General features: G+C 42.6%; 1 protein-coding gene across 5 annotated transcripts; it reads right to left on the bottom strand.

Moving 5' to 3' along the window:
• Positions 1-19,299: 19,299 nt before the first annotated feature.
• Positions 19,300-93,833, bottom strand: casz1 (castor zinc finger 1). Of its 5 annotated transcripts, none has more exons than XM_085442868.1 (19): positions 93,392-93,833; positions 51,566-52,126; positions 45,346-46,246; positions 43,501-43,566; positions 40,788-40,884; positions 38,272-38,436; positions 36,495-36,667; positions 35,269-36,137; positions 31,950-32,082; positions 31,455-31,518; positions 30,278-30,441; positions 29,799-29,921; positions 29,390-29,710; positions 29,087-29,285; positions 28,103-28,274; positions 26,367-26,515; positions 24,826-25,063; positions 23,653-24,024; positions 19,300-22,863 (listed from the first exon to the last, which is right to left on the bottom strand). In XM_085442868.1, the coding sequence occupies exons 1-19, from the start codon at positions 93,438-93,440 to the stop codon at positions 21,578-21,580; spliced, it is 6,102 nt and encodes a 2,033-aa protein (XP_085298994.1). In that variant the 5' UTR covers positions 93,441-93,833; the 3' UTR covers positions 19,300-21,577. The 5 variants fall into 5 exon arrangements, with proteins under 5 accessions (XP_085298994.1, XP_085298996.1, XP_085298998.1 ...); XM_085442870.1 differs by having other exon boundaries at positions 40,794-40,884; XM_085442872.1 differs by lacking the exon at positions 93,392-93,833 and adding an exon at positions 65,993-66,086.
• Between the last annotated feature and the right edge of the window lie 21,560 nt (positions 93,834-115,393).

The following is a 115,393-nucleotide window of genomic DNA, read 5'->3' as shown; positions in this document are numbered from 1 at the left end:
CTTTCCTATGGTTTTCAGTATTGTGTGCCCTGGTTTATTACTCAGTTTTCAATTCAGTGAATATGACACTTTTATTTTGCTATCATTTTTTAGTCAAAAACTTTATTTACTTACTTACCAAACACACAGCCAATAAATATAAAAAGCAGAAAATCCTTTAACTTATTATACACATTGTAAAAACAAACAGCAAAGCACTCCAACCACCTATATTGATACTTGCCCAATCTCGTTGACATCAAACGGTGCAGAAAAGTTCAGAGCCCAGTTCAGAGGGGTCGATTGAGTTCACCACCACTACTGGCCAAAACCAGCCCTCCATTGTGGGTGGTATGGCATGTCCCCCCACCTGGAGGTCAAGGGTTTCAGAATCCCCTTTCTAACAATATAAACTAATATTGCAACCAGTTTGGCAATATATTGATAACAGTAAATTTTGATTATTCTTAATGGTCTGGGTGTTCTACAAAAAGTCTAATTTCCTTTTCCGAGACTAGGCTGTATGTGAAAGATGGAAAAACCCACTGTGATGATGCTCATTGTTTTTTAAAGCCCCCCTTTTTTTGTTTTTGTTTTTTATTATTGCCACCACCATCATGGGTTTTTGTAATCAGAGGTTATAAAAAGAGCACAAACACGACAAAGAAGTCTGCAGCAGTGAAAGTCCATCCACGTGTCAGTCAAAGTGGCCACGCCTGTAACTTTAAAACTTGTTATGAAAAATGACCCCATGTACAGTTGTCATGATGGAGGAAATTTGCTGTAGAGAAAATATTTTTGGATCTGGATGCAAGCAGTTTTATTTCCGCTGTTAAGTTGGGCATTTTAACACATGGCTTGACTCACTTTTGGAGCCAGACTCAAGGAACTGCAGATTTTGGCCCTTTTTTTCAGTCCTGGAGGTTGCTGCATGATGACCGCAGAGTTTGTTACCACACAGTAAGTCTTGAGAGGATTTCAAGATCAGAGCAAAAACGGGCCACAAAATGCCAGGGATGACCTGAGGTAACACCGGAGGAGGCGAGTTCTGTTATCTAAAACCATAAAGGTTTATTTTAGCAGATCTGCGCGCTCAGCTTTACGCTGTCAGATTAAACCCAAGAGGTTTTCCATATGTTGTTATTCCTTGTCAAAACCTGGTGCCTACATTACCTACACTGCAAATCATCAGCAGACACCATAGCTGGCATTAAGAGTGTGTAAGTAGTGGCTAATGTAGACTTGACTTGCTGTGCTATCATCACATTTCATGCTGCTTCCTCTGGAGCTTCAAAGATTTTATAAAACCTTTCCTTCCTTTCTTGCACATTTGCAGAAGTACTCCTTTACAGACTTTCGTGGAGTTCCCCTTTAATTGAAGGCAATCCGATATTTATCACTTTCACAGCAGAAAAGTATTGGACTCACTGCTTCTACTTGGCGCCATATTTCAAACGGATGAAGCCGGACTGGATTTTACAGCATTTGTTTTATTTTTTTTTTAGCTGTGTATGAATGTCAGTTGTTGAGTTGAGTTGTGTTTCCTAAAGTCATTTTAGCTTATTGTCATATCTATCTGTAGTAAACTTTTAGGCAATCTTTGGAAACAATTCAGTGAACCTTCATTTCCTTTAAATGTACAGCTCAGGCTGCTGATGAATATGTGGCCTTCTAAGCGCTGACATCACAGATCAAATCACTGCCACAGTTTATTTTCTCAATGTGTAGTTTTCTGTGGATGGGCTCAAAAAAAAGCATTTTTCCACCTACACAAGGCATTCTTATTGCCATACGTTATCGAGTGTATGAATTTAATTTATCATAGTCTAAATGATCAATAGCATTTCACATATTGATGAGGTGTATAAACTTCTCTGAGGCTTGATACCACATCCCTTTGTAATCCATTAACCTCTCCCTGGAGTTCAGGCCAACCTTAGATTTATAGGGACCTACAGTAATAAATCCGCTTGTACATCATTTTGTGTCTTGGGGATTTTACAGTGCATTCCAGGCAAGAAAGCGCCATCTATCCTACCCTCATATTCTCATCTGCATTTTAACAGCTTCAACAACATCCGAAACAATTTGCATTCCCTTTCAGAAACCTTGTGACTGTTTAAATGTATTCCCTGGTTAGGGATAGCATATTAGCCACTAACCAGAGCCTCTCGGTGTGGTAGAGCTGTGAAGGATTGGTTGTCCAAAGCAACACCTTGGTTTTGACACCATTTGGCTCCCCGGTTGGGAGCCTTAACCTCATCAATCTTGCTGCTAAACGGAGAGCACTCAATAGGATAGTGTATCGACGTGCTCTGAACTCCATTGTTCACTGGAACTGAGCACTCAGCAGGTTAGAGGGCTGAGTGTCTCCTTGGATCAATGCAAGGGCTGTTAGCCCATTGCAGCAGCAGAGGGCTACCGTGGCTCTGTCAGCATCGCACACACACACGTGCGCACATCATCTCCACTCATTTAAAACTCTTTGACAACCTGAGTGTTGATCCTGGCTCCGTTTTTGTTTTTGCATCACAGTGATTTGGGGTAATTTACATCCTAGCAACACAGATCCAGTTCTTCAAGCATCAAGCTCCACCCAGTTTCCAAACATCTGCCTCCAACGGGAAGCATTCTGTGATTTGCATAGGAAAGGTCACGCACAATTCCCGAAGAGGATGAAAACCTGACAGTTCCTCTTCCCTGTCAGATAGCGTGGACGCTGTATGTATCTGGGAGCAAGCTACAGCAGTACGTGATGCGTTATCAGACCTTTGAAAACAAAACTGGTTGACTTATCACTTATCACCTGGAAATGTCCATTTTCTCCACGGAAATCCATGTTTCTCTCCTAATTATTTCAAGATGTTTTCATCAAAGTTCATCAAATTGATCTGTCTGATTGGTCTAGTGCTTTGACCCAGACTGAAGTCCAAATTTGGAATGGGCTCAGACTGGACTTTCAGGCTCTATACCAATTTGTAAGGAGAACATTATTTAGATATCTTCATATATACACACAAAATATAAATGGAGTATATTAGACTTGTATTTTCTACCTATCAGAAGGTTGGTGGTTTGATCCCTGGCTCCTTTGATCTGCATGTTGAAGCACTGTTGATCATGCAAATGAACCCTGATGATTTTTTTTTTTTTAACTGTTTGCCATCCGTAAGTCAAATACTTGGGTTAGTTATGTATCTCTAAAACTTGGACTTCATAACTTGAAATTTCAAGTCTACATTTAAAATTTCAAATTATATCAGAATGAAGTGTCAGATTCAAGCTTCTATAAACATTAGATAATATTCTATAATAGGGATTGGTCTTAAAACCTGTTCAGTGGATTAACATAAGATGTGGTACGTACGTTCATGTTCCCCCTCATTACAAACTGGACTTCAATGATGTTCGGACTTTTCCTGTAAGGCGGCATTGGTTTAAAAAAGTCTACTTGCGTAGTAGTTGCTGTTTCAACAAATACATGTGGCAACTTTTCCAGATTCCCATCATCATCATGCATTATGTTTATTGCCTGTTCATGAGGGATCACATGCTACTGTGCTAAACTAAAAAGGAAACATGATAAAACTTTACCAGTGTGAGCATGTTAGCATTCACCTCAAAGCTCTGGAGTAAGTTCAGATTCTCTGAGCTGCTGGGCTGTACTGTTTGTATTTTATAATATACATTTGCTTATAGGTTAGTGGTTTTTCTATGAATGATACAATTCCTCAAACGTGCTTCAGCAATAAATGTGAGGAAGCATAGGTCACCTCCAAAAGCTTTCTGTGGCTGCCCCTCTAAAAGCAGCCTACCAGCTCTGAGCGGCCGCTGAACACTGGCTCCTTCCTGGTGAAAATGAGAACATTTGACAAGCCAAGGTCACCAGGGGGCTTTGCCTGTATAAGGCTTCAATCGCAGAGCCCAGCGAACACCGCAAAGTCATAAAGCACTTTGTCATCACTCGCTATATAAACTCTCAACAATCAAGTGGGATCACATTCCCTGCCTCCCACCCTCCCACTTTGTGTGGCCCGTGTCACTTGATTTTCTCCTGGCGCTGTTTCAAATCCAAATGGAGTACGTGGATACTGGAGGGCTGTCATGTATAAGGCTGTGGGGCCTCTTTTGAACCTGAAGGAAAGCTTTAGTCACTTCACTGACAGGTAAAGGAAGGTGCTGGTAAGGAGCAATGAGGGAAAACAGCAGCAAGCTGTTAAAAGAACAGGGAGGTGGGTACTGGCTGGCAGTATTTATGAATGGTCCAATAATGAGCCATCGGGAGCGTGGTGGCCATGAGAACATGAGGGGAGACAAGAGGTAGAAAAAACAAATGCCCTTGTCCTGCACTTGTAGAGAGATTGGATTATCCAAGGGAAGGCCTGTCAGCCGGCTGAGGGACCGCGGCTGGAGGCGGCGCAGGGGCAACAGGTGCGACGCTTGCTAGCGTTTGTGCAAATTAGACTAATCACAGGGCCTGACTGTGGAACACCTGAAGCATGCTAGTGACCAGGCAGGGGAAAGAGGGGGGAGATGTGGAACGAAAAAGAAAATGAAGGGGGAGAGTTCAGCACTGGCTTTTTTGCAATCACAATGGGCCTTGCGTTCTGTTAGACAGCTATTTAACTTTATACAGAATTTCTCTAAGCATTTAAACACTGACTGTGGTTAATCTGTAAAGCTGCAGCGAAAGACCACAGAGTGCTTGCAACAGAGGGACGAAGCCACCGTGACCTTGCTTATTGGTGCGTAAAGTTTTGAAACCCTCTAGTTAGTGTTTTTTGTTTTTTTTTAATGTGTTTATGACCATGTTTAGACAAAAAACAGGGCGATATCAGTTAAACCTAACGCCGCACATGATCCAGTCTATTAAATCTGACAACAACAAAAAAAAATGCAAATAGAAAGAACAGTGAAACCTTTTAGTAAAATACTAAACGAGTCAAAACAGCACCAAACTGCTACTTAAAGCAGCCCTGGACTCCAAGAATGCATAACTTTAAGCCTTGAAAGAGGTCAAAGTGGTGAGTTTGAGTGATGAATGCTCATTAGCTTTACCAGCTTTCATTGATGGGAAAATGAGCTTATAGCGTATTTCACATATTTTTCACAAGCAGCAGCCTTCAAGGCTGAAATTTTAAACCAATAAGGAAATGCCAAAAACTGCAGTTCCTTGAATGGCTACTTGAAGCTAACTCCAAAAAGTGAGTCCATCCCCATAAAATCCCATGATGGAATTCCCATCTTCAGCTATAAAATTAACAGGTTTACAACCTGGTAAAAAAAAAAAATATGGCTTTGCTCTCTCTAAGTAATTTCAGTACGAGGGGAATTTTTGCTTTTTGCAACTCGCCTGGATTTTCTACCATTTAAAGACTTTTGTAAAGATACATAGCCACTGTGATTGTGCTGACACAGGCCGCTGGCGGTAGCAATCTGCTGCTTTCAGACATTTTAAATGCAACTTTTTTTTGACAAATTATGTGATTTGTTAGGTGGGTAAGTGTAAGAACAGCCTGTTGAAGAACATTCAAGTATTTTAATTAAGACTTGTTCATGTCTATTAAAGTTCTGCAGTCAGGTGACTACTAACCACTTGGTGCTAACTTGTCTGCCATATTCACAGAGGTCTTAAAACTGCTCCAAGACTACCTTGCAACCACCAGTTATGAGGAAAAAATGTTTATACTTTGACTGGTTAGAAGAAACCTCCCCACCACTGCTTTAGACACTAGAAGGGAACATGCCTACATGGTCCCGAACTCTAGTAGTTTGCACCGGTCACCTGTAGTTGTGACCATGGAAATTTGTTAGCAATCAAAGCAATAACAAGGAGGTTTTTGGTGCAACTTATTTAAGCTCGCAACAGGCAACAACCTCCAGGAATTATTTACCAACCAGTCGGGGAATATGCGTTTTGGAAAACTGCAATCGAAATTGGGCGAAATATGCGAAACCATGTAGGCCATTTTTGCATCTTCATCATGCTAAACATAATATGCTTATGCTAATTAGCAACATAATGCTAATTAACATGCAAAATAGGCTACAGCTAAGGTGAGCCTGCACCAAAGAGTGCAACTTGTCTGGGACACATATCTTTGCAATAGGGGACTTAACTGGATGCCAGCTGGTTGTCTTCTAGTTGTAAAGGCAAGGTTGCTTTCAACAACTAGCCGTCTTAATGGAAGGATGGAAATCTGTGAGGCTCTGGCTGAATTAAAAAGTGAAATTGTGGGTATGTACATGAAACAAGTTGGATTTATCACAGTTAATCATCATATTATGATTGCATGTAGCTGTCCACTTGACCCCATCACCGTTTTATTGCCGTCTTAACCCACAAAGATGGAAACTGACTGTGAATGGCGAGTGGTAAGCAACACGATCACAAATGCATTGCACTTGGTCGCAACAATTGTAGTGTGCAGCGGTGGCCAACCACACAAAGAAAATCTGGCTAATGTAACTACTCCACCGAATTACCACAGAAGTTGCCGGGAATTTACTGCGTCTTGCATATGAGTAAACACAACCTATAAAGAAAAGAAAAGAGGGTAGCTGAAGCTTTTCAGTCAGGTTAGATAACACACAACAACAGGACTGAATGAATCATCAGTTTTGTCCCTTTTGTCACACAGTTTTTTTCTGTTTACTGTAAATACTTTAAAATAGACTTTATTTTTCTACTCTCTTGAAGGCTATTAAAAGCAGAACTTTTCAAAAGTCTACACATTCATAAGATCATGTCCTATACCTTTCAAGCTGTATGCGCTGAATCACTTCCAGAGTTTTCCAGAGCCCTAAGCGTTCACCCACCAGACACGTGTGAGTAGTAATGAGTAAATGGGGTCTGCGAAAAAGGGGGAAGGCCGTACATTCATCGACCTTGTCCTCCAAAATTGGCATGGATTGTCACAGCGAAATACAATCCACATTTCCATGCCCTTAGACGGGAGGAGAGCGAGTAAAAAAAATAATCCCAAAATCCCTCAGTGGACACCCAATGTCTTGTTTTGGAGGGTCTGCGGTACTCCGAATTCTTCTGGTAACAGAAACCCAAAGTGAATGATGGACATTTTCTATTATTAGCATCAGCAGAATCTTCCCAACCTTTGCTTCTTCCATGCTGCAAATATCACGTTGCTGATGTATTCCATATTAAATTACTGAGTTTTAACTGAGCTGTGCTGAGCAGTGTCTGTTATCAACAACCATAATGTGGAAGATTAGCACACACATGATGCCCACCTGTTGCCCAGCTCTGTTTTATGAAGGTCGCAGCTGTGATACTGAAACCGGTCTTTTTAAAGGCTCTCGTGATGTTCATACGGGGCTGCTGATATTCAAGAGTCATTCAACAGAAATAAAGCTGATTGTGACACGTTAATTTTAAATCCCCCCCAACACTTGTGCTACAGTGTCACCGGCCAGACACGGCATGAAACTCTCAAACTCGAACCCACTGAAACCCACCGAGTCTTGTTTAAATCTTTAAAAACAGATTCCACCACACGCAACAGTTGTCACATATCTGCTCAACCGAGCTATTTCAAGTTTAGCGTGACCCCGCAACCAGCCAGTGTGGACCACATGAGAGAAGTGACCTTAATGGTACATTTCCCCTGTTTTCATAGCAAATAGGCTTAAAAAAAGCCCCAAAAGAAGGTCACGGAACTTAAGATGCAGTCAGGTAGTCAAAATAGGGCAAACAAAACTAATGTTCAGTCCTGTGTCTTAGAGGGATATTATACATTAACTAAGCCTAACTACACTAACACATCTTTTGGCAATCATTCACCATCTGCGGCCTACTGCCAGCATGCTGCAAGTCTTTCAGTTTTGGTCTTATGTTTATGCTGAATGAGGGAAATGTTGAGCGCAGCGGTGTTGTTGCTTCTTCCTTGCAGTTAAAACAAAAGAAGAAAAAGAAAAGCGATGACTGCTTTTTAAAAGACTGTCTGTTTATTCGGCATTGTGAAGGATTTAGACCAAAAGTTATTGCCATTGTCTGTAATTCATGCACGGAGGCCGCTGGATTTTCTCATCATAGTTTTATTTCAACCTTTCTGCTCTCCTTTAAGTCGGAGATTACTACAGCAGTTCAACCAGTTCTCACGCACAAACACATTTTCTGTTTTGGTTCCACATCTCTGACCAAAACTTCATCTTTTTTTGTTGGGGTTTTTTTTTTCCAGCTTGACCTACAACTGCTCATTTTCGAAAGTGAGAAACGAGCGACGCTTCCTGCATCGTGCGACCACATGACTTTGTCCGTTTTCTTCACATCGTTTCAGACTGCGCGGCTCGCAGCGAGAGCAATTATTAAGGCGAAAACGATGCAGGTGCACATGCACGCCCAATAACTTCTAACGCTCTTGTATGTACAAACAGACAAACCACTTTAAGCCGCTTTCATCATCATTTTCTTTCTGCTGAAATTACCGCTGAAAGGCTTTCACATTATTAACATAAAAATGAGTCACACTGTGCCGGTGCCAGAGTCAAACGGTTTTACAGCTCTGTCGAACGCTGTCTGTTCTGTGTTCCAGCCGTCATCGCTGAGCAGAAACACCATGTTGGACCATTCCAGCTTATTGTCAGCCAATATGCCAGGCTTTTTCCCTGAAAGAAAATGATCCCGTCCCCCTCGGACTCACGTCAAATTAACTAAATTTACACCTTAGCACTTAAGAACTTCTCCATTTGCCAAGAAAGCAGCAGCAGCAGGCCTCGGTTGCCAGTTAGCAGCGCTTCGCTGTGGCAAATGAAGTGGAATGAGAATTGCTCTAGCTTCTGAGAGAGAGAGAGAGCGCCGGTCCATTTGACTTTTCTTTTTTTTTTGCTGTGAGCTCTCTCCTTTTGGATCAGAATTATAGAGTGATGAAAGGCTCCCACTCAACTCCGGAGACCTCTGGTCCAATTCTGAAGCGAACTACTTGAAGGGTAATGGCCGCGTGGCGGTGAGCCAGCCCGGATCAACCGTTTTACGCGCTTGTTTCTGGTCGCTGTCTGCTACTAGTTGTTTGCTCTGCTGGCAAAGTTGTGTTTAACTCTGCGGATGACTAATCTGTGGCGATGGGCAAACTCGAGGCAAAGTAAAACAAATAGAACACAATGTTTGGTATTTCTTAGTAAACATTTATGTAACAGGGCTGACAGGAGGCTCGTTTTTCACAAGCTGTTTAAAGGGCCTCAACGCTAATCTTTCCACTGGATTCTGTTTGTGTTTGTAAGATGACAACTGCATGTTTACCAAATAACATGTCCCATGTAACGTTACACCATCACTCCACCCTCCACAACCCCCCCCCCCCAACTCCCTTTGTGAAAATGTGTTCACTTCAAACAGAGCTCACAGAAATATGGGAAGTGCTTTTGTTCCCAGCTAAGCGCTGTGACCACGTTTAATTCTGACCATGACGGTCACATCTGAACTTACAATCGAAGACATGAGTGCTTCAGCTATTTAAAAATAAATAAATAATTTTCAGCATGTAAAATGCATCAGTGGTGGAAGCACCTGGCTCTGACTCATCAAAACGCATAAACGCAAACATTTTTGGAGAAACTTCATTTAAAGGCTAACAAAAGCTCGGCTAATCTGCAACATTTATCTATCGCCAATGAAGTTTCCATCTACTTTGTTTTTTTCTACTCAAAAGCTCTTAGACAAAACACTGAATCCCTGCCTGTGACACGCCCTCAATAAGAGAAACTAAAAGGAATGAAGCTTTTCAGAGAAAGAAAGAGAAAAAAGAAGAAGAAAAATTATCTGCTTCATGACCATGAAGATCGAATCAGCAGTTTCCAGGCAGTTTGTTCCACTTTCTGTGTGAACTGGTCAAACTTGAATCCAGTTTTTCTGGTGTTTGATGTTAATAACATACCACCATTTGTTTGTTTTTACTAACTGAATGTTCCATCAAAACTGTGAGAAAAGAATAGTTTGTTATCTGTAGGTCCTCGCACACACAAAAAGTGTTTAAAGATGACGTTTTTCTAGATACTCCGCCCTCAGAAGAATGTGAGATCTGTTTATGGAAAGAAAAAGTGGAAAAAAATGTTACCAGACCATAAACAAAAACACATAGGTGTTATGCAAGAGGAGCAATAATTCAGATCTGCTGAGCATATAGGGAAGTACATAAGAGCTCTGTGCAGGAGAGGATCTTTAAAAGTTAATTATATATTTGTTAGTGCATGAAATCATGGAGTAGGGGGATGAAGTCAACGCTTGTTGCTATGTTGAAGAGCTTAAAAACATCCTAGTTCTCTTTGTGTGGTTGGCTGTAAATGTGGAAAATATAAAACGGATGGAAATCGCTTGATTTTTGCAGATCTTTGTAGAACAGCTTTGGTGTTTGATGTTTGAAACTATCTCATGTTACAAGTCAGACTTTCCTATGAATGCCTTTAATAGTGATTCTTCTGTACTCATGGAAACTTCACTCTTGGCTACAGTTCTGTTCTTGAAGTCTTACTCTTAAAGGGACAGATCAGCAGAAAATCACAAAATCAAAGCTACGTGTTTTGCTCCAGCTTGTTTGTCCATCTAGATCAGGGGTCGGCAACCCTGGGCACGCGCGCCACAGTTGGCACGCGAAGGGTTAACTGATGGCACGACCATAGCTGGACTGGCCATCGCTGGTGATTTTTTTGTTTTTATGGACCGATGATTTTTTTTTTTTTTAGTAACCGTATAAACAATGAAAGGTGGTGAATTGGCCAGATGCTGGCAGATGTGTAAAAATAACTCAGTTGTTTGGTGGCGGATATGGCGGAGCTGCCTCAAGAGGCCAGGTGGATGAGGGGAAGGGGAGGCAGGAGGAGAGACCCGAGGTGGCTGCCGGTTCGAGTGTCAGGTGAACTGAACTTCAGGTAAGAAGTTATGACCTGCAGTCTATCTGGGTCAGATATAAACCAAGTTTAGGTGGAGTTTATTTTCGTTGTGCTGAGTTTTTACAGTCAGTTACAATACCTCGTACTGCGTGCTAGCTAGCATGACAGAGTTTCTATACAGCTGGGTGGGTGCTATGATGTTACTGATAGTGAACTTTATTTTATTCACAAGGTTGGTAAAGTAAGTAAAGTAAAGTTGCCAACCATGCCATAAAAAACGGAATCGTCCCGTATTCAGAGAAAATATTGCGCGTTTTGTGTTGAGCTGAAAAGGAATGCGATTTGTCCCGTACTTCAGCTAGAATGGAAAAAGACACAAAGCTAGATTTATTCTGCGTCTTTACACTGCAGCTGCCTCTTCTTCTCTCATTCAGTCATGAAACTGATCATTGATCAGCTGATCGGCTTTTTTCTTGTTTGTTTATCGCCAACTTTGCGCCAGAAAGAGGAAACCGCCGGATGTTGTGCTAAACAACAGCAGCACGTTTAAGCTTGATCAGCTGTTTTTAGAATGTATTTAATATTACTTTCTAGTATCAGCTGATGTTTGCTGGAGCCACAGCCGTAAAAGCTGCTGGTCATGATATTGGTTTGGATATGTGGTGAGAGGGAAACATGAAGATGAAACCAGGAGATGTCCTTACTGAATCATCAGAGCTGAACAGGTGATGGAGAAACAGGTTTACCTTTTAGGTGACATGAACGAGTTGAAGGGAAGTTATGAACTGTTTCTGAGAGACAAATAACACCAGGATCCTTTTTTACATAGCTGACAGCTGGTAACTGTGCAGGGGCGGATCTAGCAAAGTGTTGCCAGGGGGCCAGGCAGGGTATTAACAGGGAGAGGGGGGCACAAAGAAATACTTTCTTATTCTCATTTAAAATGTCTCGCTTTTATTAAATAATTATCTGAATCTTACAACCAAAGTTTTTATCTGATGTACAACATATAGAAATCATACATATACCAACAAGACTGTACATCACTGTCACAACGGCGTTTGTTTTCATTCAAAGGCTTTATGGCTTTTCCTATAATACCTGGTGGGCCGGTCTCTAGTCAAAATGCCCGGGCCGGTTTTTTGTCCCAGTCCAGCCCTGGGCACGACACGCAGTGAACTAATCTGAGAGGGTGCATTAAAAAATAAATGGCCGGGCCAGCGGTGCACATCACAAATTGGCTCGCATAGACACATTAGTTGTGCCGCTTTCTTATGACGGCATCTTAGCTAACAACCCCAACTATCAGATTCAACTTGTAATTGGCTAAAAATCACTTAGCCTACTGGTGAGAGGGACGTTGCTAGCTGTCAGTTTTTTCAAGCGATGTTGAAATGTCCACATTCCAACACTTCAAATGCTTCAGGAGCTCTCCGCTCAGCGCAGCAACTGTTGATATACAGCATTATTAAATTTATTGCTAATGCAATTATATGGCACATTGACTTCTGAGGAAATTTTAGATGGCACTCGTCATCAAAAAGGTTGCCTACCCCTGATATAGATCGTTTTGATGGAGATATCAGCTGTAAAAATGTTTGTTTTCTTTTGAACATAATGGCGCAGATGGATGGTAAGTGCCAAAAATACATATGAAAATAGCAGCAACAACAGCAACAACAGCAGAAGACCACACCAAGTGCTACTCATGTTAGCTAGTAAAGGAAACTAAGGCTACAATTTGCACGGGCTCACCAAAATTAGACAACAGAAGATCAGAAAAATGTGAGTCTTGACTTTGTGCTGTAACAGAATTTGGCATAAACAACATGAAAGCATGGATCCACCCAGCCTTGTATCTGTGTTTCAGGCTGGTGGTGCGGGTGTGAAGATGTTGAGGATATTTTCATGGCACGCTTTTAGGGGTTAGCATTGTTTAAACACAACACCTACCTGAGTGTTGCTCCTGTCCATCCTTTTGTGACCATCTACATCTGCGAACCCATCTTCTGAGGGCTGCTTCCAGCAGAAAGTATCATTTCACAAACCTCTATTAATCTCAGATGGTTTTTTTAAGCAAGACAATGAGTTCGCTGTACTCAAACAGGTCTCAATCCAGTGGAGCACCTTCGGGATGTGGTGGAACGGGAAGTTGGCACCATGCATGCACAATGTGCTGCTATCATGTCGATATAAACCAATGTTTCCAGCTGTTTTATTTTCTGAATCTATGCCACAAGACACTGAAGGGATAAGGGGTTTGAAAATACAAGAGGAGCTGCCGTCAGCTGATGACAACACATTTAATGTTTTTCTTCTTGCACATTATTCTTGAAGCTGAATGACAGACTTGAGATTTCTGCATTGATCTAACTTTTGATGGCAATAATATCATAGACCCAACATTCAAGAGCAACAGCAGCATATCTAAACAGAGCCACATAAGGCAAAGCCACATGTTTCTAAGGCCATGCATCCAATAAGGTCTTGTTAATGGTAAATTGGATGAGTGTGTGTCCAATTCTCCATTTCCTCAGAGGTGTCTCAGCAGCAACAGCTGCTACCAATGGCAAAGCAGTGTTTTTCACGCAGCCCCCTTTTCTGCAATGTGACTTGGGTCTTTCCAAAATAAGCTCATACACATGCAAAAATAGATAAATGAACATCTATTGCAAAGGGCAGCGGATTTAAAGAGAGGTCTAACCGGGGCACAGCGCTGAAAGAGATGACGGAAACATCTCATCCCAAAACATAAACTATAAATGGGCCAATGAAGTAGTAAAATGAGAGGAGCAGACATGTCATACATACACGACACGCAATATATTATATACCTGTGGGTCCTATCAACAGGAAGCTGCTCTTATGACACAATGTGACTCAAGACGGGTCATTCATTTTATGCAAAATGTTTCTCTATTTGTGGCCAGAGCTCAATTTTGCAGCTTCAGGATTTGCTTATAATAACTTTTCTTGCTACATTTAAGGCAGACGTCAACTGGTGTAGCTGAAAGTATGTCACAGTCTAAATCCGTCTGCTGTTAAGCTCTCATGAAAGACTTGCTCCAGTGTGCCTTGTATGGTGTATAATTTTGTGTATTTCTTTGCAGGTTTTTAAAGGTGTTTCAGCAACAACACGCTCACGGGAGGCAGAAAATCTTAGCATACTGCTTCATATGCACTTGTTTTTTTTTTCCAGGTGTCAACTCATAGCTCCTCCCCGCTGATCCTGTGTCACATAAGTGGTGATAGACTGGATCTATGACTGGTAGATCAATATTGTTGCCTGATATGTGTCTCAGCCAAGTCACAGGAAGAATTTACAACTATACTGACATGATGACCATATATTTCAGACCTGAGTATTGTGTAGTCTGGCTCTGAAGAAAAAAAGATGGTGCCACTGGACTTCAAACTGCACAAATATGTGAGAACAAACCGTGCTACTTCCATCTACATATAAAGACCATGATACTCTACTGCAGTTTCTCTCTACCTATGTTGCATTGACATCATCTGTCACGTGATATAAAAGACTACACTGACAGTTATGCTTCTCAGTGTAATTACACTGCCAAAAAGTTTGTATTAAATATACCACTTGAGTGACTATCGCTGAGTCAGTTCTCCTCTTTTGCACTTTGGGTGTTCTCAAGGTCCTGTGTGCCAGTTCTGAGTAGATGTACTCTTCCAGGATCGTAATCTCCCAAGGTCCATTGTCTGAATTCTGTTAACCAGCTGAATGTAACAAAATTCGCTACCTGGAATTGTTGAGTTACTCTCTAAGATATTGTTAGGTCAAATTTGACCCCATGGTTTCCCTAGAAAACAAAGGGGTCGGCTCTGACCCCATTGGTTCTCCAGGGTTAAATTAAAACCACCTTAGTGTGGTTGCTCATGTAATTTTTTTCTTTTGTGTTGTAAATCAACTCAGGTGAAGAAAAGATTTTGTAAGTACTCATTACCACGTGAAGTTGTTTTCAGTGGTTCAACCAGATTGGTTTTAAAGAATGAGTGAAGACGTATTTGTTACTTCACTATTACTATTACGTTCAAACAACAAGCTCCCATGGCAAATCAACTTTTTTTTGTTTTCTCGCTTAACGTCACAAGGAAATTTTTAAACCGCAGAAGCAAGTACATGGCTAAGTAAGCTAATCTACAGAAAACCCCAACAACATGTTCCTGTTTTTTTAAAAGACCAAGATGAAAGGTTTTACTTGTTGAGGATGCCCAGAAGCACTAGCATCAGCAAGCTAGGTAGCGGGCATGCTAACTAGCAAGTGACCACGAATAAAATGGTCATCAAAACTACTTCACCTGTTTTTCTTTTTCCAACTGCACACAGTGGAAACAAATACACAGCTACCTATTTATACTATTGATTGTGTGTCAACAAAATGGATGTAGTCACCATCCATCCATGACGTCAGCCGCTGGTTAGCTGGTCTTGACTCAAAGCCTCGAGCTGAGATAAGCGAGGGCTGGATTTGACTACTCTAAACCATACCCTATAGAGCTCAACAGGGATCCCCCGCTTTTTTTATGGGCTGTGGTTCTCAAAATGATTCATTTCCACTCTTGACGTTATGAAAAAATCCTTCGATTAAGAGTTTTTAGCTTTGAACCAAGCTAACCAGGATTGAAATGAATCATGGTCATACAAAAGACTTAAATGGGATTTTTTTAATACACACACACGCGCGCACACACACACACACACACATATATATATATTCCATAATACACCCCAAATTCACGATTCAAGATAATCACAGATTGAATTAGTTAATATTTATATCAATCTTTTTCATTACCGTGTTTTCTGGTATAACAATAGGTTTAAATATCTTTTGTAGTATGTAGTGTGTTTAGTGAAGTTTAGCCGTGTTATTGCTTTCTGACTACAATCACTGCTTGGTTGGTTTCAATTTCTGATTGTGGGTAGAGTAGTTCTTCTCCACAACATTGTAAGTACAATGTGAAAAACGTGGCTAGTAACTTGTGGTTTCTACAGGAGCAGAATTTATGTTCTGTTTTGGTCTCCACCAGTTTCTTGGTGTTCAGAAGTAAATGATGCCACGAAATGCCAGAAATGATCCTGGAGTCACAACCAAAATAGGACAGTTAGAGTCAAAAAATCGAAGCAAATAAAGGCTAAAATGGAAAGAAGTTGAACTCCAGAGTTTAGTCAGCAATAATAAGTTAATCGTTAGGACTGTCTAGTTGATCCATGTTATCCTTTGTTAAAATTAAAATCCTGATAATGATGGCTTAATTCTTCTTTATTTTTCCACTCCAATAAATCAACATTTGCCAGTTTCCAGTAACTCATATGTGGCCTTACAGTAACAGGAAGCAACAAAGGTGGAGACAGGCAGAGCAGACCAGGAGCACTGTTTGTTTCAGTGACATGTGCCTGGAGGCAGTTTTGGCAAAGGGATGTGGACTTAACTGAAATGTACTGTGGATACCTCTCACTGTACCGACGTCTGAGGTCGTAACACATGTCGCTGTGGATGCTCTTTCATGTCAGCAGTCGTCGCACAAAGTGCATACAGTGCAAACACTCAAAACAACCAATCTTGTGTGCCTTCGCTGGCCTTACTGATCTAAAGTTTTCTGTGGATTTCACACCTTTACTTTACCTCAGTGCAGTACGCTCAAAGTGAGAACACACACGATTATGCACATCAACACCTTTTTTTTCAAGTACGAAAAAGTACGAATCTATATCTCACACTATAAGTTCCTGCTCTTTTGACGTTTTAGGCTAATTTTGTAAATCCACTTGAACATGCACAATATTTACTCTTCACTACAGCGCACGTGTTCATGTGACCACACTTTCCGTTAAGCTTTAATTGTGGCTACATGCCTTTTTTTTGCATGCACTAAATGAGTTTCAGCCATGTGACTGGCGGATTAGCTATTTGTTTTAATGAGCTACAGGTGTCCCTAATGAAGTGGCAGGAATGTGTATATACAGTAGGTTGTGTTATCTGTTAGTTGCCCTAATCAGCTGGCATTTCTCTGAAGTGCATGGATGTTCTCAAATGTTAACTTAGTTTGTGAATTTCCTGGGACTGATATTTAACATGCTGCACATTTTTTCTTGCTTTCTGAGCCTTCTGTGTGGTTACAGTGGCTGACCATTATTATTATTATACTTTATTCTCATTATGCATGTTCACCCACTTTGGTTTCATGGCTAGCTGCTAGCTAGTCTTTTTCTCTCCCAGCTCTCCCTCGTTGTCTATTGCTGCAGGATTGGGGAACAGGCAGGCAGTAAGTCCAGGACAGACAAATCTCCATAAATCCTTCCACAGTGGCTACCCTCTTCAGACTACACTGTACAATATCTGTCTTCATCTTACGAGTGCACAGGCCCAGCCACCTGCTTTTCCTCTGCTCAACCCCCCTCCCACCCCCCATGCTTTGTGAACTTAATAAAAGCTGCCATTAAGCAGCGCTTCATCTGTTTGGGCCCTAATCTGCCTTATAGGCATCATGTGACCACATATGCAGTGCACACCTGTCGTGTATGTTCCCAGCCTCAACTGTTGCCTCTCCACGCTGCTCACACACACACACATACACTCACTCAACCTGTTCCTGACATATCAACCAAATGCTTGTCAGTGTTGCCTGGCACAATAACACACACACACAAACACACAGTTGAGGCTTATAAAACATAAAACTCGAGGTTGTTTTGTGTGAAAGCAGAAGGTATGAATCTGCTCAAAGATGTGTCATACACATGTTTTAAAATTCAAAAACACACTGACACCGGAAACAGGCCTAAAGTTATTCAGTATGGTTTTTTTTATTTCACTGAGTGAAAAGCTCAATGTTTGCATAAGACATGCAAAAACATAAATATAGAACAATGAAGATGAACAGCACTGTATCCAAGTGGAAATAAGCAACACGACGAGAATGAATAGTAGCGCTGAGGGCAACAAATTGAAGTAGAGACTTTTTAAAAAATTGCTTCATTGTCTACTTTTCATATAAAACGTCTCATAAATCGAGCCAAATTGAACGCTAACGGGAGATGGCTTTTAGTCCAAAAGTGCAATATATTTTACAAAGTCTAAATTGTTGCTCTGTTTATCCACTACTCTGCAGTAAGAAGGCTGCTTTCATATTACATTTTTCCAGCAGTGGAAATACATCTCTGTTTACCCCCCCCACACACACACATTTTTTATACCATCCTTTTTACTCTGTTAATTAAAACAGTAAAACGATCTGTCGTTTCAGCAGCAGCCTATGCAGGATTTGGAGGTCGTTTCCGTCTGGTTTTTGTGTAATATAATTTTCATGTTTATTCTTTTTTTCTTTTTTTTTCCACTGGTAGATTATATACAGGATACCAGCTGGCAGACAGATGGTGATGCCTTTACCCGTGCTTTTTTTTCTCTTTTTTTATTAAAAAAAAAAAAACATCACAAGGAAGAGAAGGAGTAAGGACAGGAACAGCTGTAGACGAGGGGACAGAGTCAGCACACTGGCCACTGGGTGACATGAAATATTGGGAGGAGACACCAGCACATGGCTTAAAGAGAGAAAAAAAAAAAGTAATAATAATAAATGTGCCCTGTTACCAGTGAGCAAGACACAGAGAGCCATCTTGTTAGCAGTAGCAGACCTCTAAATCTCAGTAATGGTCCTCGCTCTGATCCTGTTCTCACACCAGAATGTGAAGAATGAACAACCCCGACAACAAATATTGTTGATTCCTCTACCTGCATGAATGCAGATGGTTTTTTTTGTCTTTTTATGTGTGTGTTTGTGTGTTTTCATTTATTTTGGTGAAAAAAAAGTTGAGTTTATAGAGGAACAAGCAGGAAAATGAGGTTATGGATTGAACTGCAGGTTTGAGTAGGTGGGACAGAACAGCCACGGCTTATGAGTCTCTCTCAGCAGGACACACACACACACACACACACACACACACACTTCAGTAGTATCACTGACACAGAGGGGAAAAAAGGAGTGCTGCTTTTGCCCTGCTGTTGTCCAGCAGCAGCAGTTTTCCCCCTACATGTGACTAAAAACGACCTCAGGCTGAATCATTACCGATCATGCGTCATAATAATTACAGCGTCTTTATTTTCTTACTTTTTTTTTCTTTTTTAACAAAATTTCACACCCACACACACACCTGCACACACACTAAACCGAATTCAAGTACACAACATCTCCCAGCCCCTGCAGTTATCTCAGCAAATGAAGAGAAAACAAAACAAACGTAGTAAATGCCTCTGCTCTGCAACAGAGTCCCGGGAGACAGTTCAGTCTGCGCCCACAGCAAAGTAAATACAAACCAAGATTTTCAGTTAATGAGAGGGATTGGGGGGGTGGGGGTGGGTGTGTTTGTGTGTGTGTGTGTGAAGGGGGGGTAGAGATCATGCACAGAAAAATGACAATGAATCAAATGAATCAATAAATAAGAGAGAAACATCCATGAATGAATTCAAATCAGTGTATTTTTAGTTTGAGAGAAAAGAAATAAAATATACGGCATGTAACGGCATCCCGCCGCCGCTATAATATGAACAACTTCTAATTAAGAGAGGTCACGCACACAAGCAAACTATGATGAGGCTATTTGAATTTTTAACTTTTTATTATTCATTTCTCCTTTTTTACCGTTTTCTTTTTAAAGGAAGCTGTTCATCAAAGAGCATTTTGTTCATATATAGTCATTTTTTACAGAGGAAAATACTGTACAACCTTATTTTTTCTTCTTCTTCTTCTTCTTCTTCTCAAAACAATATCTGGAGGAATATCATCTACACACATTATTTATCCCTATATTGTGATCATTTATATCCAATGCTAAGCTCAGGAGATAATTCATGATCAGTGTGTCCACTCCTCAGTCGTACATGTTCGCTCAATAAAAACCAGAGGGTGGTTTAGACAGGTTTATAATTTAGTACTACAGTAAGTGAGCATTGCTATGAACTCCTTAAGAATTAATTGAAATCACAGTCCGTATTAGTGTTTCATACAGGAGCGCCGTTTTCCCGACGCACCGCGTTTCCTTCCTTTTTTTTTTTTTATGTTGTCGTTGTTTTTCTTCCTTTTTTTAAAATCGCTGTACTGTCCAATCACAGAAGAAGCAAAAAATAAAAACCAATCTTTAAATAAACCACAGAACAACAGTTCTTTGTCACACTAACATCTATTTGTGCATCAAAGCAAAAAAAAAAAAGAAAAAAAAAGTGAACTAAAACAACATCTTTAAAGCAAATTCCCTGTTAAAAGATATATATCATTATTTTTTTCCTTTTTTTTCATTCCCCAGATGGTAAAAATGAACCTAAAAAGTGCAATAACACTCTAAAAATTTCTCATTTGGAAGGTCACATAAATATTAAATAAAAACCATTACAACAGGAGCTCAACCACAGCCATAGTGAATGGAAAACAAAAATGCCGTTTTTTTTTTCGTCTTTTTTTTGTGAGACATTTTCGGTCTGTACAGTTTCAACATAAAACACACTCCCTGACACTTCCTCTATATCCCACCCCCACCCCTACCCCAACCCCTCCTGCTGCTGCATCTGAGTGACTCATCGTTTCCTCTGGTCAGTCTTGAAGCCCCCACCCGCCCCTCCAACAACCAAACATCCCCCGCGTGACTTGCCGGGCGTTAATCAAGACCTCTCCGGCTTACAGATCGATATGCATCTGACTATAACAACACAACAAAAAGGACAATTTTTTTTAATGCAAAGATGCAAATGGTAACAAAAATATTTTTTTTAAATATACTTATGACTTATCTAAGTATATCTTATCATCATGGTCAGCTAATAGAAAAGTGCACTACCCACGCACAAACTTGATTCCTCCACATTGGGGCTAAAAATTACAAAGGGTTAAGCTTGGAGTCGGTGCTAGTTGAAAACACTTCTAGCAGAATGTCAGAGAGAACTGTCGAGGTTGGCGGCTTGAAAGGACGCCTGACTGCAGCTGAGACCGACCGAACAGCTACTGGTCGAGTCCACGTATCATTGAGAACAAAGGAGAAAAAACAATACCAAAGAGATGGGAACAAGCAAAATGTAACCCCTTTCTCTCAGTGTCTAATAATAATAATAATAATAATTAATAATAAAATAATACAGAAAAAAGATCAAACGTTTGAAACACATCCTTTTCCCTTAGTGATTCATGTCCCTTTTTCTATGTATCCACGGCTCTGCAGTTCATGTCGCCTGTGCCAGCAATTTCCTTTGTATATTATCTTTCACACACACGCGCACGCACGCACACACACACACTTACATATATAGTTATATAGAGAGATTTGTTTTTGTTTTTCTAACGTGTTTTTCTTTTCTTTTTTGTCCACACACAAAAAAAGTGAAAAAATGAAAATAAATTAAAGTCAAACATGCACGCACACAAAAAGACTGATGTGTAGTAAAATGCTTTACATTGCTGTCCCATGTGTGAAACAGGGCCCTAACTCTGTGTGTCTCCATTCGTAATCTTTTTTTTCCTTTAATGCATAATTGAATTAATAATGTTGGTCATCTTGTAAACATCATAATAAATCGTTTCGGGCCATCATTCTCGCCACGCTCTCGTTGTTTTTTGTCGTCGTCCGAAGTCTCTCGACATCATAAATGAGGCCACTTTCATTTTTCGTTTAATCATAGTACACAGAATTTTTCTGCAGTTCTTAAACTCAGTTTGTTTGTTTTTTGTGTGTTTTTTTTGTTTTTGTTTTTTATGGGTCAGCATCTTCTTGCTTTTCCAGTTGGGAAGCATCAGTGTGGTTAACGGAAGCATCGAAACTCTGGCCATTGTCTTTTTCGCCGTCAGGCTCCGCCATTGAATCATCGTTTGAGTCAGTGTTGAGATCATCCTCTGCCTCCTCTTCCTCCTCATCCTCCTCCTCTTCTTCATCGTCATCTTCCTCCGCCTGCACCTCCTCCTCTGGTGACATGTCATCTTCGGCCTCCCCGGATGTTCCCGTGGTGTCGTCCTGAGCTGCCGGCAGGCCCAGCTGGGTTGAGAGCTTGTGGGCTGATCGCGCTGCGTCGTGGTGGATCTTCTTGCTGAGGTCCAGGGAATCGCTGAGGCCCAGACCGGCGGCGTTCTTCAGGAAAAACAGTGAGCTGCTGGTGTCTGTGCCCAGGTTGAGGGAGCTGTCTAAGTTGATGGAGGATGGCAGGTATGAGTGGTTATAGTCAGAAGCAATGCCGCCTGTCTGGTAGATCATGGAGGGAGTACTGGTGATGATGTTGTGGGACAAACCGTGGAGGCCACCGGGTGAGGAAGTAGACAGACCCATGGAGGATGGAGGGACTGCCGCAACATTTCCTCCCAGGTGGTGCGCCGCTTCCTGCTTCGGCGACACAGACGGAATCTCGCCTCGCTCCTGTTTCTCGTGCTTTCTCTTGTGGGAATCCATCTGGGACATGCCAACCACTGTGTGCTTACACTCGGGGAAGGTGCAGTGGAAGTGTGAGCACTTGAGCTTATACTTGCAGTCAGGAACCTCGCAGTCCACGCTGGAGCTGAACTGGCAGAAGCCAGCAGCGCTGATCACGTCTTGCTTGCCGTGGTGCTTGCGGTGGGCCGTCACCTTGGTGCTATCGGTGCAGCGGAAGCCACAGCGCAGACAGTGGAAGTGGGTGCTGTTGCCTGAAAACTGGCAGTCAGGAAAGTTGCAGCTGAGCGAAGACTTGAAGCGCTTGAAGTCGTCCAGGACCAGGTTGTCTACGCGGTCGTGGTGCTGGGCGTGCTTGTACATGTGGGTGCGGCCGCAGAACTTGTAGCCACAGTTCTCACGAGTGCAGTGGTAGTGGGTGACCTTTAGAGAAAACTGGCAGCTGGAGTCCTTGCAGTTCTCGTAGAGGTCGTAGCGCCGGAATCCGTCCAGCATCATCCCCTCGTCCAGCATCTTACGTGACGATGCGGTCTTTCGGCGCTTGCCAAACGGGGACATGTCCTCGATGATCCAGAAACGCTTCTTTGCACCAGCGGCCGTGGGAATGGAGATGGTGTTGCCTAAAAACAAGAGATAAGGGCATTAACAAAAATAATCCTGAAAAAAATAATAAAGTCCACAGACTTACAAACAAGTGACTGTCCTGGTTAAAACCCTAATGTCGGACCCCGCTCAGCCAGAAGTTGTTCACAGCTGAGTAAGCACAGCTAGCCACTATTTTTTTAATCCCTAATTTCCAGAATGATTAAAGAAGGAGGAGGAGGGGGGATGATAGATTGACTGTAAGACATGACACTTTTACAGGGTGTCTCGGGCCTCCAAAGAAAGGCGGAGCTGGGAGTTTTAACCAACCCTCTTATCTCCATGTTTGTTTTATGAGGGGCACCCACCTTTTTGCAACACCCTGGGGTCACTGCTAATGATGTGCTCCCTGTTCTGCAAGACAGGAAGCAGTGGGCCTCGATAAAACTTGGGGCAAGATTAAATAAGAGCTTGCTGATGCAGCCTTGTTAATGGAAGCTAAACAGAGCCCAGGGTTCACAGAACAGGTGCCAAATTTACTGCTGTCTCTCGCTAAATCCTAGTGATACTAAAAGGGAAATTACGCACAAAGGTGCAAGTCAAGTGATTGCAGACTTTTTTTTTCAATTTACTGTACCCACACAGTAAGCATGCAAGTTTCAGCATTTCAACACAAATGTTCTCTTTTTTGCATGCTTTCTTTTTTTTCAGTCTTTTCATAACAACAGTGCAGAGTGAGAAAGGCTGGATCACACAGTTAAATGCTGCACAGGACTCAGTAATTGAGAATGACAGCTGCAGTGTTGGTTTGCGCCGGGGATAAGTACCTGCAGCATCCTGCACTATAGGGACGTCATTTTTAACCGGAGACGGAGTGGCAATGATGGGGCTGAAAGCTGGTGTGTTGGTTGGCATGACAACACTCCGAGTGGCTCCCAGAGAGGCGCTGAGCAGAGAGTATGACAGACAGGATGGAGAGAGGAGGTATGGGAGTGAGGGGAGAGGGGGTCGGAGGAGAGCAGGAGAGAGGGATGGGGCCTGGGACTGCAGGCCAGGCTGAAGAGCGGAAGGAGGAGGAGGAAGAGGAGGTGGCGGTGGTCGTGGTGGAGGAGGAGGAGAGAAGGAAGGAGGTGCATTCTGGGTAGCGCTAGTGTCAGCAGGGGTGGTAGGAGCAGAAGTGGTGGTGGGGCAGCCTTGTCCTGGAGAGACAGGTTGACCAGAGAGGGTGAAGGACAGGCAAGAGGGAGAAAACACACACAGACGGGAACAAAGACAAACACGGGGTCCAAATCGCGCGCACACACACACACACACACACACACACACACACGCACACACACACACGCACACACAGAGGGATGGGAGGCAAAAAGGGAAAGATAAAAGATAAGAGAATGATACAAAATGAGGCCCATTCAAGACAAAGTAACCCAGCCAAAACAACAACGATGAGAGTAGTGGATATTTCTGGCAACACATGGAGAAATGTGAAAATCAGAGACAGGCTAAGATTTAGGAAAAAATATAGAGGAGAACCCGTTTATTCAATAAGTTTGAGGAAAAAGAGGCTGTTTCTCATTTCCTTTCTCCCAAAACTCCAACCACTAAAAGTGCTAAAGTAGACATAAAGCCACAGGGATGATCTCTGGCCAGAGGAAAATGTAATAAGCTACATACAGTGCAATATCTCAAACCACTGATGTACAAAATGGAGGTTTTATGAGGATGACCGGGCAAACTGGAAACTGTCTCGTCCGCAGCTCCCAACATAAGAATATAGCATAGTCATCAACCACATATATTAAAACTAATGTGTCTATTGATTGCAAGTCAGAGTTGTGATTGGAGGATGCATGAGATGACGAGTTGCTGGCTTTCTGGGTGACGTGTGGGCTGAGATGTTCAACGAGTAGAAAACCTTCGTGGACAACACCTGTGGACTAAACTGTGCTAAAGGCCGTACATGCTGACATGTCAGAGTCTGAGTCACGTGGGCTTACCTGCCGGAGAGCTGTCGTTGCCCACAGGTGTGCTGGTGCAGCTTCGGTCCTGGTTAGAGGATTCGGAGGAGAGACCCAAGGGGCTGCCTCCTGCACCCATGTAGTCCATGTAGTCATCATTCTCATCCGTGATGTTGGAGAAGTTGGAGCTGATGCCAGGCTGGATCGTTATGGACCCGTGCACCATACCCGATGCCTGCTGCTGCATCTCATCCGCCCTGCGGCCGAGTGACATCATCTAGAGAACAAAACAAAATAAAATAAAAAGCTTAAAAAAATTATCACACAAAGACTTACGAAACAAACATCTTGGGTTATAAAGAGTCATGAGCGCAGGTGTTGGCGCTTGGCATCCAACCAAGCATTTCAAGACGTCAGAAGTATTTTTTGAAAGAACGAACTTCATACTTTTGTCATTATATGAAGGACAAAACAAAAAAACAGCCTAAACAGAACTAGAAAATCCACATTTATATCCACAAAGGCTCCATCCCGCACCTACTGCAGAGGTTAACTGAGGAAACTGCGTGTAAAAGAAACTTCATCAAAAGAATGCCATGAGTGATTTGTTATTGACTGGTATGACAGGATATGAGCGGTACTCTCTTTTTTACAGAACATCACGTCTTTGTTAGTCTTTCCTTGAATATGACTCAGAAAAAAGGAAACTGAATGTTAAAAAAGAAATAGATATACAACGAAAAAACCCCGACAAAACCGACCAAACCAGGTACACAAGTTACAAGGACGGCGTAACCACCAGTACGCTAACAGCTGTTGTTATTCGCGACCTTAAAAAGAACGAAAGACAGACAAAATCGAAACGAGAAAGGACTTCCGCTGCTTAACATTTGTTTAAACCTTCTTTAACTATTATTATCCCTATTTTTCTCTTCATTTTATGATATTGGGAGGTTTTAAGAGCAGTCCTTAATGGATCGGGAGCTTTTTTTTTCATCTTCTTTCAGCAAAAACCACAAACAATGGTGTGTTTCTGAGAACATAAAATTTAGATGAAAAACACAGACACACAGACAGACAAATGCTTTATCAATCCCATGAGGGAAATTAGCAGAATAATAAAAGCAGAACTGCAGATCAGCAGAACAACAAAGTGAATATGGGAGGAAAAAAAGATTTGTGCCGTATATCTCTGAATGTTTAGTGAAAAAAGAAAGACCGATATAATAATATGCCCAGTTGGTAGTGCAATGCTGTGTTTAGGTAAGCGCGGTGAGCTGATATGCAGTGTTATTAAAAAAAAATAGAAATGAGTTTCCCAAATGCTGAACAATATCTAGCCCTTCCTCTTTTTTACAGTGTAAATGAGCAAAAACAACAATATATAGTATAGTTGTAGTAGAGTAGTTAAGGGAACGTCTATTCACTATTTAATCTCCCAGGAAAAGGGTGTGTGCTTTGTTAAAATATGTTTGAGTAAACTATTCAACACAGGCTTCAGACCGTTGAGATGTTTAGCCTGTATTTTTATGACACCGCTTTTCAAAATGTATCACATGTCGCCGTTGGCGTGCTTGTACCTGGGATGGGACTCTATCAAAGTTCTTCCCCAGCATCCGCCTCATGTGCTTGCGTGCGTGTGAGGTCATCTGGTGTTTGAGGAGGAAGGAGAACTGGCAACCCTCGCGGATGCAGTGGAAGTGGCTGTTGACTTGGTTATACTTACAACCTGCAGGATAAAAAAAGAATAAAGTAAGAGCTTAATTTATCTTTGGCTCCCAGTGCGGCGTCCAAAAAAAGGCTCCCCGCGCCACACGCAATATTATAAGTGTGACGGCGTCGCGATACATCAAACACCAAGTGAAATATTTTTAGGGTTTTTTTAATTTCATGATATAGCTGTGACAAAAGAGGGATCGGGTTTCAAAGTGTTTCGGAGTGTACATGTAGGAGGAATATTAGATCACTCGGGTGTCATACTGAGCAAGTCAAGGCTTCTGTGCACTAAACCTGTGGAGCTCTTTTATTACACTGACATGCTTTATTCAATTAGGAATTTACATAAATAAATTCTCATTTTCTGTGGGCCAATAATGCACACACCCCTGCAAACCAAAGTAAATATACAATTATTCCCATATTAAATTCATTTTTCAAAGTATCTCCATTGTCATTTTTCCCCCTTTTGTTCTCCGCTGTGGTGTCGTCTGTTCTATATTCTTCTGCTCTTTTCCAGTGTTTTAACCGGTCTAGCTCTAATTGCTTTATGATTTCAAATTAAATGAATGTGCCGTTTTGTGCCTGTTAATCAAATACCATTATATAAAAGCAGGCAGAAATAATTGAAAGAGTAACATGCTGGGCAGGTGCTAGCATGTCAGTAACCATGGCACCCACTTTAAGAGAAAAAAAAACATGTCTGTGTCATCAAATAGCTTTTGCACACACAACGCTTTAAACACGCAAAGTTGAGCAAATAACAGTAACCCCCGTGACACGGGAGGGCCTTTTGTGAGACAGAAACCAGGTAACATCAGCAGCGGTGCTCAGTTTAATGTTGCTGCCATGGATACTGGCAACCCATCAATTCTTTATAACTGGAGAGCTAGCAGTGGTAATCCTTTCTGTTTTTTTTCCCCTCCAGCCCAAACAATACACTTGGCAGATCAGGCTGGGGACAAAAAACAGCTGTTTAGGGCCTGGTTTTGTTTGCTTTGTTTCTGCGCTCTGAAAAGCTTGTGTAACCGCCTGAAAAAAACAGATCACTTTTAATTCATTTCTGTGTGATGGCAGCGGTGGCTGTGAGGCGCAGCTTCACAACACAAACAGGCTAAACCAGACAAGCCAGATAATTAACAAACACAAACCTAATTGCTCATTTCTGACAGGGGCAAAAGAAAGAAGAAAACAACCTGGATGTGATTGCCCTCTTTGACATTATTGCTCATATAGCACGGGCAAGGCTACATCTGGGACTCGAGGTGCCATTGTGAATATGCAAACTGCGCCAACAAAAACCTACGAGGCAGACTTGTTTCATGCTTCTTAAACCTCTCGCAATGCATGACACTGTGTTTGACAACACTGGTCTCTCTCCCTTTGTAAACACGGGGAATATCCTCTTGCAACAGACAACACAAATTAGGCTACATCTTTCTCAACGTAACACCTTTAATCCTCAGATCTCTCCTGGCAAAGTATTTTTTAAAAGCCGCTCAAGTTGACACAGCTTGATGCGAGGCAAAGACAGAGACAGCGGGACACAAAACTTTTACAGGATCAGAAGTTTTTTTCTTTTCCAGTGTTTTTTCCTTACCCAGCCTCCCGCACTCCTCCCTCTTGGTGAAATATTTGAAGCCATTAGCGGCGCGACGCTCTGCCTTCTCATGCTTCTTGATGTGCCACGGCAGCTTGGTGGTGATGTTAGTGACGAAGAAGCAGCCAGGCCGCAGACAGTGATAGTGGCCCCTCATTCTGAACTCGCAGTGCTGCAGTGGAGACACATAATTTCCAATTTCATGACTCAAATGTCGTGAATGTTTGAAAGCCAGAGGAGCTGATTAATTTTTATTGGATCCTTCTTTGTGTGCAAAGTTTAAGCGAAGACTACACACAGTTCCTTCCCAAAAAAGAAGAAGAAAAAAAACATAATCAACACCTCGCAGTCTTTTCCTCTCCGGTTGTTTGGTACAATTACTTTGCATTTCCAGGCATCCCACAAACACCCCTCCGCTCTAACATGTCTGTACACCACCATCTGTTTGCAAGGCCCAGATCCCAAAGGACCGGGCCAAATAAGATCTTCTCAGTTCAGGAGATGCAGACTAAAGGGGGGGGGGGGGGAGGAGAAGGGAGGGGGGGCTTTTTGTGAGAGGGGTGATTTTCAACACATTAATGAATTCATTTAAACGGTTTTCCAAATACGGGCTCATGAGAGCAGGCAGGGGCTGCCATTTAGGTTTCATTTGCGAAGCATTCCCCTGATTTTTGCCCTATTCCAGACAGCCTTGTTTACTGTGCAAGTGACAATGATTTATTGGGTAATATCAGCTAAATTGGCCTTTTCTGAGAGGAGAATGCGGCAGTCAAAATGACATCATTGACATATAAACAGGCATTACTGGGGTGAGTCGACTGTCTTTCTCAGCAGAGATGGAAGACGGCGAGCAGTGGTTGTGAAAGCCTTGAGTCAAATAACCTCAAATACTGGTCTAATAGATAGCATACTTCATGCTTAGAAACCTCGGGGAGATGACAGTAGGTGATTCAGCTCCTGGCTGAGTTATCAAGCCACACTCACCTGGTTGGGACAGAGACACTGAAGAGAGTAGTAGGAAAACTGGTCGCGGACGTTGACCAGGTTGTTGTTCGGGTTGATGTGGTCCAAGCAATGGGATTCTGCCTTTCCAGAGGTCTTGCACACATACTTGCAATTTCCAAACAAGCAGTGGAAGTGGAACTTATTGGAGTATTTACAGTCAGTAGCCAAACATGGATCACTGCATGGGGAGGAAAAAAACAGAGAAGATATCGTTTAATCAACTTGTGGAAAGTAAGAAGAAAAGCAGGGCGCTGTGTACGAAACCCAGAGGTTTCCACATACTTTTCTTGGAACTGCAGGAAACCAGGTTTGACTTGTGGCTTAGCATTCTCCAGAGAGGTGGTGGCTAGAGGGGAACTGGATGGCAGGTTGGGCATTGATGCTGGCATCTGAGGGATGCTGCCCGTCAGCTGCTTCCAGGCCAGCAGGGAGGGGGGAGGAGAGCTGTATCTGCCAGAGGAGGAGAGGTGTGCAACATCCATGGAGGGGTTGTTGGCCATAGAGACGGGGGCAACGGGCTGCAGCTGGGCGCCCTCACCGGAGTCCTTGCCCTCACCGAACGAAGGCTCCGACTTCACTTTCAAGGTGGCTCGGAGGTGGAAGCTGAAAAACAAGATGGAAGCTCTTTTTTATACCGATCGATAAAAGCCAAAAACTAAAATGCAGAGAGCGAGGGTAGCGTGACACTCACTTAGCATGTTTTATAGCCCCATCCACAGTGCTGAAGAGGGCACCACAGTCCTCTACCAAGCAGTGAAAGTGAACTTTGTGAAGGAAGTCGCACTGAGCTTCACAGAAGTCATCCGTGTCAAACCTTAACAGAGACAGATAAGAAAGACTGTAAATTTACTGCTGCTTAAGGAAAACGCAACCTATGAGGACACCTGGCTCAACTCTTCACCTGACGGTAAATGTCTGCGGTCCGTCATACTGTAACCAGCGCACTGTCATTTCCAATTCCTGCAAGAACGTGTTCTCTATTTTTTTTTTTTTTTTTGGAGGGGGGGTTTCCACTGATACAGTATGTGAGGAATAGTATTTACAGGAAAGACCTTCCAAGGACGTGCGCTACTTTTTAACACTCTGACTGTTTTCTCACTCTCATAATGAATCCAGTGTCTCTACGCGCTTCCTGTGTATGTGTGTTGTTGTTGTTGTTGTTTTTTATACCTGCGGAGGTACGTCCTCCAGATCTCGTTGGCTTTTTCTGCCAGGGGCCTCTTCAACACTTTGCTGAGATACTGTCCTGCCTCCGAGGTGTCACCACCCTCACCTGCCTCTAGCTCTGTCTTCAGGTTCATTGCATTGAAGAGGGCAGGGTTCACCTGTGACATCTACAAAAAAAAACAGCACAAAAACCACCAGGCGCTGGGTTAGCTGGGCACTTTCGTATGTTAGTGAGAGTATGAGAATGAATTCTCTTTCTCTCTCTTACACACACACATACACACACACGCATGCATGGTTTGACGAAGCTAAAAAGGGCAGCCAGATTTACAAACATCCGGGCTTTTGCTTGAGTGCAGGCCAAGCGTGTTTGCCAAGCATCCTCTGGGAGCTACTGTTAACCCTTTTATGTAATGTGGTGGCTTGCAGCAAACCAACAAAAAGCTGACACGACAACAGCTGAGTTGCTAGACAGCAGCTCGTCTCCGCCGTTTGGGCGCAACGACTGCAAATGTGAAGGTAAGGTGTCCTCGAGAGAGGTTAAAACCACGACGTGCACTTAGGTGCACGGAGGCGGCGAAGCTTGCAGGGGGGTAAGGAGTGGAGGAAGTCATGATCAGTTGGAGAGAGTAAATAAATGGTGGCTGATCTGCCATGACATCATCAACATGATGGAAACCACCTGGCATATTTGTACGAGTCAGATAAGATATATGACTAAGACAATGTCCATTTTAATCTTCACAAAAAAACCATACAGATTTAAATTTCCATACGCTAACATTTAGACTTGTTAAAAAATGAGGGCAGCGCCTTCCTGCTTTTCTTTTTTTTTCCCTGCGCTGACTTTTTAATCAAATAATTTATAAACCCTATGAATAAATGTAGAGTGAGGCAGGGGGAAGAAAACGTATAAAGGAGGAGGAAAAATTGGACGGCGAGTTCAAAACAGCTCATCAAAAAACAAACATCTCTATATATCTGGCATGGCACCCAGCTACTGCTTCATTGTATTAATTTGTGAGAGGTGCAGCGAAAATTACACTCTATGAAAAATGGCTGGAAAATTTAAATGATACAAACTCATCTTATTAGCCGTGAAACATTAAAAAACAAACAGGCCCCTTCGTGTCCCGCTAATTTGTCTTGGGATGAAAGGCGTTTGATGGATGGATCTTACCTTATTCATAAGCGAGGATAAAAGAGATGTATTCCCTGGTACAGGGTGTCCGTTTGATTCATTACTGGAACAAGGAAAATGAACAATGTTTAGTCAAGATTTGCATGAGAACAGTAAATATTACTATTTATCACACAAGGTGTGCCTGTATAATGAAGAAGAAAAATGCTGTCTTCTTAAGAAATAAGATCTGGTGTGGGTTGGAGGGAAGATTGGAGTTGAAGGTTTATGTAAACATCCCTCTCTCTCACTCACACGCAAAATAAATAAATGGAGAAATACGTGGAGGATTTTCTAATTGTATGCACATTTATATAAATTAAATATTTTGTATATAACCAGAGCTGCCAAACTAGTAGACATCATCTATCATTCAGAGAAGCTGGATGTTCTTTTTTGTGGGGGTTATTTTGCCAATAATAAGGCTGAATTGGTTAAAGAAACACTAATTAACCATCCTTCACTTTGAATTAACCATCAGTTTACCATCTGTACCTCTGGTCTTTCTTGCTCAGGTCCAGGCTGTGCTCCTGTGTGGAGTCTTGGGAAGCCCCGGAGTTGGCGTCCACTGGCTCCTGCTTCACTTGAACCAGATTGAACTGGCTGGCTGATGCCGGCTGCCCATTCCCTGAGGATCAAGTCAGAGATGCAGATGAGAGAAGAGACAACAAAGTTATTGTTGGTCAGCATTATTACTCTATGACAAGATCCAATCTGACTCCTGTCCTGGCCCGAAAAGAATACTCCGAGTGATAATTATTGCGAAATTATGTCAGGCCGTCAAGCCTTTTAAATGGTGATTGAGAGGCGGGAGATATGGGGGAAAAAGACTCCTTTTTCTGCAGCACTTGTCACAACTCATTTGCCAGGCTGCCTCTTAACTGGTCATTAAGTGAGATGCTAATGCTGAGGGAAAGTGGCAGTCTCAGATTGGCCACCCCCTCCCTTCCCACCTTCCCAGGCTCCTTGTTGGCCTGACAACGGGCGGCAGCCAGTGCCACTGAGCGTACCCACAAGGAACACGGGTGCTATGTCGGTCAGATTGGAGCTGACAGCCAATCAGATTGGTTCAAATAGCGTGACCCCTCGATCACATTCGCCTCCAAATAGGTATTCAGTGAATGCTGTGAGTGAGGACAGGAGCGCTGAATTGAAATAAATAAACACCAGGGGATGACCTGAGGTAAAAACGCTGACAGGAAGGTGAATTCTGGCCCCCCCTTTCCCAATCCCGCGGGATTGAAATATTAATTTATCCCGGGGCTATACAGGGAAAGCAGAGCTTTTGGTTGACAATAAGTGGGCGTTTATTTTAAAATATATATGTGAGTGGGAGGGGGTAGGAGCCCCAGCGTAGCCTCTGAGACACTAAAACTGGAGTGCACCAGCAGCCACGACTGGTTTGGTGAGAAATCTGTTGTTTAAAAATTAGGGCTGGTGTTGAGGGATTGTGACAGGCAAGGTCATGGGCAACCAAGTGTGTGCCCTTGGCCCTGAGCCTGATGGGGATCCTCTCCTTTTACTTGCTACAGAGAAAACAAGACCAGCCAACGTAAGAGGGGAAACCAACCAGAGTTCCCTCCCCGCCCACACCACCACCTCCCTCCGCTACAAGATGACCCAGAGACATATCAGGCAGAATACAAGTGGAAAAGCCAGTCTTGGGCCTTGTCAGCTGAAAGCTGGGAGATGGGGAAGTGTCAGTGTCAGTTCAGTTTGACAATGGCTGAGGTTGGAGGGGCTGGGGGTGGGGCATGGGTGGGGCTAAAGGAAAACAGTAGTCAAACAATTTTGCGGCTGGTTTGAGGTCACTGAATGCTTACCAAGTCTCTGTCCAGCTTTCCTTCCCTGCCCCCCCCCCCAACTTGATAAGAGTATACCCAAAATTAACTAGCCAGACAAATCCTGCCTTGTCATTGACAATTAAATCATCTCTCAGACAAAATGAGAGCACATTATATCAAGAGCAGCCACTCACTGCATGATCCACACATGATCGCCACGCTGAGTAAAGTATATTTTTAATACAATCAGAAGATAAGCTGACTGCTCAAGGTAGATCACAGTACAAAACAATCTCACTGCAAAGCACATCGTGATTGTTTTAAATTTATTTATTTTTTTGCATGCACTTTGCGAGCAGAGAGAGAACAAATGAGTTTGACTCAAAGCAGCTTCTTTCTGGAAATTATCCAGGAATAATGTACCACCATGTAATTACTCCGGATAAGATACAGAGCTTGTGAAAGATCATTTGTACTGTGTGTCTAATTAGTAAACCCTTCAGATGCTTGAATCTCTGGGAAAAACACTTAGGGGTAAATTAGAGCGGAACATTAATGAAAAAAAAAAGAAAAAAGAAAAGAAAAGCTGAGAAAATACTGAAGGCAGAAACAGGAAAAATGCACAATTCACCGCAAAAGAGGCGAAGTTTCACAACCCGAAGAAAAAATAAACACTGAGAAAAATAGCCACAAACACAGTGACTTTTCTCACACCTTTTTGACAGAGAAGCACAAACCACTTCCTCCTCATTTTAGCCCCAAATGTCCTGTTCACACATTTTATGAAGCAAATATGAGAAACAAAACCACACAGCAAACCCCCCATCCTGTGTCTGCGCTAAAACTTTTATGAAAATGTGCGCGATTAAAATAGGAGAGCTTATTTAAAATAACTTGTTTTTCAGTAAAGAGATCTACGCTGTAACTAAGTGAGCCATCGAGAGGGGTGGTGATGGCACCATCTGTGGAGGCCCAGACTACCTGCTGGAAGCCCAGAGGTGGAGCTCAGTCTGACAGCCCGGGCTCAGCTCGGCTCCTCGGAGCAGCTGCCCCAGCTCTCTCCCAGGGCCTGTCCTGCTCCAGGAGTACCACCAGGAATTGTAATCCTTCCCAGTCCCAACATCCGGAGCAGTCCCATTTACAATCCGTACCCCACCTGCTCAGGCTGAGCGCAGGAGGATGCACTGCAACTGAATGCGAGACCATGCGCTTGCAGTGCATTATCAATTGAAGACTTTAACTTCATTTTCATTCAGAGGCTTTGTTTAGAGCAATGTGATAAACATGGACAAGCCAATTACCTCTGAAATGTATGGGTGACATGTTTTTGTGGAAACAGAAGGTTTCCAGAAATTCAAAAAGTGTGCGTCGTTGCCGATGACTGCATCTGTGACTGAGTTCTTGCATCGGTGAAAAAAAAAGAAAAAAGAAAAGCCTGTTTCTTAGCTCTGCTGCATTGAGTCATTTCTGCCTGAGTGATTTCTGTTTTTTCTTTTTATCAGTTTTCATAGAGGATACGAAAAAAAAATTATTTTTTTTTGTTCTCGCAATTTCTGAACTTAATTTCATTCCACCTCCATTTGCTTGGAACGGGCGCAGACAGAGATAAGAGACCAATGATGAGGAAACATGTTCAACACAACCCCCAGGAGCCCCCACTCTGAACATCATAAGAGACTTTTACAGGCTCTACTCTCCCCTGTCAGCGCATTTATCTCCAAATGGATTGTGGGTATCTAACAAACGATCAACACAATAACAAGCTGAGAGCAGAGGACCATGCCTCCGGAATGTCCCTTTAAGCTTGAAAGCAGAGGGTTTTCTGCCCTTCTCACCGCTCTAGGCTAGTTAGAGAGATGACCTCTGAGTGCTCTCTCTTTGCTCTGTCCACAAAGAGCGAAAAAGCATGCAGCTTATCATAAACATGTGGATTTGGATGTAGCTCTAAAGTTTTCTTTTGAATTTTTTATATTCACATTATGTTATCCATCATTAATATATGAGATAAACTTGGCTGTTCACTCACTGACCTGTGTCTGGGCTGCCGGATGGCTTGAGTGCAGCAGCCGCCAGTCTGGCCATCATGGGTGAAATCAGACCCTTGCTTGCAGAGATCTTCTCCATAATGGAGGAGGTGGCAAAGGAGGTTGGGGTAGATGGCATGGCTCCATCCGCCCCGACTGTGGAGCAGCCCTGGGTGAGTGAGTCGGTGGGCATGGAGTGGGCCCCTGAAGACACAGCGGATATCAGGCCAGCAGCTTGAGGAGGTGGCTGGAGAGGCAGCCTGGACATAAGGGGGAAGAACGGGTTGGAGGTGGCCAAGGTGCTGTTGGAAAGAGCAAGGGCCACCGGTATGTTGCTGGGCAAGGTCTGAGACAGCAGGGTGGACATACGCTGGCCCGCACTGGGCAGCGAGGGGGTCGGCTTGAGGGCGTGGCCCGATGTGGATGAGGAGGAGACAGCAGTGATGGGCGTGCTCAAGAGGTGTGGTACAGTAGTGGACTGCTGGGTCGTGGGTGAGGCACTCAGGCTGGAGTTCTTGCTGCTAATGGCCGAGAAGTCCATTAGGTCGTCGTTGCTGGATTCCTCGGGCTCATCCTTTGGTGCCAGGAAGGTGGAAGAGAGGCCCATGACACCAGAAGAGCGAATGTGTCTACGTTCGTGCTTGCGCTTGTGGGAGGTCATCTGGCTGGTGGAGGTAAAGGTGAAGCCGCAGCCGGAGCGGATACAATGGAAGTGGTTGGTGGCTTTGCTGTAGACACAGCCCTCGTACTTGCATTCCTCATACTTATAGAACTTCTTGAAGCCATCTTTGGCATAAGCATCGTCCTTGATGTGGTAGCTCTTGTGCTTCTCAATGTCACACTTGTTCTTGAAGGTGAAGGTGCAGCCCGGGCGCCTGAAAAGCAAACGGGATAATGTGATCAGGTGTGGATTCATGGAGGGGATCCACATGATTGAAATACTTTACAGTGAAGTGGAATAATAAGTGGTGCGGTTCAGTGACACATCACCATCTCCAACCTGGTGGAGGTTTAAATTCTTGGGAGGTGATGATGAAATAATAAAAGTTTTTTTTTTTTTTATTCAAAGTGCTCTAATGATTTTTGTCACATGCAAGTCACAATGCTATAAAATTTAAGTTGATCCGTTTTAATTTATGAATCTTTTTTTGTTTTAAACAATATTTGCCAAAAGTCGGTTTTAATACAGTAAAAAAAAAATCTCGAGGAGAAACCACATTAGGTCAATCCACCTGCAGTGGAAGTGTGTCGTCTTCTGCCCGTAGAACTGACATCCGACCGTGCCACAGTCCTCAGTCGCGCGAAACCTCTGGAAGCCATCGTTGATCAGCTGGGCGTTCTTTTTATGGAAGTTTTCATGGGTCATGACATCGGAGGTGCTGGTGTACACCTTGCTGCAGCCCACCTGCAAAAGCAGAGTCAGAGCATGGTAATCGAAAACAAGATCTGGGCCCAAAGCATGCATGAGTTTCAGTTTGCAAGAATGGTTTGTAAAATGCTATAAAAGATCAGATATACTGTACTAGATGTAGAGGAGGGATCTCATTGTGGTTAAGAAAATGCTAGTGGCCTAGAAATGGGTAGAAGAAGGATGTTTTCTCACATTCAAGATTTAATTTGTGGCAACACCAGAGCATTACAAGTTTCATCTCAAACCTGTGAATTGGAAACAATCTTGCTATCGTGACAATTGGAAAGTAAAAAAAAAAAGGAGGTGACTGAAAGAGACAGTGGCCGCAGAAGGCTGCTGAAAGTACAGTACCTTCCTGGCAAAGCAGCCTTTTAGAAAATGAAATTCATATTTGGAGAGTAACGGTGAGTCGCCACAAACTTACTGTAACTCTGAGAACAGATTTCAGTAGTGGAGGGGGTAGACGGGAGTAAGATGACTGTCTTAAGTCTTTAGTTTAAAATGCTCTGGTACACATGAGCCCTCAGAGCCAACAAAGGGGGGGAAAAAACAGGTAATGTTTGAATTAAAAGCAGCAATTGTATATCATCTGTGGCACTTTTCACCCGCGCAAACCGGGCAACTTCTCCATATTGAGTCAAACAATGAAAAAAATTCCTCTCGGTTCTTTTCCCCCTTAAATCAAGAGAGCCGATGCCAACATCTGCAGGTTCTCAGGGACTGTTAAAACAAGGGCTGAAATGTCCTAATAACAATTACGCTGTTACAGGGGTTTAAAAAAGAATATATCTCAAGCCATCCTGCGCTGCACCGCTGCCCTGCTGGTGAGAAGCTCTCGGCACAATGACATTGAAAATAAGCAGATGTAGAAAAAAATTAAACAAATCCAGAGGGGGAATAATCTTCAACTGGCTGCTTGGTACTAAAAGATGAAAAATGTATAGTTTATATAAACACCTAACTGAATTTTAGCCATGCCAATTAAGGAGTGAGAGAGTAAAAAGATGGGGAAAGCACAAGCAGCCTCACTCATATTCACCCTTTTTTTTTTGGTTTTCTTTTATTTAGCCGAGGACACGTTTTGCAAACTGCTCTACGAAGACACTCTGGTATAAATGGAAAAAGTGAGTTTCCACTTCACAAATATGTAGGTAAGCCGAGTGACTCTGAAACACCCTGAAGTCATGCTTATTTCAAGTGGCCTGATTTTCCAAAGTTGGCCGTAATTTATACAGAGTTGCTCATTTTTGCCTGACTTAACCTGTTTTAAACAAAATGATGTCACTGCTCCTAAAAGGCTGTTTAAAGGCACTGGACAAAACCAGTGCTTTTAAACGGTGCCTTTTACACTCTTTTATGGACAGCATGTGGTGTCTCTGCAATATAATTTGAATTACGAATTGTAAATTTACCTGCATTTATCTATATTTGGTGCTCTTTAACAGAGTGAGCAGTGGTTGTTTTGCTCCATATGTAATGCTTAAACATGTGGAACCATAATTGCATATTTGTTTCCGTGTTTGTGCATGTGCTTTCGTGGGTTCATTTTGTGGGTATGTGTGTAGGTGGAAGAGGAGACGCGAGTCTGTGTAGTGTACCTGCATGCAGTGGTAATGGGTGCTTTTTCCATTGAGGTGGCAGCCATGGTAGTAGACGCTGCAGTCGTCCAGAGGGCTGAAGCGCATGAAGCCATGCTGCAAGGAGTTGTCCCTCTTCTTGTGCATGTTGTAGTGCCTGATTACATCCTGCTTACTGGTAAACCTCTGCAAAAAGGGGAGGGGGGTGGGGGTGTACGGCAACAGGTTGGTGTTTATTTAAACCAGTCACAGAATCAGCAACAAGTCACTTTATCTCTGTAGAAGCAGCAGCTGCAACATGCAGGAGCCAATTGGCAGTTGGGGAGGGATGTGCGCACGGCAATATAGAGGGACAGGACGTCTTTAAACATGATGCATTCTGTGGTTATTAATTTACTTTGCATATCTCAAAGTTGCGCTCTATCCAAATGCAGCGCTTAAAGGCCCCGGGACTCTCTGAATGCAGATGCTTCCACATGGAACATAAAGTATGTTCCACATACACTCTTTGTTTCTGGGTTTTTTTTTCCTTCCTTCCAACACTTTTTTTTTTTTTTTTTAGAAATTAAGACGACTCAATTGACATGCAAGATAACAGTTCTGATGTTTTTGTGTCTGGAAAAATTCTGTTCCATGCAGATGGTTTCTCAGACGTGCACAGGGGAAAACAGAAGACAATAAAAACAAACAAACAAACAAGTGAACCAAAAAACAGTTTCCCTTTCAATTCGCTGAGATATGATTCCCTTTTTAATTAAAGCATTAACACTCACTTTTGGTGCAGGTTTCGCCTGTAAATATAAATGAATATGCAAAGACACCCGCCTTGTAAAATTATTAAATAAATAATTTTTTTCTTATAAAGAAAAAATCCCTCCCATACTCAGGAGTCTGGAAGGGGGTAAAACAGAAAAGTCACTCCACGGAGACCTGCAGCAACCAAATCTGCTGTAATTGGGTTTAAGCTGATGTTACAGAAACTGTAACAGGAGAAGCTTAAATCAATGAGACAGTTCTGTCTTCTATCCATATTTATCTCCAGTTGAGGGAAAAACATCAGAAAGAACGACTCTAAAGAGCAACTAATTGCTGTACAAAGTAGGGTAATTGCTTTGTGTCATGTGTTCCACTTGCACACAAGTAAAAAGCCGAGATCTCACAGCCATTCATTCCCCTGTTGTTGGTGTTTTCTGACACACCTAAATTACATTTTTTCCGTAATCTGGCTGATGATTGTCTCAGATTTTCTCTTTTTGCTAATTTTTATTTTTTATTTTTTTTACAGATCTCAGGCCTGCACTTTTCTGTTATCTAACGATGACAGGTTGAACTGTGGTCATGGTACATTCGATCCATCAAGCTGTCCAAAATAGGCCATGGACAGAGCTGACTGGGAAAAAGATCTCATTTTCAGTTGAGTGGTGATGAAGGTTGGGAGCCACTTGCAACATTTATTTTAGGATTCCCACTAGTGTGGCAAGATGCACACTCTCTCCCATGTACAAGCCCATGAAAGGAGAATGTTAAGACTCAGCCAATCGCCCAGAGGCTGGCAGTGGGATAATATTCCAGGAGTGTGTGTCATGTAACATTTCATGAGTTATCGCTTTGAAAGGGGGCTGCTCATCACTGCCTGCCTGTTTTTTTCAGTATTGACATCCTGGGAACTGGCTTCCAAAGCATATCTGTGTTTCCATGCGACGCAGTAGCAACAGAGAAATGTGGACCTGACCGTGGAAATTGCCATGATAACCTGAACTAACACTCTAAATAATGACATGAAATGATTTTCCTTTGTATTCCTCCAAGAATGTGTCTCATCAGACTGTGAAGTGGGATTCAAGCAGAAAATGAAAGCTTAGATCTGTAATGCTTTTCACCACATAAACAATATTTATCAAGCTGTAATCTCTCTTGATCGGGAGCAGACTGTAGATTACATCTGAAGATGGCTTAATTCAGAAACTTGTTAAGAAAGGAAGGAAAATACACACGGCTCTAGCTGCGCGTGGATTTTTTTCTACATCTTTTGACAAATCTACCCGTGTTTGTCTAACTCTTCTGGGCCATATGCTACAGCAAACACGAGGCCTGTATCGTGATCTGCTTTGTGTTGTTTTCTTTCTCCTTCCTGTGCCATACATGACACCTCATGGGACCAGGGCAAGATTAATACCGTGAAAGTGGATTAAAGCCAGGCCCCTTACGGTGGCAGTGTCTTCAGAAAAGGAAAAACAAAGAACAAATAGATTTTTAAAAAAGGGGCCATATTTAAGGATACTTACAATTAACCTTTGTAATAAAAGGTCAACTGTGCCCAAAGATGCCTGAAAACTGGATAGATACAAATACCCATAGGCTGTTTGGTAAACTGGAGACCAGCATCTAAGAGTGCTATGATAGTCAGTGCAGTTTACCATCACTAGTTGGTTTCAACCAGTGATGGTGGCCCCGTGAACAAAATGACCTTTTCTAAGCTGTGAATAGCTGTGAATGCTTGAGCAATGTTTAATGTGTATAAGAGATTAGGTACTCACGCTCACCTGGTAGTTACAGTCAGGGTCCATACAGTGATAATGCTCTCTGTACTGGTAGGCACAGTGCACGTGTCCACAGTGTTGACTTCCAGAGAACCTGAAACCAAATTATAGGACACATTTTAAGGGCCACACGAAGCAGTGACAACAAAACCTGGGGACACATCAGGAGGAAAAAGCTGAAGTTTCCAAAGAGGTCGGTTTAATTCAAAAAAAAGAAAAAGAAAAAGAAAGAAAGATCGGCAGCGAATCAAGAATAATTAATGAAGAAATTATTATAAAACACCTGAAACAGAACCAAATAACACAGGCGGTGAAGCTTTCAAAGGCTCATGTCGCAATTTCACCTTCAAGGTAACGCAGCTCAAACCTTCAAACTGACTTCTGCTTGCAACAATTTACCCGTCTGTCACACCAATTTCAGCCAAATTATCTCCATTTATTTCTAAAGCAGCCGTAAGAGACCCTTATTACACCGAAAGCCTTTTCCTTCACAGACATACACACAGCCGCTCAATCACCAAGAGCCCCATGACTACTTTATTTCTCATTGCTGTGAGAAAGCTTGTCAAATCAATGCACAGTTCTTTCAGGTTAACCACACTCTTGCTCTGCAAGATAAAGGGTCAGGTACCCTGAGGAGCAGGAAAGGCTCTGTCTACTTTGCCCTCTTCAAAACCCTTTCGCTTTCTTTTATCTGGAGTGCAGAAACCAGATATTAGTCTGGTTCTACATTGAAAAAAAAGAGAAAGAAAAGGCAGCTACTTGCCACAGTACAGCCACTTTTACGGTGGTGATTATAAGCCTGACGATGATGACTGTTAAAATCCTCCAATTACCAGTGAAAACACACAAATAAACATTTGCGCTGCCTCTGCCAAGAACTCCATCTGTTAGTGCAGAGGAGAGGGGGAAAAGGAGGCTAAGTAATATTTTTTCCATCTCTCTCTCTGTTTTTTCCTTGTTAGGATTATCCCAGAGCTGCATTTACAGATCACTTTGCTGAGTTCATTAAGTTAATTGAACGGCATATCCACTACTGTTTTTAAGTTGGCAGCGCGTGCGTGCGTGTGAGGCTGGAAAACAGTGACGGAGAAAGACAGCGGCTTTTGGAAAGGTCTGATGGCTCTTTTAAAAGAGTTCAAAGCAGAACCAGAAGACAAACTAGGCAACATATGGCCAAACTATAAATGTTTTTCTATACTATATCTTTCACACACACGCACATGCACGCTCACACCGATGAACACACAAAGCCCCCCCTCATCCCCCTGAGACTATGGCCCACCCCTCTGCTCAGTGCCCAGCTGTATCACTTTGCCTCTGGACAATTCCCACTTGCCGCGTCAGGGGGCCTAATGGGCCTCTGCTATTCAGCAGCAGATTAAATATTAATATCGCCACGATACAGAGATTGCAGCGCATCTCCAGTTACAATAGAGATACACAGATCAAAGTGCCGAGGCAATGGTTGGTGCATGAAAGCATTTAAAGAGTGAAAACTGCAACTAAACACTACCACGAAAGCTCTTTAAATCATCAAACTGTAGCGTGGTGGAGAGATGAACTTTCCCCCCCCCCTCCTCTCTTTCGCGACACACGTGGATACAAACGCATTTACAAAGCTGCTTTTTAGTGTTACTGTGCACTCATTAGCCTTGGCTCTAAAGAGGACACTCCCCTGCTTCTACCTCCCCTCTCGGTACTACATTTGCCCTTTTTATGAGCCCTCCTTTTCCATTTTTTTTTCTTTCCTCCCTCCTCTTCTTTGCGTTCCCTTTTTTTTTTCTCAACCCCAACACGGAAATTGAAACTGTATCTGGGCTTATCTGCAACCTCCCCGTGCATCAACTGCCGAGATGTTTAGACAAATTTTATGCATTATGCAGCGCAAATATCAAAACAGTTCTTGGCAGTGCCAGCAGAAGCCTCATTAAAAATTCCTTAATTAAATCTTCTTGCAAAATGTAATCAGTCCAAGGAAGGGGTTTTGTGTGTGTGTGTGCATGTGTGCGCGCAGAAGAGGATGTGTGTATGTGCGTGTCTGTCAGTGCCAAGGCTTTGATTTGTGCCCTTCATGTTATGGCTTGGAGAAGTAATCATTAACGCCAAAGCCACTTTGGCTTTTCAAATGCTGTTTTTCTTTCTTTTTAAACGGAATAAACAAACAAGCGATAATCACCTTTCTAGTGTCGGCTCAAGATGAATCCAGATTGGGAGGACATTGTTCCGTGTCCACTGAAACATAAGATACCCACCCTCCCGCCCGCTTCCCCTGATGCTTTTGTCTCTCTTGGTGTGAATGACTGAGTTTTTAGATCAGTCGCTTCCTCGCGTTTTCAACAATAAACTGCAGAACCTCGAGAAGAACGCGGCCTCATCTCATATCCTCTCAACGTCAGTCGCAGCTAATAATACAAAGTTGCACGAGGATTATGTTCTTCTTAATGTTTTAGTGCTTTACACACTGTGAGCATTTATTCAGCCAGTTCCAGTAAGCTATCATCAAGCCATTTCTCTTTCATTACCCCCTCATCCTTCAGATTCCACTCAGCACATAAATTTGAGTCTTTTCTTAATTAATTTACTGCACACAGACATTCTCATACCACTGAATAAAATGCACCATAGGTGGATAATAAAAAAAAGCGTTGCCTCTGTTTTCAGTGCGTTTTTTTTTTCATTGGTGCAGCACATTGAGGGATTTGCATACCTGGCAATATATTTCTGGTAGAGGTTGATGTCGTCGCTGGCGGGTTTATCTGGTGGCAGACCATTCCTAATGCAAGAGCAAACACAAAGGAGAAAGGATTAATGGTGAGGTTGGGCTGCCTGTTGTTAATAAAAACAAACTGACACAATATTTACTTACAAGCCGCTCCCAAACTTTGGACTATCAATATACATTTTCCTGTGGCATAACAGCGTTTTCGTGCGAAGTATGAATCAAGGATGGAAGCACACACACTTTGATGCATGGTCTTCCGACCAATGAAAGGCAAAATGCAGGAGCAAAAGGACATTAATCTTTTATGGGGGTATTTTGGTGAGTGCTCATATGCAAAACGGGATAATGGGCACGTGGAGAAAAAGCTCTGAAAACGCATTTTCGGATACTCTCTAGAGGCTCGGGCTCTAATGTTGATGTCAAGTCGTCTCCGATCAGCCTGGACACAAACAAATATGTAAGGCAACACCGAGGATTTAACTGCGCAGGATCACGTTCGCTGCGTCGGTTTCGAGTCAAATGAATTAATTTTAAAGCGGGAAATCAAGGAACGGTCCTTTTTTGTCACCTGTGTTGGTTTTGATTCCCTTTATGAAGCTGGCAGCAGTAATGCCTGTATAATAACAGTCATAACACAGTATTGGTCCTGTTTGCTCCCTCGCAGCAAGTGGCATTTAGCTCCATGTGAGCAGCTCCACACAGGGATGACCTGAGGTTAATCTGGCCCAGAGGGGAAGATACACTGCCAGACATTTTCCCTAGTACCCCATCGCCTCCCTGTATACAAGCACCAGACTGGGTCAGTTAGCCACGACTGCAGCTTCACTGAGCCCTAACCTGACAAAGGCCAAAACCTGAGGGAGGGGTGCCTGAGGGCTCTTGAACAGTGTCTTTGATAGGTCTTGACTAACTAGAGACAAGGTCAAAACCAATCAAACAGACTCTGGGAGCTGTTTCCTACTGGTAGAGCACACGACTGTAGGTTAGCTCCCCAAACCCCTCGTTTGGTTCCTTTAAAGTGCACTCGTCAGGCAGTGTTGAGTCGGCCCCTGTGACTCGCTGGGAGGTTAGTCATGGCTCCAAAGTAATTAAAGGGAGAGTTGTTACACCCTAGCCAAACGAAGGAAGTCAGTCACTTTGCGATGACTGTGCTAAATCAGTCTCCACGGAGTGCTACAGCGAGTAAACAGTTCATGCGCCTTCGCAACTCATCATGTCGTGGATCTATTGGGCGCTATGCGCCATTTCACACTACATTCCCGTTGGCTGCTGTGAAGGTAGCAATTACCTTTGCGTGAGGCTAACTGACTCACAGTAGCAGTTAAGTGTATGTGAGCCTCACATTAGCTCCAAAGGGGTTCCACTGAGAGAGACTCAGAGTGTACAAGGCAGACAAGGCAGTATCCACCAGCAAACTTAAAATGATAAATTCAGCGGCAGGCTATGTAAGTTTTTAGCAGATTTCAGCAGAGTTATGGATTGTTTTGGTGCAAAATAACACATGCAATATGTCAAACAATATTTTAGTCACATTTAACAAATTCCCAGGGAATTGGGAGACTGTAAATCAGATGCAAGTGGGTAACTACTATCATTTCTTATCCAACACTCTGTATATTTTATCATCTTTTGTTAACTAAGGACATAAAGTTGTAGAATTAATTGGGTGCAGAAGGTCCTCTGTTGTGTTGCTCAAGGCTCCCAAATAGAAATATACAATTTGTTGCCTTAGTTCCCCTGTGAAACACAAATCTCATCATGTGAATCATAAACATTTTCTGTAAATTCTTTTTACAGCTTCTATAACTTATAAAGTTTGAGGACACTCACTTAACAGAGGACACAGTGCCAGTGGTGATGGAGTCAGTCTTGGAAAAGCTGGACTTCAGGTAGTCAGAGGCATTGAAACTTATGTGGCCCGCCTGGTCCACTGTAAGCCCTGGCGCTATGCTGGCTCCAGGTGCGCCTACAGCGGGGACACCGGGAGCTGCAGGGTTCCCCGGTGGCGTAGGAAGGACACTGGGCACCAGTGAGGCCTCGGGGTTTCCTGGCATTAGCTTCGGAATTGTTCTGATGTCATATTTTGAAGGGCGACCCACTTTGCCAGTCTTAAAGGCGATGGAACCGCCCATGTCAGGGTTGCCCTCACCGGGTTTGAAGGGGAGCAGAAACTTGATGTTCTCCAGGTCGTACTTTGAGGGTCTCTTGTAAGCATTACCATTCTGCTGCTGTAAACTCTCGCCCATCTTCAGCTTCTGAATAAAGAAGTCATACTTGGACGCTCGGGAGGCCATGTTCTGCATGTGAGAGGGATTAGCTGGCTGAGAATTACCCAGCTGAGGTGCTACTGGCTGTTTGTGGTCCATGCTGGAGGGGTAAATCTGTGCCTCGGCTCCTGGTAGACAACCAGAGGTCTGGAGCATGGTAGCGCTCTTATCTTGAGCCAGTTTTGAGTTGAGGTCGTCTGGTTTAGGCGGGGAAGCGTGCATGGGCCAAGGTAGGGTCTCTCCAGCTTTTAGCTTGCGAATGTACTCTTCGTACTTGGAGAAGCGGGCACGCCGTGAGGCCTCCTCGCTGCTGAGGGATGAGGGGTCTGAGGTAGCAGCTTTGAGCTTTTCAAAGCTGATCTTCTTGGTCAGCTCATCCCTTACCTGCTGGTCATCATAACCGAACATTCCCAGAAATTCATTCATGGTGTTGGCTGCATAGTCTCGCAGGGCAGACGCTTCTCCTGCACAAAGACAACAAGAAAAGATCTCCTATGTAATATGTATAATTCCGATAATTAAAGTTTTTCCATTAGCATATATTTAATGTGTACTGATCTGTCGAGCAGAGAAATTAATCACAAGTCAACCCATTGCTCAAGAAATCTTAATCAGTAGTCTAATTCAGGTCACTCAATCAGTCTATGAAATGATTCCCTCTCCCTTCATACTTACTGATGCTCGCTAAAACATGTGTTAATGTATTTTTTCATCAAGTTTGCTAGTTACAAATGAATTAATCTGGAAAAGAGCAAAATATATTATGTCATGCAAACTAATGAAACAACATTCTGTCAACAATAATGCTCTATTGTGGTCATGCAAAAGGACTAAATTAACATGACTGCATCAACTGTGAGTGCACGTGTTCCTTTCCAATAAATGTTTAAAATAGCTGGATGTTATTTTTCTGGTTATTTCAAACGATAGCAAATTTGACAACAGGAAAAGTGCTTCTGCACTGCAACCTACAGCATCTGTAAATGTTCGTGTATTTATGTGTCTACAAACAAGCAGTCTGAGGCAATGCTCTTCCTGTTTTGGTTGCACTATAAGCCAGTCCTGCAGAATTTTGCAGGGGACTGTACCAAAGGACAGACTCACAGAGAAATCTAATTTTCTAAAATCACTGTGCTCCTGATATAAAAATGAACTAGAAAATTAGGTATAAAAAGCATGTATATATATCATGCATACAAGATACCTAAATACTGAAAGTCATCCAAAATATTAAACAAAATATACAGAAATCTGTTTATAACTTCTTAGAAATGTGCATTTATTATGAGTGCATTTAACCCTGAATTTTTATCTGATGACTCATTCTCACTATTAGTAGCCTCATATTATAAGCATTTCATATCATCACCTTATGAAACTTGGAATAACATATTTTAAAATAACAGTCTTACTGAAGTCAACTTCAGAAATGAAAACACATTTGCAAACTGAAACATCACTTTTATTTTAAGAGTCCATTAAATTGGACAACTTCCCCAAGGACACGGGCGAAATATAGTTGATGTATAGTTTAATTGCATTATGTGGAGATTAATTCTGCCCCATTAACTTTCATCCAAGTTAACGCATGGGGTCAGAGAGTGGGGAAAAGGCAAAGATGATTTGGCCTGAAAGCAGTGACGGACCAAGCTCTGCCTTAAAATAGAGGAGCGTGGATAGGGAGGAAATGGCGCAGCGAGTGAGACAGAAATCAAAAGAAAAACGGGAGAAGGAGGAAACACTTGTGTTTGTAGATCCAACTTAAAAAAAAAAATGCTGCTGTGCCAGTTTGCATATAACACAGGAGGCAAGAACACAGATATGCTAGTAATGCAGATGATAATGTCAACTGAGCCATGTAAAACCTTTGGCCTTCTTAACTCAAGCTTGGCACAGTCACAGGGACAGGGTCCAAAGTCTTTTTAAAAAAAAACATTTTATTGCTGTTTTCATCAGCAGAGCACACACGAGCTGGCCAGAGGTAATATCACCTATCGCCGAGGTAATTAATACACAAATATTTCTGCTCTTGTCTCGTATTTCTCAGTTATTGCTAAATCAGTCGCCGTGCCCTGCTTTTCACATCTCTTGCGCAGCATGTAAAATAATCCCCAAATTTCCATTCACTGTGTTGGGGCTGTTCCACTGCTCAGTATGAAAGAGTATCCGAACAGATCGAAGGGGCATGAAAAATTTAAGAGAAATAGATCAGGTATTTGTGAGGAAATGCCTACATGTTTGCCTCAGATCGTTTTATCAAATCTACCATGTTTTCACATGTACTCAAACCGCAGAAAAACATGCTGTATACACAGATTCACTGCACAGGACAACAGCTTCTTCTATACCTTTGAGTTTTTAAATAAGGTGTTCAACACATCTGAGTGAAGAGTCCTTTAAAAATATTAAAATTGGATTTGAATATATACTAAATTAGCACTTGTTGGATTTTACTGCTATGAGAGCGTCTCAGGTCACAGCATATCCATTTGGCTCTAAAGTTAGGGCAGAGCCACCCACACCAGTATAAGTCAAAGTTTAACTACACTTCTTCCGTGACTGAAGAATGACAATCAAAAATAGCACGTTACTATAATTTTCTGAGTTAAATATATATTACATAACACCTCAGATAAAGAGGTTCAGGCCTGTTCACCATTCCTTTTGGAGGATACCTGTAACTACTGCAAAGAGAGTAGTTTCCGTCATGAGAGCGCCACGTCCCTATTTTCATATTTCCTCATGGTATTATCGCCACTTCTCCCCCCCCCCAAAAAAAATTAGCCGAGACTCTTTGTTCATCAGCGCAGCCACGTGACGTGTTATCAATGAAAGGCAAATGATTGGACTTGAAGGGATTATGACGGGGACCGACAGGAGATAACCCTTCTAAAACACCATGTAAATGAGGTTTCTACTCAAACACTATCTGGCTGCCTCTTAATCGTGTCATGTGACACCGAGTGGGAAACTGTGTATGGGTTGAATCGAGATTGAGATGTTCCAGCCCCCCCCGTTAAATTAAAAGAAAAATAAAATACTCTCCCCCCTCTCTCTTTCACCTTCATCCATTTCACTGTTCGCTAACACGCCTGACATTTCTGTCCGCACTTGCTTGTTGGACTGGGAAAATCCACAAAGAAGTGGTTTCTAATCTTGACACTTCAAGCAAACAAAAGCCAACACATGACACAGACCTGCCTTGTCTATATTTGAGGCAATTAGGCTGCATTTTCCCTCCCAGATATGATAGCAGATGGGCATTATATCTCCTTTTGCTGACCAAACATGGCCATCAGTGTGGCATAGCTTCAGTGCTCGCAGGACTGAGAGGCAGAGGTGTTGCTGATGATAAAGATGCATGCTAGTAGCTATATATGGACTAATCTAGAGCCTGGATACCTTCTGAACGGTGTCAGTTTCGAACAACAAATATATAGTGTAAGCCACAAGGTTGAAAAACAAGTGTTTTCTGTTTCATCTGCAAACATGTTGAAAAGCATGCTTTTTCATAAGGTACAATAATTTAAATAGAGCTATTTATGTTCATGCCATAGAGTTTAAGTGTGTTTTGTTTAAATGGACACTGTTAAGCTAATAAAAAGCAGCTTTGAATAAATGACATTATGTGCATTTGTTTGGAGTAATTTGTCTCTCTCTCTCTCTCACACACACACGCACATGCGCATGCACGCACGAAAAACTATGAGGCTTCAAACTTCCTCACTGTTGGGTTAGTTAATTAACAGGCAGTAAATAGAGAGGACTTTGAAATAGCTTGAAATGAACAATAACCTTTTACAGTGAACCCAGAATTGCAAATGGAAGTCATGGTCAAGCCTGTTTGATCCATCGCTACGAGCATCTCTGTCATTGCTTTCAAAGTTTTTATTCATTGACTTTTTTTTTTTCCATTGACTGGCTTATGAGGGCTCTAATGCGACATCTAAATTATCTAGGAAAAGTATTCTGGGGTTTTGCACTGATAGGAAATCCGCACGATGCCTCAATGTGAGGAGTTAAATGTTTTGAAGGTCGCAGTTTCTCTCATTGATCTTGCAATGTTTGTTAATTACATTGTCACTGATGTTGTGAGAGATAATTAAGCCACTATGTTTATATGCATAATTATGTGCACTCCATATCAGCCTTTGAAAGACAGTGGCGAGAGAGAGGGAAACGGAGAGAGGGAGAGAGAGAGAAGGTGGGGGGGGGGATGTTTTAATTGTGAGCTGAGCAGAAACATGGCAATATAGATGCCCTAGTTACAATCAACAAAGAGCAACTCAGAAAAAAAAGAAAAAAAAAAAAACTCTAAAGACAAGATTTGCAACTGATGCAGAATGCTCTCCCCGCAGTCTTCAAACATCGGCTTTGTTGTGAGATTTAAAATAGTAAGAGAAGGGAAAGGTGCAGGCCTTCTATACAACAGTAATGCATATTTACAGACCTGCTTTTTTATGGCCGTGAAATAAACAAAATGACTAATTAAAACCACAAAGCCTTTTTTCATTTGCCTCTGAAATGAAACCTGCTTCATTTTCTGAGAAGCCCCTGCCCCCAATTCTGAATGAGTGTGTGTGTGTGTGTGTGTGGCCAGAGCCACGGCTGTACAGTGGGTGAAAACAAAAAGAAATGAAGACAAAAAGGAGCATGTGTACACGACTCTGAGGTACATACTTAAACCTAGATGAAAGCACAAAAACTGTTAAAGTGAGGTGAGCACGCACAAAACGAGACTTGTTTGTGCACCGCAACAACCGGTCTCACCTGCAAATTGCTTTTTTCCCCCCCTTCTTCCCCCCCCCCCCTCTACTGGCGTCTGTGAAGAATGCTTTATCTATTCATATAACCGAGCTCTGTTTTTTCATCTTTTTTACAGCTCCGTGTTTTCAACTTCTGCTATTACAAGGCCACCGTTTCCGAATGTGTGTGTGTGTGTCAAGGGTCACAAAGTGTATGACACCAAACAGCACTTTCTTTAAAAGATTGTTTGTGGCGTTAACACACGCACTCAACCTCAGAGTGTGAAGTCTCTGCCAACTTTATCTATTTGATAATCAGTGAATTATACCGAGGGAACATCATGTCAATATTAAACAGGGTTTACTGTGAGTCATTTACAAGAGCACACAGTATTGAGAAATTTATTAAATGAATTCACTGTTGAAGCCACTGTTGTTTGTGGGAAGGTATTAAAATACTGCACTTAAGTGTGATATGCGGCTGCAATATAACTTCCCCATTTCTGACTTATTTGATAACTGATCTCTTGGATTTGACAAAAAAAAAAAAAAAGCCAAACTCCTCCATGTAATAGAGGAGCTTGAAGCAGTGGCTAAGTTTAGTGAGCTTAGGGAAAAAAATCAAAGACTCAATATGTAATCCTGGGTGTAATATGAAGCTTAGCCTGGCCCTGCCATGCGCTCTTAGCCCTCAGCTGCTGGGAGAATGCATAAACGCCTAAATGCCTTACGTTGTAAGCCTACTCCAGTTATGAATTTCTTCGTACAGTTAAGTTCATGTTTTGCCCCCCTCTGGCCCGCCAGCTGAATCTCTCTTTAGAGTAATAATGTCACTGACTATTCATAATGTAACTCTAGAGTTTCCCTTTCCAATAATGGACACGCTTAAGCTTATGTGGATGTGGCAATGTCACCTCTCCTCTGTCTAAGCCTTTGAAGGCCAAAGGTAGTGTTGCTTTGAGATGTACTGTGTGTGAAAGGGTCATTTAGAAGACGACGTGTGAAAGAGGATGCTTAAAGGACACAGTGAAAATATACCTGGAGAGGAGAATGGTGCTTGGCGATTTTGGGCCTCACTCGGCGGCATGTAGGCGTCATCTTTTGAAGGCCTGTCTTCAGCTTCTTTGTCTTCAGGGTAACTGCCATCTTGAGACCCCGCCGCAGGCTCGGCCTCCTCTCCATTGTCTTCCTCATCGCTGCAGCCTTTGGGCTGTACCATGTACACGCCCTCAGGAGGGCCATCTTCGTCATTGCTGACTTTGAGTTCTTGCTCCTGATCGTCGTCAGGAGCTGGGGGCTCATCGCCGTACTCGCCGTTGACCCACTTCTCAATGGCCTCGCGTCGCTTCTGGTCCTCCTCTAGGCTCTGATTTAGGCTCAGGCTCTCGGGGAAGTTGGTCTCGTTGTCGTCGTAGTGGGAGCTACCGCGCTCGCTGTTGTCTGCTACACTCTGGTCTCCCTCTGCATTCTGGGAGCTGCTGTCGAACACCACCTGGCGGCTCAGCTTGGCACAGATAGCGTTGAGTTTTAGGCCACCTTTTCTTTTGGCGGCCATCTTGGGTTTTCCTGAGGTCGTTTCAGTGCATAAACTCCTTTCAGCTGATGGAAACGAGAAGAAGACAAATAGAAGGTTAGCGAAGTTGCTCAATACCACAACTATCTGTGTTACAGCTCGAGTAATATTACTTTTCTCTGAACGAACGGCAGCAGGCGTGCTTTCAGTGTCACCGGAAACATCGTTCGAACCTGCTTTTTCCTGTCACTAACTTGTACTGATTTTGAAGATCACAATGGAAAAATAAACAGACATATACAACAGGGACTGCTGCTATTAATAACATAAAAAGCACTTAACAATAACAGCTCGAGCCTGGAAGGACACCCAGAGATACTGTACATATCTTTCTAAGTCACAGTTCTTTGGTCAGCTCAGAGTTTAGCACGATGTGGTTGGAAAAAAAAAAAAAGAGAGAGAAAAACAAGCTTAAGCAGCTGAAACCATAGGCTGATAGATATCAGACCCCCTACAGTAGTACAAGCTGCAAATACACGGCTACATAATCCAGCACATGACAGCGCTATAGAGACACTGTGAAATGTTATCTTCACTCTCACCTCAAGAGGCTGTGGCCCTGCCACTGAGTGGGGGGGCTGTATAGCATTAAAGCTGTCAGGATGTGGAGTGAAAATGCTGAGCACTTTTGGCCTTTTCAGAGCCCTGATCTCTTACCGGTTATTAAGTGAGATTAGATTCAGCGACTGTCCTGTTTTCTCTTTCCTAAAAGAAAAACGACGCGCGCAAAACGCCGTCTCTGTATCTCGCACATCTTTACTTCAGAAGAAATTATGCATCTAAATGAGTCTCAGCGTTTTATTTTTCTCCCCGGCGTGGCCCCTCTGAACAATAGCACATCATAGTATGTGCTTTGAGGCAGGAATGGGTGGCATTATTTCAACCCAAGTGGGGCTATCTTTATAACATGTCCTGTGATGAGGCAGGAACAGCTGCATGTGGCATTCCATATCCAGAGCTACCTTTTTAGGGCAGAAACTGCACTCTGTTACCTTTCGCATTATTTCCAGAGCAAGCAAAAGTTCATTCACCCAGCAGCAATTTCTGGACAATCTGCAAAGAGGTTGTTTTTTTAAAGTCTGAGGTGACAGTGACTAAAGAGAATTTATGATATATATATAAAAAAAGAGGGTGGTACAATAACCAGGGGTTGTGCTGCGTGTTGCAGCTCAGCGAAAAACAGTTAAAGACCGAACCACATCAGAGATCTTTCTTCTTGCGTGATGGCGTATTGAATCTTAACTCAGCCACACTGTTGTTAAGATAATGCACAATATTGACTTACGAATACACCGTTTCAGTGGAGAAAAATGCGCGATATCAGAGGTAACAAAGTTCTATCTTAAAGACTCGATTCACTTTCTGTATCAGTGAGTAGGAGCCTCTTCATTCTCCCTCAGCCATAAAGCCAAGCACAATCATGTGTGAGCCATTGCCTGCATTATGTAAATCACATCGGTGCAACATAAAATCCTGTTTTCATTTTCTTTTGCAAAGCTGTGGAATCATTAGAGGATATGCAATTTGAGGGAGTTTACAGATCACCCCCGTCGCCAGACAATGCACCCCCGTGCTACCCACACATGCTTTCTCAGTTACAGTATTTACATTGCGGGCTTCCTCTCTGAAACAATGACTTCAGGAATTATGTAGTTTTGAGGGGCCCGTATATCACAGGCACATTACAGCACAAATTTAGTGTCAGACAATTGCAGGCGGGGGGTGAAAGGGTCACCTTTAAGAAGACAGCAACTTTGAGAAGGTGGGGGGGGGGGGGGGGGGGGGGGGGGGGATCAGCTGGAAAAACTATTAGGAAGTGGAAGATATAAATCTTAAAGTTTTTCTTTCTTTTTTTTCAGAAATACTCTCCAAAGGAAGATTGAGGTCATTTGGGTGTTGCTGTAGAGGTCATTCTTTCTATTTACTGTGTTCAGTATTTCATGCTTTAACTACCGATTTCCTGTGTATTGCCATTTCGAGCTCCTTGTAGGAAATGACCCCTACACAGTTGTTTCTTTCCATTAGCGCCTATTTATGTATGATTTTGTGTTAACAATGAGGAGAATAACTGGCGCACCGAGTGCTACTGATTCAGTATCTAAGCAAGCCATTAAACTGAATTATCAGACATCTTAAGCACATATTCAGTGTTTTCTTTTAAAGGTAGGGCGTGATTTAAAACAAATTAAATATTCTGAGTTTCCCTCCGAGGAAGAACATGCTGCGATTCAGTGCTTTATGGAAGTAGTCTGAACTATTATTTGTGCTGTGGGGTTTTTTTTTTTGCTATTGCTTACAATAAGGATCACTATGGTAACGCTAAGCTGTTTACCTCAAGTCGTTTGTGTGCATGATGCCGTACAATGAGATAAAATCTGTGGGGACTTGCATGAAAGAATAACTTTTCCCTCTGGGACCAACTCCCCCAACCTCCCTGAGAGTCCAGTGAGCGTTCTGCCTTATTAATGAATATCAGAAAGAAAAACAACACTGTCACATGCACTGGACATTATTTACAGTCTGTTTTAGCCTGGTGTGCTAATTGTCAAGGAAGGAGACACCTCGGTAAGCACTGGGAGTTGGGGGAAAAAATAGGCAGGTCTGAATTCGAACACAACAGCTGAAACTAATTTTTCCCAACTGCTTATGTTAGCGGTGACATTATTTTTACTGGAAACAGTGCAGGACCGCAAAGGAGCGCCATGCAGTGTCTGTATAAGGCCAAAACCTGAGGAAAAAGTCAAGAAGCTATTTTGAATACATTTCGACAAGGTCAGGTTCTTTTTCATCTTCAGTCAAAAATAAGCGCAGTGGTGCATAAGCGCAAGTTCTGCTGGGTCCTGCTTCTTCTCAGAGGTGGATGACACAGCTTGTGTGAGAGTCTAGCCCTCCGCGCTGACAGAATAACTCCTCCTCTGCTCCGAGCCCCACAGGTCTTGTTGGTTTTTTGATGCAGAGTGTCTGTTTGTGTGCCAGAATGATATCATGCCCAATCAAGTGGTGTTTCAAATCCTAATAACGCTGTTGGAAGTGCATTATTTGTGTGAACGTGCACAGACTGTAATCAAGGCTGCTACGGGTAAAAGGGTGTGGGAGTTAACAATGGTCGTGACTGCGCGGGGTCACGGCTTTACCTCTTCGTGACACAAAAAAGGAAAGAGTGGGCAGCTTTCGTTCCAAAATACGTGTATAGTCATATTACAGAGGATGTAAAGCCACAAGTGTAGCATATAGAGAATTGAATAACTCGACTTTATTGTTAATTCAGAGAGCAGCTAACCCCTCCACCCCCCCATAAACAGCCCAGCTCCCCGCAGCGTTTCAGTTTGTATGGAGCAGGCACACAGGAGGGGTCTGTATATAAGAGAGGTAGATATTACCTGTTTAAACTGAAGCTTATCTCTTCAACTAATCAAACACAGATACAGGGCCTGTTGTAGATTCCTGCTGAGTTTCAACATGACTGACACAGGGACAACCCCCCCACCCCTCCGCAATATCTGAAGTTAATTAATACAAACAGGGTCTGGGAGATGTCTATTCAACTCAGGATTATTTTACAATATGCAACAGAGAGGTGCATTAGCTCTTCAAAAAAAAAAAAGAAAGAAAAAAAAGGAAAAAGTCTAGTTATAACTTCATGAACCTATGGCAGATTAATCGACAAGGCTGCAGCTCCCAGGGTGTAGCTCAGTGAACCTTTCATGTCTCTGGCTCTCAAGGGAGATGTATGCGCGAGTGTGCGTGCATGTGTGTTTCAGGGAAATCACTGAGCCACACACAAACACGCGCAGACAGTCTTGAAAATTACCATGTTTTTATTTTTGTAAATTTACGGCTTGCAGGAAGAGAATGTTTTCCTCTTCTACTCTCTTCCCCCTCCAACCCCCCCTCCACCCAGCCCCGCTGTATGGTAGGGAGGCTGCGGCAGCCGCAAGGAAGTCAAGCGGAAAGTCACTGATGGACAACTACGCCATTGCACCCAGACCCCAGCATCTGGCCCCTCTCTCATTTTTATTACAGAAGAATAACAATAAGCAGGTCGCCGACCCCGCCGTGAGATTTTGCCACAGTTTTCTAACAGTCGGTGCAGCCGATGCTGAGAAATTTCCATTTTTCCACATGCATATTTAATTGAGTTTTGTCCCAGTGGTGCGGAAATGATTTGTTTTTTGCTCTCTGTTCACTTGACTCCTCTTCGGAGTCGCTAACCCTGATTAAGACGTTCCCGTTAATTTCCCAGCGCACACCTTTTTTTGTGCATTAATGGTTCTGATCGTCTAATTAAAACTTCTCAGCTCGGCTGCTGATCACCGCTCGTTGTGCCTCTGACCTGAAGTTTTAATTGCCGCATCAGAAGCGATAATAATAATTTTGAGGTTCTGATGATTAAAAACAATGCCATTGCCAACTAGTTGATAGATGGGGGTTTGGGGTGGGCACATCTGAGGAGTTTATGCAGAGTAGAGATTTACAAAAGGGGCTGTAAAGGAGGCTTTATATTACCAAGGAGCAAGCAGGGTGGGTGTGGGGGCTACTGCAGGTTATGTGGAGGGGGTGGCAGAGCATATGGAAATCTCCCAGCCCTTCTGTCCCTCAGAGTCTTCCTAAGGAAACGGGTTTGGCTGGGACTGGGACTTAGCATTCTCCACCTCAAATCTAAATCTGCCACTGCCTGATCCACTTTGGAGCTCTCCTTACTTGGCAGGTTTGCCAGGTTGGGGACGAGAGAGAGGGAGAGGAAAAAAAAAACACACACACACAGAGAGTGCAAGTGAACGACCGATGAAGGCACATAAAAGATGACGACAGTCCAATACCTTCTGCTTATTTTCATAAAAAGATAATAGCGCAGTAGGCACGATACAAAAGGCACATTGTTCATAAAGTGACTGAAAGGAAAAAAGGAACCTGTGGTGAACGTTGTCTCTGTCATAAAACATGATACTGATGAGATATATATGATATGTAGATTACTGTCAAAACAGGAGAAGTGAGTTGCTTGTGATCTTTTTTGAAACAGTACTTTCACACTGTACTATTCAGATCACACAAACTGCAGTAATGATAGGAAATGATTCAGGCATGAAGAGAGAGGCTGCACACGGGAAACTGCCACCAGCACCAATGTGTCACATTTTGTTCTTTTTATAAACCACTGGATTTCTATTGGATTTTTTTTTTAGGTTTAGTACAAGATCAATGTTTTTGCTGCCAAAGCTACTGTACACGCAGGCCGGCAGACACATTCATACAGTGCAAAGACACACTGACATAAAGTCAGGAGGTAGCTTTCTTCTTCTCCACCCTGCCCTCCCCCTGCCCCCCTCTCTCTCTCGCAGATCTATTTTATTATTAATCAGTTGGTTGCACATCTGCCTGCTTGTTTTTTTTTTTTTTTGCTGTTTTTTTTTTTTTTATCATCAATAAAGCACTTATTGCTTTTAGTCTAGAATTTGACCTTGTACATTGTCTGCTGTCTTTCTGAGGCTGCTGACCTTGAAGGACCTGTTTGGACTATTTCACTTCAGTTCAGTCCACAGGCTGTTAACACAAGCCCTCAGCCAAGTGCCACGCTCCCGTCACACCGCCGTAAAACACAAACAAGACACTGCAGGACAAAGGCGGACACAAACGGCTCCAGTCACACACTCGCTGAATGCACGGGACAATGGCTGAGGAAAACAATGTATATTACGAGCGTAGACGGAGGACGAAAGACTCTGAACTTGAGGGCAATCAGGCAGGAAAGTTGAGATCTAAGGACAAATACGCCCTCCAGCTTCATCACAAACAGGGTAATTATGGGATTTTCCAGAATAGAGGACAAGCAAGCTAAAATGGTCTAAGGGAGAGAAAAAAAAACAATCTGACATGAGTGACAAGAGTCATTCTGACAGCTACGTACCAAAACAGCCAACTTTTATTCAGTTTGCTGCTTAGGGTAATTCATGGGACACACGGCCAACTTGTTAAAATTGTACATCAAATCTGGACTCACAGCTGGCACCAGATGATGACTTAATTTGCAAGTGTGTTCCAGGAGGCAAAAAAAAAGAAATAAATAAATAATAAAAAAGGCTTTAAAAATACCCAATTGCACATGGCACCGTGCTTCCGCGGACTGAAACAAGGGAAATTTATTCTTGAAGCTTTGTTTTGGAGCTCTTGTTCAGCTTCAAGACACCGGGAGTGCAATTTGATAAGCCAACCGCCATGGTAAATGAGCAGACGACCCCTGTGTCCCTCCCTCACGGTTGCTGTTCTTGGTGAGGGAGCAAGGCAGTGTGGGTAGTACAGTGCAGAAGGGGCTCAGCGGTGCACCTCTCGAGGGCCCTTGAGCTAATATCTGTACAGATTAACTGCTTCAGTTGTATTTTGGTCACGGGGATCTCTCTTTGCCTTTGTGGCTTGTTGGGAGGGAGCAGGGGAGATGTGTGCCGAGCGCGTGTATTACACTCACGCAGTGTTAGTTGCGCTCGTTCTTCAGCAGTGAAGTAAACGATCTGCTCGCCTAAGAGGTCAGCCGCCCCTGGACTGACGCATGTCACTCCACATTATTATCTTTGGGACGTATTTCATTTACCAGAATCCAAAAGTACGCCGCTAAGTAAGTCTTCGACACCCTCTTACAATCACCTACCACCCTCTGTTTCTCCACAGGACACACACGCAGGCGCGCGCACACATCCAGTGTCAATCCTCCAGGGTAAACTCAGCACACGCTGCTCCATTAGTTATCAATTAATTCTGGAAATCTCCACCTGGCATGCACACGCCGACGAAGCCAGCGCATGTACGTAGCACCGGTCTCGACAGGAAGTCGAGGAGAGCGTGCCTTATTTGACTACGAGTGTGGGTGAGAGAGTGTGTTTGTGTGTCCATGCGGGTGGCACTTTTGTCCATGAGGTTAACCTTGATATGAGGCCCTGTCAGGCCAGATAATGTCAATCAATGACAAGCCCTCACAGATAACCCCTAATGTGAAGCCTAAAAAGCAAAGCTGTTTAGATCTTTAGACATGCCCCCTTTCACCAGCATATGAATTGCATTACAAGGAAATGAGCTGTGGCATTTCTTTAATAAGACTCTTAAGACATTTTGACAGCATATAAGGCCCTGTGCCGTAAAAAAAAAAATTAAATAAGGCCCCTGCTGACAAAGCCTCCTCACACACGGCAGCGTTCTGATGGGCAGACCCAAGTTCCTGTTAAGTGGAGGAAAGGAAAAGACAAGCAGGTGGGGGGTGAGAAGGGTGGACCTTTCCCTCCTCTTTCTTTTTTTTTTCCCCCGGCTCTCAGGGACTTCTTAATTGATTTCCAAGGTTATGTTTCAAATTTGTTTTTCAGCTACGGAGGCCTTGCGAATGAGAGCACGAGTCAATGTTTTTCATCAATTCTCCTAAATTCGGCCCGGTTCACACCGCTCGCCTCAGATCCTGCCGAACCCCACTCTCGTCCCACCTCCTTCCCTCTTCCACCCCCTTTTTGCCCTTTTTTTCTCCTCTCCTCGAAAAAGAAAGAAGGACCCAAGAAAAAAAATAGCAACAAAAAAAAAGAAAAGAAGAAAAGAAAGACGTATTTCCAGACAGGATGCCTGCGCTGACAACATCGATCCCCGGCTACCATTAAAACATTTGCTCTGCCTGACAGAGTTTTGTCTATTGGACTTTCTACGCAGCAGAATGAATCACAGGTGCCTGTTAAAATGTCATCGTGGGCAGCTTTTGCAGCCGGTCTAAAAAACAACAATTCGGCCTTTTTACACTCTTAAGTTTTTATCACTTTTCACAGTTTTGCATTTCAAATAATTCAAGGAAGCACAATTGCATTTTGATCAAAATACACTGTTTCTCGGTTTAAGGGAGGAAGTGATAAGAACGAATCTTCCTGCTTGCAGGAATTTGCATTTTTGTTGTTTTTTTTTTCCATCCCATGTGACTGCGAATCTCCTGCCACAACTGCTATGCTCTACTTTTCTGACAAGCAGCATAGATGTGACTACAGGGTTTTGTGATCATACAAGACATTTCAAAGCGTTTATTTGTACCGTGTGTGGTTGGGAAAGTGTGGTTCGGTGCACACGCCACTGTAAACATACTGTATATGTTAAGTAAAACTGTTGTAACCAATATTAAGTGTGTGCTGGTGTGCTGCATGCCTGTTTGCAGGTTTGTAAACAGCAGGGCATTGCGCTCTGAGCCCTCCTCCTGCTCCTGTATGTGTCGTGGCTGCAGGTCACATCATTTGCACTGAGATGCCACACGGGCCAAAAAAACAGAAAAATGCACACTGACATTTCAACGAGCTGAGGAAACACTGATCCACGGTGGGTTTAATAAATACTCCACTGTGTCAGTCGTGACAGCAGGGAAAAACAGCATGGTTTACTGAAAAAGTTCAACACGAACTTGAGGCAGAAATAAATGTGGCAGTTTTCACTTAAAACAGGAACATTTGTGTTTCTGGGAGTTCGGTGGAGGGAGGAGTGTGCTATGACTGAATTTGAAGGTGTGATAAAACAACACTCACAATAAGGGGAAAAAATAAAAATGAAAGAAGCAAAGCTGCTTTACAGGAAAAAAGAATGCTGTCTATTTTGGGTCTCAGTATACAAAAGGAAGTGCCGCTAAGTTGACTCAAACAAATAAATTTGCTTTTGATAAAACCACAGCAACTACTTTTGCATTCTACACCAAACCCACTTTGTTTCCTGCGTCTTTATCTTCATGACTTGCCACATTTGTGAGAAGCCACTCAGTAAATTGTCAAGCACAAACAAGCGAAGGCTTTAAAATGATGCAGTGTTGATGGCTTAAAGTGTAATTTTATTTGAAAAGTGACAGTTTAAAGGAAGCCAACACGGAGCGCTTGCCTATTTGCGCTGCAACCAGCTGCCCGCTTTACATTTCTGCAACATTAATATTCCTCTTATTATTATTTTAAAGTGAAAACGGATACTCTGTTGAAGTGCAAATCTGATGAATTACAGGAGCAGATTGCTGCTATTAATTATTAAAACCTATTTTATAAATATTCAGGTCTGTCATGCATCTAATAATGAACGCTTTAGAGGAGGTTACTTCCTGCGCGCATCCTAATGTGTCAGAAATATCGCTTTTAATCACACTCGTGTCAGCGAGTGTGCCGGGTTTGAACCTGCTGAAAAAATCTAACAAATCAAGGAAACTCAGATGGCCAACTACTGTGCTCATCACAGCTTTTCCGTTCCCGCTGTTTCGCACGATCCAGGTTTGTCTCCTGCCCCGTCTAAAGACGGAGTGAAAACCTCCCAGCTCTCTGCTGCATTCTTACTGTGGTAATTTGAATGGAGAATAATGCATCGGCAGCACTCTACCTTCTGGACACACCTAGTCCCACTGCTACTGCTGCCATATGCTGTGTTGATACATATTCATAACACTTTCTCGTGTGTGTGAGCGATGAGGCTTAAATGAGTGTATCACAACTTCAAATGGGAAGGAGGGGGCGAAAGGAAAACAGAGAAAGCCGGGCACAAAGAAAGTTGGACAACTCTTCCCCCATTTCCTCGTTTCTTAATCCTTTCCCTGCAAAGAAAAAGTTCAGGCGTTCGAGTGCTGGGAGGCTACCCCGGCGCTTTTTGCGATGGATACACGAGAAGCTGCGGAGTTCCGGGATCGGCTTCCAGAAGCTGCGCGAGGCGGCGACTGTCAGTGGTTGGATAATCTGTCAGGTGGGCCGGATGGCCTCGCTGGTAGGATGAGAGTCAACAGCGCCGTAGCACGACCTCCATACACCCCAGCAGTGTCTACATATGCTGCATAGGGCATACACACAACCTGATAGGCGCACACACAGACACACTGTGGAGCGCTCTAAGATTAACACTGTCAGAGCTACAATGATACCCCTTCATTATCTGCACACGGGGCCTCCTTCATGCGCTTGCTTGCCTCACTGTCCTCTCCACTGCTTCTCTGTGGAGGTAGTAATTACTAAAGCTAACATTTCTTTCTCTCTGCGCCTCCACCTACCCTCCACTTCCCCATCATTTCTTTCTCTTTATGCAGCGCACTCAAGTGCCTTGCCAGCTTTTTGCCAACTGATGACACAGCTGAAGGTACGCCACTGTTGATGGCAGTACCAGTGTGACTCCCCGCGTGTATGTGTGAGCGCCGTATTATGAGATTATGCCCAGCTGATGTGCAATAAAGGCGCAGTGTGCTACCCCAGATTCAGATCAGTCAGCTGGGGCAAACGCTCATTGTGGTACAGCAACGGAGAAATTGCTTGATGTACCACTGCAGTATCTGTTGTACTATACATTGTTGGTGTAACAGGCTGGGATCAGAGAGATGTTCCCTCTTTCATGGCATTTTTCATTACCAACAATGCTCTCGCGCTATAGCTTTCTTCTTCCTCTCCCACTGGAACTATGGCTTTATCAAAGGTGATAGCTTGCTCAGGCACATTTTCTCAAACGTCTTCTTCAGCCAGCCATTTCCCAAGCTGCTCTCGGGTAAACGTCACTCATAAAAACTGGGGAAGATTTGATGGTGAGATCAAAAAGGGAGGAAGGACAGCGAGGAGAACGGGGAGACGGAGGGAAATAGGAATGATACCCTCCTCCCCTGCCTGACACCAGCGACTGCTGAGGGTAATTCCTCCAAGCAGGGCCTCTGTTTTCAGAGGCAAATACAACAAAACGCGGGGTGCTGCCACGAGACATCAAAATGGGCGATTTTGACTTCAGAGGGTCTTCAGATGCTTGAGGACTTGTCAGTGTTGAGCCAGTGGGACTGAACAGAGAGAACAGAAGGTACCAGCAGGCTGTTAACAACCAATACGGGAACCACGCCAGAAAGATCGTCTCCTCCCAAAATGCCAGTCGGCACCAGATCACTAAAGGCTTCCACCATACTGTAATATCCCACCTGAGCACTTTCATCTGTTCAAAGTTAAATGGCTTAAAAGTTTATCAGCTGCTCTATGCCAGCTTTGTATGTGATGGCTGCTGTTTGCTTGTTTGCCTGCTTGGTTATCTGTTTATCACCAAGATTACCCCAAACCTACATAAAAACTGGAGGATAGGAGGAGTATGTTCAAGCAGTGTGGCCTTTGATAACTTTGTTTTTTATTATTTACTGCCTTCTAGCTGCACCACTAGGATAAGATAAGTTCGACATGTAGGTTCCTTAAAGGCAGAAAGACATTTTTTAAGAGTGAAGCTTCAACAGGTGCCCCGAGATAATTTATCTGGAATTTTATGCTCTTTGCTTTGCATAGAGAGATTTTCATCAGCCAATCAAAATACTTGTTTTGTTCTTCGGAGACCTGAGCTGTGTTGTGACACGCTGAGAGGGATGTCCGCGTTTTCCCCTGTGTTGTTCCCACTCATTCTTGGAGCATTAGGCTGACTCTAAATAGCCTGGAGGAGATTAGGGTAGCTCATATTCAAATGCACTTTTCTTCTAAAACCCCACTCCACCAGTGGGCCAAGGAGATCAGTGCAGGAGCCTGGTGAGATGGTAGTCAAAGACGATTGTGTCACGTATAAATCAGCACAGAGGAGGAAAAGAGACAGAGAGGAAGAGTAAGAGGGAGAAAGGCTGAGGTAAAAGACAAACAAGTGTTGGCTCTGCTATATGAGTTTAGTTAGCTAGAGAGTTAGTGTGTGAGTTATGGCTAGCGAAGGGCTGAGGGACGCTGTATTTATGAGGGGACTGAGTGAGTGTTAAATCCCTGGTAAGAAATAAAGTCGTCCCTGAGCGAACGGGGGAAACATTTCACTCAGTCTAAGAGGTGCCTTGAAAAAAAATGAAAGCCATCCCTCTTTCAGGGGAAGCACTAGTCTACATTCACTAAAATTGCTTTATTCCTTAAAAATGCCATAGATCACATCCAAGTGGACAGAACCTCATATTTGAATAGAGAAGAGGATTCTGTGTGTGTGTGCATAATATCAAGCAAGTTCAGGAGCCAAGGAAAGGGAAAGAATCTGATTCTTCTAAAATTGCATGCGGATTTTGTGAGGGATCTTTGGCTAAGAGAAGCTGCCAAAACACACAGTGCACTTGTTGCAGTGCAAGGGTTCATCCAAGAAAAGTTTTCCATTCTGGTTTATCCAGGGAAAAAAGTAGGACTTTTTTTTTTTTCCAATTTAATTATTTGATATATCTCAATCTATTCTACCAAACTAGCTAAGCCGTATTTTTTTTTTCTCACAGACAAACTTGTCTTGTTCTGAGGAGTCAGACTTGAAAAGCCTGAAACAAAGGAAGGGGCCTGGCCAACGGAAAAGGAAAAGCTTAACACTGCACTTTGTGCACATCCAAGTCTAACTCAGACCTCGCTCCAAACCCCTGCAGTAGTAATAACAATTATTACTTAAAAAGGCAATATTTTTGCATTAACTTAAAAGGCTATATCTTTTTCTTCCTCTCCAGCCTGTGCGGCCTCACTTACCCTAAGTATCTTCATAAATCACCAGTTACTGTTAACATGTACTCCACAATTCAGTCATCAATCTCCTACCAGGTCAGAGTGAAAACAGAGGGGGAAATGTCTGCTTAGTAAAATGTCTCTCTCGTGAATGCTGCTACCACCACCCACTACTCAAAGACATATATGTGTGCTCCCACACACACACACAAACACACGCACACATCAGTTGAATAACAAACACTACAACCAAAGCAAGCTCTATGGTACATGGGAGCAGAGCGGTTGCCAGATCGCTACGGTAAAGCAAGCCAAATTCAATTCTGACCTCACCTTTCACTCTGCTGCTTCCATTTGTTATAAAAACAAATAAACAGCAAGTGTGAAGTTGGAGTCGGCCAACTTCTGCCTCGACAAGAAATATCAGGCCCGGACTCAAGCGGTGTGCTGCTTGGGAGACAGACGCCCACAGGGCCACATGTAAATCTGTGTTTATGTTCACAGACACAGTATTTATTTAACCAAAAGAACAAAATCTAATTGTACACAAGGAGGATTATTGCTCTCAGAACCGTGTCTCCACAAGGGAAAAAAAGGACTCTTTAGCCTTTCTTCAACAGACACTGTTTACATCAGCAGAGTGGAAAATCCCTCCGATGACAAACCGCTCCATCACAACATCTGTATCTAAACAGCCAAATCAATCTCGACCAACACCGCAAATTACCTCACAACAGATCTGAAAGAGGCGCACTTGACTTCAGAGGAGAGGGATTTATGTGCTTTTCAAACAATTTCTAATTTTAGTTAGGTTTATTTATACATAAATATCAATGTATAAAGTCCAACGATATTTCCCTCTAAAGCAAGTAAAGACCACACAAATTTAGGCATTAAAAACAATATAATGTACAGCCCTTAAAAGTGTTCATTATTTAATTCAATTATTATTTTAATTTAAACAAACTTTCCACCATTGACGCTCATAGTGCTCCAAGGCCTGGCACGAAAAGTCAGAGACAAAACTTTTGACCGAGCAAAAATGCCGTTAAGACAAATTTACATACACGACTGACATTTAGTGCACTATAGGTGCAAATGCGCACAAATATACATGGAAACGAAAATCTTTTTTTTTTCCAAGAAAATGAACAGTACACCTGCTATTTCCTCACTCTCTCACACAGACGTGCACACACTTTGACACCACCCACTACATCACTACACATGCGTGCCTGACTCATGCCAACTGCAAATAGTAGCAAACCCGTTCATCTCGAGGTAGCACTCAACTCCTGTGTGTGAGTGTGTGAGCGTGTGTGTGTGTGTGTGTGTGGGGAGGGGGGAGTGGAAGAGACAGAGAGAGAGAGAGAGAGAGAGAGAGAGAGAGAGAGAGAGAGAGAGAGAGAGAGAGAGGGAAGGGAGGGAGGAAGAGAGAGAGAGAGAGAGAAAGGTATGTGTGAGTCTTACCTGGCAGCAAACCGCCCTCTGCGCTCTGTCTCACCTCTCCCTCCTGCCCTGGAAGAATTCTCTCCACAAAGCAAGGCATTTTCTCCACAACTGCTCTCTGCCAAGGCTCTGCTCTCTCTCTCTCTCTCCCCCTCTGTCTCTCTCCCTCCCTCTCTCCTTCACACTCCTTTCCTCTTTCCCACTCTGTCCTCCTCTCTTGCTGTCTATCTCTCCTCCCTCCTTACCCTCCCCCTCTCTCCTCACAGATGTCGAGGCTGTGCGAGTTTACCCACTTTACCAGTAGGGGTCCTTCAGCGCCCTTCTCCACCCCGTAGCCACATGGGGGAAGAAAACACACACATACACACACACAGGCCCCAGGAAGAGAGAGCCACTTAACGGGCGCCCTCCTGTCACTGCTACAATGAGAGCCCTCTGCAGAGTAGCGCGGCTGCACTAGCTGCGTGCATGTGTTTGTGCGTCTGTGTGTGCGAGATAGACAGGTATGAAGTGGGTGGCGTGCACCGGGAGCTGGCCCTTGGCCCTTTCCAGCCCTGTTGAGCTAGGCTCGGCCCTGGCTCCTGAAGTGTAGTACAGTAGAAGCGCACTCCCTCACACACACAGACACGCAAACACACTCATGGGCATATGAGCGCACAGATTGACTTACAGTGGGTTCCTCGGAGCCAGCAGCCAGTGAGGGAGCGAGAGAGCGAGAGATTGTGGGCACGCACAAGCACACACACTTTCACTGGTACGCTACACAGACACACACAGAACAACTGCTGCTGTTTGCTACGGCTGCTGTTGACAGTGATAACATGCGCTCTGTGCCCTATGTGTGTGTCGCAGCGCACATGCACACATAAACACACACATTCAACACATAGCAGATGGCTATCGGCTCTCATATTTCAGGTTTCTATTCCATCTTTTTTTTTTTATTACTTAAAAAAAAGAAAACAGTCTTCATTGACACTGGCATGTTAGATTTGAAGTCTCTTAGCTAGTGTACAGTGGGGAATTTCTAGTTTCTCTCCGACTTGTGGGGCACATTTCACATCGCAATATCAATACTGGAGAATATTAGCTGTCCTGTTGAAGAATGTCAGATCTCCGTTTGCCTTTGAATAAGAGCAGAATCCCCCTGGGTGAAAATGCGAAGATCTAACTATAACTAAGAGTTCAAATAAGCTTTTAATTATCTTTTGTGCACGAAAACATGTTAACAACTCAATTAAAAGTGAATATTAACCTAAAACAAATATAAAATTGCTGTCTTAAAGTAGACAGAAGAGTCGATGCAAATGTTGTTCGCTTATTAAGTCATAATTGACACAAAGTGAAAGAAGATTAACAATGGATGGAACTTGATCCCAGAATTTTATCAAATATTGCCCAACTTTTATGATAGTTAATATTGTACAACAGCCCTGATCTTGATCGGGATCTTTAGCAGTTAAAATATCAGAACAGCAATTATCAGGTTGAGGTGAGTAGGTTTTTCCATTTATTGCCACCTGGAACAGGATAAGGGTACCTGCACCCAAGACGCGATATCCTGGACCTGCTGCAGGTATAATTTGAACAGAGGGTGGATCACCTTTATTTGAGTCAAACAAAGCCTTCTAATGACACAAAAATAGTCACGACTTGACAGACAAGCCTCCAACGCCCAATCAGACTTCCTTCAAAACGTTGACAAAGGGCAATAAAGAAAATAGGATGTTAAAAGAGCAGGACACGGATGTTGAATAAAGCCACCAGAAAGTGTACATACTTAAAGTCGTGATAAGCTAATGAGGGAAACAGAGCTGTGCTTTTGGTTTACTCTTATCACTGTTTGCATCAGTTGCAAATCTCCCTTGACAGCAAGACTGAAATCAAATACAGTTTTTTAGGCAGATGAAGGAAAGTCATTTGTATTTACAGGAAATAAGAACGATGCGCTCAATCATTATTCCCTTGTTGTGCTAACTAGAACGCAGCCCCTGTATTAAATGTTGGAGGAGCAGCACAAGGACAAGTAAAACATACCTTAAATAGACTACAAATGAAGTCACTTAACACCCACTCGTTCCCTCGCCACCCCTTGCTCTGTCTGTCTTCAACAGAAAAAAAGCCTGTGTTTGACTATCTCCCTCTCTGGTTCATAGTTTCTTTTGCTTTTTAAACAGCCACTTCGCCTGTCACAGCACAGGAACGGGCGCATTCCCCTTAAATGGCTCCTTTTGACAACTGATCTGTAAATACAGCCGGATCTGCAACTTCCCCCTTTCTCTCGCTGCTTCACTTTCTCCCTTCTCCTCTTTGCTCTCTCTCTCCCTCTGCCCAAACTCCTGCCAGATCCACACACACACACACACGCACACACACACACACACACACACACACATACATACGCATACACAGACATGAAGGTCTCCCTATGACCCCCTCCCCACCGCCACAAACACACACACACACACGCACACACACACACACACACACACACACACATACATACGCATACACAGACATGAAGGTCTCCCTATGACCCCCTCCCCACCGCCACAAACACACACACACACACACACACACATTTACCCCCACGTCCCCCTCCCAACTTCCCCAACTCCATTCCCCCTGCCTCTATAAAAACACAAATATGCCATAACTCAGGCAGCGCTGCCACATAGCCTCCATCTTGCCCTGTACCGGGGAGGGGGGGAGGCCTCTCAGGAAGGTCACCAACAAATGGTTTTCCGATTCACTGCCCCTGAAATAATTTTGTGTATTAAAACCTGAATCTGCACTTTCTGGCCTGAAAGCTTTTCTAATTATTCCGGCGTCCTTGGGACAGACACAGATCCTTCACACGCCGGGGGAAACAAGCTATAGAGCAACCACTACAGCCACAAACACTCCACCACCACCACCCTCCCACCCTCTCTCTATCCCTCCATCTCCCCACCTCCTCTGCTCTGCTCTCCTCTCCTCTTTACAGCCACCTCCCTCCCCAATCTGTTTTCAAAGCGTGTCTGTCCTTTATTAAATTGTTTTCTTTTCCACATTATCAGTTGCCATGGAGACCTCATCTCTCGGATTATTTGAATTTCATTATATCTATTGATTTGGGAGCATTTCATCTTTTTTATTGTTTTTCTGTCAATTTTCGAAACGAATAACCATCTAATTTGCGTCAGCGCTGATTACGTTCGTCCCTCAATAGAGGTCGGCAGCTGCGCCGGGGAAACAAATCAATGGAAAAACATCATAAAACTCGAAAGTACAATCAACCAGGATATGGGTGACATTCCGTGGTTGCTGAAACGAAGTCATCAAAAAATATATACTTTTTTTCCCTGCGCCTCTGCATGTGAGGGGGTGCAGTGAGGAGGACACATATGTGTCTGGGCAGATATATTACTATATTTCAGCAGATAATATACTATGGTAAATTTCCATACTGATAACAGCCCCTCCCTGCCCAACCAAAACAAAAAAAATGCTTACTGTATCTAAATAATTTATGCAATTTTAGCATTTCTATATAAATTTTTTAATAAGCTGCTTGGAGCAAAGTGGCCATTAACAAAACACACAGCTGTCCAATGGGCTAAGCCCAGCAGATCAATTGCACTTTTTTATGACATGATAAAATGCTTTTAAAGCAATTTACACAAATATGGAAAAAATGACTTCATGGGCTTCATTTATTCATAAGGACGTGTATTAGAGGGGAAAAAAAATCTTACAAAAGCCAGACAGGAGAGATGGTCCCGGTCCTAACTGGAACGGACTTGCTGCCCTCTCCGCAAGGACATAAAGTTTCATTACTGATGCACGCAGTCAAAGGCAATTTAGCAAACACAGTGTGCAAAAGAAAACATCAGCATATTGCAAGTGTTCCTGTATTAGGCAGACCTTGCATGTTGTTTTCCAATTTTTATTCATTTTTATGGGGGTGGGGTTGCATGGGGGTGGAGGTGATGGATTTTTTTTTTTTGAAAACTCCACCTGACCAGTGTCACCGTGACCCGAAGCCAAGGGGAAGTAGCCACAGTCTGGCCCCACGAAACCAAGCGTAGACCACGCACCAGACAATGGGGCTTTGCAGCAGGACAAATGAGTACACACAACTTCAGCTGTACAGTGGCATACAGAGCATGTTATGCACACTCATTATGTGAGAAAACAGGCCCACAAATATTCAGTGGATCTGATCATTTAGCATCTTAGTGCTGGCACACACACATACACATTTGGCACAGGAGTATGGATGGGGAGGGCATTTGGAGGCTAATCTTGTTTCAAAGCATCCTCTTCATGTGCCGACAATGTGCTCGAGCTTCTCCACGAAATACTGCTGCTGAAGGCCTCATGTTTGCAACACATGTCAACATTTGACAAGGCATTACTTTTCCTCCCAACAATATTCTCCTGCTCAGGCCTCTGAAATGAGGGCGCTAACAAATTAGCTTTTTATGTTTATTTGTGTGTGGGTGTGTCGTGGGGGGGTAGTTTGGGGGGGGGGGGGGGGGGGGCAGATCTCATTTTCTAAGGCACCAGTTCTCAACTGCAAAGAGGGAGGGAGAGAGGGAAAGTGAGGGAGACAAAGGGAGAGAAAAGAAAGAAAAGGCTGAATGTTTTGGAGTCACGATTCTTCTCCTGATTGCCCTAGCTGTCTCAGTTCTGCAAAACATGACCCTCCCCTCCCTCAGCCACGACAGAAACACGGGCGACTGGATAAACACTATTTTATGCAGTGACTAGATGAATCGCCAGACAGTAATTACAGTCTTCCTCTCGCCCCAACAAAACTCTACTGTACAGGCTCTTTCTCTTACACCAAACTGCAGTAGCACGTACTACAAAACTGCAGGTGTGTGACATGTTTGTCAGTGCCTCACCCAACTAGATAAATATAAATATTAGACCCTGTAACAACAATGAAACGCTCTGTGCCGCTTTCAGTGATGTGTTAATAATCTGTGGCTGAAAGAGGACTTGTGTGGATGGACGATGTTATCATGTGCAGTCAAACGTTGTCGGAGCTGGCTTTGTAGAGAAAGTTTGGTGATTTTTTTTTCTGCTACCCTTGCAGTTTAGGCTTTTCTCTCGTCGATGTAACAAAAATAACACGCTTGTGTTCGTAACTAAACATTCCCACACAGCGGCTGGTCGTCTGCTGGGTCTCTGACTGCATGCGGCACAACATACCCACCGCACACAGCTGAGGCCTAACCAAATTTTTGAAAAGGGATCTGAACTTGACGTGCGGACAAAGTCCGTTAGCAAAGGGATTAATTTTGTTCATTCGGTGTTGGCACTTATTGACATTTCAAAAGATCACTCCTACATCAGCTACGAGCTGTCGGTGAGAGCAGTGAAACACACTCAGACACTCCTTCTCTTACTCCATACTCATTCATCCGGTCAGACCGTGCCCCAAAAGTGGTGCAGTAAACCATGTTGTCAATGTCCGAGCTCTAAAAAGCACAATTACAGAGGACCTCGACTGAATAATTTAAAAAGCATAATTACTGACCTCTATCCAAATTCCTCTGAAAGGTACATTAAGATATAGAAAAGCACTGGAGGTGGAAGTGAAACTGAGGGGAAGAAAGAGTGTGTGTCTCTCCAGGCCTCCCTAATGCACTCTCCTGCTGTACTCTAACTTCCTGTGGACCCCTAATGTGCCCGCTGCTTGCTGGCCTGATGAAGACTACAGTTAATGAGGCCCTTGTTTCTGAAATGAAGTATCTCAGAAACCATCAACATGCATTACTATCACCCCCCCCCCCCCCCCCCCCCCCCCCTTTGGCCCAAACACACCAATATCACCACCCCAGACCTCTCCTTGCTCCGTACCTTTTAGTGCCACCTCAGGTTCCGATGGTTGAAAAATAAAACAACAGCTGCTTTTCAGGTGTGTGTGTGTGTGAGTGTGAGTGTGTGGGTGTGCCCGTTTGGTGGGCTACTATTGACCTGGGCAGCCATCACTGCTAGGGTCACCAGCTCTCAGTTGATTTGGCTGAATGTATGAGGCTATGAGTGATTCTGGATTTGAATGAAGCGTCACAAGCATTTGTGCTGCTGCACGCGTGTGTGTGTGTCTGTGTGTGTATGAGCACTTTGGGGGGCGTGGGGGGTTGAGGCGGATGTTGAGAGCTGGTAGTGGGCGGCTTGGGGGAGGATCCAGAGAGATGAGGCCTTTTTAATTAAAAGAAAATATTTGTGTTTGCATACTATCGCTGTTGGAACCTGGAACAATTCAGAGAATTCTGGCTGTTAAATGGCTTGCTCTTTAAAGTGATTTGGGGTATTTCAAATCCTCTTTGCATACATGCATTTTTAAAATTTCAATTATGCTATGCCCTTTTTTCTCAGAGAACTTGTATATTTTTCTATTTTATCAACTTTTTTCCTGCTATAAACCTTTTTTAAAAATTCGGAAGCATTATAAGAAGAAATTCATTTACCGATAGGCTTATTTATCAATATTAGAGTGCTGCTGTCTCTGCTGTATTTCTAATAGGAAGGATAGAGGGCACTGAAATAATTAGGCGACTTCTGCAACATCCTGAATGCCAAGGACAGGTGGATTAAAGTATTAAAACAATCGCATTTCAGTCTTGAAATAGTCCTGTGCACGACTCAGCACCATGCGCATCCGTTCAAGTTCAGCTGCCAGCTCCATATCGCCACAGGAGAGGGTTAGGGGGAAAAAAAAAGCCCAATCCCATTAGCTAGCGTACATCTCAGCAGACCTGCTGGAAACGTGAGCAAATCTCAGCGATGATTATCTGTCAGAGCTCTCAAATGATAATACATAATCGAACACTACAGGGTTTTTTCCCCCTCTGTAATCGTACAGCTAATTTGTGTTTCCCCATTTAGGTTAGAATCTGGTCGTTTCCAAATAAAAAAATAACAGACAAGATCGGCACAGCTGCCTCTGCGTCTCAGGATACATTAAAACTACTGTCCTCCAATTAGAGGGTAGAGCATGGAGTTTCCTACATTAGGTGAAGAAAATGATTTAAGTGAAAGTTAAGACACAAGACCACAATAAGGTCTACTTAGAGTGCAAAATTAATAAGGAAAGTGCTTTGTAGTGCTGTTTTACTCCTACATTGGGGGGAGCGATCCTCAATTTAATCAGGGGTGTTTAACTTAACTCTCTGCCTTCATAATAAGTATGACAGTACTGACAAAATTCAAAATTATTTCTCTGTAAAAATTGTAAAAAGCATTAAAGAGTCAAAATTTGCAGCGAACGCTAAACCAATAGATTTATTTTATCTGTAAAAATGGCTTTTAAAATGTAATTACTAGAAAATAAATGATACATTTTTTGTATTTCTATATGTAATTATATTTAACCTGAACACAAGCACTTAAAATATCCCTTTTTAAGCAACTGGCAATATGTAAGGTGAGCCTTTGATAAAATCTAAGCCTCTTAGCCCACCTCCTACCATCTGTGGCCCTAATATACAGCTTGCGAATGAGAAAGAAAGCTGTAAGTGTCATCTAGTCTGTGACTTAGAGTAACAAAGTCAACCTGCTTTCACAGCCGTGCTGTAGAGGTGGAATGAACCTTCTGTGGCAGAAAACAAACAGGAAGCAGAAAAAGGAGTGGGGACAGAGTGAGCGAAAACTCTGCCCTTCAGTCTCTGCCCGGTAAAGGCACTCTTAACCAGGTCTGACAGCTAACAGCTCCTTGGCAATTGGGGTTAGTTAAAGGAAAAGAAGCTCAAGTTTTGTTGGGGCTTTGGCTTCATAGATGTTCAGGAGCTGCTGCCCACTGCAGCATCAAAGGGGATTATAGGGACAGGGCCATCTGCCATCGGTGCCAGAATAAGCGTGAGCCCTTTTATGTCTCCGTCTATGTTTGTGTGCCTGTGTGTGTTTGTGAAAGAAAGACAGAGAATCCCTCATGTCTATGTACTTTAACTTAAAGGGCAGTGCAGAGGTGTGGGGGTGCAGCCCTCAGACTAAAGGTTTCCATCTCACCGCTCAAGTTTTACCCTTTGAATCAGTGTTAGGACTCAGAGCAGGTTCTTCACCGTACACACCTGAAGTACAGGGATGAATCCACGTCCATCACGGCTCACTAAAAACAGATCTAATGGTGAACGGTCTCTCTTTTGTCACTCAGGCACAAAAACACAACTTGTTTTTTTGTTGTGGGTTTATTGGAACACACTGCCACCCTCGTTTCCCCCTTCACCTCTCTAATTTGTTTTGGGTCTTGTTCCCGGCCTCCGCCTGGGAATGTTTTCTGCTCAATAGTCTGCTACCTTTTAGCTGAGCCGCCCAGTGCTTGACCTACTGCCGACACTTATTTTCAGCACTCTAATTGTCGTTTAATCACATATCAACCTGTCATTTAAAGACCCCTTTTTTCAAGGGGGGATATTTGCATATATTGTAAAACTAATTCCAATCGAAAGCTCCAGTGACTGTGAAAGTCTCTCTCTTTTACTTTCACACCCGCCTAGACACAGTTAAGCACAGGAGAGCGCAAGACGCACACACACAGCGCAGTCTGCTGCATCTCACCTTAACAGACAAAAACACACATAGGCAGATGCCATACCTGATATTCTCATTTCAGGTGGTTTTATCACATTTGTTAACAGTGTGTGGTGACACGTAACATGTTAGAATAGGGACAGCGACAGGAGTGATTCGGAGCGCACGTACTCATGTGAGCCAAAGCGAAGGTGACAGTGAATGTATAGTGTTATAGAGGAATCAATTAGAGTTAATAATGTATCACTCCTCCAAATGTTGCATTCATTTGTTCACACTTAGATAAAGCTACTGCAAAATAGGTTGTGCCGGGTTTGCCTGGCAGACTACACTACATTTACATTATCACTCTTATACATCGAAGAGCCATGTTCCACTTGAGTGGTGGCGGTAGAGTGGAGGGGTGTGTGTGTGTGTGTGTGAGAGAGAGTGAATCGTGTTTTTCAGGCCCAAGGAATGCCAGTCCTCAAGAGATCACCCCCTCTAATTACAGAGTGGGAGAAAGACAGCTCTTTGTTCTACCTTTTATTACATTAATTGATAAAACAGAGCTAGGGTGGAGCCTTCTTATGGGGGGGAGGAGGAGCAAATGGGGCTGGGATGAACTGGGGGGGGGGGGGGGTGTCCGTTGGGCAGATGAAGGTGGATGAGAGGCTTTTGGTACTGAGGTCCTATTTTCAGAGGGCTCCTAATCCTGTTAGGGGCCTCTATGGTGGCGCTCTGTCCTGGCACTGCTTTCCCACAGGAGGGCTGGAAGCAGGGGAAGCCTGTGGTGTGGTGGGTGACAGTCCCAGCAGTGTTCACTGGGCCCAGACCTTAATTAACCATCTCTTCAGGGGGTACTGAGGGCCACAGTGAGAACCTATGCCACAAACACCAGCACCTTAAAGAGGAAGTGGCATCTCATCCACTGTGGAATTACTGGAAGCTCTGCAGACCTGTAATACGGACCCCATGCAGGTCAAATCCATAGAAATGTCGCAGAACATTAGCGGGGCTATTTTATGACTGGTTATTAGCCCAACACAAACGGCACAGTTGGTTGATATTTTTAATATCACAGCTATTCAATTATAGGCCTAATATTAAAAAAAGACCACAGTCTGAAACACCAAAGGAAAAATATTCTGAAATCAGGAGCGACTCAAAACATGATTTAGATATTATTACTTTTCGAAACTAACCAATCAATAAGTTTCATTTCTATTTGTGTGGGATTGGTCAATCTTATTTGTCAGCGGTTAAGTAGCCTTAACAGGCTTTGTCATGGCTGCAATCTGCTTCTGCTTGTTTAGGCTACCTGCACACAACACAGGCTGAGAAGCGCTGGTGCAGTGGCCAAATGGAGTCGGAATATGTTACAGAGGCAATTAAGCATGTTGGTGTGTGTGCACGCACACAACAGTGTCAGAGGTGCTAAGCTGGGCCAAACATGCCTCATTGAAATGTCCATCTTAAAACCACCCAAGTTTCTCATCTCCCCCCGCCCGCCCTCCGACAACCAAGATGCTTCAAGACTGTCAAAAGCATTTTCCACAAAGCTGAGGAGAGGCCAAGGAAAAAAAGAGGGACCTGCCACTGTCACATGCATGCCTGCGCGTGCACACGCACTCGCGAGGCTGTCAGGTAAATTAGATCTGAAAGCTGACAATTTCTGACCATATTTCCTTGATTATTTCAAACAAATGCACACCAGCCGCTCTAAGGAGATTAAAGTGACATAAAAGTCCCGAGTGGGAGGAGGGAGGGCAGAGAATCCAGGTCACCCCCATTTGTCCCCCTGCCTGACAGCAGCTATATCGCTATCCAATCCAATAAAAGTCCCCCCCTCCTTTTGCTTTAATTAATTTTACAGCTAGCTTGCTTAATTACTTTCAATCAAAATCCTCTTGCCATCACAAAATTAGAAATGGTTCAACTCCATTAGTCTAAATTCTTCATTTACATACACAAAGACTGTCAGCTCTTGCTAAGCAAACGGCCTCCTGCTTGATGAGATTGTTTTTTTCCACACACTCTATCACTCTCTCAGTTACACACACGCATGCGACTGTGGTGTTAATTTTTTTGAAAGGAGAAAAGTAGCATTAAATTATTTGAGCCCCCTACTTAAGACATTCCCTGCCTAATCAGGGTTCAGGTAAGCTGTCGTACACGTCACCCAAGGTTCTTCTATAACTGGCGAAACTCCGTGTCAAAAGAAAACTGTTTGACCTCGCACGAGCGCGGGAAAGCAGAGGAAAATAGACGCTTCACATAAGGGATAAGCTGAATTATTAAGGCAGCGTCCATGTAAATGAGGCTAAGTGGTCCCCAATAAATCTGCGTCCTTTGTGGCAGGGTATCACTAGACTGACCAGACTCTGGACACTAGTGACACAGTCGGCTGCCGTGAGCAAAGCAACTGGATTGTTCGCCAGGATGAGGGCCCGTGCCCTGCCTTGCTTCAACTTGGCACACAGGCATCCTCTCCATCACACACACACTGCCTAAGGCCTGCACATCATCAAGAATTAAGGACATGCAGATAGGGTTTGTGCATTGACCAAAGTGAAAACCCAGACACACAAGCACACCACCATGTGCGTGCACACACATACACACACGTGCACACGCTACTACTGCCATAATTAGGTCCTGAGATGAGGACATTAAACTGGTGTAATGCACTCACTGCAGCAGTACACTACCACAAAATATATCGACACTGAACCTAGATGCTCATCAGCGACACTTTCCTATCGCTTTTTCCCCCCTCTGTTCGCGTGCATGCTACTGAGCCTGCCCTGCGAAAAACCACACAATACAACAGTGTTTGATCTGCTGCACTCATATTATCTTATCTCACAAATGGTTTTCTTTTACAAAGGTAAAGACGTGCAGGGGGGGGGACACTTTGAAATGAAAGAGGTGATGAAGAGACACTGTTCACAACTTAAAATAATTCCCAACTAGTAACCATTGGCTGGAACAAGTCAAAAGAAGAGAAGAAGAAGGTGTGTCATCCATAATGGCCTCGCAGACGGACTACAATGCAGGTCTGACCTGGCCTCTTTGCTCTGTGTCTGCAACCACCAGTTTTCCCTTGCCCTCTTTTACCATTACCCATTAACACTGTTAATTATCCAAATCCATCATTCTTGGGGTAAATGAAGACTGCCTCTTTAATTCAATTTAATAGGATCATTTTCCAACCCACATTCACTTTAGCCCCAGCTGCCCGCCTACTAGTCCCCCACTGTGTCTCTCTCTCCCCCCCCCCCCCCCCCTTCCCCCCAATGTATCTGTGACTCCTTTGGCTGCATCTTCTATGGTCTGGCTCTCTACCATTGGTGGGAGGGGAGGGTGATGGGGGCTAAGGCTCGCTGGCAGTGATGGGCCGACGCGCTGTTGATCTCCCATGTCTTGTCTTGGCTCGGCTGGTGGCAAGCAGCAGTTCTGGGCTTCCAGTCTGCTGTGCACACTTCCTGCCTGCCGCACACAAACACCGACACACACACACACAGAGGCTCAAAGTACCATCCATGTTCACCGGGGCTTAGCTAATCCTGTCACATCAGGCTAGGTTGGCTGAGTTGAGGCCTTTCTTCCACCCCGACTCAACACACACACGCACACACACACGACCACCACCACCTCCGTGCACCTCCCTGCTTTGCCACCACTTCTTCACTGACTCCTGTTACTCACTTTCTCTCTCTCTCTTACCTTTGTTTCATTTAACAAGGTCACACTTGGCCAACTATGGCATGCAAGTGATGAGACGGGACAGCTGACGAATCTCTGAGTGTTCCTGTGCGATCTTATGGCTAATGACATCACAATATATTTTTATATTTCCATTTTTTTAAACAGCAAAAATACTGTGGTTTCTTTGGAAACAGACTGCATGCAACTTGCACTGCCATGCAATCTAATGGGTTTTAAAGAGGCCATCTAATGATGGCTGTTACAGTAAGAGACAGGCATGCATGTCACCTGTTGTGATGGCACGCCACCAAAATTTGTTTATAAAATATACAGGTCTCATTTTGTCTTTTCTTTCCTGTTGTGTGTACAGTGTGTGTAGTGGTATCTGTATCAAAACAGATTTTCCATGCAATTACAGCCATACCATGAGTGACTTCAGGCTGCGTATTGCATGGCTTCTCCAATTTTCCTAACTGAGAAGTGTCTGAAGCTTTTTTTTAAACATCCATTAGAGTTTAAATAAAATAATACATCAAATACAGAAAATAAAGTACACGATTCCATGCTTGAAAAGAAACACTGAGTGCACGTTAACGCGCCACAAAGGCCATCCTTTGAATTCTCTGAAGAATTTGTTAAATATTAGCTCCTCTTATCCCATTATTCAGCGTGTGGGTAAATTTGCCCCCATTTCCACAGTACACCCCCCCTTTATCCCCCGAGACTAAACACACTCAAACCCACACATACATATGCACACAGTGCTCCCTTTACAAGTTTCCCAGACAGAGACAGACTCTGGGAGAGTTTCAAATGATTTTAGCCATGATTTAATTTGGTTTGTTAAAGGGTGATGTCAGCACAATGGGAGACGAGCCTCTAAATCCACTACATTCACCCAAAACGCGCAGATGAGATAATCACTGGTGACGTCTACGAAAACACTTATTATATTTGCCCATCGCCTGGCTGAAGCTGTTAAAACTCATCAGCGTTATTCCCTTTTTTTTTTCTCTGGGAAAGAGAAAATAGCTCAACATATAGTCGAAACTGTCACCCCCTTTTAAAGAGACAGCGGCGACTCTGTTGTGGCTGCGGACAGAGTTTAGAAAAGACAGGACGGGCCCATCAGAGATCCATTCAATATTCAATTTGTTTGCACCCAATACTAATTACATAAAACATGCACCACTTTTTCCTTTTTTCTTTTCTGGTTCTACCGAGAACAACAATGTCAAGGAAGCTCCAAGTGTGTGGCTGCATGTATGCATTGCTTGTTAGAAATATGTAATAGTACCACGCAAGAAACTGCATGAATGAGTACTGCTGCTCCCTTAACTTGTCCACACATCTCGCAATGGCTTAGGGCTGGCAAGGTAGTGGGGGAGATAAGAAATGGATCAACGTGAGCCTTTCTCATAGCTTAATTTATTTTAAATCCAAGCCCTGTTTACACATGGCACACCGAGAGGCCTTGTCAGCTCTAACTAGCATTGAGATATTTAAAACCATTAACGCTGTACAGCGGCAGCCTGAACCTGTATGACACAAGCTGCTGCTGTATGAGGCAAAGCCAGAAGTCTAACTGCTACAGATTCCACTTTCAAACAAAGCGTAGCTACAAAACTCTTATCAGACACTCGGATATTATGATAATACCTCAACCTGCCTTTTTTTTTAATGTGAGGAAAAACGTAAAAACTACACATGCATTAAAAGGAGTTATTATTATTCCTAATTTAGTGTATATTTAGCACAGCGGCTAATCCCACAGAGGCAAGGGTCAGAATATGAAACGCACAGGCTATCTACCTCCCAACAGGATAGCCTCGTGGATCAGCAGTGGTAGCCATGTTGACCCGCCCAGTTATTAAAGAGGCTAATCTGTTCAACATGTCAATGTTAGCACTTTTAGCTGCGATTAATAAAAGAAGACCCCAAGAGTGCTGTGTGTGCTTTTTCAGTGCCCCAGGTTGTTTTCATTTGGTTTGTATTTTTAGTGGTTTTCGCTGTTTGGTAATTCAACAGTCCTCTTTTCTCCTATTAGCATAAACAGTGTAAATTATTAACTTTGTTAAAAGAATTATAATCAGCCATGAATCCTTAGCTCTGTAGTACTTTTGTGTGTTTTTGCCCGCTTTCTGCCACTGGCAAAGACTCACAATGGCATTGCAGGCATCATTAAAGCGAATGTAACTTTATATTTTATAGATATGGAACAATGCGCACGCGATGCCTGACTTTGTGGCCGTTTCTTCTTAAAATGTATGGTCTGGTGGCTTTCACAGGCCAGCAGCAGCAGAACTGCTCTCTAACAGACTTGCTTTCTAAGTGCCTGGTGCTGTGTCTTAATTTGTAATCTAGTCAAACCAATTGTCCGCTAGCTAAAAAGGTCACCGAGACAATAGACTACACAGCCTCCCACAATGTAGAGAAAGCCCAGGGTGTCTTCTGTAGCTTTTTAACCAAAGATGTAATTAAGACACCTTCATCTTCCTGGGTGAGAAGGGCACCAACAAGCGTCTGCTGGAAACGCAGGAGGAACTCCACATTGCTGGAAACGGCAGATGTGAGACACAAGAAAAAGAAAAAAAATCACTCGTCTCTAAAGTGGAGCGTCACCCCTGAAGACATCTGGTAAGGGTACCTGCTCGTGCAGTCAGTGTGTGATTTTATACATCGGGACGGCGACTGTGGCAAAGCAAGCTTGTTGGGAAAAACTGAGTAATGCAAAGCAACACAGGAGAGGCAGAGGGGGGACTTAAAGGACGTGATTTATCTGGGCTTGATTGCGTGTTAATCGAGGTTACGTGTATTAAGTGGAATCTAATTGGAACAGACACTGGCAGTCTGACAGATCGACATGATGCAGATGGATTGAGGGGGAGGCGAAGAAAGGGGGGAGCGAGGGAGACAGGGAAAGGGAGAGAGAGGCATAGTGCAGTTGAGAAGAGAGGAAAACAGAGGCAAATAAACGTATCATTTTGTTCCTTTACGTGGCCAAACACCAAGAGTTTTATGATACCCAACATTAAAAGAGAGCCTCTGAAACCGTCCAACCATATAAGCGAAGACACGTCTCACGTGCGTGTCGTGATTGGCGGCTGATGAAACGTGTAGAGGAGGACACACACGAGTGAGATTTTGAGTGACAGGACACAGCACTGGAATCCGCCCTCCCCCCTGCAGTTGCCACAAACAGTCATTTCTGCTTTATTGGAAATGAGAGAAAAAAAAAATACCCCTCCTAAAAAAACTCGAGGTAAAGAGGTCGAGTGACAGCTGCCGGAAAATTTCCCACCTCGACGAGGGGACGAGCAACTGTTCCACCGGTTCTTATGACTCTTTGCTTCCCCCTGACAGGCGACAACTGTTTCGAAGGCCCTCTCCCCAAATCTGAGGCTGAATGACGCTTTCAGTGTTACCAGAGTAAAAAAGAGGACCACCTGTTAAGGTCAAGCAACTGCTAACTCACAGCCAGTGGGAGGGGATAGTGAAAAGGGTCCAAAAAGACAAGAAAAAGACTCGGAGCTGAACATACAGTGTTGCACTGAGACAGCTTCTATTGTGGCGTTCCTCTGAATTGGTCAGTGTGGCTATAATTGGTAACGAAGGGATACAAAGTGTGAGTGACAAGAGAGGCCTCAAAGCAGCAAATGGCCCAGGAGCAAAAATGACTGTCACAGCGTCATTATCTAAATCAGGGTTCAAAATACAGTAGTTCCCAACAAAGGGGTCACTTCTACTGATATGTGTGTGTTTAAAGAAACTAAAACTGGACGTAAGAGGAAGACATACAAGGAGAAACGACAAAGCGGGCAACTATGGGCATAATTCAGGGGAGGTTTGCAGGACGCTACAGCACTCGAAACTTCACTCATCAACACAAAATGCCTAAATTGTTCTCGACGTGATCCCGTCATAGCAAAGAGACAGGGGAGTTGTTTCGGTCATCCGTTGATTTGATCCATTATGACTGTTACACTAATGGCATTAATAAGGGCAAAATTGCTATTTTGAAACAGAATTTTCATCCTCTTCATTTGGCTAACCTTATCGCCTCTCTACTCTTCCTACATGGAAGCCGGTGACTGTGACTGTGCGTGTGTGTTCGTGAGTGCGTCTCTGCCCCCACCATGTAATGGCTATAAGGTCATCTCTATTTTCCAGGCTTGGTGTACAATGTCGTTGGATTGCAACATTTTGCATGGTTAAAAACAACAAAACGAGCTTTGATATTTGACTCCCTGCTATTTTCGATATGTGGCCCAAACCTCATTTAACGGCATCACAGTGTATGTTTGAAAAAGTTGCAAAACTAAGTCGTGTTTGCCTAAACATTCAAAAGGACGACACTGTCTTACAGTGAGCGCATTTGAAACCGGCTTTTAAAAAGTACATTAAAATGATCGTGTCCTTGAAGGGTGCATTTAATTTACTGTAAACTTCATTGTATCAGTACACAGAATGCGTGGGCATGTTTTCTGCCTATTTGTGCTGAATGTCAGTACTTGTGGTACTTGTGTGTATGTTCAGCCCTCATCGGCCTCTAACATTGAGAGGAATGACACTCTGTGATCAAGGACATGAATTGCTCATTGATTTTTAGGGGCCAGCTTAACTATCCATTCCAATTGATTTTTAGCTTTGCTGGGTGTGCGAGTTATGGCAGTTTTAATGTATCATCTGTATGTGTACTCATCACCCTCTGCAAGAGGATTTACAATAGTCTGCGGACAATGCATATACAGCACCATGTGCAAACGTGGGACAGGGACTTTATCCTTTTCTGCTGCTTTTTCTTTTTATTATTATAAATTCCAAGAAGCAGAAACCATAAAACCATATTTTTATAATAGGTGGAAAAAAAGAATCACCTTGGTTATTATCTGCTCCAGGACTTAGTAAATGATCTATTGGGAATATACAGCATTGTTTTTTATCTTGATACATTCATGGAAAATAAAACCAAAGCGTGTGAATGAACTGTAATCCTCTTTAATGCTAATCAGTGTTGTTTAGAGCGTTCATGTCAGCTTTCACTTCCACATAGCCACAGTAACCAGAAAAAGAGTTGAAATTGCAAATGGACTCATGCTCTACAAACAGAAGCACTATGGCTTTGCCACAAACCATCACCATGAAAAAAATTTAGTACATTTTTTTACTAAATTTTAAAATATATATACACATATATATATACACACATATTATATATATATATATATACACACATATTATATATATATATATATACACACATATTATATATATATATATATACACATATTATATATATATATATATATATATATATATATATATATATATATACACATATATACACATATATACACATATATGTATGTTTGACACTATTTTAGTTCTTTACATTTAGAAGGCGGTTGTCAAAAGAAAAACAAAAAAAAACCTCACATTACCACGAATTAACAATTCATATAAACTATTAATAATCAATGATTTGGTGATGTAAGAGACAAAGTCAGAGCAATGTGATCCAAAAGGCAGTCTAAAGTCATCTGTCAGGTAGAAAGTCATTAAAATAGGGGCTCGTTTTCCTGTACCAAGCTTAGGTTTCACTGAGGCAGGGATACATTTCTATTCTTCAGCAAAAGGCTGCGCGCTCTCATATGATATCATCTCTTTCAGAACATTACTCTCAGTGGCTTGTCTTTTTTGTCTTTTGTGTTTTTCTTCAATTCAAATTGCCCTTTTTTCCAAATGGTTTTGGGTGAAGCAGGCCTCTGTGTGAGGTAACTGCCTTTTGTTCAGTGAAAAGGACTGCATAAAGCACACTTTACTCCATGCTTTAAAAAAACAAGCCTGCTTAATTAATGTTTTACAAGTGCTGCTGTATTCTTAGTAAAAAAAAAAAAAAAAAGCCTCTATCAAAGCCGGCAGGTTCAGATTACGTACCCTAATTGAAATTCTGAATTTCTAAGCCAACTTCTTTTTTCCCTGCTCCCGCTCTTTCTCCCTGCACACACAATAAAGCCTAGTGTTTTGTAGTCCACAAATGACATCAAATCATCTAAGTAATATGGGCTTTTCTTTTTTTTTTTCCTGTATTCTCATGTTCTGGTAGTGGGTTCATGAGACAGCTTAATAAAGCAGTAAATGCTTGGGGAAGCCTGAGAGCCTACTGTGTACGGGTGTATGTGTGTGTGTACCCATGTGCACACGCGTGCTCTTGTGTTTTACCTCCACCAGGGACCTCAAAGCAGAAGGCAAAGCCTGGTTCCACACACTCAAGCAGATTTTCCAAAAGAATAAAGCAAGAATAAAGCCGGAGAACAAAAGAGAATGACTAATACAGAAACCAAAGCCAAAAGTAAGACACTTATCTCATGGGTTGACATTCATAGAGCCCATATTAATGCAGTCTGAGCTAAATGAATACAGCATAATTTACAGGTTATACATGCATTAGGTGCTGGAGGAAGGCAAGCTGTGTGAACAGCTGCAGGTGTGGGAGCAGCCAGGCTGAGGCTGAGTTTGGACAAGCATCACAGACACCAAATGGCACAATAGAGGAAACATAGGTTTCTATGTGCTGGTGACAATGATCTAAGATGTAGTTGGAGACTGACTCCACAGGGACATGGGGGGAAAATGCTTTTTGCTCAGCTCGCAGCATATATGCACAAACATTTGTTTCAAAGGGAAAATTTCAACTTTTCCTACCATCACTGATTATCTGGCAGGTAAGTGTAGCAGGTGATTACATAAATTACAGAGTTTAAAAAAATGTCATCCCTGATAACCTTTGTTCTAAGTTAATCATTGCAGCAAAAGAAAATTGCTTCTCTCCTCTTTTATATTTACCCAAACTCCCCCTCTTTCAGCGGGGTATTATTTTATTGGCTTGTTTTGCAAGCATTATAACTTTGCATTCTTCTCCCAAGGTCAGTTTCTACTGTGCCACAAGGACTATTTACACATGGGGCTTTTTCAGGTCAGTTCCATTGTATTTACATCAAATAATTTTTGATAAGGGATGTAAAAGACCTATAAACCCAACATCATAAACAGGAGAGGTGTAGCTGAAATAAGGACAAAAGATCAACGGCTGAATTTTTCCTTATCTTAGACACGTTGATATTTTTGAGTCAACTCTCGTCACTCCCTCACCAACCCCCGCTTCGCTCTCTCTCCCTCCGCTGAGTGGGAGCGTGGACTTGTTAGATTTAGTCCAATGGCTTCCCAGTGCGGCCAGCGAGCGAGCTCTTGTTTCATAGAGAAGCAGCTCCCCTGTTATCTCCCTAGCACTATAATCACTTAACAAAGACTTGGGCATTTGCACAAATTAAAACATCAATAATGCATAAGTGCTTTTCAGTTTTGAGCTATAGTGTCCCCGTATTGGGATGAAATACCCCCTCAGTCAGTGGAAAAACTTCTAGCTCGCCATCTTCCGTCGCACAAACGACTTAGAGAAGCCACAGTCCCGCTTTGAGCAACAGCCCCTCCTTTGCTTAAACTTGAGGCTAAAGCTGCGGCGAACAGTTGGGATCTGCTTTGGTAACGGGACAAAATGGCTGGGCTGAGTGGGACGCGGAAGTTGTTTTAAAGCGAGAGGCGGTAAGTGGTGGTGGTGCATCAATGCAAACAGGCAACACCCTTGAGTGGCGCAGCGTGGCATCCTTCCATAAACAACACCACCGCCATGTCTCCGACATTTATGATTTGTGGTCAGAATGGCAACGCAGGCCTGATTCTAATCCAAGTCTGCATGTTTGCCCTATCCTTACATGGCTAAATCTGCCCGACCTACTCTCTTATTTTCCCAGATGAAAACACCAGACGTTTCATATGGCTGTCAGGGAGCTTTGCTTAAAACAAGTTATATGAGAACATTACACTTGGACAAGGGAAGGGAAGGGCGGAAACATCATGGGAAAGAAACTAAGTAACACTTTGTACCAGGATGCTGTTCGGGCTACTGTTTAATTTGAGAAGAAAACCTCCTTCATGTTTATCACTGCAGTTGCGACTCGGTTGCGCTGACTATGGAGGAGTTAAGTATCATTATTGGACTAGTAAATCCATGACCAGTACCATTCCAACACCAATTGAGGACGAGCCATTCTATACAGATGGCCTCAAGGACAATTAGCAGTAATGATTGGTTGCCACATAAATGAGGGGAATTCTATTTGCTGGTGCACTTGCGGATGATCACAGACCAAATGCCTCTGACAATAATATGGATGGCTGCTTTAGACTTACTTGTAAATGCTGGTTAAATATACAGCAGAGCCGGAAAAAAAAACAGTCGTTTCTGCGGCGTCTGACTGTCTCTCTAATATTGAAGTAATACACGGCAAAGGAAGGTTAAACTTCACCCGTTTTGCAGACTTCCCACTCTGATGAAAAATAAAGAGATGAGACAAAATAACACAGTGATCTAAAATATTATCTCTTCAATCATACCCTTTTCCCCCGATATCTTCATCCCCCCCTCGCCCCTCCCTTCTCTGTCAGTTAGTCTGGCAAACAATCCCCTTGTTAGCAAACTGTTAAGACAGCCGCTTGGTACACAAATTGCGCTCGACCAAGCGAATTTGTTTTGCAAGGGTGACCTGTTTAATCATCTCATTTTCTTTGGCGGACATTTATTCATCTGGTTTCCACGGTTACAGAGAACATTAAGGGGCTACAGTAATAAGGCTGGAGAGTCAAACAGGTAATAAAAAAATTAACGCCATTTTCCAGCAGCCGAGGACAGTGGGTGAAATGAATCAAGGGAGAGGGGAGAGGAGCAGCGGGGGGAGCGGGGGTGGGTGGGGTGAGTGTTGAAGAGGGAGGGAGGCGGGGGAGGGGGGGGCTCCAATATTGTCCAAACAATAAGCCTTAGCGGTTATTTTACTCTGTAGATCAGGTGGTGCTGTTATGGACATGACACTTTGGGCACAGAGCAGGAGAGATAAAGCTTTTAACGTGGCCCTGCTCCTTTTTTTTTATTGTCATTTAGCGATTACATATCAGAACAATTAAAAGTTAGCCCAAGATATCTATTAACTTTGCTCTTTTTTTATTTCTCCTGCGCTCGAGAGGCTAGATAATTTGCACTTTTGGCAGCGCAACGTGTCAATAACATGCAAGGGGACAGCATGACATTTAAAAGCCCTGGTGAGAAACGCTTCGCAGTCCTCCCGAGTTGAATGATGTTTTCTTCTATTGTCGTCTGAAAAAAACAAAGCAAAGCAAAACTGAGAAACGGCAGAAGAAAACAAGAAAACAACCTTGAAGATTATGGAGTTTATTGCTCTCAGACTGACAGTGATCTACACACAAATTGAGAGAGTCCAGTTTCTGGCCAAATATAGAAAATTCCGGTACAATAGGGGGAACAGGTGCTGAGGGCCCACAGAAAGTGACGAAGCCCAAGAGCTGGGTAGCTGCTGAATGCCAAATAAGGCAGTGAGACACGTTGCACCAAAGCACCAAACACCCTACTGTAATGTCATTTTCTAAGTCTGATGACTGTCAACAATTCTCCCTCTGACTGTATTCCCTATACGTGAGCGTGCTGCTTCGGACAGTTTCCCCACTTTAATAATAACCGAACAAGCGAAAACAGGCAACAATTTTTATGCATTACTCATTTCTCCACTCCTTCCAAAACTATTTCTAATTGACAGCACGGCTTTGGCACTCCTAAAATATGTACAAAACGTCTCAACCTAACCCTTCATCATTTAAATTGTCTGGTTTAACCTGTATTTGGGCATTTTGCGACTCTGCCAACACCCTTGTGAGAAACAAACCAAAAAGAATTTTTTTCTTTGTTTGCTGTCGTGTTACTTGTATATACATTGTTGCCCGGGTGGCTCCGGTGCGACTGAGGTTGGGAGAGGGAAGCACGACTGCTGGCAGGCAACATCTCTCCGGAGAGGGAGGGGAAAAAAGAGATGTCAGCCGACCCGGTCTCGCACACGTGCGCGCGCGCACCACACACACAAACACACACAAACGTAGGATACGCACTCTAACATCAAACATACACCGCTCGCGTGTCACAAGGAGCGCTCTCCCCTCTTCGCTCCTCCCCGAGGCAGGAGCCTGGAGAAACACACTCTCGTCATACATGCAGGGTGAAATCCCCTGAAGGCGATACAGAATGGACAGAAAAAAGGCTAAGCTGTGACTACGGGACTGCCAACTGTTCTGCTAACAGCCTCTTAACAGGTGTGGACTCTAGAATCATGTAATCCTATCAAGTTACCCAGCAAAAAAAAAAGAAAAAGAAAGAAAGAAATCCGGCAAACTGCATACTCCTGAACTCCTCTCCCCCTCTCCTTCCCCCTCTCTTTCTGTTGTGACAGAAATGAACAGCTGGGCTTCAGATTTATCATGTACAGACAGTAATTATTGCTGGTGCTGCTTGCTACTGACCCAAGTGAATAGAATGTCACATGAAAACACACGCGCGCAGCAGAAGGGGAGCTGGATTCGAGGGGTGCCGGGTTGGGGACCGTGCGGAAGATGCGTCGGTGACACAAAAGACAGAGCAGGGCAGTGTTTAAACGTCACTACGCTTCTGTTTGCAGTCAATTATGGTTGAGGACAGGAGTATTGGCTGTGTAACCCGGCAGAGCAAACATTTTGTTGCTCGCAGTGAAGGTGACGGGAAAAAAAAAAGGTTCAATGTTTGTTCCTGTTTTGTTTGTTTTTTTCTTTTCTTTTCCTCCAATCAAAAATAAAATCAGAGATATCCCGGCAGGCCCAGAATTCCTGTCAAGAGAAAGGTGACAGAAAACTGAAACTGAGAGAACTGAGAGATAAACTCAACACTAAAAAGCAGCAGCAAGGTGTGAAGACCAATTTGTTTCAGCACCCACTATTCTCTATATGCTTTGCTTTTCCGTACATGTATGACTGACTAAACTTGCCAACAATTTTACTCAGTGGTAAATATATATATATATGTAAAGGAAAACAATTGATACTGGCCTATGCAAAGTATTTCTTTTACTATCTCAAACCAGTCTGACCCCACCTGCTGTATGTATACCAGAGATAAGAGGGTGAGGAGATAGACAATTAATCTATTACCCATGTCAATCACTGTCCTTGTCATTAGATAGTTAACCCCACGTTTGCTGACTGCTTTCACACACATTCAGCTGGAAGTTGCGGTCCGCCACATTCCATGCCCACTAACCTACGTACGGCCTGCTTCACACCTTAAAGACCCCCTGCCACATTTAAAGGGATTAGTCACCACATTTTGTGCCGGCTTAATCTCTCTTTCAGCTGGCCTAATAAGTGCGCCCCGATAAGCGAAGCATGCAAATTCATTCATGGCCAGTGGAGACCATGCTTTCAGACAAATGCGCCAAAGTCTTGCACTCTGCTAATTACCTCTTCATTTTCCCCGTTTTCCCCTCTTATATAGCATATCAACAAGCAGAGATTATTCTACTCCCTCGCTTTGCATGAAATTATAATTTCATATGTAAGATTAGGGGGGGGGAAAAAGTTACTGGATGCATCTCTCCTGAATCTGCTGCGCACCAGAATACATGACACGGCACATTCAGCTGAGAGATAAAAAAAAAAAAGAAAAAAGATTTATTTTCTCCTGGTTATGATGATAAAAATGTGTGTGAGGGGGGGAAATATTAAAAACTATTTTTTTTTCTTTTATGTGCTTTTCTAATTTACAGTATAATTTATAAGTGACTGCCTTCCATTTTGAGGGAACATAATTACGAAGGATATTTCAGGATTTCCACTACTCCTATTCTGAGTACAGCAGCTTCACAAACACGCAATATCCGTGACAATAAAAACTTAGCAAGTTATGTTTTAGATAATAAAGGCAATGAAGACCCAAGGTGCAACCTGTTTATCATTCTGGAATATTTCTTCACCAAGTATTAATTAGGCCATTACTCCAGATTGGTGACGGGGAGCTTTGAGGTTTTAATTAGGTGCTGGCCACTGCATGAGTGCACAGGAGTGAAGAAAGGGGGTGGTGATGCCACTTGCCTTACTCCTGGCCCATATCAAGTAGCCCTGAACACTTTGGCTACTGCGGCAAGATGCATAGCAGCCCACGTGCATCTGGAGTTTATTTGATCATTTGATCTCTGATGTTTCCTCTTCCTGTCGGTGAAGGCAAAAAGAAAAAAAAAAAAAAAAAAAAGGCCAGTTGGTGTGATTTGTGTATTAAAAGATGGGGGTTAAGGTAATTATGGTGTTGGGTGGTTTGTGTCTGGTGACTGGGCACAGGCTCAATCAGGACTCAGCTGTCCCTCTCTTTTTCTTCACCCCCCCACCCTTACACACACACACACACTCACACACACACACACACACACCAGCGTGCACGTGCACACACACACTCACACACACACACACTTCCCTGCCCTTGTCTGCTGTCTGTGTCCCCCCTTCTCTACCCCTGCCACTCTGCTAAAACCAGGGATAACGCACACAGCCTCGCATAACATCAATCAAATACCGAGAGCGGACCATAAAACTACACAAACACTATACGCTGCCATTAACTACTGCATGTGACACTTTGTAAAATAGAGAAAATGAATTTGAAGATCTAAAAAGAATTAAAGGGTAAGGAAAAATAAAAGGGGTTTGTTGTTTTAAAGTTTTTTTTAAATAAACAGTAAAATGCTAAAATAAAATATCTTCATTTTTAACACTGAGAAGAAAACAAAACAGATGCCGTTTAAAAAAAACCCTAAACAACACACATCTATTTCTAAATTCAGTAGCAGAGAGTGAGGTCTCATTACATTCAAATAACATAAGTGAACAATAAGAAAAATCTCACATTTTGGTATAATTTTAAACATTTATTAAATAAATAAATGTGCAGAATGCGAGTGTTTTTCCTCGGTTGACAAGGCGATACTAATCACCTCGTTGCTGAGAAGCACTCTTCCCTGACAAGGCTCCTTAGAATACAAGGATCCCCCAGGAGAAATCGGCACGAAAGAGGTTAAAGACAATGACTCGCGTTTTTTCCCTCCAAACGTCTCCCTGTTAAATTTATTTCAAAACTCTGTTAATCTGCTGTACACAACATTTCCATTAGCATAGCCCGGCCCCCTAATAAAAATTCCAGCTAGTTTAATTAAAAAATGTAAATTTACTGTCATCCAAGGAGCTGCAGAAATAGGAGTGCAACAGCATATTTTATTGCTTAAGACATCAAATTGATTCGGGTTATTGCTAAATTGTGATAAAAGGTTATTGAGGGCCTTCAGACCTGGGCTTGTTTTTTTCTCCCCTCATTTCATCCTAGTTTTGTGGAGGGCCGTAAACGATGGAGAGGGCCACAAAGGGTTAATGAGACGACTCAGTGAGGGAGAAGGCAATCAACATTATGACTCATAAGAGGGGAGAAAAACATTTTCCAAGCTGACGAAAAGTTTGAAATTAGGGTGTGTCACAATAACAGTTGAACTTGTTTGTTGTTATTTCCAACGATAATGCAGGACACCTTAAATAACCAGACATAATAACCGAGCTCTCTCCTGTCTGCCTCTCCTGAGTGTTTGTGAAACCCTGTGGTCACAGTGGTCTACTATACAGTCTGTCAGCGTTTTATTTGATAAGGCAAAAAACATCTTTAATTTACATTAATCCTGCGATGCACAAGTCAAAGCCGATGTCGTGCCAAAAGTGTCTGAAGTGCAACGCAGCGCCGTGAAAAAGGAGAAAAGAAAAAAAAAAGAACAGGATGAAAATAAAAACAGACATAACTGACAAACATATTAAAAATAACAGCCTCGTGCAAAGCTCGCTCGAAATATGACTTGCGTAGTTTTTTTTTTTCAGGGAATATTTTAAAAAAGACCAAAAAAAGAATAAATATATTTTCACGGTAACCTTTCTGTAATTTACAACACTGACATCAGTTTAAAAATACCCTACTCAAAAAAAAAATACCACAACGTCTGCTAAATATTTTCACACCGTGTGAGTTTAAAATAAGGCATTTTAAAAATAGGGTCGATAAGACTGATCAAAGAGGACCGATTAAGTCTAAAAGAACTTGATGTACAGTTACCGAGCAGTAACATGTATATGTGGTAATAATGAAATATACTGAGAGTATTATTACACACACACACACACACACACACACACACACACACACACACACACACACAATGAAAGGAAGACACCACTTGGTGTGCAAGCGAATGGAAAACACACGAGAACACACTGCACGCGCAAAACAGAAAGAACTAAATGTGACCATAAAATGTGACTTCTTTTAAATCCCACTAAAAAAAACCCGTCTTATAAGTGGTGAGGAGAGTGACGCTTACACGTATAATCCAGTTACAACACAACAAGTTTATCTTTCTAAAAGTACGCACAGAATCACTGATGTTAACCTGGCAGCTACAGGTTTTTATAAAAAAAACCTGCCTCACAGGTGTGTGTGTGTGTATAGAAAGGGAAATGAATCAGAATCATCGTATGAAAGCACTCAAACGAATGGATCGTTTGGTTACAGTTTTACCTCACCTCTAATGCTTTTAATTTATCTGTTTAATGCATGAAAATAGCCTGTGCACTGTATGTACACTATTTAGAAGTACCTGGCAAGGTGTTAACACTGCTGCTGTTCCCTTTACATGTGGAAAACATAAGCAACACAACAGTTTGTTTGCTTTGTCCCCTTAGCAACAAACCCTTAGGCCATTCAGGTTACCCTAATGGCATTGCCAGCTCCTGCGTGTGTGCCAAACCAATATCTTTATTTCTAGACTCAAACTGTGACTTATCAAAATAAGAAAAAAAAGTATAGCTGAAAGAAAGAACTAATAAGCAAGAGAAGAAGAAACAAAAACAGGCTGACAGGGAGTTGTGCCGCTCTCTAGAAGAGAGACGTACTCTGTCAAGAGAAAATGAAACTTGCTGTGTGAACTTTCCTCACATGTGTACTGAATGTAACACAGTGTCATGAAGCGTGTGCTGAGGAAACAGGCAATCATATTTGATACTGCAGTCACCTTTGGGCACTGTCAAAGAGCTATAAATAATGGTGTCGCAACACTTGGGTATACGTACGAGCTGGCACATAGTTTAATCATGAACAACTTCCCCTCTCTGTATATTTAGTCAGAGATAAAGGCACACCTTAAACTGTCAGCTAATAAAACACATCTGACAAAGACAGAAAAGAAGAAGAGTACTCACCATATTCAGGGAAGTCGAAGTTAAATCCTCTCAGACATGTAACTTTCATAATATTACTCAACTCTGTTAGAAAGTCATTCGAATGTTGGTTGTTGGAGGGGGGGAATACAGCGGAAAAGTAACTAGATTAAAAAAAAAAAAAAGAGGCTTCCTTCAATCAAGCACTAAACTCCTTGACATGTAATCTGTCAATAGTTTGTTGCTGAGATAATGCCGGCTGCCACGAGCGGATTTGATTGGCAGCTTAGGGTCTGGCCCCTCCTTCCTGTGGTTTGACGGTGATGGGGGGGTTAGGTGAAAGAATATGGAGCCTCCCCCTTCCCTGCTCTGTCTCTCTCTCTCTGTGGCGCTCTCTCTCTGCCTCTCGTGCGCTGCCTCCCTCTCTTGCTTTGCTCCCGTACACACACACACACACAGACAAAGCTGTTGGTGATGTTGTCTGAATAGGCTGATAGGAAATTATGGCAGAGGAACCGGAGCAGTTTTTTTTCTCCCTCCCTCAGTGGGCTGGCCTTTCCATCTTTGTGGTCTTCTAGCCTTTCAACTCTCTTGGGTGGAGCCTCCACTGCCTCTATTCAAATGAGCGAAGGGGGGGCACACAACACTTAAAAAAAAAGAAAAAGAAAAAGGGCTTTCTAGAGAATAAGAGTATACGTTTATTAAAACATATTATACTTTGAGGCTAATTATTTAAATCCAATGCAGTGTGACTACATGTAAAAGCTGCTTTTAAACACATATTTAATTAGCGTTCTATATATAAAGTACAACTACAGTAAGTGGAAGAATATTTCCACAATTTTGTCCTCACTTATTAAATCATAGACTGTATGTTTGATGTGTACATAGTCAAAGGGCAGGATAAAGCCAGGCACATTACTATTTGGTAAATATGCTTGTCCTCATGTCTATCACAGAAGCGTTAAGCTTAGAAAAAGATTTCACAAAATACATTTTCCAGCCCTTTAGCTTAAAGCGAATAACTCTTTCCCTCCCTCACAATATAGCAATCCTCTCCATTTCAGCCCTGCATGGTATACTTTCTTTGCTTCTCTCTCTGTCTCTCACTCAGAGCGCTCTGGTTCTCCTTCCCTCCCTCTGATAAGCTATCAGTTTTCATTGTAATTTCAGGTGAAATGATAAACGACGGCCGTTACCAGGTGACAATGAATACTTTATAAGACAAACCCTTTATTTGCCTGGCAGTTTCTTCCGCAGCAGCATGCAAAGCGCCTCGGGACCATTTGTACATAATGCCCATATACTGTAAACATGGTGGTGTGTCAAGAATGTGGAATTTACAGAGCGACACAAAATAACAAGAAAGTCTCAACTTTCAAAGGTAACTGGATATTCCTGTTTTCCACGGCAGGTTTACTCTGAATAAAGGTGTTGTATAACTAGCATTTACTGGACACAGAAAAGAGGAAATGAATAACTTTATGGCTTTGGACCATAATACAATAATACATAGGTCGGGCTTCAGTTCCTGAGTGCTGTTAGTCTGAAGTATGTACATAAAACTGGTTTTGGTTGATTCTGAAATTATGATGACTCATCCTGGCTAATAATGGAAAAAAATAAGGCTTTGTCTCCTCCTTCCTAACCCACATAAAGGAAAATGACCTTAAAAGAGTTTCTATCAAAAGGTTCCACCCTCGATTTAACTTTGTACTGTAAATACTACTTTTATTAGCCCGGGATCTAATGAAATCGAATTGTTTTTGTTGTGCACGACCTGACTTGGCGACCGCTCTTTTGTTCTGTTGCTGGATAAAAATCTTTTGTGTCAGTCTCCGTACAAATAAATAAATATATATGTTGTTAATGGATTTGTGGCCCGTGTGAATTGCTAGATTGAAACCTGAAAATATAATAGTTACTAAAAATGATCGCATGCCACTGATGTGGTAGAAATTTTTGAAGTGGTGAGAACATCTGCCTGGCTCTAATGCTGTGATGCTTTTTGTCTCACATAGGTGGAGCATAACAATAAAAACTTCCACAGTATCTCAAAAACTTGATATCAAGGGGGCGAGTGCAGGGTGAATTCTATTCATGTAACAATGTCCACAGGAGGCAGGGTCTGTCGTCCATGCATTACAGCCTTCTGGACCCTCGAGCTGCCATCTTTTGGGGCGAAACCATTACTTTTCAAAAGGAGCTGTGGGGCTTTTCGTTTGATGTGGCGTGAGGGTATTGTATGGTGCATGCGGGAGAATGTTGAGGGCAAGGTGGAGTGTGTATGCGTGTGAGCGTGTGTGCGCGCGCTCCTATGCATGTGACATGGTAGGGGTACATCAGTCAAAGGGCCGCTGGGGCCAGACGTTTGGCTGCCCCTGACCGTGCGCTCCAGGAGGGGCTGGTCTGGTGCAGGGCCCACTCCGAGTCCTCCATTCCCCAGGACAAAAGCTATTGCCCAGTTGAAAGATGTGAATTCAGCGGCTTTTGTGCCCAAAGCCCAGAGACATGCCGAGTGAGAAATCTGACCTTTGCCGAAAGTCAGATTGTGTTTTTGAACCCCTCTTGCTGTCTCTGGCAATTCGGGGGGCAAAAAAGTGACTGAGCGAATAGGCTGGAGTGGGTGTGAGCCGGCGTGGGGTATTGGGGTCTGTCATGACGGGTGGAGTGCACAGGTGGGGGTGTGAGAGACAGAAGGAGCAACAGTCCGGCGTGAACCTCTCCGACTCTGCGTCTTAAAGTTTGAACACAACAAATTAAAAACGGTTTGTTTTTCAGCAGACAATGAAGCAAGTTTATTCCTGATACTCACTGTCATGTTGTTGAAAATTGGCAGGAAATTGAACGTGTAAAAGCTTAATTCTGAAGCAGAGGCTTTTCAACAAGAGTTCACCTCAGTGTTCCTCGAGGTTGTCTATGATGTGGAATATTATTCCCTCTCACGTCTGTTTATATTGCATTATATATTTATTTTTTAAGCGGAGAAGGAGCGGAATATTAAACTTACACGCAGATGCAGCCACAACAGCGATGATCGCAACACACCACATTTTGATGATCATCATTTGCATGACTCATGACGATGATTCCTTCGAAACTCATTTGATTTTCATAATTGCTGTGTAGCTGTATATGCGTTGACATACATACGCTAGGAAAAGCGCAATGAAAATCTCATTAAAGGTACATACTTGAAAGCAATTAACGTGTATAAAGTAGAAGGTATATTTGGGGCGCTGATATTACATGAATCACGATATAGCATGTTGCTTGGCGGCACTGTGTTGAGAGCAGAGATTCGGTAGATAGAATAGGCCTATGTTTTTCAGTCATACATTTTTCTTGACACTGCTTTCATCCCCCGGCCGTAATCATCATATCTCCCCCATTGCTCTCCCGGATGCAGACATCCATAATGCAATCTTCCTAATTTTGATCCCTCGCAATCTGGTTTTAAAAGGGAGGAGAAAAAAAAGGGACATATTTCTGAAGGCTCGCTCGGTAATCATTTTAGACAGATAGCCTTTCCCATCGCAGATGAGCAAATATTTGTAAACCAGCTATCTAATGGAAAATTATAGTGAAATTAGAGTGAAATTCATGACAGTGAAATCCGATTATCTGTAATTCTATTATGCCATCTTAGCCCACACAGCATATTTTTGTAGAGTTTTTTCCATAAATACCTATGCCAGGGGTCTTGCTAATCAAATAAAATTGAAATTCATCTTCCCATTAAATTCAATTAGTTGCAATTTCTAAAGCCTAACAAAGATTTTAATTACTAAATTATAAAATTCTCCCTAGCCAAATTGGGGAGAGAAAAAGTGCATCCCCTGCATCTGAAAAACAAACCCATGAAAGGAAATTGTTGATCAAAAAAGATATCCAGGGGAAAATAACATTAGGGAGAGCACTGGGGCCCTTATTCAGCGAGTCTGGGTGGGGAGTGACGTGTGCCAAACGCTAGGCTCCTGGGCTGGAGGAAATGAACTTAGCTGAGGTTCTCTTTGTCTCTAAATGTCTGCCCTCAGAGTTATTATGCTGTAATTGACTAATTGACACCTTAATTTCATTTATGGGGCTCCTGTGTTCATAAAGCAACTTCTGGGTGGGGCAGTGGTCTTGAGCGGAAGCAAGGAAGTCAACATCCAGGACACCAGGTAGGGCCTTAGGCCTTCGGTTCTGTCCTCGGCAGATGATGATTATGTATTTGATAATGAAATGGTCAGGAAGAACACACTGACTTAGTGGAGGCTTAAAGAGGAGCATCTTACTCGTATGTTTAAATCCCTCTGATGCATGCTGATGTGTTATAATCATGCACGCCCAGCCTTACAATCTGTCACTGCAGACACAAACGACCTCCTTGAGGGTCAAAGGAGTTTATTTTTAGGAAGCGAGGTTCTTAAACTTCACAGGTAAACACAGCTGCATGTTGCGTTGTTAGATTTTAAAAACAACTTAAGCCAGGAGTTACTCCTGGTAACGTGGAGCGGAGGGGGGAGTGCTAACAGGACAGCTCTGGGGTCTGGGGGTCAGCTAGCAGGTCCATTTCCCAGCCCTCCCCTGCTCCTCACCAGTGGGCCACTAAAATAACAGCTCAGCACCCACTGCAGACTACAAAGCTCCATCTGAAAAGGCACCTGCTGCTGTTATTCACTTTAGCCCTTTTGGCAGCTCACTCTCTCTGTTTAAAGGACACGTAGAAGAGAAAGAGTCACTGGGAAATGATGAATTATTTAAGTATGATGTCTAATTGTTTCAAGGCAGACATCTTGTTTCTGGAAGGTAAAGCTTGGGGGTGGGTGTACACACGAGGGGAGGACTCTTTGCGAAGAGGTCTGTCGACTGTGGATTGCAGACAGTCTCGCACTTGAAGAGGCTGCGTAAATATGACCAAACTGAAACTTTAATCTGCTTTTTCCCCACCCAAGCTGGCTGGGTATTACAGATAATCTTTTTTGTGTGTCATATGGTGGGAGATATAGATGGAGCTAATTTTTTAGAGACAAATCTGATATTTGTCAACTGGTTGAAAAAAACCTGGGGATTTTCTCCTAATCCTCCCTTGGATGTGAAGGCGCGTTAACAGCAAAATGCAGATGGTGTTTTGTGCACGGAGAGTACCCAGCACTCGGCGCGGTGCATACGGAAAGGCGCAGCTAGCCTCGCTAGGGCTCAGCACAACCTGCAGATAGCGAACTCCCCCCCCCCCCCCCTCCAAACCTCCCCCCACCCACCAGTCAATTAACAAGCCACTTGTGAAAGCAAAGGCATGTTAGTTTATTCCAAAGTGCGAACTTTGCAAAATACATTTCTTGGTTGTTTCTCTTTACTTTTTGTTTCCTTGCTGACATAACATCCTTACTTCTAGGCTGTGTTCATCAAATATTCAGTTGCAACTCAATTCCAATAAGGAAAAGAAAACAAATTATAAATAAAAAGGAGGCATAAATCTTTCAGGATCCTAATTCTAACTTTCCCTTGGAGTGTTTCTGTCTTTATTTTGTCACATTAAGCAGTTTTGCTTTCCGTTCCCACTGCTAGGCGTGGCTCATTTTAGACTGGTGGAAAGACTCTTTTATTCTTCTGTTCTCTTGTTTTGGAACACTGCGCATTTTGTGGTGTCACTTCTTTTATGCACAATTATCACTTGTGTAACTTCTGGTTTTGTTTTTATGAGAGATAGAACAATAAAACCTATGTGGCGTTCCTTTTTTGGTCACTGAGGGACTGTTGTAAGTCTGCACTCACCCCGTCAAGTATAGCTCCAGCGTTACTACAACCAACCACCACAGTGATGCAAAGCTGTGCCGACTGCCTTATCTTATCCAGTATTTTGGGAAGATATTTGCTCTGGTCATTTTAGCACCAGAATGCAACATGGCAGAGCACTCTGGATGCATTCTTTAACTGCTTTGTGGCTCCGCATTACATTTGACATTGCATTGATAGTCTTTCAGAGGCCTTTAACACGCATCTTATCTTGCAGCACGACCTAGTGCCAAAGAAACTAAACAACTTAGAAACCTTACCTGAGAGGAACATATGGTGTATGCGCTGAAATCCAGTACACCTCATTATTGTTTAGAGAGGTTTAAGGGTGTGTATTCCTGAACCAGTTTTCTGAATATATAGCTATGAGTAGTAAGGTTGGCGGCCAGGGACACAGCAGAGGAATATTTGGAGGACAACAAATGGTTAAAATATATGCAAAAGGGAAAAACCTCTGACAATCTTAAACTTTAACTAAATACTTACTTTAGGTGAACAGTTTCTTCCATTCAAGTCCCACACAAAAGGTTTGCATCTTCACTTTTCCAAAAAGTAAACTGCTCATTTTTATGAATGTGCTTCACCTTTGGGATTCATGAATATTGACATCTTTCATATTTAAATTAAGCGAAAGCTTACAAGCTTACAAATAACTGAAATTTGTATTAAGCTGCCCCTTGTTCTTTCATTCATTTAAACGTGAGACAGGAGCACAAAAGCTTCAAAATTTAAACGCAGCAGGCCAGGAAGTTATATTAACCTGCGCCGTATGTGTTTGTTCCACACAAGATGAAGCTGTTTTTTATTGATTAGTCCGGCTACAGAATAAAAAAGGATGACATTATACGCACTATGAAATTCAGCATTTTTTTAACCTTCAGCAATGCTTGTCATTCCCTTGTAAAATAAATATATAAAAACACCAGGAGAAGGGGAGAAGGGTGGAAAAAAATGAAGAAGGAAAAAAATCACTAAAGCTCTTTTGCTGTAATTGGCTGAATAGCAAGGGCAGCAGAAAATTTACAGGCAGACAACAGTGTGAAGGGGACTCGGTCACAATGCAAAACTAAGCCCTCAGCACCAGCGAGGGAGTAAGCAAGCCAGAGAGTCAACTGAGTGTCTAGGTGCCTGTCAAGCATATCTTAACTACCACGAAGCACTTGTCTCTCCCTAGCTTTGGCGTTAAGCTGCAGATCACAGTCCATTTTCTGGACAAGTTAAGTAAATAACCCAAGCAAGCATGCAGAAGACAGTGACAGGGAAAGAGAAATCCCCCAAAGTCACAGTGGTGACACTCTACTAAATCCAATCAAACTGAGGAGAGAGAGGGAGAGACACACACATGGGGAGAGCGAGAGAGAGGGAAGGAGGGAGGAAGATATCCTCTTTGGTGCCTGTGTGTGTCCAACAGCATTGATGCAATAACACCTCATTCAGTGTTTAGCCCTTCTCAAAGGACAGGCAGGGATAACACTTTAAACCCTGTGGCTTTATCTCCTGCAGATTTTCCATAAAATGCCAAGCCAGGGAGCCGGGGCCATGTGACAACCATGTAGGTCAGGGCAGATGGGGGGTAGAGAGTGTGGGAGGTGAAGGGAGAGAGAAAGAGTGGGGGAGGATGGGAGTTTTCTAATGGAACTGTTGAAAATAGCTTGCAGTAACCAGATTAGATCAATTAAGGATCTGTTTGTAGCTGTCGCTGCATACAGCAAAACTGAGGCTTTAAACACGTAAACACAGAGCAACCAAAACGCCAAGCAGGAGAAATAATGTCCACATTGTCCACTTTATTGGAGGGGAGTTGATATGTTTTTGTGAATGAGCCAGGTTAAGGTATGTGAATAAGCAGGCCAATTCTTTTTGCAAGGGCAGCTCATAGAAAGGGCTTCCACGCTGGGATAAACTGTGCCTTTGAAATTCTCCACATATCTTCGCCACAAATTAACAAACGGGAGTGCAACAGGTAAGACAGAAATAAGCCACTTTCTCCCATGCGGTAAATGTTTTCTGCGCGAGCGGTTGACCACGTTCTGTGGTCAGGTGTAGTTTTTTTTATTTTAGTTTTTAAATTTGAAAAGTCCTAATTGATTCAGAAAACTTAACAACCTTGTCCTCTTTACAATAGTCAGCAATTAGACAGCTCTGTCTGACCAATGAACTGAAATACATTTCTCAAGTTTTACAATTTGTTATATCTGTGGATAAAGTCTATCTCTGTGCAACGGGCTGGTGATAATGGAAATTAACAGTGATCACTGAGCATAACTAGATCTGTTATGTAACCTCTACACACCACTCAACCCACTTATCACAGCTTCTGCAAAACACCTGGTTTACACTAAGATATGTATTATTTTGCGAACGCCGTGCGAGGCTAAGGATGTGCGATAACAATAGCCTTGGAAGAAACAAGCTCTCGTGCTTATCAAACACACCTGCAGGCAGGTATCCCTGACCTTACAGCCGGTTTGCAAATTCAATACGTTCTACATCTTGACTCAAAATCTTGGTTTCTGTGGAAACATTTTCTGGTGAACAGCCTGATCGTTATCCATGACATTTTCAGAATACAGAGATATGTCAATATTCTGAAGCTCACGGGTTTATATAATTGAACTGGGGGGGGGACTTTAGTTTTCATATGCCGAGGGCACAGAGGTTCCCAGTGGAATACCAGTGATGCCTGATGGAATACAAAAAATGGACCGGGATTATGCTTTGTGCTACTGACTGACCTTGACTTATGTTTTGACCCACATCCACACTCAATCACATGATTCTGTTTTGATCAATATAACTCAGGTGGGATGCACCAAAAGATGTGGCCAAATAGTGACTGTATCCCCTCTGAATATCTGCGTGTCTACACTTGTCCCGAGCACCACTGGCTAGCTTTGTATAAGCTGGCCTCAATCAAGCTCAAAGGCACCATCCCTGTGAAAATAGTATTGATCATAACGAGCGTCTATCCATGCATAAGAGCTTGTTTCAATTGATTTTTCCTATTTGAGCTGAAAAACATAATAGAGTTGATATGAATTACAGGGTGTTTTGCTTCAGTTCATCAACACAGCCCAAATAATACTTGCCGTTACCAGGGAAACATGATAACAGTTTTTGTCTGTTTTTCAACAATCAATTACTTTAATGCATTTATGCTGATATTTACACAGAAGCAAACAACACTCTGTATAAGTCAGCAACACAACAACTAGGCTGTTTGTGCGATAAACATATGGGGGACGTGAATGGTAGATGATCAACAACATTTCATTCCACTGCAAGAAAAAAATTATATCTTTGCTTACCACTAATGTTCAGCTACACGCAGCATAATACCGGCTGTTGACTAAATGCAGGTTACTGTCATGCTTTTGTTCTGCAACACTCCATCAAGTGTGGTGGCCTTTGCAGGTATAATATTCAGAATAAATACAATACGTTGTAATAAGCTACATAAAATAACTTGTTCAGCAAAAGTTTCTGCGCACTCCAAACTCTCCCAGTTGTCACGTTATGCTCTAAGATTTGCTGTCGCTAATTCCCAAGCTCAAGGCTGATCAGTGTTATTCTACTGACACTTCCCCTAAAGCCTTCTGACATTAAGCCTTTATAAGACAGTTATGGGTATTACATTGGTCTTGCAACATAAACTACTTTTTATTCCTTTACCATAGCGTTTAAATAAAATGGCTAAAGCAACAGATTAAACTCAATAGGCCAACAGGCTACCTCCATCCTTGTTAACAAGCAATTATTGTACTGTTATCCTTGGAGTGTCTTCTGTAGGTTTTAGGCTTGGGGCCTTAATATTATTAAAATAGCCTAGGTGCAGTTTCATACAAGGAATACAATGATGTCCATTTACATTTATCTCACTGTCCCTGCCCAAATTTTTATCTATATCATTCTGAGCCAGATAAGACAGATAATAATATCACAATATGGAAAGATTTGCCCTGGATAGTTCGAAGGAAAAGAAAACAGGGAAAATCAACTTACACCCCCACTGCACAACCAAAACAGCCTATTGTAAAGCAGGTAAAGAGATTAAAGTCTGTGTTAAATCACAGGGTTACCTTGGGACAAAAGCTTGGCTGTGCTGACCCATCAACATGAAACTTTAAAATTAAAACATAAAAATAGGATTACATTTTTTTTTAATGCAGGGTTAGGGTCCTCATTTTAATTCACTGTCAGTCTAACAAAACTCCCGAATAAACAATCACTAAGTAATGCAACTTGATATTGTATAATTGCATGTTTTAGCATTTATTTTTATAGTATTTTTTCAAATATCTCTGGCACCTTGTATATAGAAATACAAAGATAAAAACAATTTAATATCAAAATGAAAGATATATTTTTAAAAATCAATAAAATGAGTTCTGTAAATCCAAAAATTTTATTTAAATGAAGGCATTTCATTTAAATACAATGAATTTAAATACAAGCCCGACTCATGCGGATGCTTTTTAGGCTTCAGTGCTCTCGCTTCTCATTCACTTTGAATGGTGTCACGTCACACATTGCTGAACTGAATAATGACAATAATGATGCGTTACTTTGCTTGTGCTGCTTGCACTGAAAGTTGAGAGAAATTCTACTTCTGAAGTCAGGCGTCGACGAATGAAAAAAATGGCAGTGCAGCCGATAGCCAATGAAATCATGGAGCGACGTCGCTGGTTCAGGCAGCTAGCTTTGCTAATGCTACCTGCTAAGTGAGGCTTGGCTAGCTTGCCTCAACGTGTGATTAATGCCATGGTGACCCCATAATGCTTTGAAACCAACTCTATTTGGACTGATTCTTCCAAATGTCTGCCTGTTTTTCTCGAGTTATTAGTGAATAATTTGCCTTCAATAACGTGTTAATTTCTCTTCAACTGTAGCAAGTTGAAAACTTAGCAGTGCTCAACAATAGGCACTTGTATTACTTTTGCTATAGTTTGGCAGAAGAATCATCCACTCATCATCTATGCAAACCATTCTGTGGCAGTGCATACACTCAAAGAGCTGCCATTGGTTCAACGCACCAAAGTGTCATCTTAAAAAACATTTTGTGACACTTTGTTGAGGTAAAACATCGTCCTGGTTCATTATCGCTACAGTTAGAGGAGCTACCTGAGGAAAGCCAACAGTGACACAGTAAATCTGATGAGAAGATAGAAGCAACTTGGCTAGAAAGAGCAGCAAAAATGTGTAATTGTTTTGAAATCCTAAAAATAAATTGAATGTACTAAATACTTACCTGGCTAGTTAGCAATAACTGTCATGTCATTCAGTTTCTCAATGTAATGGTGAGTCCCAGTCAGAAACACGCTATCACTGGAGTTGTGACATCAGAGTTCCGAGATATCTGGAACCAGCACAAAATTTGTCGTGCTATTTATGCCACAATTAAATTTTTTCCAGATTTAGACAGTAAGCCTATAAGAGATGGAGATTTCTAAGAAAAGTCAGGACTGCTGAAAGCCATTCACAGTGACAGTCACTCTGATTTTTGGGTCCACATTACTGTTTCTCAATGACAAACAACAGTCAGTGTTCACACACCAAGTGACCCTCCAATTCCAACATATAATTGCTCTGTTAGGAACATTGTGCATATAGTTGGACAACAGGATCCCAACAGGAAGGCGAACTTTGAAACTCCCAGTGCTTTACATAATGGTGAGCCCAACTATAACCTTGTAATTTTGTTAATTTGCGATAATTTTATGATAATGTCGAGTCATACCCCACCACTTATCCTATTTCTTGCGGGCAAAAATAAAACTCTTTTGCTAAGGTGTTTTTCTGAGACATTAAAAAAAACTGCGTTTTTAAAAATTATTTTCACACTAACAAATGATAAAACTGTGTTTAAGTGAATCTAAAGTCTATTGCGTGAGTCTTTAGACACAAGTAATTTTCATTAAGCCAAGACATTTTTACCTCCTGCAAAACAAACACTGGCAGCAGCCTTCCTAACCTCTTTAACTAGTTAAAAACAAGCGTACTTCACTTATTGACAAAGTTTCTTAAAGCTTAAAAGTCTTACTCTATCCAGGTCTTTGGGCTGAAAATAATATGACGCTCCATCTTTCAAAGATGTACTTTTCCTAAAGCATTGTTGATTGCCCTGTGTCCATTACTTGGAAGGATTATGATAATATTCCACATTGTGCTCGGCGTGATGCACAGGAAATTCAATACTCAAAAGGTTAATGCAATCAATTAGGATGACAAAGGAGTAAAGTAAAACCCTCCTGCTCGTGGAAAAAAGAGACAGGAGAAGAGTGGGGGAGAAAAGGTATTGAAAGCTTGAATGGATCCAGAGAGAAAAGAGGCACTTGAAACGGCAGAAAAATGGCATTTATTCAACGTGTATCGTCCAAGGCCAACTAAATGAAACACACACAAAGTGTATACAAAAAGAAAGAAAAAATAGCTCTCAGATTGTGAATTGCATCATCCAGCACTCAACCAGTTGTAATTGAACAATACAGGAGCAATATTTTTGTTTGAAGGTAATCAGATACCTAAGCCAAGGAAAAAGTGGCCAGTACTAGAGGCTTGAGCATCGATTCGTAATGCTCATAACGTTCTATGGTCTTTTCCCCGTTCTGAGTCAAGTTTTGTCTCCGCACTCCATTCCCATGTGCATTGTTGCATGGGCTGAATATTAACAGCACAACAATTGTGTATGGGAGAGATATCTTTTGTTATTTAGATAGATGTTACAATGCCATACAACACAAAGGAGTCTCATCATTGCAGATAAATGGATAAACTTGGATGGCGGTATTGAGCTCTACAACCGTTGTAATAATCCATATTACCTTTTCAGCCTCACTCTGTCAAAATGGTGATGTATTAATCACATTTCAGCAATCCTCCATGGCTAATGATAATGTTATGAGAGTCTGGGTGGCAATATTTCGCTAACGTCTGCAACGCCTATTTTCTGCCGATAAGTTGTGCAAGAAGAAAAGCCTAAAACCTTGTAATCCACTTAGGTAAGGCAGTAGACTTACCTACTTCTGCAAACACACAACCTCATAAATCTACTGCACCTTCACATTCTTAAAGACTGTCGAGCCTGAAAAAACTCCAGCAGATCCTTCATCCCACTTTGTTTGTACCAAATGAAGACATGTTTCACATTTCAGACCGTTGCACAAGGTAAAGAAGTGTGCACGCACAGGCCCCAACAGATACTCTGTGTCTCTCTGTTAGTCTCCCTCGCAGCAGCGGGAGCAAATAAAGCCAAAAAATATCAGAGCTTCAGCGCAATCTCCAACCTAATATAATTTAGCGAACATCTTCAGCAAGTAAGCTATTTGACATTTTGTTCCTGAGTGGAATGTTATAAATTAGAAAAAGAAAAAAAAAGGATTAGACTTAAAACATTGATTTTCTGCCAAGCACTCTGAAGTACTGCCTTTTTATTCTTACTCTTAACTTCCATTTAGCTCCTCTGTGAACAAATAAAGAGGAATGTGAGCAACAACAGGCAGAGGAGCTAGTGTTAGGCGGTAACCAGGGCTTTATGTTTTGACCATAAGAATCACTTTTTTTTTTCCAGGGGCACCTGACCTACATCGCATTTTTCTGTTTGGGCATTTTCAGGTCCAGCAGCCACGTCACACAAACAATGGAGCAAAATGGGCTTTGAAGTCAGCCCTGAATGAAAATGGAGGGGCTGACACATGAAATGCCCTCACAGCTGGGCTGCCCCAAGTCAAAAGAAAAACAAATACTTTGAATGAGAGGGGGACACGCCGCTCCTGTCTGAGCTTCCTAAGGCCCTAAGCCGCCACCGGGAGGTGGGCTTTCACGATATGCCGGTAATGATGGATGGATTGGGAAGAAAGTCTATTCACATGGAGATGTTACATCATAAATATTTACACAGGGCTGCCGTTTCCATGTAGCCTTTGCTTGTTTTGACACACTGGAAAAATTTTAAAGGACAAAAAAAAAGTGCAGGAGAAAGAAAAGCGCAGAAAACGAAAAGGCAGCCTCTCTTTTTTGTTATTATACTATACTGAGTGATACAATAATACTAAATTGAGTTACATGACTTGTTGCTCTTTTTCTCAGTGAGACAAATTATCTTTCCTACGGCGAACTGTGGGCTTTATTTACTTTTATTTGTGACTGAATGAACTCGTGTTTATTACAGAATCATTGCCCTCCTACACACAAATTCTGAAAAACTAACAAAACACCAAACAAAGAGTCTGAGTTTCAATTATCTATCGTTCTCAATTCAGTCATAAATTTTCTCTAAAGATCTACAAGTGCTGGTGGGGGGGGGGGACAAATATAGAACAAACAATTTAGCAGATCGTCACCTTACTTAACAATCACACCCAGTCTGCCTCATCTATCACTGCGACCAAAGAGAAGTAAAAGGGAGACATCAATGTTGTTTGTAAGCAGCCATACAAATTTCTGCTCGGTGAGCTCAATTAAAAGCCTTGAGGTCCCCCGAGACCCCCTGTAACCAGTGAAAACAATTTTGGCAGTTTAATTTTCCTCCCACTGTCTAAGAGAGGGACTCCACTTTCTAGCCTCTACGTCTGTGGGAGCCAAAAAGAGAAGGAGGGGGCGGGGTGGTGTGTGTGTGTCATGCCAGCCCCGTGTTGGAGCAAGCTGGCCTTTATGATTAGTTGCATTAACGTATATCAAAAGCCAGTTAAACTAACTGTAACCAGTTATGCTGTTGTTATGCGGTCAGAGGCAGGAGTCTGTAAGTAGTCTACACAGCAGTCGAATCTTAACTTTGCTTCGACTTCCAAAGGAACTTGTTTAAAGATGTCCCCGAGTGCGAGTGCATACCTGTGTAAAGAGAAATCTCAGCTGACCATCCTGTTTGCTATGAATTATCCAATCTTTGTGGAAATCTGGGAAGCGCGCTGGGTGTCCATCTTAGGTTCTGATTGATACAGGGAGTGTGTCTTCTTTCTGGTGCGTGAGTGACACCACCAGAAACAAAGGAGTGTTGGTGTAGCCCTCCACCTCAATTCCCGGCCATGCCAACCCCCCCGCCCCCCCACACCCGGTGATAGCGAGGGGTCTCTGGTTTGACATGAGACAGCCCAGACTGTCACTTCTGAATGTTTAGATCCCTCTTGACTAGGAGGCCAGGGGCAAGGGCTGTTGTATGCATCCTTATGACAGACTCCCACATCAGCATTGTGCTCATACCAGCTAACATCATTAGCACAGAAGGTTTCATCTCAGGGAGAGAGAAAAAAAAGCAACCCAGTTTCTTCAAGTCACAAGTCATTAGTGTCCTCTCGAGAGTCAAATTGTACAGAGGCAGATTTTTTTTTTTTTTTTTTTTATCAGCAACAAAAGGTTTTATACTCTTGTTAATTTGGTGGATGTCATCTGTACTTAGATGTCTGTGTCTAATGTCTGTTACAGTAATAAATGCCATAAAGTGGAAAAAATTATATTATTTCGTCGAGATGACAATGTGGGATGCTGCTACAACAACATCTAAACATAAAACAGGCATAAAAGAACAGTTCCCCTGATAATAAGAGTATAGCGTGCAAAAATGGAGAAACTGCAGCGCTATAACATGCTGATTTTATTACCGCCAGTGCAAAGTTCCAGTTCTCTAATAGATTATTAGTTGTATTTTTATATTCTATATGTAAATAAGCAAGTCAGCTAACACACTTCTCAACAGCTGTTTATGTCAGGAAACAAAATGGGTGTATTTATAGGAAAAAGCATAATTCGGTTGTAGTAGTTTTTGAGTCAGCCTGACAGGGTTTCTCACAAACAGTGTTAGGAGTGCATTTGGTTCCGTATAGATCACCCATAGTAAGAAAGGCACAGAGAGAGAGAGAGAGAAAGAGAGAAAGGGGGGGCCCTCTTTGGAAAACAGATACATCAGTGAGCCTGTATAGTGTACAACATCGCTGTGAGTTAATCAGTTGGAAAATAAAACGGTGGGATTCTAATAAGTCATTTGTCAATTTTTACAACCCCCAGACACATTGATCCACGGGGATTAATGAAGATGCCTGATATTGTTGGAGATATGAACAGGGGAGATGGTGGGGACAGTAATCAGTCATGTTGGGGATTTGTCCTACCTCGTTTTCTCTTCCTGGGGAGTCACTGCGTACAGGAGCTCACCTCATCTAAAAAGAAGAGCAAAGGAAAAACATTAAAAAAATAAATAAACCCAGGCAATGATTATTCCGATGTATATGCACGTGCATACATGTTCTCGCGAAATCCATACATTTACCCAGCTCAATCTAATCTGCAGTGGCTGACATAATGTAACGAGCCTCCAGATGATGCAAGAGGAAGATGGGTACTTTTTGTTCACTCCTTTCCTTTTGATATGCAGAATAATAGTGCACAGATACCCAGGCCCCATGTCCCAGCTGGGGGAAAGCAGTGACTGAAGGAGGAGACTATAGTTTGTAAAGCCCATTGAAGCATGGGGAGCAACTGTACAGAGTACAGTTGTGTATGAACCACGTCTGTTCATATTTCAGCCGTTTGCCAGAAATAAATTAAGTTGGACTATTCTAATAGTAGCTTCCTACGTCTTAGCTGAAGGTGAGTTGACACAGTCTTATAGAGCAAACAATAAAACAAATCACTTCCCTTTGAAACCTTGGGGGCAAAGCTTACTCGTTGGCAGAGATACAGAGATTCAAATACTACTTAGATAACGAACACAGCTGACGGGGCCAGAGTATGTGGTGAGATATCTCCATATTCATATTGTGGAAAAATGGCATTCATTGTTAAAACATGAACCTGCTGCTTTTTCTCATGCGGAGACAAACACACCCTCGTATATGACATCAATAAGCGCAGACAAAGTTTTAAATCAGGGCAGAAACTGACTTTGGCAGAACCAGTTGAGTCACTCTTAAATCCTCTCAAAAGTTTCCTAACCTTGAGAGCCCATGCATCCCAGAAAAAGTAATAATAATTCTAACCTGATCTTCCTACTTATTTTATATCTCCCCTCAGCAACCTAACTTCTTCTCGGCAACAGTGCAGTTATTAATTCATGAGGCACTAATTAGTTCTTTGTTTAATTTTGTGTTAAACAGACTGACCGGAATGATAACGACTCGCGCTGTAGCGCTTCGGTCCCATGCCACTCCTGTTTGCTACAACAAGGGAGCATCGTGCGACTAGCATGATGAACCCAATTCCCTTCTAAGTTGCACTTCATTAAGTCAAAATGTGACAAGGAGCTTAGAGGAAGAACTGGCAGATCTGATCATACATAACAATGCAGGCCCAGTAAGTTTGAGGGGGGGTGGGTGCTGGTGCACGAGGTGGTGTGCGGGGTAGTGAATTCCAGCATGCATGTTGATAATTTTCTATTTTTAACCCTTGGGGGCCGTCTTTCATTTTCCTTTAATTGTTTTTGTTCAGAGCTGCAGTGTCCTCTTTTTAAATTGCAGCTCCTATCAACTCTGCTGATCAACCCCCTGTGCAACATTGCAAGCAGACAAGTAAACAACAGGGTTGCCCTTTTCTGGGATGTAGTGCAAATGCTCCGGTAACATAGGTGACAGTGCACACGCATACATAGGGTCAGATATTTACACATTATGTCCAAGGAAACAGTGAAACGGCATGTCGGTGCAGCGGCGACAAACAAATTGAACTTGAAAAATATCGTTTATGGCCATGTGAGTTGAAAAACCTGCTGAGTGGAAACAAAGGTAAAAGACAAATGCTTGATCAGAGTGCAAGAATGCATTAAGGTAGTGCCATCTACCCATATTTTAAATGCCTTTTAAGAATGTTTTTGTTGAGGGAGTAGTTGGGAAAAACGTCATTCATGAGAATCACAAATTTACCGTCTCAAAGATTTTTATTAGCTGTCCCGAAAAAACCTCTCCTTCTACATACATACCTTTAATGGCATGCCTTCACTCGATGCCCGAGTCTTAAAAGAAGCTATACGCACACTGGGTAAACCCTTCAGTAAACTACAGTCATCGGTTTTGTACATGTGACAGATAGCACTTTCATTGGGATATTTTTTTCCACTCCAAATCATCTGCTGACAAGCTTTGCTAAGATGTTTAGCCTCTCCAAGTATCTTCCCACTGGCTGAAGATATGATAAAATCAAAAAGCAGACAAGTAATTACACTGTATAATAGGCAAGATTGGCATTTTCAAAATCATTTTCATGTGGATGGAAATGACATTGCACAGACTATTCTGTATTCACTGGTGCAGATAAATAAACAAGGCATGGAGAAGAAGGGGGGCATACAGAATGCACAGTACAATGGCAAGCAGGTCAGTAATTAGAAACTCTGTTTGCACAGTAATAATTTTAATATATTCATCAGGAAACAGAGCATGCCTAGCATGATAAAATCCTATCAAGAAACATATCCCAACTGCAGCAACCTTTTAAACATACTGGAAGCTCATTGTTGAGAACCTGAAATAGCAAAATAAATATATAAACACACAAAAAATTAGAAAAGCATGCAGCTACACAATCCCTACATTGCAAATTTCACCCTTATAAGTTGTCATTATAGCAAGGCAGGGATATGCAACTCTTTCGAAATGCCAAAAAAGTCTTCGGTCTGGATCGGTACCTGCAGGTAAATGTGCTTCTGGAGCTTTTGACCTCTTTTTAGCCAAGTGCAAACAAGCTGAAGCCCTCCAACACCAAAACATGTTTGGCGTTGATTGTGCGAGCAACACGTGTGTAACCTTGTTTGTTATTGGGGTGGCAGTGATGATGCTATGGAAATTATTGCAAATTGCTTAAAGGACTCCTGACACGTAAAAAACCTTGACCTCGCAATGCCATTTCCCAAAGTCAGAATAATGTGTATTTGTTAGAGAAATTCAAGGTGGAGCACAAAGGTAATCAGCACGAACAACATTTTTACAGAAGTTCAAGGAGCTCCAAGCTAATCATCTACGAACTATGCAGCTGCTTTCATGCATGCATATGCCGATGGCATATATATGTATGTATACGCACACGAGGCAAACCACAACCGCATACACTAAAGCTTTCTCTAAACTTAAAGATGGTACACAAGACGAGCAGATATATCCCTCTGTAATGTTGCAATTATTACCAATTTAAATAACAGGAACACATGAAAAGCTACTCAGCTCAACAGAACAGTTTTAAATAATAACCCTCGTTGCTGTAATGACTGCCAGCCCATTGTCTAAGTTTCCTGGTTTCATTTCCCACACATAAACTCAGAAACTTACTAGTTTACGTGACCTCATTCTACATGAAACAACCTCTAATTACATGAAGTGGAAGCCGCAACAAGAATACACTTCTCACTGAATAGGTCTGTACTTTATGTCCTCTAGCCTGTGTTTCCTTCTGAGTTTTTAAACGCACTGCAGAGTGAGCAACTGATCATTTACTCATGCATATTTGACAGCACCTAGTAGGCCCCTTTTTGTTCTGTCACTTCTGGCTCCTATTCTCCTTTTCCCCTAGGAGAGGACAGAGTCAGGGGCTTGAGGGCAGCTACCTACACAGTTCCGCTGTCCCCTCCTCGCCTAATTTTTGTTGTCCAGCCCTTTGAAACCTCAATCTCATGCAGAACCAAAGAATGGTGATCCATGTGCAACAAGTGCCGGTGCCATGGAAACCCCCGTTTTGCCCCCAAAATATTCCTTTTTATCCCTTTTGAAGACCTGTCACCAGGCAAAGCAGGCATCACACGACCCTGGGCCTAGCCATGACAAAGCCTATTTTCTGCCTGCTTCTTGATTGATTAAAAAAGACTTTTTAGTAAAACCATGTTAAAGGACACAAAAAGTGACACACAGAAGAAAAGGGATCTTGCAGATGGCCCAATCAGATGGGTTTCCCTGTACTAACGCACAAAAAAAAAACCACAAAAAGAAAAGAAACAATATCATAATCGCCACAAAGGAAGGGTCAGGCCAAAGCATGAAACTCGACGACAATGGTAATTACGAAAATGAAAGAAAGACGGGTTGGAATTTGGTAGGTGTGTTACGTTGAGCTACATATCAGATTCTTTTACATGAACTGTGTGATTTTTTTTCCCTGGAATCAGACGACTGAAAACTCGCTTCGCTGTAGCTCTAAATACTGTGGTGGGGTTTCTTTTTGGAAATGACGCTCTCGTCACCGCAGGACATTCATATCCGAGCATTGCTCTAGATTATTACAGGTTCCCACCACATTTGGGAATAAAATTATACACGCAGGATTGTAGTTCATGTCTGATGTGATCAATATTCTATACGTTAGACGGGCGACGGAGCAAAAAACAAAAAGACTGGCTCAGCTGCTCTGCATGCGCCAAACGAGGCCATATTACTAAAAGAAGCACAGGTCGATAAGAAACTATTTTTCTGTTTTTGTTGGCACTGTGTCATATCTCTGTGACTTAACAGTTTTTGCTCACAGAACATGAGCCGACTTATGTGGAAACTGGTGTATCATGTTATATGTTTTAATATATCAAACGTGCACAGGAACACTTTCATCAGCACTGAAGAAAAGAAGCTGCTCTCTTTGTTTCTGCGTAGAGATGTGGAGCAGATATTTACCAAGAGGATAGGCAGGGGGTGGCGGCGGTGGTGAGGGGGTGCAGAGAGGAGGAGAAGCATTAGAAGCGTCCACACATGAGCAATTAGTATTCCAGATCCTGATGGTTCTAAACACAAAAAGGCCTCACCAAATCCCCACGGCGGAGGTGTCAGACAGAAAATGACGAAAATCTGCTCCTTGACAGGGAGTCATTTATATTTTAGCTTCGTTCCATTATCTTAACGAATCCATCATCAGCCAATGCAATATTAACAGCAGAAAATCAACTCATTAGATCCAGGGGGATTTAATCAAGATTGCAATCATGTATGCGGTTCCTGGAGAGTTGGCTTCTTCTTTTTTTTTTTCTTTTTGGTCCTTTCCACGTAATTGCCGCATCTCAGATCTTAATAAATTATTCTCGATCTGAGATTGATGCCCTTTTTTTTCATTGCCTCTCACGCCATGCACTCACTGTCTCCAACTATAATATTTACCATAAACATTATTATGTCATGGGCACACAGTTTAAAATGGCCTTTAGCTAACTCGCAGAAGTAATTGGCTTCTCCAATTCTCTCTCGTTTCCTTGCTAATTGCCCAGTGATATTGCTAACAGTTCCCCGAGAAAGAAAGAAAGACAGAAAAGAAAAGAAAAGGCCTCTTTTGCACAAGCTGGGATGTGTTGCTAGGATTTTTCAACCTTTATATGTGGATGTAGAAAGAATTTGCCGTGTTTGATATTGCTTAACAAGACATGCAAGCAGATGAAAGGACATTCCACTTTTGATATGTAAAACTTTATGTGAAACCCTGGAGGCAGAGAGAAAATAGAAAGAGCTCAAATTTCAGGTGGATATTTTTTAGTCATTTAGTCTCAGTTTCTGGGGAAAAAACAACACCGATAGATAACTGACACTCACGCACACAGACACACAATTCTTTAAATCTTAAGAACTTTTATCAGTTAAAATAAAAAATGAAAAAACCGCTGTCCTACACTGAAACTACACACTGTACTTTTACATCTACATTTTGCAAAATCAGAAACACTGCGCCTTAATCGTTACCTGTTACTCTGCGTCCAAACATGTTGGATTTGTTGTATAAAATGTCAAATAATTAATTTAAAGTTCAACTGAAACTAGTATAAAGATATTTTATACTGTTGTTGTGTTTTTAGCAGCTGCATCTCCTTTTCTTTAACAGCACTCTATAAACATTTAGGAAGTGTGGAGACCATCTGCTATAATATTAAAAGCAACTTTTAAAGGGGTCCTTCTTTACAGTATTCTTCATTTCATAATGTTTTCTGAACTAGAGGTCTGAACTGCAGGCACGCCGGTTTATCTCTTGGACTTTTACAAAATCTAGACTGTTATTTGCTAACATAAGCAAGGTCTTCTCTAAAAGACTCGCCTGTATGGCAGCAATATGCTGAGCCAAAGTCTGTAAGTACTGTGCAGCATTAAAGGTGAAATCACAAAGGTGCAAGATGACCATGTTAATTCACCCCGATGCCATCTGACCATTCTGCAGTGATAACACTGAAGATGGTCATTCTTGTCTTTAGTTTGAACACGGCAGCATCCACGATTTGGAACAAAATTAAAGCGGGACGAAGTTTTCCACTTAACCTGAGTCTTTCTTAAACACGCTCAGGTTCACAGACGGTAGCAGGATGTCTGGACCTTGTTTATCTGTTTCTCT

The sequence above is a fragment of the Copadichromis virginalis genome, linkage group LG20 (assembly GCF_057382275.1).
Source record: "Copadichromis virginalis isolate Kocher_CV1m ecotype Utaka linkage group LG20, C_Virginalis_male_GT1.1, whole genome shotgun sequence".
Lineage (NCBI taxonomy): Eukaryota > Metazoa > Chordata > Actinopteri > Cichliformes > Cichlidae > Copadichromis > Copadichromis virginalis.
The sequence above is the reverse complement of the archived record's forward strand: the minus strand, read 5'-3'. Positions and strand labels throughout refer to the sequence as shown.

Excerpts from the sequence above, each read along its gene's own strand:
- casz1 (XM_085442872.1), bottom strand. The coding sequence starts at position 66,071 with ATGCCTTGCTTTGTGGAGAGAATTCTTCCAGGGCAGGAGGGAGAGGTG. Across the intron at positions 25,064-26,366 it reads TTGATAGAGTCCCATCCCAG|ATGATGTCACTCGGCCGCAG; the intron begins GTACAAGCACGC and ends TTTGTTCTCTAG. Across the intron at positions 22,864-23,652 it reads TATAGTGCAGGATGCTGCAG|GCAACACCATCTCCATTCCC; the intron begins GTACTTATCCCC and ends TCTTGTTTTTAG.